We start from the raw sequence: 144,179 nt of genomic DNA on the forward strand, positions 1-144,179 counted from the left end.
AGTAAACAATATTCAGTTTAAGTTCTAACTTCTAATCCAATGTCATGTTTACATAGATTACTGACAACAGATGAAGTTGATATTTTGTTGATTGTAAGTTTTGCTCTTGTAAAAAAAAAGTCTTTCAAATGTCTCATGCCAGCGTTATCTTGATGTAGCCTAGAATATCAACATTTAGTCCAAAGTTATTGAGATAAGAGTCCAACATCTTCAAACATCAAACTAACATCTGGTGCAACGTTAGAGAGTTTGTTTTTAATCTGGCTTTTTGCAAAATAAAAACCTGCAACTTTTAACCTTCGACTTCGTGGATCAATTGACCAGCCACACTGAATGTTAAGAACCAAACTCCTTGTTGGTTTTGATTATTAACAATTATAGTAAAATGAATTCAAACGAGGCAGCCGTGTCCCAAATATTGTTAATAAAAACAGAAAAAGGCAGCATTGCTTTGTGAAATTCTTCTATAGACAGACAGTAAGAAGAAAGAAAAACATGGAGGTATAAGATGCAAACAATATGTATTTTTGGACTCAGGGAAATTTTGTAGTTCTTATAATGGAGTTCTAAGAATCGCTGTTTTTGTTGCGTCCACATAGCATAAACTAAAATTAACTGTAGTTAAGTTTTTGTCAGTTTTATATCACAGCACAGTAAAGACATCAGTTTTAGTTCCATCTAAAAAAGTCCAGTAATATTCAAACAAGCTGACTGACAACTGTGATTTTGGAAATGAGAAAAAGGCTTTAGAATGCAGTCAGCTTGTGTTAAATGAAGACATAAACAAATCAAGCGAAATCGTTGTTTTCCAGAAATTAAGTGTTAATAGCTTTGTCATTACTTTGCTGACAATTCCTCCTCACTGCTCTGAAAGAGAAGGTGCAGAACGATGGAGTGATGATAGATAGATGTGGTCAGGGACTTCTGTTTCACTGCGACCTTTGACCCCCCCCCTCCCGACTCCCTGTCTGCAGCAGCAGCACGATGGATGACGGGTACTGTCACGCACACGCAGTAACATACGTGTCTTAGAGCTCAGATTGACAAACACATTCACAGACACTAAGGACAGATTTATGCAAACATTGAGACACAGATGTAAACACACACTTAGCTTCCAGGTCCAGTCTATGAGGTTGAGGTCAGGTCTGTGTGTGTGTGTGTGTGTGTGTGCGCGCGCGCACGCTGGAGGATTAGCTCACAGACAGACAGCCTGTCCCTGAACCCTCAGGCCTCCCACCGTGACCTGCTGACCCCTCTGGACTCTGATAAACCTGCAGAGCTCCTACTGCTGGATCACCACAGAGGGACATTTAACGGTCTGATATTCAGACTGAATTAACACCTAATTTTTCTGTCTGACGTTGCCGTTTCTTACACCAGGCACTGACAAAGAGAATACGTACCGTGATAAACAATGAGGTGATATGATATAAGAAAGTAATTGTGGTGGAGGTAATAAAGTTACTTGAGTAAAAGTAGCATCCTCAGAATTGTATTTCTCTTCTTTGCAGATGATGTGGTTCTGTAAGCTTCATCACACTGTGACTTCCAGCATGCACTGTGTGGGGAGTTTGGAGTTTGCGTCCCGTGTGGATGTGATTTCATTTTTCCACACCTTACCATATGGCTCTTTCGCCTAAAACTAATCATCTGTGACTTTCTTGCTCTTTCCCAACCATCCTGACAGTCACAATATAGGAATAATGTCTCTTCATCCCACCATGTGCATTTATTAACATCATAGCAACTGCATCCCGGAGCATAAAGAGCTGATGTAGAAGGATTACTAAAATGCCATAGGTAGACGCAGAAGGTCACTGACAGAGCGGCACCATGTGAAGAGTTGGGGTGAGAACGTGTTAGCTGCTCCAGTGACTTGGTCCTGGATAAGCGGATGAGAATGAATGGATGGATAAAAGTAGAAATATTACACTGTTAAATTACTGTATTTTACATAAAAGTCCTGCACATCATTTTTTTCTCATGTAAGAGTAGAAAAGTATTAGTTACACATTATACTTATAGTGCCAAAAGTGTCCGTGTCAGGTCAGTGTATTCAGCTCACAGATAAACTATCTCAAAGATCTCCTCCACGGCCCATTAGTGAGCCACAATTAGAGAACGTCTTAAATTAGTGAACAAGTGAATGCAACACTTCTCCTTTATCAGTAAACCACTCTGGTCATTAATGTCCAACAACCCACCCCAGGCGTGCTTCTGCTCAGGCTGTTCTAATGCACTTTTAGTGTGTTTTCTTTTGCAAAGGAATGCACCAAAATTCATAAATATCCCATGTAATCATGAGCCAGTATGTACAGCCCTCATATTTGGAGAGGCTACAATCTCAGAGCCAATGCGCTGATGAGAGTAAAGATGGAAGCGGTCCAGGAAGGAGGCGGGTCGAGGTGTCAGATGGGTCAAAAATGACTTTAAATCATTTTAAGGACTGTCATCACCATGATTCTTTTTCTAAAACTTATACCACGATAACTTTACGTTAAGTATGTAATGTCATTTGTGGAGCACTGCTTTGAAGGATATCAAACAAAGGTTGCGCTGCTACAAGCAGAGCAGGAAAGAGTTTAGAGGCAGAGGTAGTGTTAAAGAAGAGGCGCTGAGTATTATGTCCAAAGAAGCAGGTGTAAATGTAAGGGTTAATATGTGGTGCAGTATATTTTATATATTTTTAACTGTGTTGTCAGCAGCTCAGGGAGGGTCTGGTCGTAGTCTTTTGAAGGACTCGGCTCCTCTGCTTGTCTTATCTTAGCGCGCTCTGAGTGGTATGTAACGCTAACAGTGACGGCCTGCTGTCCTCTCTTTCCCAGGGAGGGGGGGGCAGACCGGTCAGGCCATGATCAGTGTGTGTGTGTGTGTGTTTATGAGAGTGAGAGTATGTCTGAGCATTTAAGTAGGAAAGAGAGAGTTGTGTGTGAGTCAGCTCAAGTGAGTCTGAGTTCGGGTAGGTTCGTTCCTATTATATGCATGTGTTTTTATAAGTCGGTTTCAGCAGCAAAGGAATTAAGGTATTAGGAACTTTTGGTTAAGTAAAAGTAGAAATACCACAGTGTAGAAGCGCTCCGTTTGCATAAGCTGTTGTTACTCATAATAACAACACATTCTTATTTTTATCCCAACTCGTCAAATATCGCTGCGTGGTTAATGGACTTTCACATCCACTTGAGGGATGCTAGATATCCTCCTGCTGTTGTTGACTTTCTTGGACACCGTGTCAATGTCATCTGTTACATGGATTGTGTCTTTTCAAAATACACCTCTGTTTTCATGGGAAATGCACAGTTTCTGCACATTAAATGCATACAGTCTTTGTCAACATAAACTTGTAACACACTTATTTCCTTGTGCAACAAAAGTATGTGATTCGGTTCAGAAAAAACATGGATTTCCAAGCTTCCATGTTACGTTTTGACCGGCGGCATTTCCAACCGACGCCATCTAGCAGTGTATACCGCTATAAATGGTGCCTTTTTGCGTCTGATGCTGAAATGACTTACCAAGGTGCGTTATTGGACGAGTTCGGAATAAGAGACAAATAGTTATACCTACAAAAAGTAATGCACTATATTTTTGTTACGAGGCTGTGATCACATGATCTATGCACTGCAGGTGCCTGTAAGTTTAATAATAATCCATTTTATCTATAGAGCACTTTTAACAATACTCAAAGACACTTTCTCGTATTTAAGATACTTGAGAAAATGTACTTAGTTTTTATTTTCCACCACTGGTTATGCATGTGTGTGTGTGAGTCTGCACCTGTCTTTCTAGTGTGTGTGTGTGTGTGTGTGTGTGTGTGTGTGTGTGTGTGTGTGTGTCTGCGTGTGTGTGCAGTCTGGAGAATGGCAGTGCTCTGGTCCATACTGGGATGACTGGGATGGTGTTGACAGTGCTTTGCTCTCTCCATATTTGTACATGGTTAGTGTGTCAAGATGTAGCCAAGGAGCTGAGAGATAAGGAGGGATGTCTGGGTGGTGTGTGTTTGTGTGTGTGTGTGTGTGTGTGTGTGTGTGTGTGCACGTGTTTAACAGTGTTTAACATTTGTGTGTGTGTTCACATACTCAAGATACTGTATTACTTTCTCTGTGTGGTTTATCTACTGAACCATAACCCCCAAGTCACAACTTAAGGCAGGTTTTTTTTTTATTAAAAATCGAATGAATTACTTCCCGTTTATCAGCCAATGAGATGACAGAGCTGCAGATTGTCATGGCGTGCTGTCAGTCCTGATTTTATTAGCAGGCCGGATGGGAGACATGAGGCGACGCAGAGGAAAACGAAAGATAATGCACAGTAATAATACTGTGTTTGATTAGTCTTTATTCCAACATTTATTTGTTCTATAAAATTTTTAACAATACAAATTTGACATCTTAAGGAAATACAAAAGCATCCAAAGTGTCTTTGTTGTCCAGATATTTTTCGTCTTCTGCAACAATTTTTATTTTGTCTATTAAAGTCATGAAAAATGAAATGAACAGAAGGAACAACATACTATGCAGGTACTTTTTGAGAACAGTGCTACTGTTGGTCGGCCACAAGCCATTACTTGCCAATGAGACATTGGCTGGTGAGGAATTACTATTGTAGTGGCCAATAACTTTGTAATGCAACAAGTTACTTCTGAAGGGAAAGCTACCAAATTGTTAACACATTTGGGCTGATGTTGTGTCACACACACACACGCGCGCGCGCGTTTTAACTTAAAAGTAAAGTGTGTAGGAGAACTACGGTGGCTGATGCAAAAATGCAAAAACAAGAATGTCCCCATCTTGAGCCAGTGTTTTATTTGTCCATTTTGGGCTACTGCAAGAACAACAGTGCACAATAAGTGGTTTTCCATTAACCCTCAAATTGCACAAATTAGAATTGTGAATGCCTAATGGAAACACGTCATTTAAAACCTTTTCTAGGTCACATGATGCTATGGCTATGTGCTTGTCAGTAAGAACTGGCTCCCTCATGATGCAGCAGGAGCTACAAGAGGAGTTATTGCATCACATAACTCTTCAAAAGTTGAGTGGATCATCTGAAAGTTTTGAATCCACAATTCCTCCATGAAGTTGTGGACTATCAGCTCCCTAAAATCCCTCCAATTGTGGCCACTCACACGTATAAGGGGCTCGCCTTTCCATTATCAATCCCATAACATGCCTACATCACATTAGAGCTAATGATGGCTAGTGCGGCTGCAGTAGAAATAAACCTGCTAATGTTTGAACATCCATCACCATGCTGAATTATTATCACCAGAGAAGAAGTCTCATAACATCGCTCAGTGGAAACTCAGTCATCTTCCAATTGTGTTTTATTGACAATTCAAAAATATTACTCAAGTTTTACGCAAATCTGTGATGGAAACCCGCGTGCTGCCACTTTTTAGCTCGGCTGATGTCACAACAAAGACAGAGAAGCCCATCTGTCGGAGCAGATCGGCCGGCTGACACCGGATGTTGCTGGATTTTAAGTTTGTTGTTTCCTGTGTAGTCAACCCAAGAAACTGTTGTCATGGCAACAAAACCCAAGCGTAGCACGTCATTAAAAAAACCTTGTGAAACATTGGTATGCCGTCACTTTTCTGCTGAGGAAAAATGCCAAGTGGACAAAAGCCCTTATTGTTCTTATTTTATAACTTTATTTTGAAATAATTAAAGTGGCAGAGGATGAGAGAGCACCTTTAAATCTAAGAGTTAATTTATCCAGATGAAATCCTGTCTGACCCTAAATAATTACTGTAATAAATGTTGTTTGGTGACTTCAAACTTCATCCAGAGCAGAAATCTTAATATTCAGAATAACTGAAACCACCTGTAGGATTTTGCACTGATTTCAGTTCATCAGTTATTTCAAACAGAGCTGCAGCAGAAAATCTTCATCTCTGTTTTTCTCAGAGCTTATCCAATGTACCTTTGGAAAATCATGCAGCATGTCTGATCTGTTTTATCTTTAGAGGGACTCAGTATCCTCCAGTTTAATTGATTGTATCAGTGCATGAAATCAGGTGACCTCATTGCAATCAGAGCTTCAGTCTTCGGCTTGAGCCAATTAACTCATTAGTGGAAACACCTGAGTGGACGTGCAGAGCCTTTCAAAACTGTGAGTCACACTGAGACGTGCTGCTCAAGATAAAACACTGACAAAACCACTGAAACACTTCAAACTGGACCTCGCAAAGACACACAAACGCTCTGTCACACAGAATTCAGTCAGTAATGAGGGAATACGGGAACTGGGCTTAAATGGCGGAGATGGATCCTGTTTAACTTATTTACCCTTTCGGCTCTGCTTCCTAAAGCCTCAACTCTTTTTTTGTTCCTGTTTTAAAAGCTTTTCAGAGTGATAAGCCTCCAGTTCTCCTCCCATGGGACGGATGATGCTGTTGTCACAGCAACCCGGAGACATGTCCAGACACACTTCCCCTTTTTTTGTCCAGTGATGTCATTTAAGGCATGGAGACAGACAGGGAGCCGCAGCAGGACACAAATACACACAGTAAACACACACTTATCAGGGTTTCAGAGACATGGAGGACATCAGTGTGTTTTTGGGAGGAGGTGGGGGTGGTGGAGCCATGGTGGGACAGGAGTGGAGGGTGGGGGTGATAAGGGACCATGAGTGAGGGTGTCAACCCCCTCTCTGAGAGCTGACAGGACGGACAGACAGACAGACAGGATGCAGTAGATTATATCTGTATTGTGATCCTATAGTTCTGTGGCTATAAGTTTCATTAATTCAACTTTGCTTCCGGGGCGTCATGTTTTTTTTTCTTCGATCAGTTTGTCATGGCAGACAGCTCTAAACACTTACTGAAATGATCCTTGAGAGCTTTCTCATCATTCATGTTTAAGTACGCAGGTATTTTGAGTTTTGATTAAGGAAGAACAACAGGCAGTAAAGGCCTGGAACCAAACTCAGGCTGCTGCAAAGACCCAGCCTACACGAGGCGCATGCTCCACTAGAGCTAGAGGTCACCTCCATATGAACACAAAATATTTTATGACCAAACCCTCCAGTATGGAGGATTTAGAGGGATATATTCAAACACTGCTGCTTTGATAGTTCTCTTGGCGCAAGATCTTAATGTCAAAAACCATCTTCCGCATCCGCATGATATACCCCTTGATGGTGTCAGCTAAAAATACCGAAGGACAAAACCAGTCGCGGTGTTATTATATGGCAGTGGACGTCACCTGCCACTTCCATATGATACACGCACGGGCAGTGTCAGCTGAAACCACAGCTGGACAGAACCTGTCATGTCCGCACAATAGTCAGCACAGAGTGTAATACAAAGAGCACGAGGACACCTACAATTCTACAATTATTCTTTTTTTTTTTTTTTTTTAATTTTTTTTTTTTATTTGAAACCAAAGTAATAACCAGTAGCGATCTCAGCATCTGAGATTCAACAATCTCAGTATCACTACTTACGATGACAGTCAACATACAACATCACACAACTTTGTCAGTGCTAGATAATCATTAGGTGCCGGGTTTTGGACCTTCTGACTTAATTTACCCCAAAGGGCAAAGCGGAGAAGAGTCAGGTTAAGTGCCGAGGTGTTCTCGGAACAAATGAGTTTTCAATTGTCTCTTAAAAGTAGAAAGGGACTCAGCAGATCGCACAGAGTTTGGAAGTTTGTTCCACCATTTGGGAACAACAGAAGAGAAGAGTCTGGCTAGAGATTTGGAGCCGTGCTGGGCTGGAAGCACCAGGCGTCTTTCGCATGCAGAGCGTAGTGGGCGAGAAGGAGAGTAGACCTGGATCAGGGATTCCAGGTAGGCTGGAGCAGTTCTTGTGATTGTTTTGTAAGCCAAGAGAAGTGCTTTGAATTTGATTCTGGCTGCCACTGGAAGCCACTGAAGAGAAATTAGCAGCGGGGTGACATGTGCTCTTTTGGGCTGGTTGAAGACCAGACGTGCTGCTGCGTTCTGGATCATCTGAAGAGGTTTGAATGAGCATGCAGGGAGGCCTGCCAGAAGAGAGTTGCAGTAGTCAATGTGTGAGATCACAAGAGCCTGAACCAGAAGCTGTGTGGCCTGTTGGGTCAGGAAGGGTCTGATCTTCCTGATGTTGTAGAGGGCATAACGGCAAGACCGAGAAACTGAGGCCACATGAACCTTAAAGGTCAGCTGGTCATCAATCATGACACCCAGGTTTCTGGCTGAGTTTGTGGGCACAAGTAGGCTCGAGTCAAGTTGGACACTGATCCGAGGCTGAACAGATGGACAAGCTGGAAAGACCATGAGTTCGGTCTTAGACAGATTTAGCTGAAGGTGGCGTTCCTTCATCCATGTGGAGATATCAGCTAGACACGCTGATATCCGAGCTGAGACTGTTCTGTCATCAGGTGGAAAGGAGAGGAAGAGCTGAGTGTCATCAGCATAGCAGTGGTAGGAGAAACCGTGGGAGCGGATTACTGCACCGAGTGAGGTGGTGTACAGAGAGAAGAGTAGGGGACCAAGCACCGACCCCTGAGGAACCCCTGTCGATAGGCCATGTGACCTAGACACCTCTCCTCGCCATGACACTCTGAAGGATCTGCCTGTGAGGTAGGACTTGAACCACCATAGGACAGAACCTGAGATGCCGAGCTCAGAGAGTGTGGAGAGGAGGATTTGATGGTTCACCGTGTCAAAGGCAGCAGACAGGTCCAGCAGCAGTAGGACAGAGGATTGACCAGCCGCTCGAGCCAGTCTCAGTGACTCAGTGACTGACAGGAGTGCAGTCTCAGTGGAATAACCCTGCACTTTCATGCAGGAGTCTGGAAATTTGCTTCCCATCCAAATGTGGTTTTTTTCCGCACCTTACCATGTTTTTCCATCCCCTAATCCTAACCATCTGTGTCAGCATGTGCGTTTGTTGATGTCCCGGCGTTGGTTGCTGTGTGATAACTATGTGCAGACACATCCCACCATGTGCTTGTGTTGACATCATGGTAACAGCATCTCAGAACGTAAAGAACAGACACAGAAGAAGAGTGTCATATGTAGATGTGAAAGTCCACTACAAAGCACCAATAAGTGACGACTTGCGATGAGAACGTGTTAATATCTTGGCAGAAATGGAAATAGAATATAATAAGTATGTCTCCTTATTATTATTATTATTATTACATTAATTATTACGTTTGGAAGAATTAAAACGTTTATTGACCATTTAGCAGGTATTAATTGAGCACCATTATCAATAATAAGATTGTAATGTTTATTAATCTAAAACGTTTCACAATCAGCAATTACAAAATGCTTCACAACAAAAATGTTTTGTGCAGTAATTTTACAATATCATTGTCAAGCACGTGGCTCTTTTTCAGACATCTCCTATTCCGACGTAAAGCTCTTAAAATGCTAATTATCGTAAACACTCTCTCGGCCTGCAAAGTTGAGTTATCAGCTTTACTCCGGATAATAAAACTGTGTAACGCCTGTAAACAGCACTTCCTGTATCAGACCTGCCGAAGGAGATCTGCTGTTTATCTCGCTGATAGGACAGACTCCAGGAAAGAAAGTGTTGAGAACAACAGTGTCTACTTCTGTCATTTCACACACACACAGACACAGACACACACACACACACACACACACACACACACACACACACACACACACACAAACAGAGGGCTGCCACATGTGATGAGCAACAAGGAGGCAGCAGATTGAAAGCAGAACTTCAGAGTGTCGCTGTCTGTCTTCGGTTCAGGAAACAGAGGAATACAGAGCAAAAAAAATATTAATTTTAACTTTGTGTGTGTTTTCACTGCACACTGAATCCGAGCCTCATCATAAATGAGTCACACAAGGTGTAAAATGAGTCGTGAGGTCAAAACAATGAAGAGGGAAGTAGCAGAGACGAAGGAGAGGAAGTAAGGAGAGGAGGAGGAAAAGTTGTCTGTGTTTCTGCTCTGAAGGTGGAAACAGGTTTGTGTGTTTTTCCCACACTGGTGATAGAGCTATCTGTGTCGGCCCCAGTCATCCTGGCAGTGCACCCCGTCCACCTCCACCTCCAGCTCAGCCCTGCACAGCTTACAGGCTGTCCTCAGGAGGAGCCAGCCAATAAAGATAAGCGTGACGGAGGAGCCAGCCAATAAAAGATAAGCCTTCGAGGAGCCAGCCAATAAAAGATAAGACGCCGGGCCATGTCTGTGACTTCCTCACTGATCTTCCTTCGGCAGATACAAGGCTCCGCGCTGATATGGCTGGCGTCTCACTGGCATCCACAGAGACACACAGCGTACATATACAGCTCACACAGAGCCATTGAAACAGGTCTTCTTTTGAAGCTTTAAATCCAAATTATTCTGCTGAACAACCAGAGTTTCAGTCCTATCAGTCATGAAAACAGCTCTGTAATGGAGTCCATTAGGGCAAATAACATTGGCCATCAGATAGGCGTCAAAACTACTCCACTGTTTAATCATTTAAACCATTTATTTTAAAAGCTGCGGCCCAATATACCCACTACATTTAGCTGAGATGCTAACTAACTGTTCTGTAGCCTGCTTTAATGTATTAAATGTGCACAGTTTTGCATTGTAACAGATATATATTTCAGGTATTTTCAATTTTGGTTTCACTTTTTCTTTTATCCTAATAGACTGACTGAGCAATATATTCTCAATGCATCAAGTAGTGACATTTGATGGGTGGCCCTTAAACTTTGTTGTCCAGGTTGGATGTTCAGGGATGATGTGTCAATTTGGACTTTAAAGTGCTTTGTAAATACAGTATATTTTAGATGTTGACTTTGGCCTTGGATGTGTAACAGACTCTCCATCACTTTATCCATTCAGCCAATCAGTATCCAGACTTCTTTCATTTCCGCTCTTATCCTCCTCATAAACATCACTGACGCTGAGCTGAGCAGACTAACAGGATACCCAACATTAACTGTTTTTATTCAGACTTTATGAGCTCCCGCTGTGGTGATGCATCTCATCCTAACATGAGGCCCACCACAGGAATCTGCAGCACGTTTGATAATCTGACAAATGTTTAATAAAGGCATTTTTCAGCTGGCTTCATTTTGTTCTAATGGCTGCTAAATGGGACGTATACATCGGACATTGGCACATGAAGACAGAGGAGACGTCTTTGAGCCAACAGAGATAAAGTGCAAGTCCTGCTCTCTCACACACACACACACACACACACACACACACACACACACACGCACACACACAAACACACCTCCACCCTAACAGCACCCTCAGCGAGCCCCCCTGTTCTCTAGTCGCTAATGACGGACAGCTGAAGGCACACTCCTGGGGCGCCAATCAAATTTGCAGGCCTGTAATTGGATTACGGCGGGCAGGGGGGAGGGCTTTTATCTCTCCCTCTCTCTCCCTCTTGTTTGTGCTCTTGTCTGCGGGTGAATGATGGACAAAAGAGCAGCCTGTCAACGTCAACTCGAGACTGACTGTGTGTGAGTGTGTGTGTGTGTGTGTGTGTGTGTGTGTGTGTGTGTGTATGTGTGGTGATTGTTTAGAGGTTTGGAGGCAGCTTCAACGGCCACTGAGTGCACTGACATGGCTTTGTATGCGTTTTGGTTTTTCTGTATACGCCTATCAGTGTGTGTCGATGTGTTTGTAGGCATCTGTGAGTGTGTGAGTGTGTGTGTGTGTGTGTGTGTGTGTGTGTGTGTGTGTGTGGTGGTTTGAAGCAGGCAAAGAGCTAAATATCACTTAGCTCATTGCCTCGTCCCCGTTGCCTTTTCACCAGAGCTCAACACCAGAGCCACACAAAGGCAGCTGTCCCCCGGCCAAGTCTCCCAAAGCAAAAGAAGAGAAGATGACAAATCACAGACACAATGGAGCGAACAGCCACTGTGGAGGCTCTGCTGAGTGAAGATGCTGCTGAAGATGAACAGAAGTGAAAGACAAGAAATCCAGGAGAGCAGAAAAAAACCTGCAGATAATACTCAAGTGACAATCCGGTCAGCAGAAAAAAATGTTGGTATTGTACTTCTCTGCAAACCACAAATATACTAAACAGATATATTTGCAATACATATTAACAAGTATATATTGCAGTCTGTTTTTAGGGAAGCTCAAAGGATAATGAGATCACATATCCTCCACGCAGAATACCAGCTCCGTCAGACAATACAGAGTTCCCCACTGTAAACGCAACCATTTTAAAAACTCGTTTGTTTCTACCTCCATCAAACTCTTAAATAATGCTGCTTAAGACTGCAGGACTTGCGCAGTAGCTCTAAGATGTTTTCAACAGCAGGGTGTGTGCAATATGTGTTATGTGCAGTGTTTATGCAATATTTTCATATGTTATTTGTTTTATTTTGACTGTGAAGGCATTTATGGGCACAGAATCTGAATCCAAGACAAATTTTCCAATGGGGACAAGATATCATATACCCCATCATATTGTATCACATTTGCACATTAAGTGATTCATTGCTGTGTTTGTGGTGGCTTTTTAGCCCCTAACTATGCATTTTTTAAGGGACTTGCAGCTCTTTTTCCAGCGAATTTTTTCCCCAAAACAGTGTTTGTTTAGCAACACTTCACTCTTTATCCTGTGGTTTTGTAGACCCAAAATGTGTTTTTTTGAGCAACCCATCAACACTATTTCTTCAACCCTTTAGCCCTCAAACATGGCTGTTATTTTCCTACCCATCACCCATCACACAGCCCATCATTCAATTTCTAGTGACTTGTCAGACCTCCAACTTAATTGTTTTTTAGGGGTCCATCATTCTTTATTCAGCAGCTTCTTTTAGCCCCCAAACATGGGTAATCTTTTAGCACCCTGTCACTGTTTTTCTTGTGGCTTTTAAGCCCTCAAACATGGGTGTTTTATGGCAAGCCTTTAAATTTTTTTCAGTGACTTTTCGGTTTGACCCAAACATTGCTGCTTTTCCAGCTGGGATTGTGCCCAAAAATGCAGGGATTTTAAGCCAAAACATAATCTTCCCAAAGTGGTTTTCATACCTAAACCTAACTACAAGTTAACCACAGCCCTGTTGAAGCTTAAAGTTTCAACATATCTGCTACATAATAATGTGAAAATGTAACATTTCTGACATTTGCAGAAACAATAATAATGTTTACGGGGGATTTTTCCTTCAATATTACAAACATATTTTAACTGTCTTACTTTCATAAAGAAGACTTGCTCTTAACACTGACACACGTCTTGCACAAACAATAATGGCATTATTTGTTCAAAATAAATGCTAACCATCACCCTGGTTTTAAAGCAGAGGAGCTAATCAGAGTAATGGCTCGATTAACTCACCACTGCTGACACACAGATGCACCCTGAGGCAGCTTAGACACACACTCCTCTCAGCACTACGTGTGTCCTGCTGTCAACATGACAGTAATGATGATGTCTACACACACACACACACGCAGTGTATTTAGAAGACCTGCATGGATAGAAATACACAGATGCAAAAAGACACACAGTCACCTGCTGCCTGGATTATGTCTCTCTGTCACCTGAATGTCTGGTCTCTGTAGAGGGGCTTGCAGTGTGTGTGTGTGTGTGTGTGTGTGTGTGTTCATTGTTCAGGAGCTTTTTAGCAGGAGCCGAATTAATCGGCAGCGGCCTCCCAAACAAATAGACCCATCTATTTAAAGTAGTAAAAAAAAATTAAAAATAAAGCAGTTTCCAATTAAAACATTAGTGCTTTTCTGGTGAGCTTGTCACAGACAGGCTGCTAATTTCAGTGGTCAACATGAAAATACAGATGACTCTGTCTGGAACCAGCATTCATTTCTATTACATTTATTCAAATGGCATACGCTGCTTGAATTATAAACAAATCATTTGCCACAAACACTGAATTGTAACACTTTCTGTCCACTGTGAACCTTGAGATAGATAGTGTCTTGAGAGTCTTTTCCCATAAACACTACAACCAAGTGGTTTCTCTCCTGTATGGGCTGTCATGTGTCTTTTCAGACTGCTTATATCGCCAAACCTTTACTCACCAACATTGCAACCAAATGCTTTGTCTTCTGTATGGACTGTCATGTGTCTTTTCAGATTGCCTAGCTCCCTAAATCTTTTCTCACAAACACTACAACCATGTGGTCTCTCTCTTGTATGGATTGTCATGTGTGCTTTCAGATTTCTCATTCTGTCAAATATTTTCTAACAGACACTGCAACCAAATGGTTTCTTTACTTTGATAGCTGATATTGATAGATGATGTGGGTCTCCTGGTCCTCCACAGTCCTCTCCATCAGCCTCTGTTTCCGCCTGGTGAGCTGAGCTGCTGGCTGAAGGGTCTGCCTCTCTGCTATGTCCTGCAGGGAACCCCAAAATACACACAGATATAACAGACAACTGCAACTTTTCATTGTTTCAATGTTATTGTATACAATAAGATATGTCTATTAATGTCTGTCATGGAGTTCATCAGTTCACTGCTAAAAGAAAAGAAAGCAGACTCACTCAGTGTCTCATTACGATTTGCAGACCATTTTTTGTCTCAATGATTGTCATTATTGGTACTTAAATGAATATAAATCGTGGATATAAAAACACTTCATCAAAGTCAGATTAATGCAACTGTTAGTGGTTTTTATTCAGAAACCCACAGTTTTTACGTCTGCTTGTATTTGTTTACAGGGCAGACCTGCCATATCCAATATGGCGGACGCGCCAACCTGTAAGTATGGCCCAAAGTTGTCTAGTTACACCCAGATGCATAAAGTATCATTGACTAAAAACACCTTAATGTCTTCAAATCACTGAACACCAACATGATATTTTAACTTAATTCATAACTAAAAAAAATCAGATTAAAGTGACATCAGACTGTCTTGTTCTTGGTCATCGACTCATAAATCAACCGACGAATCAGCACCAGTATTCAGACTGTAGTTGCTGAGATGTTTGGGTCCTGGATGACTGACAGCAGGCACGCGTGTCACCCATCCTGCCATCAGTGTCGGCGGCTCTGGAGACGATCCGTGTGGGAACGCTCTGAAGTAGCGAGCTCCTATCAGCACTTTCACACCGGAGTCCTGTCACCTTCCTCAACCGACACCAGCGGAGCAGCCAGAGCGGAGAGCGTCATGGTGTGAGACAGAGCCGCTAACTCATGTCACTGGTTGATTAAAGAAACATCCAGGAGGGTCTGGAAACTGGAAAGAGTACCACTTTACTCTGGAATTACTGCCAGTGTGCCCTGGAGCAAAACACCCAGAGAAAATAAAAGTTTTTCACTTCCTGTTGGAGAAATCTCCATCACTTGAGCTGTTTGACCACTCCACAAAAACACAACCTTTATTTTATTTATTTATTCACCCATTGTGTTTAAATAGATCCCTTCTCTGACCTATTCATTCCCTTTACTTAAACATTAACCATGAACTCAACCCCCAAACTCAGACTTCTTGTCCCAAAGTTGAAGGTGAATACTCATAATTTGACTGTACAGATTTTAAAAGGTTTGTATTCAATACAGGACAACCACTGCCCCTAAGAGGTGGAGCTTCTTCCACAGGGGTTGTGCACAAGTGTGTTTCATACTGCCGATGATTAAATTCATCACTTTCACCTGCCGGTCTACTGTTGATTCATGCATCCTGATAGATCTGAAAGCTCAGTGAAACTCTGCATGGATGTAAGTTTGTCATTTTTTTCCTACAAGGTTTCAATTTAAACAAAAAAAAGAAAAAATTTGTGCACATACAGTTAATCCTGCGAAACAATGCAATGAGCAACTTAATAAGACATAGCCCAAAAATGAGCATGAATACATTTTTTTAAAACCTAATTTTATAAATATAATTAAATAATTATGAATATAGTTTTCCTCAACATTTTTCCTATTTTTTTCTCATCCCTTTTTTCTAGTTTTTGTAATTTCTGGTACATTTCTTATCAAATCACTCACTGCCTTTTCCCCCATGTTTTAAAAGAAAAAGCAACTTGCTCAGGTTTCAAAGAGTTCGTCAGCTTGTGAAAGACACCTGAACGCAGCCTAAGAAAACCAATGTTGATCCAGATTTCAGAGGGTTAAGCGGTCTAAACAGGCACTTTCATCTAGAGAGAGAACCCTTGATTTATTAATTTATTCATAATTTTTTCAAGAGAAGTATTGTGGTGGGGTTACAAGTCTGTTGAGTCACACAGAAAATCCACAAGTGGTTTCTCATACATCAACCAAAGAGCCCTGTAGGAGTCTGCAGGTTAAAAACTGGGTCAAAAATAGAGGGAGATATTTGCCTGTTGACGCGCTGTGTGTGTGCATGTCTGTATTTAGGTGTTGTGTGCTTTGTGTTCATGCATGTTATTTTTCTGTTTATGCATGAGTGTGTGTGTGTGTGTGTGTGTGTGTGTGTGTGTGCGTGCGTGACCGCAGACAGGGCGTCTGGATGTTGCTGAGAACTTCCAGAGCCCCCCGAGCAGAGTGCCTGTCCCTCAACCACGCCGGCTCTGAAACACACTCAAGACAAGTTAATCCTCCAGAGCTCGGCTTTATCTGCACCCACCCACCCACCAGCCCCCCGACTCCCTCACTCCCCTCCGTCTCTGCCCTCCTCGCTCACACGTTCCCTCCGTCTCCGTCTCTCTCCCCTCCCGCTCCGTGATCGATCGCGTACTTTGCTAGCACTCGTTCAGCCCTCCATTTGTTTCCTCCGCAGATTGTAAACGCCTCCATTTCTCAAACTGTCCACATCCACTTCATGCAGCAAACAGCTTTATGTGGTTAACAGAGTGCAGGGTTTTCACTGGGGCCTTGCTCGGTTACACTTGGACAGAGAGGCGACTATTTGTCACTACCTGTAGTTTCACAGTTTGATATTTAGCTAGCACAAAATTAGTTCACTAATTGATGTAAAATTCGGTTATTCGCTTTAGTTGACGGAGGTGCCAGAGAGACCTCTCAAAAACTCTCACTAAAAACACTGTTCATGTTTGGTTTCTTTAACTTCACATTCAAATTCTTTATCTACTACAAACTGAAAAACCATCAACAACCCTTAGTTCAATTAAGGCGAACCTTTTCAGTATTACATTATTGAATCCCACCTGTAACATCATTCTTGTGTCACTTAAGGCAATCTGCTTTGTGCAGAAACATCAATAGTGATGATCTGTCTCCACAGTTAGTCGCCCACAACTGTACAACTGCATGAACAATATAAAATTTTTAATTTATTTTATTACGAGTTTATTAATACCTGCAGCAAACACAGCAGCAAAAATTAAATCTTTAGCCTCTGAGAGTTTAATTGTATGCATGAGTGGCACAGCTGCAGTAACTTCAGTTTTAAATTGTCATATTTGCACTGTACCAGCAACAGAACCAGTGCCCGTATATATCTTTCAAAAGACACAACTTTTATTGCCTTTCACGTCTCGCAGACACAAAGTTTTTCGGGGGTTTAACCCGAACAGTCATTTTGCCATGAGGATCAGCAGCTCGACCTTTTTGACCTTTACTGTCTCTCAAGATAGAAGAAGAAATATCACTCTCAATTTGTATGATGTTTTCAGGACATTTTCTACAACCAAGGACTAAAGAAAGTTGGTTTTTACTTATTTAAAGAGTAAGACTTTAATCTATACCAAGACTGAGCAGGGTAGTATTCCCGAAAAGAAAAAATGTCCGTTTATGAACCTGAGGTTGATTAATAGCAGCATAATGGTATTTTTCCGTGACAATTGGTTCAAATATCTCATTCATTCATTGCATTAAAATTTCAGGTTTCAGTGTGGGAAAAATGTTCATGTACGTGGAGAAATGTTGCCTGGAAAGTAACATTTTGATTGAGACCTTTTAGCCCTGCAAACCTGCCGCTGACAGATTTTGCAGATGCATGTTTCTCCTGACGACGGTGGTTCGGAGAGGGATGGGTGGATTAGCTGCATGGCCCTCGTGTCTGCTTTGGGCTCGTCCAAAGACAGGTCACATCACCCGGTGACCTATCCTAGTGCAGAGACGGCCGTCTGTCAGACCTGCCGGGATGCAGAGCTCAGCATCAGACTCTGTCACACCATCCCAGAGCTGGATGCCTGAGGATTAAAGTGTGTGCTGAGAGGTAGATCTGTTTTGTCTCTTTAATGCGCTAAGTACTTGTGAGGAGCGTAGGTGCATATTCGGAGGGGAAAATGTGTGTGTGCGTCATGATATTCATAAGCGTGCATGTGTATGTGGGGGTGCATTTCTTTAAATGGTGGTTTGACTGTATAAGTACCTGCAGATTCTGTCAGTCATAAATACAGTGAGGCTTAAGTGTGTGTAAACACGTCTGCAGTACCAGACTGTGAAACGCTCGCCTGTGGATGGAGGCAGGTGGGAAAATGGAGCAGGTTTAGTGCCACATATGTCTGTCTCTCTGGTGGTTTTTATGTCTAAGAAAACCAATAATAAAACGAATAGCTGTAACTCCAGTGACCAATGATGATTTCCTGTTCTGGCCTCAGGTTGCTCATGTTTGTGAATATAGATTAGGACGTCCTGATGTGATTAATAAACTACAGCAGGTGATGCTCCCCTGTGATCAGTTAGCAACATGAAAACAAGACAAATATAACAATGTAATTGATTTTTATGCAACACAATTTTTTTTCAAACTCATCAAATACTGACGCTTTGTCTGCCACTTGTCACATCAAAATATGATCCACTAGCTCCCTTCCTGTGTCAAGTTTGGACATTCAGGGAAGGCATCTCAATTTACACTTGTGTGCATCGTCTATTTCAAAATGCACTTCCATTTTCTCAGGATGTGCACAATTTTTCTTTAGAGTTGGTTTTTTTTTCAGCAGGGGCCATCTTGCAGCTTTCCATGCACATGCAAAAGGTGCCTTTTGGTGTCGCGCACATACAACATAAACACTATTCGACCAGTTTTGCATGAAAACGAGCTGAACTGTCGTGGTGGTGAACAGGGTCCTGCCTCCAAAATCCTGTTCTCTTTACACGTCCGTGGTTTCAGTCGACTCATCTTGTGCTCATTCATAAACCACCCTCAGAATCCACTTAGCCAAAACCGAATTAAAGAAATCCATGTGATAATCTGCTGAAATAAATGTGTAAGTTTACTTGTTGAAGCAGCATCATCCTGTTCCTCATTTCCTTTTCTTCCCCTGAGGGACTGATACCGAAGGCCGTCGACCCATTCAAGGCATTTACCGTGTCAAGGTGCAAAGTGGGCTGCCATTCTCACCCAAATCCTCCCAAAGCTCCCTTCTCTTTTCCTGGCCCGTCCTGCAGAGAGACAGGCCAGTCCCCACAGGTGCAGCCCTGCAGAAGATGACAGCCTCTCTTCAGAAGGGCTTAGCTCCTCTTGTGTGGCTCTGAGGCTCTCAGCCAGCCGATCCCCCGGGGCCGTCGCTGCAGTCACACCCTTGACAACACAGGTACTGTTGTACGCTCCACACACACCAACGCTAAAATGGGACATACAGCAATTTGTGCTGAAGATACAACAGACATGTTTGTAGTCTTTGAAGTGAGTGGATCTTCAGATGCCAGCGGCTCTTTCCGAGCTCCATCTGTTAACACCCCACCAACAAACGATTGCTCACAGAGGAGGTGCGAACACGGAGGTATAACCTGAGATCAAAGATGAAAATGGTTGTCAAGTGGTTTAAGTCGTGGCTTGTCAGTGACCTCAATAAACGGAGGCATTATTGCACGCTTAGCCTCGTCCTGTAATATCTTTCAGATGCACACTTGAGCAGTTAAATCTTTTATTTTGGAGGGAAATCTTTACCCAAAGTTATGACATAACTTTATTCATACAGCAAATGTTTACAAAGTGTTTTAACAAATAAAGCAAAGATCGGAGGTCGGGGCATGATAATAAAATAAACAGCAACAAACATGCCAAACAAAGAAAGGTCTAGAAAAGTCAAACAAAAAGGCAACAACAAACTGTGAACACAAACAGGTCAACACGAATAAAGCAAAGAAAAGGAATAAAAGAAACAAACAGGCAGATCTTGAAAGGCAATTAAAGTACTAATTGAATAAAGTTTTAGAAAATGTAAGAATAAAGGCAATAATAGAAGATAATTATTATGTAATAAATAATATAAGAACCAATGAATACTATGACCTGTGTGTAACATAGCTACACACACACACACACACACAAACACCAAAACAAAGTCCTCCAAAAAGAGATAAATGATGGAAGGGAATGTTTTGTTATATTTATATTAACCTGTTACATTTATATAAAAACAAACATAAGCAGAGTAGTATATCATATTCAAGTTTGCATTATTTTACAGTAAATATAGCTACACTGCAGTGATTAAGAATCTGCTGACTGTATAGCACAGTCAATGCAGCTGAAAGGTCCAAAAAACATACGTAATGGAGTGTACTGCGTCCTCTAGTTTTTGGTGGTTTGAACTCTTAAATTCAGCCTTTAAAGCTTTAAAAGTTAAAGTTGACCCGGAGGTACGCTCAATTTTCTTTCTGTTAGATCGTCATGTTCTCTCCTGAAGGCTGGGTGGTCCGAACAGGAACTCAACATCTCCTCATTCACTCGTAAAAGCTGACACCAGCAAAACAACCACTCGTAACGAACAGCATCCTGCTTCCCATGGCATGAATGAGCGAAAGTGTGAGAGGGCGTACGCGTTTTTGCTCTGCGTTTATTAACGGCGACCGGTTGTTGTGTTTGACGCCTGGTGTTTAGTTTAGGAAGAGAAAGCTCTCCGTGTCTGATGCTGATGGGAGTTCCCACTTTGGAAGCTTTTGTCCTGAACTTGACAGCTTCTCATTCATCTCGACCAAAAACCGAGGACAGTTTGAAGTGCCTGAGTCACCACCGGCTCCAACAGGAAACACTGACGACAACATCCTGTGAGACGAGCCAAAGATAGGAACCAGCCTGTCTAACACTTTTACTGCATGTAAGTACATTTACTCAAGAACTGTACTTCAATGCAATTTTACATATTTTAATTTTCAGCCACTTCATTTCTAACATGTTCTCATTCTAACTTTTCAAATGTAGCACTTTGTCAGTAGCCCTACACATCAAAATATGATGCACCAGGTTCCCCCTGCATCAGTTTTGCATCTCAAATTACACTTGTTAACATACATTGTGTCTTTTCATAATACACTTCCATTTTCACAGGAAATGTACTTTTTCTGCACCTTGCATGCAAAGCATTTTTAATAATGAACTTACAATGTACATTAAAACTTAATTTAAAGCCTCTGGAAACCCAAATCACCAAAAACTTTATAAATTTGTAATTTAGGGTTTTTCATGCATAATAAAAAGCATAAAAAATGGTCAGACATTAGCCTCAATCCAAATTTAAAATATTCTCATTTTATTTTTTTCACAGTTTTCTGAAGCTGGGTTGATTTAGGCGTGGTTATCCTCGATACGTATCACGTAATACGGATAAATCCAATCAAGTTTACTCGTGAGGTGATACTATGTACAATATATATCATTTTGGGTTAAACTATTTCTTTAATACAGTACTTAAATGTTTAATTTGTAGTGTATATTGAAAGTTATTTGTCACTGTAATAAATTAATATGGACTAAAAAAGACGAGGGACAAAATCTGTAATCTGTGCAGAAATTGCCTCTTGAAAGTAACGAATTAATACAGGGTTGATCATTTTAACTCATCCTTTTATGAAAGAATAGTCAGTTTAAAATCAGGTGAGAAAAAACTGAATTAAATTTTATAATTATTTATTATTTTGTCATATTGTGTATATATGTGATACTGTTGTGTCTCTTTGAGCTGTGCACCACATCACCACAGCAGGTATTTTTGGAGTTAAAAAAATAGCTTTCAACATGTTTCAGCAACCCAAACAAACAGATGAAACTCACTTAACCAACACATATATTGTTAAATTGAAATTCATGTGCTGAGAGTGAGTTTGTGGTTTTTCTGAGGCGGCAGAGGAATGTCTCTCTGTGTGGTTGGGGGGATATCGAGCAGCGTGAGGAATGCTAACAGACTGCTGGTCTTTATTTGGTCTGGCTCCGGCTCTTATCTGCAGCTGACTGTCACAACCTAACCTTCTTCTCTGTATCGACCAATCACAGCCCGGTTTAAACTCCAGTAGCCAATCAAAATGCAGCCAGAACAAAAACAACAGTATTTTTCTTTCTTTCCTTGTGAATGGGAAATCAAACATAGACAATAATAATATGTTCAGGGAATGTAGTTTGTGATAAGATGAGAAATACAAACACATCATACAGAAAGTCCTGAAATGTAACAGGACACATCGGTGAACAGATGTTTCTAACAGTATGATGTGTTTGGTGTTAAAGAGTAATCCTTAGGTTGAATTTCTTACTGATTTTAAAAGTAATGTTTCCTGGAAATTTTTTGAAAAGTTAATGTAGGATTTAACATGTGTTACAAAACGTAAGGTCCAAACTCTGAGACAACAAATCAATCTCTCAAAGATAATTGACATTTCTCCATATTTCTCCTAATCATTATCTGGTCTCTTGGATCCCTTGCAGGCCAACTTCTGATGCTAATTCAACACCACTTCGTCAGTGGACTTCCACAAAGTGGAATTATACCATTTGAGTCAGTCACGTGATGCACACTGGCCCAGAAAGACTTTTCCCCATTTGCTAACACCATTCGGCCTCACTTGGCAGCATTTGGCTGACGTTAATCTCTCCTATGCATGCTCTATGGGCCAGTAGATCTGGGTATTTTACACATTTGTAAACCTGGAAAAAGAGCTTTCTCTGCTTCATGCACCATTGAGCAGCTCTCATAGGAATGAACGAGGCCCCGCCCCCACGGCTGTATCCAGATGTCACTATAATACATCCATGGTTAGGATTAAGCAATACAAGGCAAATGGTAAGGTGACTTAAAAAACCCATTACATTCAGATAGGTCTGATCTTCTGACTTTTCCTCCAACGCCACCAGCAGGTTGACATGTTTTGTTTTTAGTGAAACACCTCGACAAATATGGTTTACCATGGACTTTTTTTCATTCCCCTTTTCCACTTTTCATCTAATGTCATCATCAGATTCGTGTTTTTTTCCTTCATGTGTCGTTATAAAACAGAAATATCTATAACTGTGATGCCCTCTGTTAAAGTTAAAACCTAAAACCTTCTAAAATGTGTGCGATTTATTTTCAGAAATCCACTTAACAGAAACATGACAACCTCTCTTTCTGTCCGAGGCAGAGGCAAATTATTTCCTCTTCACTTTATGCCAACACACACACTCACACCCGACTCACACCACCTTGTGTCTCCTCCAGTTTACCTCTCCACCACCAGGCCTCCAGGGCAGCAAGCACAGTAAGTAGCTAGCTAATTAGCTAATAACCCGCTAATCAAATTCGCAGCCACCAGCCCTTTAAGGCTCGGGACGGTCCATTAGCATCAGCGACTGTCGTCAGAGCTCAGATCCTCGATACTCGGCTAAACAGCCCAACGTTTCTCATCCAACATAGCACCTTTATCCATTCACAGGCCCTGCTGATAACAGCCCTCCTGTCTGAAATGAAACGTCCCTTTGAACATCTGCCTTTACAGTACATGACCCAACACACACACACACACACACACACACACACACACACACACACTGCCTTTAAGAGCACACAGCTCTCCTCGCCTCCCCAATTAGGCCTCTAATTTGGCTAATGGAGCATTAATGGAGAAAGAGGCTGCTGAAGACCCGAGCTCAGCACAATGTCCTCCAAACCAACATCACAAACACACACACACACACACACACACACACACACACACGCATACACACACACACACACACACACACACACACACACACACGCATACACACACACACCACACACACACACACACACGCATACACACACGCACACACACACACACACACACACACACACACACACAGTCCTCTGTTACCCAAACCCCTTCACCCCCAACCAAACACAGCACACACACACACACACACACACACACACACAGATTAGATTTCACTAACAATAGTATCAGAATGCCCCTCTCTGGAGACAACACACACACACATACACGCACACAAAAACACACAAATATGGTCTTGTATGTACACACACAATTTAAAAACATACAGAAGAGTGCTGCTTATTCAAGACGTAACAGGTAACTTACTCTGTATATTTAATGTATTTGAAATAATACTTCAGATAGTTATAAATAGTACTATGTTTATAAAAAACATAAATAGAACAATACTTGAAGTTAACATTTGAATTCACAGACCGATAGAGCTGATACACACAGTAAATGTTGGTAAGAAAGCCGGTAGCATGGCAAGGACAGTATATAGAATAATAAAGTCATGTTTAACAGGTGGCAACAAGTCTAAACATCTTTAAACACAATTATATAAAAAATGTCAGCCACATATAACTCTATTTCTGCCGGTGCTATGCCGTTTTGATAGATGTTTATACCTGACAAAATGACCATCTCATTATTTAACTTAAGATACAACAGTGCAAACAGGCAGATAGGAGCAATAAATTATATTATTAATAAAACAGAGCACATCTTACAAAATAATAGTTTTGCCTAAGAAAATCATTCAGTGTTCATTCCCTGAATTGTCGACAGTCTTAAAGAGCTAGTTTTTACTTTTTGCACACAACTTCCCAAACGTACAAAGATGATACACAGCTTCAAATGGAAGTACACCTAAAAAGGATGTAAAATATCATGTAATATCAGTGTAATATACAAGTTATAGTGTCTGAACACACACTCAGCTGTGCAACACATTCACAGAGAGCAAACACACACATCAGACTCATTAAAGGATGTGGACAGCATGGGAACGACTGCGCTGTTGAGAGGAGGATCAACATGGCGCCATCACCCTGCTCCTTATCAAACACACACACACACACACACACACACACACACACACACACACACACAGCTGGTCATGTACTGTATATGTACATAACCTCATGTGATATTCTAAACATGTATGACCTGTCGAGTCCGGCTCTGTTTCGACCTCCATATCTCTGTCACGTCTTAATTTTACGCAGCATGTATAAATTTAAAAAACTCACAGAAGCAAATTCAAACCCAGAATGCTTCCTGAAAAGCTGAAGCATGTTGCCAACATGAGGTCATCACCCGATGCTCATGTTTCAGCAGCATTAGTGAATATTGGCCCCGAGTTGTGATAAGGCTGCAGTGAGCTGCTCCCATGATGCCTTGTTGGGCTGCGTTGGAGTTTCCAAGGCATGACGGCGCTGGCGACAGCCGTATCTGACGCTCTGACCCTTTTCAAGTCAGCCGCTAGCACTTCAGTCTCTCTGCTCACACACACACACACACACACACACACATGCTCCCCACATCTGTAGATAGTGTCACTGCTCCAGTCTCCAGGCCTACGATAAGGGGACCCCTGAAAAAAGAGGAGGGGTGCAGCGTGTGTTCATGGCGAGCAGTCTGAGGGTGGAAACCCAAAGTGTGTGTGTGTGTGTGTGTGTGTGTGTGTGCAGTCGTGCTAATCTCCAGCCTGGCTCCATAAACACTGCTGTGGCCCTGCAGAGCCAGATCCTGAGCAGCCCGGCAGCCCCGCGGCTCCAAGTCTGATGCAACGCGTCACACCACGCTGCCGCCGCTGCTGCCCACCGACAACAAGACCAGATAAGCTTGGGCCCTATCTGATGATGTCATCAGTTAGCATTTCTGGTGATACAGTTTTGGCTTCATGACACGACTCTCAGGAACATTAAAGACGTGAAAAAGACGTGAAGTTATAATAGATCACACAATATAACTTAACGTGTTATTTAACATGATTTGTGCAGAGCCACAAACACAATAAAAATGACCAGCAGAATACGTTAATTTACAGGTGATGTTACATTGTAGAGTGTAATTATTTATATTTTAATTATATAAATTGTCACATAAAAAAAACATACAAAAAAGAATAAAGAAAGTTGTTAAACCATTAAGTGACATAACAAACCTCACCACATGTAAACAAAAACAACCAATTGGAAATGAGGAGTCTCTAATGCAACTGCCAATCACTGCTGGTGAATTGCAGTCAAACCGTCAAATTAGGCAGCGCTGATCAAATATGAATCAAGATACTGCATTGTTATCATTTTGTCTTAAATGTTTTTCAGAAACATATTTTAGTGCACTGTTTAGCTGTAAAATTAGACAGTTGCTCTGGCCGATGAGTGTTGCTTTGTATTCTGTTTTCAAACTCTTATTTTACAGCTAAGCAGTACACTAAAATCAGCCTGTTCTCACTCAGCACCAGTTTGACAGTGCTTAAGGTGCAAGCTCACAACACCTTTGCGTGCATTTGAAGTGCAGCAGGATGTTGCCTGTAACGACGTAATATAACGAGCATGAGGGCACCTGCAGGGTGGATGGTAGGGGCGGTACATTGATCCAACAAACTCCGAACTTTCACGCAAGAGTGAGGTGTTCACTTCCTGTCTGAATGTGATGTTTTTTTTTTCTTCACTCACCATTTCAATGTGACCTCTTAGTTAAATAAAGGTTACATACTGTATATATATATATATATATATATATATATATATATATATATATATATATATATATATATATATATAGCACTAGATCATAACAAAAGCTATCCCAGGGCACTTTTTATATAGAGCAGGTCTAGACTTTACTCTTTTAACGTATAGAGATCCTACAATTCAAATGAATATCCATCAAAAACAAGCACTTGAATTTCCTTAATTGTGCAACAATGGCACAGAAAAAACCCCCTTTAAGACAGAATAGGTATATAATCACAGTGTATTTCCACTGTGGAGACTGTTTTTTAACTCTTAAAACAAGGACTGTATCTTTTGTTTATTTCATTCAAATCAAAAGAATATTTATTCATTGATAATAAGAGAAAAACGGGTTTGCCTTATCCACTTTGTTAAGTTTCTACTTGATCGTTTGGCTCTCTAATAAAGTTATCTGCGCCCATACATCATAGGGTGCATGCCTGTTTGTGTGTGTGTGTGTGTGTGTGTGTGTGTGTGTGTGTGTGTGTGTGTGTGTGTGTGTGTGTTTGTGTTGATAAGAACAATGAAGCCTCGATCTGTGTGAAATTTCCCAGACCCGAGCTCTCTGCTGAAAGTGCTCTAAAGTAGTTGGCAGAAGCAGCGGCTCCTCTGTGATAAACTGTAAATGACTGAGAGTTAGCTCAAACTAATCCCCGCCTGTAGGAGGCCTGCAGGTCGCTCCAGCACCCTAACAGGTCTGCATGTCCCGAGATCTCCACACCTCCGCACTTATCAAAGACTCGTATATCACAGAGCCCCTCTCACAGATGAATGCTCACATGGATAAATACATCTAAGTTTTAGTTAAAAAATGGACACACTTTATATGAAAGAAAGTTTAAAGTCACATCAAATTCTACATTGATTCACAAAGTCCAAACACATTAAGTAGTCTTGTGTGCATATAATATTATAACAATAATATATAATAAGCGCAAAGAAAAGGAAGTAACACCTTGGTGATTGAGCCTGTGCCCCACAAATGAAAATATTGCAATATATATACAAAAAACATGCAAAGAGTAAAGTTTTTCTTTAGTATTTTTATGTCGCTTTTACAGGGGAAATTTTGAAATAAAGGTAGGTGGTTTTCGGTGGTAAATAAGGCCACTTTAGTTAAATAAATGAATAAGCATAAATAATAAATTTGCTCCTCAGCTTGAGAACACACTGCGGCTGGTTGTTGATGAGGAGCAGCTGTGGAGGGAAGCAATCAGAGAGCAGCTGGGGCAGGACAAGGTTTGAAAAAGGCCTGACACACATGAGTCTGAGGGTCACTTTGAAAAGACCTGACACACTCTCATGTTTTTAGTCACATACTGCAAGACAACACAGGGCAAACAAACACAGCAGACATGGGGATCTTGCAGGGTCACTTTTTGCAACACTACAATTAGATTCCCCTTTAGATTTTTTCTCATCTCGCTCCTGGTGGGAATATTACACCAAACTCCCTTTAAGAAAAAAGACATTTTAAAAATTCCTCACGTTTCTGCAAAAGCACATAACTCCAGAAACACAAGATAAAGGGCATCACATGTTGATAGTATTCTTGTCAATTCGGCATCAATATAATCCACAAAGATAATTTGTCCCTTCAACTCAACTTGGTTAGCTGTGCTTTTTTAGTGGGAGGAGAAGCAAATCATTTCAAACATTAAGATCTCTTACTAAAATTATTGCTGGTTGGTAGATCAGATACACCAAGTTAAAAACACACTCTTGATCACTCCACAACTCCACCACTTTCTCCTCCTTCTCCACAGTCTGTAAAAACCGGGACTTGTTCTTGTGTGCCCCCTACATGTTTATTGTCTGCCTGGTTTGCAGCAAGTTTGTGGCTTCTTGTTTGCTGGAGAAAGCACAGTGACTGGTTGCTGACAATGTTCACATAATTTAATTTTACTTTTTGCATTTGCAAAAGAAAAAAAAATTACAATAACATTAAAATTGTTTGATTTTGTCAATGAATTTAAAAGTGCAGACAAGAAAAGCACTGACATAAGTAAACAGACTGAGTTTTATGCCCATTTTACACCAAAAGATTAAGATCACAGGAACCAAAATCTCAGGATTTTATTTCCATATTGGAAATGAAATCACTTGAGAACAAAAATAACTTTATATCGTGTAGTTTGGATGTGAGCTTGGCTGTGTCGGTTGCAGTCTTCACTCCTTCACAGGCATCACACGCTCATTGACAGCAGATAAAAATAGCTGCTGTAGGAAGACTGTGCAGCTCTCACTAAACCGAGCTGTCTCTGTGCTCACTGTTGAATCACGGCCTCGTTTACTAAGAAAACAGCGCAGCATCCAGGTATTGTGCTGCACCGAGGTTCAGTCTGGAGTAAAGAATTAATGGTGGTCTAACATATTTTTTGCTCTAAGATTCATTAGAGAGACAGACGACCGGTGTGTGTGGTCGCACTGGCTGAAAAAAAAAAAAAAAACTTGTTATGGAGTTTCAACATCCACTGTTTGATGTCAGAAGTTCTAAAAATACCAAAAAGAAAAAATACAAAAAAAGGAGTCTCAAAAATGTATATTCCTCCAGTGCTTATAAACATTAACAAAAAATTAACATTAACAAAGAGACCCTGGAAAACACTGAATGTAAGTATTGCTTTGTATTTTAGACTTGAGTCGTCAGTCCACCACTTCCACACTTAATCACTGCCATCCCAGAGGCTCATGGGTGATTATTCACAGGCACGCTTCCACCTTCAAGTGTCTGCGGATGATCAATCAATAATTTTAATGGCTGTTGTAAGTCTTTTCAGAGGATCTCCGGGGAGAATGGAGGCGCGTTATAGTCGATTATCATGTGATAGTGATGTGACAACAAACTCATCAAATATTTTGATCAGATTTACCTTCTTACAACAAAAAGATTCGTAGAGACAACGAAGAGACGTAAAACCACCATAAAAGTCTGTGTGATGCAGAGTAACAGCAAAGAACCACAAAATAAGTGACCTTGAAGAGACATAAAACAATAGATTCATAACGACAACAAATAGATGTAAAACCACCACAAAGCCTGTGTGATGCAAAGACCCACAAAATGTCTACATATATGAAGAAAACAACCACAAAGAGACAAAAAAACTAAAAGGAGACACAAAATTACTGCAAAGTGACTAAAAAGGACACAGTATGACCTCAGAGAGACATAAAATTACAAAAAGACAATAGAGCCACTAAACCACCACAAACTCTGTGATTCAAAAAAACACAAAATAACTACAAACACGAAGAAAACAACCACAAAGAGACAAAAAAACAACCAAAAGGAGACATAAAATTACCTCAAAGAGATACAAAAAGATGCATAACAACAACAAAAAGAAGTCTGTGTGATGCAAAGTACCACAAAATATCTACAATTACGACAAAACAAATCAAAAGGAGACACAAAATGACCTCAACGTGACCAAAAAGGATATAAAATTACCTCAAAGAGACACAAAACAACAAAAAGATGCACTAAGACAACAAAGAGATGTAAAACCATCACAATATCTGTTTGATTTGCTCCTGTGTAGGAGAGATGATGGGGCCTTTTGCACATCTGCGTCCACTGTCCTATAATCTGCATGTGGCTGAAGCCTGAGGTTTCTGCTTAGGACGATAATTTTTACATGCATTTTACTCTAAACTGACAGTTTAATATGAACAGCTGACGCAATAACATTATATATAAAAGAAAATAAGGGAAGCCTAACAGTCCCCCTTTAAGTGATTGAGAAAAGTACTACACTTTATCATGTCAGCCACAACAGTTTGTAAAAACAAAAAAAAACGATCTTGCATCTCAACTCTCCACATCTTCCTTTATAAAGAGGTCCTGCTCAGCTGTGGTTTGCCCTTGGCCGAGTCGCTGTCCCCTGAAACCCTGTCGATTTCTAGAAGAACCGGAGCTCGGTGGGTAACTGGGTTACCGAGCCTGTAATTTGTAAGTAATAGAAGTTGTCCTGGATGAGGGCACATAGATATGGTCCAGGAAATGTTTTTAAACATGGGAGGCAGTGGGTGTGTGGTGGGGGACACAGAGAGGCCTCTCCACTTCAATCCTGGTAAACGGGCACAAACAGGATTAAGTTGGAGGTAGCGGGTTGGGGAGAGGGCGTGCTTGCCTCTGGACTTTCAACAGCTCTGAGTGGATGCTGCCAAAGAGGCGAGGAAGAATGGTCAAACGCACTCATTCTTTTAGCCGGCCTGGTCCACCGTACAGCAGCAGTTAATTCTCATTGGTTGAAAGGTGCAGCGAGCTGAAGGCGATATTGTAGTTCTCGAGGGTTTCAGGAGAGATTGTGGTCGTCGTCCAGTCATTTATTTCTATTACTTGTATGTGCAACTGAAGGTGGCAGCTCAATTAAATCTGGTGACGTTAAGAAGGCACTTGATATGCAAATTAAACCCAAATGTGACTTGTGCAAGATGGTGACCTGCAGTGCAGAATGACATCACATTTTTTTTGTGCACAGCAAGTATGTTTGGGTAAGAGCATTAGACAAAAAATTTCCAGCTCAAGGTCGACTTACCAGCTTTTTCTGGCACCTTCAACCAAGGCGGTAATCTTTTGTGTGTTCATGCCGAACTTTCACAGTGAGGTTTACAAAGCTGTTCGCAGAATACGCAGTATTTAGATTGATGCAATGAAGAACCAAAGTTCACAAGTTCCACCTGTAAACTTGCAGCCACACGCCATCAGCTGGCAGAGCCGCCTGCAGGTTCCCGGTCAGCTACAACAGCAGCTTAGAAAAAGCCGTGTAGACGACGAGGACAATGTGTTGGTCTTGCTTCACTGTTGATTGGGATGTGCATGGAAATTAATGGAAATGCTCAAGTTTCATTTATATTATTTCACTTTTGTATTTTCAATTTGACAGCATATGAGATTTGTTTTGGTTGAACTTTGTTATGCTTCACTGAAAGTCTTTGTAATACTGAATACTGTTTCTTATTTTTATCATAAAAAAAGTTTACTAAAGTTGTCAGTGGGCAAAATGTGACCTCAGTCCCCAACCAAAGGATTTTGTCTCCTGAGGCAAGTTTGCATTACAGATTTGTACAAAACTTAAGCAATATTTTCCAAATGAAACACAATTGCGAGATGACTGCGTTTCCAGAATGTTTGAGGTAACTCGTGTGTATGTGTTTAGGTGCATGAGTGTCTGCAGCTGAGAAAGAGGAGAGAGAAGATGGACTGAGCAAATAATGCTAAGAGGAAAATAAAGGATATGGATGATGATAAGATGCATATATAGATTATTGAGAAATAAATGAAAATACTATAAAAAAGGGGAAAAAATAAATAAAATAAGTAAAAAAAAAAAATAAAAAAAAAGAAAGAAAAATAAGAATAATAAACTGAATAAATAACTAAAGAGGTTAAAAAAAAAAGAGGAGTTGGCACCACAGCAGCTTTCCATAACCCTTGTATGGCAACTCGCCACAGGCCGAACTTTGTCGCTGTCTTTTTTGCTTTTTTTGGTACAACCTCTCAGCTGTTTCTTGACCAGCAGATCAGACTGCAGTTGTAGCTCTATTTAGACAATTCAGAAATATAAATAAATAAATAAATAAATAAAATAAAATTCTGACACACATGAGCACATATTTATCCTCATCCTCAAAAAACAAAAAAATACTACCCAGAAAGAATCCAGAGGTTGTTAAAAATGGCCCCTCTCTCGGCTGTGTCCGGTCGTGGTTCAGTTATAGCAGCATTTCACTCTGGGAGCTTGTAATTGAATAACTCCATCCCTATAAAAGCAATTGTACGGTTATTATCTTCTTAGGGCCCCATTTGTGAGGAGTGGCACTTAGGAGCAGGATAGTCAGAGGGACTAATCTCATATTTGGATTTTCTTAGTCATCAGATTCGCCAATGTCATTCCTGCTGCTGCCCGCTGCAGTCGGTGTGATGATGATGGGTCCGCTGTGACCTCCTGACTGATGAGTCCGTGTGTGTGCTACAGTATTGGCAGGAGCCGGCTCATCAATGAGGTCACTATCGTGTGTGCGTGGCGACGCTGTCAGTGTGTGAGGTCATTTAGCACATTCTCGGGGTTTGCGGGGGGAACCGTGGAGATGTTAGAGGGGGGAAGTGAATATGGATGAGATTGATGGACTGCCAGGAGGAATTATTTTCCCGAGCTGATCAATGTAGCCCAGTTAAAACCTTGTGATTTGATTAGGCTCGAACACTTAGCTAATCTCCCTCTCTGATTCCATGTTAAGCACATGCAGAGAAAGAACACTTTCCTGAAGTTGCGCCGATAAAATAAAGGCGCAAATAGACTTTAGGAACATTCGGTCATTTCCAGTTTGAAATCTTTGGCTGCAGAATCTGTGAAGTTTAACACTTTGAAACCTACAAAAATTGGCTTGACTTATTCCAAAAACTTCGAAAGAAGGCAATGAGAAACTTAGAAGACAAGAAATGACCCAAGAAATTAACAAGAATTTTTCTTAAAAATTACAAGAAAATTACCTCAAGCAACAAAAAAGAAATAGAAGTAGTAAATAAAAAACAAACAAATAATTATCGCTCCACAAGCACAGAGCTGGACTTTCTGCCTGCTAGGCCACTCAGAGGTGACTTGTGAGAGCGCAGGTGGTCCCTCATCCTCCTCTTCCTCATGTTCAGCGCTGCTGACCCGCAGTCACCTGACTGTCCTCTTCCTCAGAGCCAGGGAGGAGGTTAAATGCTTTTATCATGTTGCTGTCAGTCACAACCCGAATCACACGCTGTTGCACGCTCCAATTTTTCAGTAAACATTTTTACTTTTGGTAAATGCGATTCCGGAGTGAATCTTTACCGACTGAAACGATGTCGCCACATTCATTTTTTTTGTACCATATCATTGTCATCTGTTACTTTTACAGGGATAGCACACCTGTATGACCTCTCAGCTTCTTTTTTAAAGCACTTTATGGGTCAGACGTATGGTGTTAGCAGTACCGGAGCGAACCTTTTACAAAAGGTGCTCCAGCCAAAATCCCCCTGCTCACGCACTCACACTCACTCTGCTCACATGCCCTTATGTGCTCTTTTCTGTAAAATAAACAATGGCTGTATGTTAGTTGTGTACATGAAATAATGAAAAAAGTGTTTGCCCACCATGTTTATGTATTTATGTCATTGAGTCAGAAACTCGTGTCATGAAATCATGTTTGAGTTGCTGAGTTGTTTTTCCACACATGAGAGGCTGTTCAGGAAAGTCGTGATTGTGATTATTCTGACATTGCATGAATGCAGCTTTGGGACACAGATTCTGTTGCACCAGGCAATGTACGATAATTATCATATTTGTATGATAATTTTGCCCTCTGTATGATGTATGATCAATAATTCCACACTTGCTGTAATGTACGACAGTTTGACCATTTTGACACTTACAATAAGCACATAGGTTAGTTTACACGTCTCATATTAACTCATTTTCTGGCTCCTACATATGTGTTTATGCATCACTTTCCACATGATCTCTTTACTATGTGACCAGACAAAACCTGAAAAGTCACTTAAATACTTTTCTGAAGTTATAAATTCAACCTATTTGTTCTTGTGATTGTGACTGGCGTATGCTAATTTTTCCTAAAATACGATAATTTTGAGCCTCTGGTACAATAGTTTAACATTTCCAATCTGGCAGCAATGGCACCAGGTGAGTTTCTCGTGTTCTTTTGAAATGTGGAGGCATGCAGTGCGGCGGCGTGTTTTACATCCAGATGGTTTTTGATGTTTGTAGCCAGAGCTGCACCTACCACACTTTGGCTGCCAGGTCTCTTCTGCCCTTCCCGAGGGTGAAAGCTGTCAGAGGGCATGCTAGACGATGGGTGTCAGACTAAATAAACGCCGGGCAGCCGGGCATATTTGTGCGGTGTTAACAGTTTGACTGCAAAACCCTCCGCCACACCCCTTCAACCCGCCCAAAAGAGCCCTTCTTTCGTGGCCAGAGACGAGCAGCCAGATCCCACAAACTGAAGGATTTACAAGTAAAATATACACTCTGGATAAAAAACACACAGGTTGTATATAATGTGGGTTTATTCAGGCAGACTCACAACAACACACACAAAGAGAGGAGCTCACGTGGGTTCCAGCCAGTATTGATCTTTTAACATAGGATTATACAGTCTGGCTCTATAGGCTTAGCGGCCTTTAATTCCCTCACAGAATAGATAGACTGACTTTGGCTCTATACATATCTGGATCAATGCAAATCTGCTTTTGCCCCAGCGGTTCAATTTTAAGCGAATTCCATTAGCCATAAGTAAAAGTTTTCTTGGGTAATGTGATTAGAGGAGGGGTGGTGGAGGGGGGATCGCTCCTCACCGACAGAGTCTCTCTGAAAGCGGTGAAACGTTTCTTTTTTTTTTTTACCTCCTTCCTCTTCTTCCATCTTGCTCTGCACACTCTCACTTTGTCTTTTTCACCGGCGTAACCTGCAGCGGTGTACGAGGAAGTGTCGATAACACGGAGATACTAACAGCTCGTGATGCTCATGCACATTTTAGCAGGGACACACAAAAGGGTTGGTTGATTCTTGTTTTTGGGGACTCACACAGTTTTTTCTGTATTTTCTGTATTATTGATATTTTCTTGTCCACAAAATGTTTTCTTGCCAACATTTTAAAAATAGCCTTTTATTGCTTTTGTTGCATCGCCTGTGTCTCAGCCAAGAAGTTGCACATGAACACACCGCAAAGATTACAGAAAACAACCAGCCAATACGTACGTTTTGCACCTAAGTGAGAGGAAATAACTCTCTATATCAGCAGAAGTCTGTGTTTGTCATTAAAAGAAGGAAAACTGGACGGCCGTCTTGATGCTGGTTGGCCAGTTCACACATTAACAGAACAACAAAATGTTGAAAGAACCACAAATCATCAAGCAACGTTTCTGCTCAAGAGCTTTATGTTGAAAGAAAAAGAAATCTTTAAAGCAACAAAAAAGCAACCGGTAGGTGCATAAACGTGCTAAAACCACCGACATGGCACAAAGTCACACCAAAACTATAAAAAATCTGGTACACTTTGCACACTTAATTGTCCAACTTTAGACACTTTAGTGTCACTTTAGTGTCTAAAGTGTTTGAAAAACAGACTTTTATTATTTAAATGGTGCACTCTAATGAACGGCAATGGCAGCATGCTTTTCAGAAAATGTCTTTAAGTAAAAGTCTCTACGGGCTGTTCTCATTAAGAATTTTGTCTAATTTTGTCGCTATCCTTTTGCCAAGTTCCAACAGTGTCTGATATCTGATAACTGATATCTGATAAATAAGAGCTCAATATGATCCCAACACACGGATCTGCTCCTGTTACAAACACACACAACAGTGGATGAGACAGTAACAGGACAACTGACGTCCACTGATTGGACCTAATGCATCTGCAGAGAATAGAAGCACAATGACAAAACACACACAAATTATTCTGAACGTTGTCCTGAGCACAAAATTCAATCACAGTGACACAACTGCACACGTATTATTCACAGAGCTCCCAGCAGGCTCGGCTTTACCTACAACAAAAGCTCGGCTAATATTAGAACAACAGGCCGCGATTCCTCTTCACGTCCACTCTCGTCCCTAACGTGATTTTCTTTTCTTTACAGTAATTTGTTTGGTTTGAGATTGTTGGAGGGCGGCCTCGCACTGCGTGCAGAGCGGCAGCTGCCTGTAAATGGACGCTGAATGTCTTTTGTTGTGTTGACGGGCAGGAAGGAGAGGTCGCTGTCTGTCAGCCACTGGCTTTGTTTGACTGCTTTGATATGTCAGTTAAAGTGCAGGGCGGGACGAGCGCGGCCGGCTGCTGATTGTTCAATTTTGGTCCTGGTATTAAAATTCTGTCAATTACAGGAGAAGTGACTTTATGTCTCCATATGGTGCGTATTGACTTCTGCAGCAGGGACGCAAATTAACATCTTTATGTCCGAGTGAAGGGGGTTCGTCCTGACAAGCAGACTTTAACAGATGCACACTTTGCTGCACGAGCACACGCCGGGTCACTGTTGATTTTTTTTAATATTGAATGACATCAGGACGAGTTGCATGGCAACAACCTGAGACCCCAGAAAGTCACTTGGTTCCTGCGGCAACTAATGCCTCTGAAAAAACACGACGTTGTTATATGATTCAATACATTTCAGTTTAGTTTGTAGGTGTAATCTGGTAACTTTATTTTAAAAATAGCAGAAAAAAAGATGATAGCTGTTTATTTCGTAATGGGTTGTATACAAAATTGGGATGGTTGTTCATATCGTAGAGGTTTGTTATTAAAATTTGGGATGTGATTTATTTGGATTTGAATGTATATATAGACATGGGACTAAATAAGTGTTTACTTCTTCCTGCTCCTTTTTGAACATGTGATACTTAAGTTTAAGTGGCTTTAGTATTTGTTATTGAGATATATGTATAAATTTGGATAGGCCTTTTTATTCTGTGTGTGTGTTTTTGTTCATTACGCTTGCTGAAAGGCACATTTGCTTTTTTCTGTGTGTTTTGTTTTTACATGTTCAAAATAAAGATTCATTCATTCATTAAAAGGCCTGCAGTAGAAAGTAATTACATTTACTCAAAATTTGAATGGCCTAGAGTAGGCCACAAAAAATTTACTTTTCCTAGATATAGACATGGGACTAAATAAGTGTTTACTTCTTCCTGCTCCTATGTATGCTTTAAAAAAATAAAGTAAATGGAAATCATTGTAAAATTGAATTCATGATGTTGAATTATTTGTGGATGTGTATATATAAATATTTGTGTTTTTTTTACTTTACACTTTGTATTGTGCTCTATGTACTTCTTGGTTTTTATTGAAGTGGTTCTGTAAAATGTTAATTTAGGGGATTTGTTTGTTTTTTTTTTTTTTTTCATTTTGTTCTTTTATTTGTTTTCATTTTGAGAGTGGGGCCTGTTTGTATAAGCCTATTGCTTTTTTACCTCGCCTTACATATTTTTTTATTCATCTGGATGTTATGCAGTTTTTTAATTGTGTGCAAATTAACTATGTATTGCGTTTTACAGAAGTACAATATCTGGTGACCTTTGACATGTGTCAGTTAGCTTCTGTTTGTGGGTCAAACCTTCATACTTTACTGTTCTTCTTTCCTTTGACGCCTTAATATTTCTGTGATGAGGCAGCGAGCTGAAGTCCTGCAGTAAAAAAATCATCTAACAAGCTGCTGACAGCGCGCTGAATCAGGGGCAGAAGCAAGGAAAACCGTGGAGATGGATTTAAGTATGCCCTTCATCATTAGCCTCAACATAATCAAATCATTTTACTCATTCAGAAGTTCTCGGGGGCCCGGCCCCGGGATGACGAACGCTGTCGAGAGGGCTTCTTTCTCCCCTCTGTCTCGCTGTGCCAAGAGAGAGCTGCCTGCTGTCGCTGCTGCTCGGTGCGCTGCTGCTGCCAAACAGGGTCACTTAACAGCTTTTAATTGTTCGTGTCGCTTGGAAAAGTGTGTTGGCACTGCACTTTCTACAAGAAAAAAACAAAAGCCGGATTTAGTGAGTAAAAGCTGAACTGCAGGTGAGACTGAGGCTGAAACACGTGGACTGATATAAAGTGGAGACAGAGACATAAAAATGACATACAAGTCAAGAAATCAAAAAGAGCTCAGCGGAAGTAAGAAGCAGCAATGTGTTTTAAGACAACTGACATCCTTAAATGTAAAACATGGTGATTATAAAGCAGTTAGACTGAAACAGTTAATACCAGCTCTGTTACTCCTCCGCTGACCTCCAGGGGGAGATAACAGCTCAGACCTCAGACACAACCAGGACAAAATGCTGCAGAGAGACTGAGGAGAAATAAGTCCTCTGGAAAACATGAGGAGTCACAGACGAGAGGAGAGTTTTCTGACACAGAAACAACATGAATGTATGTCATAAAAAACACCTCTTTCACCTGTTTGCTGTCTTTAACCTTTTGTATAATGACAGAAATTATTTTTTCAAATGAAAATAAAATAGATTTTACATGCAGACAATGTAAAAATGTTAGTTATTTTCATCATCATTATTATTTTTACTAATAGTAATAATAATAATGATGATGAAAATAACTAACATTTTTACATTGTCTGCATGTAAAATCTATTTTATTTTCATTTGAAAAAATAATTTCTGTCATTATACAAAAGGTTAAAGACAGCAAACCGGTGAAAGAGGTGTTTTTTATGACATACATTCATGTTGTTTCTGTGTCAGAAAACTCTCCTCTCGTCTGTGACTCCTCATGTTTTCCAGAGGACTTATTTCTCCTCAGTCTCTCTGCAGCATTTTGTCCTGGTTGTGTCTGAGGTCTGAGCTGTTATCTCCCCCTGGAGGTCAGCGGAGGAGTAACAGAGCTGGTATTAACTGTTTCAGTCTAACTGCTTTATAATCACCATGTTTTACAGTTAACAGCAGCTGCAACTAAAACAATAAAAAGAGATACAATTAAAGATAGAGAGGAAAACATGAAGAGTCAATAAGAAACTAAATGTATAAATATATGATTATTATAAATAATCTGGCCTTTCTACCCAGCTTTAATCTTTTTTTTCCTAAACTGACTAATTTCTCCAAACATTTTTTTGCCAAGTTGTTAAATGCTTTTTTCCCATGTTTTTAAAAGAAATAAAAGCAGTTTACTTAAGCAGTATTTTCATTTTTATTCATCACAGTTGTGTGGTGTAACACACGAATGAGTCAATATTTGCACATTATTATACATCATTACATCATACATCATTAGTATTTATACGTTATTACACATATTTGTGACACATTTAACGCAAGTAACATAAAATGTGTTGTGCCAATTTCAACTCATTAATGTGTAAGAACTAAACGCAGGTTGTGTTGATATTAAAACATCCTTAAAAAGAGTTTTTGGTCAATTTAAAGTCACAAGTTAACCTGCATGTGTTTGGACTGAGAGAAGAAACAGCAGAAAAGTCACGCTGACACACAGGGTGCATGCAGACTCCACACACAGGGCCCCAACCAGCTGACGGGATCTGGTTTTCACTGCCGCCTCTATCTGTGAGGCTACAGAGCACCATCACCCCAAATCAACATCCAAAAAACATGCATATCAGTTACTTTCAAACTATTTTTTCTGCAAACTTGAATAAAAGCTTACTTTTGTAAAAAAAAAAATACAATGTAAACTTCTTGGGAGATATTTGTCCAAAGATTCAGTATATAAAGAAGAAATCTGTGATATTACTCCAAATAAACACCTCCGCACCAATGATTAAAAAAATAACTTAAATGGAGGTTATGAGCCTAAATGTGTGTGTGTGTGTGTGTGCATCAAAGTGTGTATCTGAATTCTCTGCGTCCAGCTGATTCAGTTTGTTTGTGTTTGGTCTGAGGCCCCGGGGCTCGGCCAGCTTCGTGACAGACGTGTGCTCCGCTCTTTAACGCCCCCCCTCTCGGCCTCTGAGAGATATATTGTTCCCTGGAACTTTTGGTTCCCATGAATCCGAGCTGTGTGTCCTGAGCTGGCAGCAGAAGAGCTGCCCGCCACATCAATTCATCAACACCGCCGGCCGGCCGCAAGATTCACATGTGGTGTCTCATCCAAGTGTGTGTGTGTGTGTGTGTGTGTGTGTGTGTGTGTGTGTGTGTTAACTTTCTCCTGTCTTTCCCTTTATCACCACATTTCTGTTAAATCAAAAATTTCAGGAAGATAAACATTTAAGAATCCATTTTTATTCACATTGATGGACTTTTTTTAAAATATGTGATCAAACTGAACACGTCTGAGGATCATCTTTTAATGTGAAAATAAAAGAAAGAGCTATTTTGGGTTGAAATTGTATGAGACTTTCACGGTACGAGAACCGGCTCAGAAAATATCGCGGTGAAGATGTCGGTCTCTTCCTCCGTCCACACATACCACACTATGTTGAATGCTATGTGACTTTATTGTACTTTTTCTTCTTCTTTTTATTTGGGTTTAATGGCAGTTGGCATCCATGACGTTGCATTATTGCCACATGAGTTCAAAGGGTTAAAGAAAAGAGTAATTAACTCTTAAACAATGTAATAAGAAATAAGTAAATATAGAATAAGATTTTTTTTTAAAGCCAGGGAAAAATGTCCAGATAACTCTGTTTTAAAACAGACATTTTTTAATATTTACTAAAATGTATAAGCATTTCTTCTTCATTTCCTTGTTTTTTCTTTTTCTTTTTTGAAAACAACTTTCCCATTTTTTGTTTTTTTGTTGTTACTAATTTCCTGCTAATTTCTGTGTCTTGTCTTCTTAAGTTTATCATTGCTTTCTTCTCATGTTTTTTTTAAATAAATCAAGCCCATATTCCCGGGTTTCAAAGAGATGAGACTAAGAGAATCTTGTTTTAAAGTATAAGTCCTGCTGTGTTTCAGGGAGTCAGTGATAAACTGATGAACCAACACATCATTTGTTTCACTGGGCCACAAGTCAGCAAATTCTTTACCACCGTGCGTTTGTAATCTTCATCCCAGAAGTCTCTCTCATCATTTACGTTAAACCGACTGAAAGCCAGTGATGGCAGCATTTGATTTTTAGCCCATTTTCCAGATTAGAATCCAAACCAATAAAACAGAGTCGGCGTTCTGTTTTTTACATTAAAATTAAAGCCTGAAACTTTTATCCCATCTGCTTAATTTGCTGCAATTTTCTCTGAATTAATCGTTAATGTCACAGTCAACCCTATTAGGTCCCATTTGTGTTACAGCACACAGCAGTGGACGTCACTTATTCTCTCTAACCTGCCTTTAATTTATTCATTAAATTGTCCGATTCTGCCACAAGAGTCCAGCGGCTGTAAAGAAATTAATTATGAGCAGACAATGAATTATTTATCCATGTTGGAGCCAGGGAGAAAACAAATGAGTCTTATGTCTTATTATATCTTAATGATGTTTTATTATTTACTCTGAGCCAAACGTTTATATCATGTTGTTTATTTTTCTGGCCTTTTGGGACTGTGTTTAAAAGCTGATTTATAACATACTTTATATTTCAGTTTAAGTACTTTGTACTGATATGTCATACATTAAATCACTCTTTAAAGAACACAGATATTAGCCAGAAGAAAATTTAGATATTTCCCCAAAACACAACTAAGTTTATATGTTTCATTGATATCAACATTTCCAAGATGACATAGTATTTGAGTTTACTTTGTCACTGAGGTGGAGGGGATAGTGGATGGTGTAAAACCTGCAAAGCAAACTGTAAACAATACAGTGATATTTTTTCCCAAATATCACTGCTTTTCTTGCAGGGATAGTGCCACAAAAGCAGCTGTATTATCACCAAGACATTGTTGCATTTCCTGCAGAGATAGTGCAGCGAAAAGTGGCTGTTTTTGAACCCAGGCATTGCTGTATTTCCAGGCGGGATGATGCTCCAAAAACTGAGTATTTTTTGCCAAAATGTGTGTTTTTTTTTTTTTTTAACCATAACCAAATATTTTTTATTGTCTGAGGCCATGTTTAGATAAGAACAGCCCTTAAAAAAATCTGTACCTTCCAGAGCCACAAAAACAACCAAAAATAATGTAGCATGCATGCCAGGCCAAAAGTTGGCGGTGTAACTTTGTTATGACACACCATAAAATAGCACCATGTGCATGCACATAAGTGCAGACGTGATTGCCAGTTTACAACAGGACAGAAGCTGTGGCACTCTGGAACCCGGTGTTAATAGTTTGCGTTTTCGGGCACCCAAAGTTCTGTTGTCACATGAATGATAGGCCAAATCGCAACAAAAGTTTAACATTTCACGCAAGATCATCTCTAAGTCTAGCCAGGTTAAGGTTTCCACATGTCTGCCACATAACATGCAAATGCAACAGAAATGAATGTATAATGATGACATTTTTTTCCCAAATATGGCCGATTAAGACTCGAATCACGTGTTTATGTGTCAAACAAAGGTCAGCTGACACATGAAGTCGAGGAAGATTTTGTTTTTTAACCAGTGGATCTGACAAGAATGTCGCTAATGTAAATACCACACTTCACAAAGTGCATAATTATTATTCCAAAGTATTTAAAACTTGATTTTTTTTCATGTTGATGAGAACTTGCAGAGGCCATCATGTGTCTGCTGTATTAGAGCTATTTAGCATCCATATGAATATGTTAAAACTGCTGCCTTCAGCCTGCACAGTGATGATTTGTCAAGTTGCTCTTTAACTAAAGATGGGAGTCAATGAGGTTAATCATTTCTCCACCGGCTCCTCTGCCCGGCCCATCTTTCTTCGTTAGTACCTCGAGCCATCCGTCACGGGGAGAAAAAGCCTCCAAATTCTCTGAGATCGCCTGACAGTTTTTCAGCCTCTCCCTCTGCTTACACTCAAAACAATCATCAGACAAGATAAATATGCACAGCCAATGCACAGCTATCGTAAAAACTGCCTCTATTCCGGGAACGGCCAGCCTAATCCGTTATGCTCCATCATCCGTCCAATTGACAGGGTGGAGGCTCGGTCCAACCGCGGGCCGGGAGCCTCGCCATGGCCCCGGCTTCTTGTCCTCAATGTCTTCCTGGACGCTTGGGGGCCGCAGCTGCTCGTCAGGGCTCCCCGTGCTTCTATTCTGTCAGTATCGGCAGCCGAAACTAAATAAAGATGTTTACTGACAGCCTAATGAACGGATGGGCCCTGGTGATTTAACCTTGATGAATGGTCCGCCCAGGTGTTTTCAATAACGACAATAAGCACTGCAAGCCGCAGGCCCACTGATACTGGTATAATGCATTATTAGGCCATTAGAGGCAGGCCAAGAGAGACCACTTATGCACTGGCCTATCAATAATGCGGTGTCCCAGTCCACATTTGGGCCAGGGGAATTAGTCATACTGATATTCTATTTAATAAAAAAATCACAGGACGACGCATAAAGAATCTCATTACATTTTAACAGGGTTACAGTAACCCGGGAGGACTGCGAGTTTAATTTTCATAAGAGCATCCATTCCTCAATTATGTCAAGCAGAGAAAATGTAAATGGCAAATGGAATCCTAACAATATCTAACCAGCAGCATTGGCAGGAGAGAGAGAGAGCGAGGGGGCTGCAGCGCTGTGTGTGTGTTTGTGTGTGTGTGTGTGTGTGTGTGTGTGTGTGTGTGTGTGTGTGTGTGTGTGTGTGTGCGTAGTTCTTGATCATGCAAAAAAACAAGAGAGAGAAGCCCACAATTTGTCAGTCTTGTGTGTTAACCCACTCCCACCCAGTGAAATGCACACAAAGCAGCACCAAGGTGTGAGACCAAACTAGTTTTAACGTTATTAACCCTTTGAAATGTGAACAAATTGGTTTGATTTTTTAAAAAAATACCAGAAAAATATACATTTATAAGATGCAAACAAACAAGCAAATGACCTGAAAAAGTGCTTAAAACATAATGATCATAAATTGTTATAATAAATCTTATTATTTAAATGTACTATTTTTTTTGCAGTTTGCAGACATTTCTTGGCAAGTTGCTCATTGCCTTTTTCCACATGTTTTTGAAAGAAATCAAATAAATTTACCCTGGGTTTAAAGGAAACTTCTGCAGCACAAGAAAAGTGACATCAGTCCAGGTTTCAAAGGGTTAAAAAACCAAACTTCAAACCCAGTGGTATTCCAACAGTGCTTTTCGTGAACAGCCCAGCACCAAAACTACATTTTGATTCTCATTTCTTTCTTGAAATCACTTAAAACTTGAAAATATGTTAAATTAATGTTTTTTTTCCCAAATGTTATAATGTTCTTTTAACTTTATTAATACCCAGATGTTTTGGTTTTTTTTACATGTGTGAGATCATCTCAGGTAAAACAGTTCAAGCCTACAAGAAAAACACGAATGTGCACCAATGTGACACAACAACCATAAAGAGTCAAACACCAGTCTAAGTTTAAATAACTGGGTGCTGATTTTGCCATGCAGAGTTCTCTACAACACATCCATGCTCTTACAAACAGGACACATGTTTCACTGACGAGGCATGAACACCAACACAGACTCACACACACACACACACACACACACACACACACAAGTGGATCTGTATATTCTGCCGGACTCAAACACACATACATGAAATCAGCTCGTCTCATCAAAACCCCCAGAAAGGCTGCTGCTGAAAGGTGTCACTCTGCACTCCGGCACCCCATCTCTCTCAAACACACAAGCTCACACACTGTCGGTAGCAGCACTGGCGTGTAGCTATGAGCGCCCCGGGGTCCGAAGCTGAGGGCCACTGCAATAATAAACTGCTAATTGAAGGACTGCAGTGAGCAGAGAGGTGTTAGCGGGGCGCCCAGCCGCTGAAAGATCACTGCAGCACGCCAGCCAGCCGAGGCGCTGAAAGAGCCTATTACACCTCGCCTCAGTACCTGGACCCTGTGGTAATGAACGCACAGTCACACACACCCTGCCTGAAAGAAATATATACTCTTTACATCTGACTTGGCTTGTTGGATGAGCACACAGATGGACAGAGTGGCAAAGAGGCACTGTGGGAGTTTTTCTTCATTAAACACAGGAAAAATCTTTTTCATATTTATATGCTGCAGATCTCACATCAAATAATCCCAGACTTGCACCAATCATCTTCACAGGGAGCAGGTCCTCATCTATGAAGATATTTCTGTGGTAGCTCAGCATGGACAAACCAAACACTAAGTGGGTTTCCATTTAAGATTTTCACAAAACTTAAGCAATATTTTTGAAATGTTGATAAGCGATGTTATGTGACTTCTCCTGAGGTGGTAACATTATAATAATGATAATGTGATAATAATAATAGTGATAATGAAAAGGCAAGCCCCTTATACATGGGAGTGGCCATATATGAGGGATTTTAGGGAGCTGATAGTCCACAATTTCACAGAAGAATTGTTGATTCAAAACTTCTGGATGATCTGCTCAACTTTTGAAGTTAAACAATGCAATAACAGCTCATGTAGCTCCTGCTGCATCATGAAAATTATAATCAAAAATATGAGTAGTGCAGGAATGGAAAGGTTGATAGACATTGCACAGAGCTAAGGATAGAAGTGGTGAGTGACTCACACTTGGTGAGGACAATCCGCTGCTTATTTTCAGCTCAGAAAGTGGAATTTCCAACATTCAGCCTTGAATTGAATGTGTCATTAAAACCATCTCAGTGGCACATTTGAAAATCGCTGCTAACAAGCAAAAAACACTCAGCATGGTCAAAAAAAGAAAACTACTCTTTCAGTGTCCTTCTGGAATTAACAACTGTAGGAAAAAAAAGCCCCCAGACACCTCCACCTCCTCCACTGCCTCTCTCCCCGGGTCGGCCTCCGTCTCGCCCCTCTCAGAATGAAGTGAGGGGCCTCAGGAGAAACAGCCCCTTATGCGGCAGGCATGAAGCCATGCAGAACGCTTATAATCTTTTAATACTTGCACAGGCAGGAAAGATTAAACCGTCAGGGTGTTGACAAATGACAGAAGCACCTCGTCGAGTGTGTAAGTTACACACACGTACACGCACACACACACACTGTGTTCATGGTGGTGTACGTCTGACCAAGTGGTCAGGGACTCTTCACCTTAATTAAAGCAATTGGCTTTCCAGATTGCTTCCCCAATACATGATCAGGTACGTCTGCAGCAGTAAGAGGATTAGTCAAAAATGGCTGTGGTAATGAGGGAGAGAGAGAGAGAGAGGGCACATACGAAGAGACAAGAGAGGGCAGCAGGAAGAGAGAGAGATGAAGAAGAAATCTGTGAATGAACAGGAGATTCATTAACAGCAAATCACCTTAAACAAACATTAAAAAAATAGTCCGTGAGTAGGCGGGTTTCCATTAAATATTGGTGCAAAACTTAAGCAAATGTTTTCGAAAACACTCTAAAAAACACTAAAAAATATAACTGCTTTAGCTGGTTGTTGGTCAGTGATCTCCAGGTGTTGCACCCTGCTGAGTTTCTGTCAGGTTTCAGCTTCGATGCTTGCCTGAACTTGACTCTGCATAGATAATCACAGAGGATGCGGGAAAACTCAGCTCATTTCAGCTCAATTTATTGAAATGATGATCGCTGGAAGTATGATTGTTAGGTTGAAAACCTCAAAGAAAAAGAAAAAGAAATAATGTCAGTTAATTCAGCCAATAAAATCATTTCTTGAATGACACAAACCCGAGTCGGGTACGTCAACCAATATTTGTCTGAAATAAAATTATCTCAAAAATATATTGCATAAAAGAGAAAATAAACCTGAAAAAGTTTGTTTGTGTCTCACACCATCCATATCCCTCCCGATGACAAAGTCAGCACATACATTTAATTAGAATTACCTCACTTACCTCAAGAAACATACAAATCCAATGTAGCTGCAGTTTGCAGAAACATACAATGCCAAAATTTATTCTGGCTGTTGAGTTGTTTGGAAGACAGCAGATTGCTAACAAGTCTCCATTAGACAGAAGGTCCCAGCTGGGTGACTCTGAAGGTTAGTGGTGGTGGTGGTGTGTGTGTGTGTGTGTGTGTGTGTGTGTGTGTGTTGTGTGTGTGTGTGTGTGTGTGTGTGTGTGTGTGTTAGGAGGTTGCTGAGGGAGAGCAGGGCCCCTCTGGTATTGTGTAGGGTCTGAAAAGGAGGTCACTGATTTGGGCTAATTATATTACATAGACTCAACTCAGGGCTGGTTAGGTCTACATTTATGTGTGTGTGTGGGTGAGAGTGCATATATGTGTGTGTGTGTGAGAGAGAGAGAGAGAGAGAGAGAGAGAGAGAACGAGAGAGAGAGAGAGCTCCTGTCTTGCACATCTATCTTTGTGAGGACCAGTTTTTGGAAAGATTGCACATTTTCTTCTTCATCAGATTTGATTTTAGAGTTGTGATTAAAATTCAGTGAAGGTTTAAAGTTGATGCTGAGCATGAACTTGTGATAGTTAAAGGTTAGAGGCTAGAGACGACTTTATGTCAATGACGATGTGTGTTTGCAAGTGGATGAGGAGAATGTAACACTCATAAACAAAGTAACAGCCCACAAACATAATAAACCACAAACATAATACGAATCTGCAGCTCTTAATGTAATAATCCCACAAAGGCTGAACATTTCCTGCAAATGTAAGAACTATTACATTTGAAGGGATTTGTTATGATTGTGAGAAGGTAAAAATCTTAAGCTTAGTAATATGAAAATGAAAAATGATCTCTGTGGTTAATGTTGTTGGCTTATTTACTCTGCCGATGGTTTCGAGTCAGCTCGTCAGAAAATATCACAGGTTTGGGCAGAGTGGGTTAAGACATGTCAAAGCAGCGCTCCAAGTTATGAATAACTTACTGAAACAATATGAGCAATATAGGCTGTGCATTAACAAATCTACCGTCTACCTTCTCTTGGTGCAACAGTCATTACATTAACAGTCATTACGTGTTATGTTTGTAGAGGACAACTGTGATGATGTTTGTGGGAAATGTATTACGTTCGTGGGATTATTACATCAAAAGCTGCAGAATTGTTTTACGTTTGCGGTTTATTGCATTTGCGGGTGTTACAGAGCACAATTGTGTATGAGGAGGTAAAGGAGTCAAAAGGGGAAAGAGGGGGAAGACCGTAGAGAGAGTGTTGCATAGACCCTCCCTCACCATCTCTCAGCAGTGCTAACATGCAGCTAGCCTCTGAAGCTAACCCACGTCACCTGAGTGTCCTCCTCTCTGCTGCAGCTAATCCTCCATGTGCTCACCTGCTGACTCTGCTGCCGCTCTGCTTCATTTGTCTGCACAGCCAGCGTGGAGCAAAGCCCGTCATATGACTGCATGCTCTGCACATCGGCCTAATCATATGGAAGAAATGATCACAGGGCAGGAAATCGCAGCACAGGGCCAAAGGAAACAATCTTTCTGCACTGACTTAAGCCAATCATGTCCTCTCTCTCAACTCGCCGCTTGGCCTCTCGCTTGCCCTCCATCTCCTCTCTTTTTTTTTTTAAACTGGTGTGCCTACAGTGCTCATATGTGACTACCTTAAATTATGAACTCAAAACTTAAAACATCATTGGTCCTGAAATCATTTTTTCCCCCTGAAAACAAATTATTTTTGTTTATTTAAATATGTTAAAACTAGTGGATGCCAGTAAAAAAAGAACTTCTGCAAATGTGAATTTATTTGTTTGTGGACATTGAATATTCAAATTAGGCTTTTTTTTTAAGCACATAGGACCAAAATGCATTGCCAATTTTGATGTGACAGTTCACTATTTCATGTCATGATGCAAGATGAATCGGAAAATAAGACTCATTTTTAAAAACATTGGAATTACCCTTTAATAATATTGGTGTACTTGGATTTTCAATGGTGCAATGAGATGAGGAAATTCAGGCCTGAATTTAATTACTTATTTGCAAAATGTTTTCTGACAATCTTTAAAATGAGAACAGTTGCAGCAATTACAATGTTGCAATTGCTAAGAAATCTTCACTAAAATCCTTTTCTTGGTCACTGAAATAATGGGCTATGATTGAAATATGGGTATCTCTGCAGCAATACCACCAGTTTAACAACTATATCAAACATCTTCATAAGATGAATAGTACTTAATTGCCTATATGAGATTTTTAAAAAAGTCACTTGTGATGTGCACAGTGTTCTGCAGCAGCTTTGGTTTCATGACGTGAAGCTGTGATGTGTATCAGACTCTCCTCCGTCTCCTCCTCACTTTATCTCTCCATCAGCTGAGCGGCAGGTGAACCGGTCGGCAGCTTTGTCCCGGGAAGCAAAGGATTCAAACGCCCGAGGTCACGGTGCACCGGTAATCCGGGCAGCTGTGTTACCAGGATTAAGATGAGACCAAGGCCGTCGTTCTGTCCATCTAAAGCAGGTGTTACCATGGCAATGACCTGTTGGGGAAAAAAAGTACAACAGCTGCAGCACCTGCAGACAGTGCAGGAAAAAACATCTGAGTGTGAGAGTAAAATTCAGGCAAAAAAATACACACTTAAATACCCACATGGCAGCAAACACACACACACACAATCAGACTTTATTTCTCCTTCACTTTACACTCAGAAGGACTTCACCTGTTTATTTGTACAGAAGCCTAAAATGGACATAAAGGAAAACTCCATCCAGTCTGTCCACATACATTCCATGCATTTAAATTACTGTTTGATAGTGGAAAAATATTAATTAAATATTAAAGCGAACATTAAGATTTAGTATCTGACAGTGAACATTAAAGTGAGACAGACTGATATCTACATATACAGTTGAAGAAAAAAAATGCATTACACCTTGAATCTAAACATGAAAAAAATGTTAAAGATATATATTTTATGTATAAAAAGCAAAACCATAATGTAACTTTTAATCTGCTGCATAAAGAAATCGGCACAGGCAAAATATTCTTCCTCTGAACCACAACACTCTTAACTCACATGCATGCTCTGGTTTGTGACAGCCGTCTCTCCTGACTGATGTGGTGTTGTGGCCCCGGGGCCCCTGGAGAGCGCTAATTGAATTGACTTCCAGAGAATACTAATGGGCCGTAATGTTGAGATAACGGATACTCAAACAACGAGTGATCATTGACAGCATGTGTTTCTGCTCCGTGACAAACATGTCACAGCAACATGGGGAGCCAGGCGGCCTACCCCCCCCCCCAATCACACACACACACACACACACACACGCCATCCTGTCCCTCACAGACACATACACGAACCATGTGACGAGTTGGGATGAGACATGTTTTCTCACTACACCTATAAATGGAGTCCATACACAATTCCAATGAAGGACATCAAAACCATAGACTGTAAAAAAAAAAATAATAATAATAAAAAATAAAAATTACATCTGTGACGTCGCCATAGATTTTTGGACACATTTCAGCTGTTGACATTTTGGGTTGTTTTGGAGCCAAAAGTGCCCAAATTTGGACTTGGAGGAGGCAATTCGGCCCTAAATATGCGCAACTTTAAGCCTAAATAAAATGTAAACATCTTTATTTCTGCTGTAAAGTTGGGCATTTTAATGTGAGAGTCTATGGACATTTACTCTTCTTGGAGCCATTCTCAAGTGGCCGTTAAAGGAACTGCATTTTTTGGCACTTTTCAGCCCCAGAGGTTGCAACATGATCCAGCCCCAGACTGTGCCATAATCTTAAACTGAACCTAACCCAAGTTTAACCCTACAAACAACTTTGAAGAGGTCAGCCTTGAGGTCTAAAACTCAACATGGTCCTCACAAAGATAGCAAGGCAAGAACACACATTAGAGCGGGGCATTTAAACACGTGCGTGTTGGTGTGTAAAAACACAAAGAAAGCACAAGAAAACAAATCTGAATCTTGATAAAGTACTAGTGGTATTTTACTGAAAAGACACAATGCCCACATGTACATGTACACACACTTACACACACACACACACACACACAGACACACACACACACACACACACACACACACAGGCATGTGTTTTAAAGATAGATACATTATAATAGACTACTGCATGTAAAGGAACAGAGTTACTTCTTCACATGTATATTTTTTTCACCTGAAAGTTTAGATTCCCAAAAATAATAAATGTAATAATGAGATGTTGTGACAAAGCTTAGACACACTACACAACTTAAAGGCCATTTATACTGTAATATGACAGGAAACTGCAGATCTGAACACAAACTTGTATTTGAGCAGGTTGAAGAAAGAAATCTCAAGATAGGTGACTGTGTTCTGTAAAATTCAGTCCTTAAATGTCTTTTTTTTCGAGTGGACATGTTTAATTCAGACACGCAGCTGTCTTTAATTAGCAGAGAGTCCCTTCAACATGAAACGTTTTGGATAGAGGGTGTCGTCAACCCCCAGCCACAATGACTTGGCCAAAAACCCAGAGCTTACCCACCCACACCCTGACCCGGCCGGTGCCTCTGCCACGCTGTGTTTGGTGTAAAAACAAATTCCCTCAGTGTAATCTCAAGCTGAGCTAACAGTTTTCAATAGCTCGTCCTTCAGCAGCGTCCCGTCCAGCGACACCTCTGCGTTTCTGACAGCCCTGACGACAACTCAGCCTCAGTTATTGTATTTCGTCCGAGCCCGCCAGCCCTGGATCAGCTGGGAGTTTGCGAAAATACCACCGTGAGAGCAAGCAGAAGGACCGGGGTGGGGGGCTTTTTAGTGGAAACTGGGGGTGATGATGAGAGATGTGGCACGCTGGAAAAAGGTTTGATCCCATGCAACGTCCACATGTGCTGGTGGTTTTCAGGCGGTTTTCAGGCGTGGCTTTGGACAAGCAAAATGGGGAAGGCACAAACGCATGGCGCTCCAACAACAACTGCTGAAGGGAGGAACAACAATAAGCATCATGTCAAATGAGCCTGTTTGAGGCAGTCACACTTTTAAATGTGATTATGAGAGAAAATGAGGCAACTGAGACAATCTGACCTCAATTTAGGAGTTTTATTAAAAGGCCAGTCTGTGAGATTTAGGGGGATATATTGGGAGAAATAGTGTATAATCACCTGAAAATAAGAATCATTGTGTTTTTGTGACCTTATAATGAGCATCTAATGTCTTCACAGGGAGCAGGCCCTCATCTGTGGAGAACGCAATGTTTCACCACCATGTTTCTTAACGGCTTTCCATTTAACATTTTCACCTGAAATACCACCTGAGAGGGTAAAAGCTCTTTTTGCGATAAATGGGAGGATTTTTTCTTTTTTCAAAGTTGACTGGTTACCAATTAGGTATATTTCATATTCCCAATTTCAGTCTGCGCAACTTGAGGGTCAGTGGACACCCACCTATATTTGAGGTTTGCAGAAACGTGCAATGCCAACATTCTTTTTTCCACAAAACTTCTCAAATAAATTTCTTACAACGGGGCAGTTCAAAGTACTTTAATGCAAAGTACTTAACAATTTTAAAAAGTAAAGAGATAAGATATACAAGGTAAAATAAATTACTAAATGCAGTGTAATGCATTTTTATTTAGACAGGGACAGTGCACAATAAAACATCAACCTTATATAAAACAAGGAGAGACACATTGTACCAGGTTGTATAAAATACATAAATACATAAATAACAGAATTTGATTAAATAAAATACAAAACATCAGTTCATCAGTACATGACTTATTAGTGTAACATTGCATGAACTCTTTGACTATATGAAGGTCAAAGGTCAAAGACACTAAAAAATGTTCCTTATATGACTTGCTGAGACTCCTGATCTCAGTGAAGTCTCTGCTCTGACTCACAGCTTTGACTCCGTCTTCATCTCACTTTCTTTTTTTCTGTAGAGATTCCCACAGATTCTCACATGCAGCTTTTGGCTTCAGTACTGCGCCAGGCGGAGAAAACAAACACACTGTCTCCCAAAAACTTCTCATCCCTCCCTGGATTTCCCACATACACCTCCAAGTCCCACCACCGCATCACCCTGAGCGGGAATCGGCGTGCAGATTCTGGCTGGTGTTTGTTTGTGGAGTTTGAGGGAAACTGTCGTGATGTTACCACCAGAAGGCGGATACTTTTTTTTTCCCTTCTTGCTTTCTTCCTGTCTTTATCCAAGCTAAATAGATGAGATCAACTCATCTTTCCTGATGTCGCCAGACAGAAACTGCAGCTCTCAAGTCTCAGCTTACAGGAGGAGCACCACAGAATCGGCAGTCCACTCAAAGGCAGCAATCATCAGCTCATATCGTTATAAAAATACAGGTGTCCCTTTAATCAGCCTGTGGATCTACAAACATCTCAGAATATAAAGTGCTGCTGATAAAATATGAATTTGAAGTTATATGAAGTCAAAAAGTAACAATCTTAAATTAAAAAAAAAATAAAATGAAGAAAACATGAAAGTTTGGGTGAACAAAGCTCATGTGACTCCTTTAAATAATATTACAAACTACATCAGCAACAAAACCAGAGTTACTTTTTTGACTTGGGATTTAGAGTGTAGATGTAGTGCTGTCCTTTAGTGACATCTGCTGGTTTTTACATGCTGGTGGAACTGGTGTGACACCAACAGGAATGATCAGGACAAAGCCTACCTCATAAAATTACATACTTATGGTCAAAGTTTATACAAGTATTTTATGTATATATTGTATTGCATTGTATTATTTCTGGGTGTCATTCTGGGCTTTTGACTTGAAATTTGTCATTTTGACTATTTTTATGTCATTTTGACCATATTTGGCATATGGAGAAAATACAGACTGTCAGCGGCAAAATAATAATATACTTAGCAAGTAGTATACTGAAAATAATTATTAAGTGTTTTTTTTTATCTATAAACATAGTGGCATCATGACAGAAACCTGGCTTTTAAATGGTTAAAATTCGGAAAATTAATGAATATTTGATATTTTTTATTATGACTGATATTGGTTAAAAAATAAACTCAATGAAAGTGGAGAATCATAATAATGTATAATATTTTTTATAGCCTCATTCTGAAAAGCACATTTTGTTTGCAGAGCAGTATGAGTGTGTGTATTTAAAACTGCACCAAAAAAATACACAAAAATCAGCATTGCTGCTAATCATTGACATATCCCAGGCTGTCAGTGGCAAAAAACAATTTACTTAGCATGAAGCTTATTAAATATATTCATCTAAAAACATAGTGGTGTCATGACAAAAACCTGGTGTTTAAATGGTTAAAATTCTGAAAATTAACAAATATTTGATATTATGATTGGGACTGATGTTGGTTAAAAAATGAATTCAATGAAAGTAGAAAATTATATTAATGTATAATATTTTTAAAGCTTGATTTTGTGTGCAGAGTCAAAGAAGTGTGTAATATCTAAATGGGCCTTTAGGGTTAAAGATTAAAGTTTTTGATGAATTTATTGACAGAAAGATCCATGATTCCACCATGGCAGTGTTTCTGCAGAGATGCTGCTCGTACTTCAATCCAACACTTTCATAAACTGCTGTTTGGTTTGTACTGAATTTCATAAAACATGCAAAAACTTGATCTATGGTTTTCTGAGCCTGCTCCACCGAGTTCGAGTTGACTTGATTCGGCTGGTACTGTTACGTGAAAAAAATAGTTTTCTATGTTAAAATAAAACTAGAATTACAGCGTCATGGATTCATGCCTCCATAAACCAGAAAATCTAAGGGGCTGTACAGCAGGAAGGACATGTCAGAGGACATCCAAAGGCCAGAAAAACAAAAATAAATCCTTAAACGTTCATTATTTAATATCGCTGAAAAGTGTAGGCTAAAATAAAAATAACTTTAACCCTTTGAAATGTGAGCAAATTTGTTTTTATCCCTTCCAAAAACATGTGAAGACAATGAGAAACTTAACAAAAAATGGTCCTAAAAGTTTACAGGAAAATGACCTGAAATTAAGGGGGTAGAAAGAAAACATGAAAAAAAAAAAAACAAGAATAACAAAAAAAAAATCTGGAAAGAATTTTAAATATATATTAAAAACAATTATTACTATAGTTTTCTAGTAAATGTTCCTATTGTTCTTTAAAAGTAATTTTGTCAAAATGTCCCCTCTTTAAACCTAATTTTTCCAGGTCATTTCCTTAGTCACGTTTACTTAAGTCACATTTTACTAATTTCTTGCAGTTTGTGTAACATTTTTTTGTCACATTGCTCATTGCCAATTTTTCCCAAAAAAAAGGTGCAAAAAGAATATCCAACAGAACTGTAAATATATAATGGAAATAATTATAAATATTTTGATAATTTTCTCATAATAAAATAAAATGAAATGAAACTGATACATTTCCTAATTATCTAAAACTAATTTAACATTATTTTTTTGTCACATGTTTACCAATTTCTTGTCAAATTATGCAATGACTTTTTTTCTATGTTTTTGAAAGAAATCAAAGCAATGTGCTCAGGTTTGAAAGGGTTAAATGGCTTGTAAAAGGCGTCTGACGACAGCACATACACTAAAAAAAAACAACTGATACTGATCCAACTTCCAAAGGTTACGACTTGGGATTCGTTGTATTGTGAGAGCATCATGAGTCATATTTTACAGTCAAAAAGTAACTTTTTCCACCAAAGAGTCATTCGTGAGGTTTCTCCTCCTCATCCACGCGGCTTCAGAGCCACCAGCACAAAGTTTCTTGGAGAGAAGTTTGGGTCGAAGAGAGGAACCAGCTGACTGACCAAACCTGCAGAGAGACGAGACTTCAGCAAAATGATTGCAGTTTATTAAACAGAGTCACAGCAGGCAGGTTTCCGTCACAGATCTGCACAAAACGTCTGCGATATTTAGTAAATGTGGATAAAACTCAATGTGGAGCTGACTGTATTTCCACTGAGTGATGTTATGCAACTTCTCCTCTAGTGATAACATCCCAGTAACCATGGCGATGGATGTTCAAAACATCAGCAGCTTTATTTCTATTGCAGCCACCGCATGAGCCGTCATTATTGTGGTAATATTATTTTTTGAAAATTACAATTTTATTCTCCTAATATTTCAACTATATTCTTATATAATCATAAATTTTTCCCGTAATGATATGACTTTTTTTCTCCTAAAATCATAACTTTCTTCTCCTAACATTTCTAATTTATTCTCCTAAAATTTCAACTCTTTTTTTTGAAGTAGACATATTTTATATTCCTAGTAACACTTCGCGCAGTTTGAGGGTTAACGGAAACCTGCCCGGCGTGCAGCGGCTCACCGTTCTCCTGCAGGTAGATCATCCTGTCCAGCAGCACCAGCGTCTCCACCACAGGAGCCAGCAGCAGCGCCAGGCTGAAGTAGACCACCACCCGGCCCTGCTGCTGCAGCATCCGCTCCACCCGCTGCGGGTCCAGAGGCAGGCCGGGCGGCAGGCCGAGCCGAGCCAGACCCAGACGGGCGTACCTGAGAGGAGACACGAGGGCAGACAGAGCAGGAGTTTACCATGACGTAATTTTGTGTAAACATGCTTATTCAGCTGTAAAGTTTTAACGTGACGGTCTGACTCGCTCCGGGAGCCAGCCTCATGTGGACATCAGAGGAACTGCAGCCTTTTATACGTCACTGTTGGCTTCATTGGATGGATGGGTGGATAATGTTATATTTAAAATTATTTTACAGTAAAAAACTATAATAAATAAATAAATAAATCTGCATATTTTAAACATTCAGCAATATTTTAGGTCTTTTAAAAAAATTTACTTTTTTAATTGGTTTGGAATTTTTGTTTTGGAAAATACACATGAATGCTGGTTAGTTTGGAGTAGCATTTTTTGAAAAAGTCTGAGCCTTTCTGGAGTTTCCTCTTGTGTGCAGCATGGTACAAATTAGACTTGCAAATGTTCCCAAAATTGCGAGAAATAAGTAAAAGGTGGTGTAAAAATGATCTAAAAATAATTTTAAAAAGTAGGAGAGGATTATTAGAAAATTATCCCAAAAATTAAGGAAAAAATCTCCAGAAAACTATATTTAAAATTGCGATAATGTAAAAAAAATTAACAATTAAAAAGCATAAAAAATTGAATAAATAAATAAATATTACTTTCTCCAGTATTTTATTTTTTTTGACTTTTCAAGTCATTTTAACTTTTTTATTTACTAGTTTTTGAATTTTGTTTTGGAAAATACGTTTTGAGAATCCTGATCAGTTTGGGTTTGTATTTTTTGGACAGTCTGAGACTGGGCAGCACAGTGTGTTATGCTGTGAATTCATAAAAGGTGTAAACTTTTGTCGGCCTCACTCGGTGAACGGCAGCAGGTGGGCTTTCTTTATGGTCTGGATCCCGGCCCGGCGCAGATCCGGCCTCGTGTCCCTGATGAAGGTCTCCAGCATCGCCCGGTAACAGTGGGTCCTCAGCAGCTCGCTCTCCTCCCGCAGCCTCCGGACGTAGTCCTCCACAGCGTGACACGCCCCCTCCCTCGCCTTGTAGGACAGCTGGTGGCCCGGCAGCTCCCCCACCCAGGAGCTCATCGGGTATCCGAACTCTGCGGGTAGCGGGTCTTGGCCCGGCGTCTGTGGAGCTGCAACCAGCCCGGGAGGCGTCGGGTTTTCTCTGGTGGTGATCTTCATGTAGCAGCACGCCACAGAGGTGATGCCACGGACGTGAGGGCAGTGCACAAAGTGGCGCAGAAGGGTGGCGCTGAGGTCACCGCAGGCGTGCAGACCGGTCAGGACAAAGTCTGGGTGTCGCTGGCCGTGCTCCTGCAGACGTACCGCCTCCTGACACACGGGCCGGACACACGAGCGGCAGCTCTCCGCAGACGACTCATCCTCAGACTCCTTTAACGGGTGTTTTGGCGTCAAGTCCAGGGAGCGGCTGTCAGAGTCTGAGGAACCTGGAGGTGGTGAAGTCTGGACCCCCTGACGCTCAGAGCCCCGCAGTCTCTTTTTGGAGGGTCCTGACGGTGTTGAGGGACCGTCAAAGACACAATCTGCTGCACTCAGCTGCTCGATGAAGGCCTCCCATGATGCTTTGGGGTTCACCCAGCCGGCCACATGGCGGGGAGAGGAGTGTGACGCCAGGACAGCAAAGGAGCAGCTCTGCGAGAAAGAAATATGGCTGTTACATTTGGTTTTGAGCATTGATAGCATCTATAAAGCTTTTATTTGAACAAATGTTTATTAACTAAACAAGACATGGCGCAAAAATTAACAAAAAAAGTAGAAAATGTTACATGAAATTTACTGAAAATAAGCATAATAATGATAATAATCAAAGAAAGAAAAAAATTAAGAAAATAACCTGAAAAAGTCCTAAAAATCATTTGAAATATGTATTTATTTTTTATTATTCTTTCTCTTTTTTCCTGTAACATAATATTAAATATAAAATTAGAGTTTATTATAATTATAAATGTAGTTTCACCATTTAGGGCCCGCTTTAATATCACACCCACTCATATCCCTCTGTACACAAAATACACTTTTCAAGATCAGGCTACCAAAAATATTATACATTAATATTGATTTCTGCTTTCACCAAGTTAATTTTTTTTACCAACATTAGTTCTCATCATAAATATCAAATATTTTATAATTTTAACCATTTAAATTCCAGCTTTTTTTGATGCTACTATGCTTTTAGATTTAAAAAAACACACAAAAAAGAATTATTTTCAATTTACTACATGCTACGTAGATATTTTTTTTGCTGCTGACAGTCTGGGATATATCAATGATCAGCAGAAACATTGATTGTGACAGTGCACCTAGTGGAAATACTGTAGCATGTATTTTCTCCATTTGCCAAATATGGTCAAAATGGACTGATTTTCTGATCATATTGGCTGTGTTCATGCATATAACACAGAGCGAGCCCTAAAGGGTTAATTGTATTTGGAAAACAGCATCAGTCTGGGGGACTGATGGTGTCCGTAAAGCACAAACCTTTTTCTGTTTTTCCTTCTCCAGGGCCCACAGCAACTGTCCGTCAAACTTGGACGCCATAGCAACCAGGTTGTGATCGGCCTCGATGGCGGTCACAGACAGTCCGAGCCCGAAGGACAGGAAGCGAGTCAGGTGACCCTGTTCAGAGCAGAGCGGCGCAGAGCTCTCAGGATTTAATGTGCAGTGATTCTGTTCTTTATGTGATGATCACATGATCAACAACAGTAAATCTGACCACAGGAACAGTGTGTGTGTGTATCTGCAGAGACACACACACACACACACACGCACACACACACACACACACACACACACACACACACACACACACACACACACACACGCACACAAACACACCGTCCTGCTGACACTAACACACGAGAGCCCCAAATGTGGATTTATCCACTGCTACAGTAAAACAAATAAAGATATATATATATATTTACTTTCAGCAATAATTTTCAGATGATTTTCTTGAATTTTGAATTTTGTTTGGGAAAATTCGTATAAAGTGTGAATCCACATAAATCCTGATTAGTTTGGATTAGCATTTTTTGGAAAAGTCTAAGACTTTAGGGAGACAGCACAGTGCACATTAGACTCACAAATGTTCCCCAAATTGAAACAAATATGCAAAAATGACATAAAAATGATCTAAAAATATGTTTTAAAAAGAGGGGAGGATTATTAGAAAATTACCCAAAAAAATCTGGACAAATACTACAGAAAACTATACAGAAAACCATATTTAACACTATAATAAAGTTAAATATATATATATATATGTATATATATATATATATATATATATATATATATATTAAATCTTCTCAGAGTTCAGTCTGGATGAAGCAGCAGAATGTTACCTGTCCGGAGCCCACGTCCACCACACGGCTGCACTCAGCGCGCTCACACAGTGTTTTCACCAGCTGCGCTTTGACAAAAGAAACACAATAAAAACACAGTTCATTAAAAACAATAAATATTCAATCAAAAATCTGGTTCTGATGTAAACGTGATGAACACTCGCCCTCGCACCATGCCCAGCTTGCGGATCTCGTGCTGTTTTTTGGGTTTGACGTGTTTCCTGAAGATGTGTCCCAGCAGCGAACTCTGACTTTGGTTTTCCAGGAACTCCTCTGGCTTCAGCGAGCCGGCCGCCCCGCCTCGCTCACGCTCACGCCGATTCTCTCTGGGAAACGCCAGAGCGTGAGCCGTGGCCCTGAACGCCAAAGGGACAAAGGCCACACCGAGGGGTATCTGCAACCACAAATTATTATTATTCAGACCATCATTTGATTTGATTTATTTGAAAACATTTTAATAAATGGAATTATACAAAAAAACACACTGACAAAGAAAGTAATAATTACAGACAATGAAAAACATAAAGAAAAAAAGAAAACACATGATGACTAGGTTTACATATTAAATCTACTACTGAAATCCTGATTGTCTTCACCCTTTAAAACTTCAGAAAATTGGCTTGATTTCTTTCCAAAACATGGAAAGAAATCAGCAATGAAAAATATGCCAAAATAAGCAAATTAATTTTTTAAAAAGTTACAAGAAAATTACCTTAAATAAAAGGAAAAAAACAATAATGATAAAAATAACATTAATTTTAGTTTTTAAATTTCTCTGTATTTTTCCTTGGTTATTTGATAATTTTGTAATGATTCTCTCTCCATCTCTTTAAATCTAATTTTCAGGTCATATATATATATGAGTATAAATCTGTTCTATCTATTCTTTATGTTTGGCATCAGGGCGACTGTAGAAAGCCACAATCACAAAAATAATGATTATTCATTTCCATTAGATTTTTCTGACAAAGCCACAGGAAGCCGCTTCAGAGGAGCCAAAGAGCTGCAGAGCCACGGTTTGCCCACCACCTGGATCAAACTAAAAAATGTCCCTCATTTGCAGCCAGACTTCAAAACACAAACTTCACTACAGTGAACAAACTACTTCTGTCAAGTTTTAGTATTACTGAGTATTAATACTTGCGCTCTCCATGTGCAGCATCCAGTAACAGGTCTGCGATCTGAGGGTACGTCAGGTCCTGCAGCGCCGGCTGCCAGCTGACGGGCAAAGTCTGCCACAGATCCTCAGTGAAGAACTCCTGCAGGACAAATAACAGGGACTGTTATTTAACCCCTTAGGGACTGTTTGCTGCATTTTAGGTGCTTTTCTTTCTTCATTTTGTTGCTTATTTTTACGTTCAGACTGTTAAGGTCAAAAAATGCTCCACTGAAACTCATTCAAACTGCTGCTGCTAATCTTTGACATATCCCAGACTGTTAGCAGCAAAAATAATCTATTTAGCATGTAGTATATTGAAATTCATTTATTTTTCTGTGTTTCTGTCATCTAAAAACATGGTGACATTACGACAAAAGCCTGGCATTTAAAGTGTTTAAATCCTGGAAATTAACGAATATTTGATATTTATGATTAGGACTGGTGTTTGTTAAAACTATTGACTCAATGAAAGAAGAAAATAAAAAATAAAAAGTATGATTTTTTTCAAAGTTTGATTTTGAAGAGTATATTTTGTGTGTAAAGCGATAGTGTAGTGTGTGTAATCCTAAAGCAGGCAGCAAGGGTTAAACTACATTTACATTAAAAATACATTTACATTTTTATTCTCATAAAATTATGACTTCATTTTCGTAATTTTCTGACAAAGTCATAATGTCATAATATTATTACTTTATTCTTAAAGTCTAAAAAAAAGAAAATCTTCAATGTGGCCCTAAAACTCTGTTGTAGGAAAGTAACTAAAACTAACACACAAAAGTAGTGCAGTGAAAAGTAAAATATTTCCCTCTGAAATGTGGTGGTCCGTTATTAAGTTCCAAAAAAAGGAAAATACTGCAGTAAAGTACAAGTACTCCAGTGCATGCACTTCATTACATTCTACCACTGCACCTCAGACCTCACACATGATTTGGTGCATATGTAGATGTATGTTATATATATATATATATATATATTATTTTCAGCACTTTTCCAGATCAGTTTCTTTAATATTTTGTTTGTCTGTTCTTTGAATGTATTACTATTATTATTAATATTAATATTACTAATTTATAATTATTACTTGTAACTTCACAGACTCTTTTATTCATTTTTGGGCCACGCCTTTTTGCTCTGGGTTGTGATGGAGAAATACAAAGTTGCAAAAAATGGAAATACTACACTGAAGTACTCGAGTACATGCACTGTGTTACATTGTACCACTGCATGCACCTCACAGATGATAGGTGGACACACACACATGTAGACGTCCAGTGTTTCATGACACAGTGTTGTCACGGGAGCTCTGGTTGCCATAGCAGCGAGGTTTTTGTTGGAAGTTTGATTAAAAACACAAAAACTGACTGAAGCTGGAGATTAAATACGCACGATTATAAAGGAGTCAGACAGCCGGCTGTAGACTGACAGGAAGGAGGTGAGTCTCTGCGCCAAATCTCTCTGCTGATCAGCTGTAAACATCCTGCACACCTGGACACGCGCACACCTGTAGACCTGTAGACCTGCTGCAGATGGGACTGATGCACTTCAGGCGAGCTAATGCTAACACAAACCAGCTTTATAACACCGCGTTATTTCCCAGATTGAGTCCAAAACAGTCTAGATATACCAACTATCTCGCGCAGTACTTAAAACCGGTTTTTAGGACGCAGATCTCGCACTTTTTGTGTCACATGTCGCTTGTTGTGGTTAGCCGCTAGCTTAGCTCTCAGCACACATGCACGACGAGTTCAGGTGCTTCATGTAAATTCTGGATTTCAAATCCGCCGCTCGTCAGTTTGCTACAGTGAATGAATGAGAAATAATCACGCTGAAACCGAAAATTAAGAATCTTTTCACCATCTATTTTTTTTTTTACACCATCATTTTGTTACACCATATATTTTGTTTCCCCATACAGTTTTTCACTATTTATTTTTCTCTGCCATTTAATTTTATTTTATCAAGATCTAACTTTTTTCCATCATTTTTACAATTTCTTATTTTTTAGCCATATATTTTTTTCCACACCAACAATTTTTTCCATCATATTTTTTTCACAATCGAATTTTTTTTCCAGCATCTATTTTATTCCCCATCATCCCTTTTTATTATAATTTTTCTGACATCTCTTTTTCCACCATCATTTTTCCCCGGTATTATTTTTTTCTCCATAGTTTTTTTTTACACCACCTTTTTTTTCTCCCCAATCTACATGTTCGAAATCGTGTTGTTTTGTTTTTTGTAAGACAGTGAATGCGTCAAATATTAGTTTTCGTCTCATTTTTCATTTTTCCCAGTTTGTATGTGCACCCGAAGGCAGCGTGACCCGGATGTTGATAGTTCGTTGTGATTCAGTTTCCGCTGTTTGAGCAGGAAGAAGATCCGTGAGCGGTGAGGGAGAGCCACAGCAGGTCTGGTTTCATTTTTCATAAAGTTATTTTTAAAACATTTCCATAACGGGGGGATTTTATTTCGGTGTCAGACCGTAAACGGACAGCGGACACGGTTAGCTCGCGGTAGCCGTTAGCGTTCGCGAGCTAACGGTCGTTAACGGTCATCGCCGGCGTCCGTTAAAGAGAAACTCAGATTCATGAACGTGTTTGACATTTTAGAGCGTATTTATGTATGATTCAGTCACATGTAATGATTCATGATAACCAAAATTTAAACAGAAAAGTAAGCAAAATTAAGAATGGTGTGCACATATTTCTAATTTAGATTAATTGGCCGTTGCCTTAAAGCATGTAATGTGGTGCGACAACAGACATGCATATAAATATAAAGTACATTGTATGTAATGTAAGATATAGTACAAAGTGTTTTAGTTTGTATATTAGGGTTTTTTTCTTTATTTTTTTGTGTTTTTCTTTCTCGTTAAAATTTTAGGTAATTTTTGAAAACGTTTTGATTTTTTTTTTTCTTTAAAGGATATTAGTGATTTTGTTTCCTTTACAATTTTAGGCAATTTTTTTTGTAAAATATTTTTGGTCAATTTGTTTCTTAAAAACATTTGATTTTTTGTGTGTGGTGATTTTCTTTTCCTTAAATGCTTGCTGTTTTTTTGGTAATTTTTAAAACTTTTGGCATTTTTTTTCTTTTAAAAATTGGTGATTTCTCTGTGTGTGTGTGTGTGTGTGTGTGTGTGTGTGTGTGTGTGTTGGGTGGGGGTTGGGAATTTTTGAAGGAGCCACGCCTTTCAAACTTGCAGGCCAGCCAAAATACAAATGAGGCATTTTTCACAGCCAGAAACTAGAAAAGAAGCTATAAAACCAAAAAAGAGTCACTCAGGGAGCGTAATAGAAAAAGTGCTTATCGTTGCTTATTTATTGGGCCACATGAAACCAAGAAAAAAAAATATTGTTCTCACTCCACAGCAGGAAACTGCACTTCAAAATAAAAAAACTGTGCTGGAAATTCACTGTGCCTCAAAATAAAGTGTGTTTTTCACAAACTTGACAAGGTCATGAGTCAGAATGGACCTGTGACCCACTTTTTGGGACCCACTGATGAAGAGGTGCTGAATTTACGCTCAGACTGGGTCTCATGACTTTCTGTTGTTTTGTTTCGTGTATTTCTGTTTCAGAATGGTTCGTTTAAACTGGCGTCAGCTGACAGAAACGGGATCAAACATCGTGAGGACGCATTGAGACGGCTATCAGAAACACATCTGCGCAATTGCTTTCAGAAACATTTCTTTTGACCTCTGCTGGACTCCAAACATGTCGGACATCACGATAAACCTTTGCTTTTCTGATGACGCTGCTCAGAGGAGAACGGTGACCAAAAACAAGAAGAACAGAAACAAACGCATCCGGAAGAAGATGCGGCTTTTAAAGCAGAAGGGCCTCCTGGAAGGTGGACACGGCGGCGACCATCAGACGGGACAGTCTAGACACAACCCACCTCCCCGCCTAAATGGAGCGCCGGCAGGTCAGCCGTCACATCACACCTCCTCACACGACAGAAGTTTACCTCGTCCAAGCAGCTCCGGCGGCGCTGCACACTGTAGCTCTGAGACGCCGTCATCGACTGTGAACACCTCAGGCCGCCACGAAAAGCCAAAGGACACCGTGAAGTCAAACGCAACAACCAGCACCCACCTGCCTTCAGCGTCCAGCAGCAACAAATCTGCTGCCACGCCAACAGGAATCCCCACCAAATTCCTCGCCATCGACTGCGAGATGGTGGGCACGGGACCCAAAGGGAGCATCAGCCAACTGGCCCGCTGCAGTCTGGTGAACTACGACGGAGACGTGGTCTACGACAAATTCATCAACCCCTCCGTGCCTGTCACCGACTACCGCACGCGGTGGAGCGGCATCCGGCGCAGTGACCTCGTCAATGCCACGCAGTACTCTGAGGCCAGGAGGGAGGTGAGCAAATCAGCAACAGCTCACATACACGAGTGTTTTCTCTGCTGCAGTCGACAGCTTATTTTATTTTATTTCACTTTGTTTGTTTTGTTTAGCTTTTTTATAATCTGTTATTAATGTTTATTTTTTCTTATATAATATCTATAATTTCTTACCTTCTGAACACTACTCCACGGCCGACACATATTGAAATGTAAATACCACAATGCCACGCCAACTTTTGTTTCTGCTGTTCTCCGGATCTCCGGATTAGATGGGTCAACATGTATCAGCAGAGTGATTTATGTGAAACAGAATTAAAATTGCAGCTCCAGAATCAGATTTCAGAAGCACATTTACACATACAGGGAATGTGACTCTGTGTTTTGCCCAGTCAACCAAACTCTTCTTCAAACTGTCCTTGAAATGAATCGGTGAGTGTTTTTCTCTGCGGGCAGATCCTGAGGCTGCTCATGGGGAAGGTGGTGGTCGGCCACGCCATCCACAACGACTTCAAGGTCCTGGGTTACGCTCACCCCGCCGCCCTGACCAGAGACACGTCGCGAATCCCTCTGCTCAACCTGAAGGCCGGCTTCGCTGAACACGAGTGCGCCTCGCTGAAGAGACTCACCAAGGCCATCTTCAACCGAGACATCCAGGTACAGACCAGGATCTCACCTGTCACACCTGCACCTGAGCAGCTGGACTCAGCGGTTTCCTGCTGGGTCCAGATTTCTTCTCAGTCATCAGTTCAAGGTTCACACATACGAAAAATGACCACATAGTCAATTTTAATTGACACAGTGTAAATAACAGTTTAAACAGAATGAAATAAAACAAATTGCAAAAATAAAGTGTGGTCAGTTAAAGCCAGGTTTCTCGGATTTCTTGGACATGCAGGGTTAGACCAAACCTTTGTAGGAAAAACACTGCCAACATTTTTTTAAAACACGGCACCCAAAGCCGCATTTTTTTCTGCTTGTCTTCTGAAATTTATGATCTTTTTTTTTTTTTTTTTAAAGAAAAAGAAAATATATAATATTTTTCACTATACTTTTTTTGGTATTTATTTTCACTCTAAAATTTGGGGTAATTTTTCAAAACGTTTGGGAATTTTTTTTTCTTTAAAATTTTTGGGAGGGTTTTGAAAAGAAATTGGAATTTTTTCTTTTTTTCTTTGTAAAAATACCTCCTCATGCTTGAGCTAATAAAATTGACCAAACTGACAAAGACAAAGACATTTCCTGTTTCTATTTTTTCAAACATGATATTGTTTCAGTTAGTTTTCTTTTTTAGATTCTAGTTTTTACTTTTATTCAGTAAACTACATTTTTTATCCTAGTGTTAGTTAGCTGTAATAACCTCGACGTAAACTGCAGTTCAAAGGAAACCTGTGACTTAATGTGAATGTTGTTTTTTTTTTTGTTGCAGTGTTTTAAAATGTAAAGTTGTCGTCTTTTGTGTCCTCAGACCGGGAAGAGGGGACACTCTTCGGTAGAGGACGCCCGAGCGACCATGGAGCTCTACAGAGTGGTGGAGGAGGAGTGGGAGAGGACGCTGGCCTCCAGGTCTCAGGCTGCGTCTCGAGAGACGACACACAAATAAACAGAGTTTAAAGAGACGTTTGGTGTAGCAGGTATGTGGCTGCTCGCCGACAGGACGCACTCCTCCTGCCGTCCTGTCGACACGTGACGGAGCTGATGGATTTTTATCAGCTCCGTTTAAAAAAACTGAGACGTCATGATGGCAGGAGGCCGAAATGACTGTTGGGTTTGCTGCTGCCGGCGGCCTCAGCTGATCTCTCTCAGGGTTTGTGTTTAAAGGTGCTGCTGCCAGCAGGGGGCGGCCATGTTGTCATTCTGCAGCTCAATGACATCATTCAAACTGTGTCCATGACCCCAAACACCAAAATAAATGCTTTCAGGTTTCTAACAGGTAAGTGTTGATCACATGTGCAGTCCAGCAGATGAAATTAAGTCAAAATTAAAGCTTTAAGAGACGTCATTCATCTTAAAATAAGGGCTTAATTGGTGTTTTAATGAGTTAAATTAATCTTTCAGGGGTTTTAAAATTAATCAGACATGGGAGGTAGGATTTTATGAATCATTTTTTCTGATGTTGTGTTGTAAAATCTCAAAAATAATTGGAAAAATCGGGTTTTTTAAATAATTGTATAAATTTCTTTTCATAAACTTGTCATGACGATGATTTTATTTGTATTTTAAAATTGTGGGCTTTTTATTCCTTTTAAAATTTTTGGTTATTTTTAAAAAGTTTGTTTTTGTGTTTTTTTTAGCTTTTTGGCAGTGGTTTTATCTTTAAAAACATTGTGGCAATTTCTTAAAAGAAACTGGAGTGTTTTTCCTCCAGATTTTTTGGCCAATTTTTATATTTGATTTTTTAATTGATTTAGTTTCTTTCTTTGAATTTTCCAGTGATTTTTAAAGAAAACTTGCTTTCCAATCCTGGGGCTCGCCAAAATAAAAATTGCCAAAATGACGCAATTTTTCACAGATAGAAACTGAAAACATAAATTATCATTGTTTTTTGTTTTTTTCTTACATTTCTGACGGTTCTTGAGCTCAACATCTGAGACAAACTCTTTTTTCCCCCATCAAAGGAAAATAATTTTAGCAGCCACACCCCTCCTCTAAAAAATAAAGAACAGTCCCTTAAGCTTACTCCAATTTCTGAAACAAAACAAAACAAAAAAAAACAGGCTGCATAAAACCAACAACAGGACGGTAAAATAGTTACTGCTCTCAAAAACAAAACAAAACTTCAAAACAAAAGATCTGTGCTGCATATTCACATTCCTCCAAAATAAAGTGTGTTTGTCCAAACTTGACATGGTCACGAGTCACTTGCGGCCCATCAAGAATGAACCCACTACCCACTTTTGGACAGTGACCCATCAGTTGGGAACCACTGCCTTGGACCAGGTACAGAATCATGTGGGGATCTTGCTGTTTCTACCCGCCACTGTGCGTCCTCTCCTGTCCTGTCCAGGACCAGCCTGTCTGTCCTCAGATCATCACGGCGTCTCCTCCTCTCCATCCTCCGCTCGCTGCATTCTCCGCCAAAGAGTTTGTCCTGAAAGGTGAGCGATCAGCACTGACCTGCTGTGAATTTAACACCTGCTCATTAATTATACAGCACGCCGTCCATCCTGAAAAAGCCACACTGAGTGGGCTGCGGCCACCGAGAGGAAAGTCTCCACGAGCCATGACTCAGCAAACAAGGCAGTGTTAGTCTCTGTGAGCGCCTGTGCAGCTCTCTGGCAGGATTTAGTTAAATTTAAATTTACAGTTGTTTAGTGATTTTTTAATTATCAAATAGGACCGTGTGAATGATGATATAAAATACCTCAGAAATGTGAGAAGTTCATACATACAAACACAACTCTACAAAAATTGACATAATATGAAATATGCTGTCTGAAAGGTAAATAATTAGGGTTGCATTACATGTTAATTATTGACACCACATTTAACTTAGTAGCGGTAGCATAAGGTCTTTTTTCTTTAAAATCAATTATGCAATTTTTTTTTCTTTAACTTTAAAATGTTTGGTGATTTTTTTTTTTCCCTTTACATTTTTGATGTTTTTTAAAAAAAATTGGCAATGTTTTAATATTTTTGGCATATTTTTCTTTTAAACTTATTGGCAAGGATTTTTTTTCTCAACATTTTTTTCTTTTAATTTTTTGGCAAGTTTTTCTTCAAAATTTTTGTTCATTTTTGAAAACTTTTGGCAGAGTTATATTCTTTAAAATTTTTGTCTGAAAGGCTCATTAAAGAGGAAGAAACCCTCCATGAGTCGGATTCGCTCTCATTTTAAATCAGGAACCACTCAAAGTGTCAAACACTGTAAAGAGTCTCACTTTGTGAGATTATCTGTGCAGCTCTCTGGTGGGATTTTGTTAAATTTATCTTTTTGTTTTCTACATCTGTTTGATGTTTCAATTATCAAACAGGACAGATTGAAAATAGGTGATACAAAACACCCCAGAAATGTGAAAAGCTCAACAAATGATGCACAACGGTCACACAGAGGATCTGTGTGAGGATACATTTTGGAAAGCTTGACCTTTGACACCTGGAGACGATGCTGAATTCATGTATTTTTTGGACAGTTTGTGGACAGGAGGCAGCGAGAGAAAGACGAGTCCTGTGTTTGTTCTTTGTGTGCAGGATGACAGCGCAGGATGCCAAAACGTCTGACGGTCACAGTCTGAGTCGCTGGCAAAGCCGAATCTCGTCAACCAGAAAATCTGGAGCTGTGAGCTCTGCAGAGCTTCAGGTGCTCAACAGAAGATGACACAAACCACTCAGCGGAAATCTGGAACCACAGAACAAACTGGAGAGCACTGAAAGCCTTTTTCAACAATAAAAAGACCGAGTTAATAAAAGCTCTGCAGCATCTTCAGGAGGCCTCAGAGCTCAGACGACAGAGTGCCAGCTCGTCACTGAGGGACGCACAGGTTCAGGTCAGGACACACACACAACACAAACACGGCACACAACACGTTTTCCAAACACTGGAAAAGTCATGGAATAAGTGAAAATATTTGAAATTTTTGGAAAGTCGTTGAAATTTTGAATCCTTTGGTACCTGCGTAAACTGGATGTATTTCTCCCAAAAATGGGAAGAAGGCAAAGAGCAACTCACGAGGAGACACAACCAAAAATCTTGCAACAAATTAGTAAAACCTGCCAGAAAATGACCTGAACAAAAGCAAAAAAAAAAAATAAAATTATGCTCATTATAAATATAGTTTTCTCAACATTTTTCCCTTGCTATTTAAAAAAAAATAATAATCTAAATCTACAGTTTGCAGGACATTTCCTTCCAAGCTGCTCTTTTTTTAACAAAAAATATCAATGTAGATCCAGGTTTCAAAGGGTTAAAAATCTTTGAAAGTTCTGAAAAAATTCATTGATTTTTTTTTTTTTTTTTTTTTTTTTTTAATGGGAAGAAGGCAAACAGAAATTGACCCAAACTAGTTAGTCAAAAAAAGTGCAAGAAAATCACCTGAACAAAAGCAAGAAAAGGAAAGTATAAAAAAAAACAATAACAAACAAGAAAAATATCTTGAAAACATGCTTAAAAAGTCAGGATAATGTTACATGATTTTAAATATAGTGTAATAAAATAATATAAAATAATAAAAACTAGTGTGAGGATTTTTCTGCATTTTCACAGCAGTTTGTCAGAGTTTTGGACCTGCTGAGTCTTCAGGTTTCAGACGAGGCCGAGCAAAAACATACTGCAGAGCAACATGTGATTTAAGTCGAGATTAAACCATACTGCTTAGCACTCCTAAATCTCCTTGTGCATGGGCAATAATGTGAGTAATTTGATTTGATGCCTCGTTATTAGCTCCATAAGTAAAAGCCAGAGCTTTAAAACCAAAAGAGGCTTTGGATTTTCTGCTGCTGGTGTGTTAATATGTCAAAAACAAGATTTTCTCCTCCGTTTTGAGGCCAAACGAGAAATGAAAATAAGAAACATCTCTCAGCTCTCTGATCCTTTTGGTGATTTTGTTAAATGCACTTTGACATTATTGATTTGAATTGTTCTTTTGACATTTGAAATGAAAGAAGATTAAGTGTTCACCTGCTGTATTAATAAGTCCTCGAAACACATGAAAGAGCGCCTTTGGTCTCATTAGGGGACACACTATGGATTTCATGGATTTGATCCCCCCTGGGTCAAGTTATTGGGAGCTTGACTCTGCAGATTTTCTTTTCATGCACACATCATATTAGTCATGGCCCGGCAGCGGCCACATGTGCATAATTCGGCTTTTATTGCCCACTGCTGAGCCATCAGGAATTTGTTCATTTTGCACATACAGAACATACGCAGAGCGGACTGCAGGCAGGATCAGCATGCACGGAAACATAAAGAGTCACGTATGAAAGCTGCAGAGGAGGAATTAAAAACACAAAAAAAGGTTTTCCATATATATGGCTTTTTACAATCGCCTGAAATACCACCTCAGGCCATCGAAAAAACGTTTTAGAGATAAATTAGTTTTTCCACAATGGACATGTTTCCATTAGGCGTTTTTTGCAGCAGATGATGGCATTTCTAGTGGAGACTGTGGTGCTAAAACATTTTTTTCATCTGCATTTAAAGCGGTGAATGTGGCACCACACAAATGTATGTTTTGATTCCTTTTAATGATAAGACAGCATTATAAAATGAAACACTGACACATAATTATAAGAAACATTTTATTTTTTCTTTGGCGGATCCAGTGTGCTTCCTTACTGTTGTTTAGGTTTTCAGAGGACATAAACAGACTGTCTGCTAATGTTGCTGCTGGAGCTGTAAACTGACAGCTGCTTGTTTGCTCCTCTGCCGCCTGGTGACCTTAAAAATGTCACATATTGTAGCTTTAACCCTTTAACACCTGGCTGATGCCAGTTCTGTTGTTCTGCTTTCAGCACTTTATTGCTTTAAAAACTTGACAAGAAATGTCCGACAAGCCACAAAAAAAAAATAAATAAAAAAAAGAGTTAAACATGAATTGAACATCTGCAGATTGGCTCGGGGATGATATGATACGATCAAAAAACGAGGGAAACGTCTGGAAATCTATATTTGTAATTCTTTTAGTTATATTTAAAACAATTGTTACAGAGCAATACATATATATATATATATATATATTGTTTGTATATACCTAAGTGTGTGTGTGTGTGTGTGTGTGTGTGTGTGTGTGTGTATGTGTATATAGCACTATCTTAAGGTTATTTTCTTGTTTTTGTTTTTTTTGTTTGTTCTTTTACTTTTCTTAGTTCTTTTTAATTTTTTTCTCAATGATTTTCTTGAAACATGTTTGTATTTATTTATTTTTTGCAAATTCTTGGGCCATTTGTTGTAAAGTTGCCCATTGCCTTTCTATGTTTTTGAAGCGGCGCCCTATACACAGAGGCTGCCACCTCGCCACAGCGGCCGCGGTTCAATTCCGCCTTTGCTGCACGTCATCTCCTCTCTCTCTTCCCCTTTCATGCTCAAACTGTCCTGTCGATTAAAGGCAATAATTAGATAAAATAAAATAAATCACTAAGTAAAATAAATAATGCACATTTGTTCAGGTTTCAAGGGGTTAATTGCGATTTTTTTTAAAAATCAAAAATCAAAAACATGGGAAAAACATACTGCGCAACTTGACAAGAAATATCCCACAAACTGAAAAAAAGGGAAAAAAGCATGAAAGGTCACATGATCTCAGGACATGATCTGAAAATTAGCGAGGGATTATTAGATATGATGAAATAATGAGAAAAAGTATCCAAAAAACAAAATTTAGAATTCTTTTAATTATATTTTTTTTTAAAAATTTCCCCCTTTTTCTCTTTTTCAGGTAATTTTTTTGTAGCTTTTTTTTTTTTTTAGGCCATTTTAAGTTTCTCATCGCCTTCCCATGTTTTTTTTTTTTTTTTTTTAAAAAAAAAATTACGTGAAGCCAGTTTGGTCCGGTTTCAAAGCATTTATTTTGATTCATTGTTGGAAACAGGGCAGTTCAAGGTCACACACCTCATCTTAAAAAAGCGCGAGGGTTTGGAGGGTTTGGGGGCTTTTGCACAGACTGAAGCTCCACATTTACTGCCAGAAAAAAGTCAAAAATGAATTGACAAGCAGCCCTCATGTGTTCACCTCTCAGCCTGTCCTTGTACCTCAGCAGGATTATGATTTTCCAGCAGCAGCAGCAGCAGCAGCAGCAGGAGGAGGAGGAGGTGAAGGAGGAGGTGTCGGTCTTTAAACGCTGCCCTCCGCTCACTCTCTCCTCTCTTCACCTCCTCAGCTCTGTGCGCGAGACTCCTGTCCAGCCTCCGTGTGTCTTTGAGAGGCTGCTGAAGGACTTTGTGTCGGAAAAACAGACTCAAACATCCACCTGCACCTGACCGGAGGCTGCGCGAGGACACCGACAACTTCTGCACGCGCGCATCAAACAGCTGAGCCCCAACAAGATGAAGTAAGAGCATAAAATCTCTCTGATATAATCTTAATTTTTCACGCTCAGGTTGCCTTTCTCTTTCAAAGTGCACGCGTGTGCTTCATGGGTTAATAACTGTAATAACATGTTTGATGCGTTTTCTCTCGTTTCGCGACGTTTGAACTTGTTAACGGACCAATTTGAATAATAATCAATCAAGAAACGCGCGACAAGTACAGGCGTGTGTGTACAGGCAGCGCGTGCAGATAGTAGCAGTGACAGAATCAGTGATCAGCATGTGTGTGTGTTTTCACACACATCAAATACTGACATTACTGAGGTAAATGTGTCAGAATATAAAAATACATGAAACAATAAAAGTAAAATGTATTTAAAGTCATCAAAACAGTTTCTGTTGGTGTTTTATTATTATTACTATTATTATTATTATTATTATTATTATTATTATGATTATATCATTACAATTATTATTATTGTCATTACTATTATTATTATTATTATTATATTATTATTATTATTTATTATTATTGTAGACATCAAGTTAAGTTAAGAAATAATTATTGTTAGTTCATCGCTGCTTGCAGCTTTAATTATTATTATTATTGTATACATCAAGTTAACAAATAGTTATTGTCAATGCAAAAAGTTGTTAGACTTTTGACATTGTGGCCAGTGGAGAAGCCTTTTTAACCAGTTGAAACCTGAGCAAATTGGCTTGATTTCTTTCAATAACATGGGAAAAGGGCAATGAGCAATTTTACTTGAAAATGCCCAAAAATTAAGAGAAAAGACAAAAAAAGTTACAAGAAAATTCATTGAAAATTAACAAGAAAAATACAAAAAAAAAGAACATCATGAAAAACCTGAAAAATGTCATCTATCTATCAAGCTATCTTCTGTGACATCATTTTAAATGTATAATAAATACAATTATAAAAATATGATATGGACATTTTTCCTAATAATTTTTCTCTGTCTCTTATCACTTTTAACCAAATCTGTAATTATTGCCTTTTTTCCCATGTTTTCAAAATAACAGACCAAATTGCTCAGGTTTCTAAGATCTAAATGCGTTAAAAAGCAGCACAAAACCTGATGTTGAACCAGGTTTAAAAAGGTTAAGTGTCATGAGATAATGAGGCAGCGGTGACCTCAACAGCATCCTGCAAACATTTTACCTCGAATAGTTACTACAAGCATTTTTAACCGTATTAAAAAGGAGCATGAGACTGACATGTTTTATGACTTTGTTTACATGTTAGCAGCATGTTTCACGTCTAAAATGAACTTCTAATGGAAAAGAACAACGCAAGAACAGTTAACAGTCAGGCTGCTCCTGTTTGTACCGTTAACTCTCGCTCACTCACATCAGGAAGTTTGCTGTGTGTGTTTTTTTTATGGGGTCAGATCAGGGTCAATGTTTGTGTCAATGTTGTGTGTGTTTGTTTGTGTGTGTGTGTGTGTGTGTGTTACTAAATGCAGATGTATCTTAGAGCCGGCAAGGAGGTGGAATAATGATTTTGATGGTGGATTTTATTATCAACTGTTTAAGTTTTCAAATGTTTTTTCATTAGAGATGAAGGCCACATTTAGACGAGAACAGCTCTACTAAAAAAAATGGGAAAAAAAAGTCTTTTTTTTTCTCACAGAAAAGTTCTAAATCCAAGAAACATCTTAAAATTCAAAAAATGTCCCCAAATCCTACCAATATTTTAAATATATTCAGTCCTGGAGTCAAACTGAGCAGAAACACTGTCTGTCCTCATTAGTGATTTCTGTCTTGTAGGAATGGTGATAAAGAGACACATTTCATTTTAGACACGTTTTATATTAGACACTTGTGTGCATGGTGTGTTTAAACCACTGATACTCAACTTATGAACCGTGGACTAAAATCTGGCCCCTGACAGGGTGCCAGGTGGCCCCCTAAACATTTTCTAATTCACATTAAAAAATAAAGTGATTGATACTGTATTGTTTCTTGTGGTTTTAGTATCCATAAGGTGCCAGAGTGCATAAAACAGCATCAAAATAGAGCTTGTTGATCAAAAAAGGGCAGTGGAGGATCCCCCACACCCCCCAACAGAGGTCCAAGCTAAGACCCTAATGTCCTAAAATCCGAGAAACATCCTTAAAACCTAGAAATGTCCTAAAATCCTAAAAATGTCCTAAAATCCGAGAAACATCCTTAAATCAGAGAAAAGTCCTTCAATCAGAAAAATGCCCTAAAATCCTAAAAATGTCCTAAAATCCCAGAAAGGTCTTCAAATCTGAGAAATGTCCTAAAGTCCTAGAAACATCCTAAAATGAGAGAAATTTCATGAAATCCTAGAAATGTACTACAATCCAAGAAACATCCCAGAATCCCATTAACATCTCTAAATCTGAGAAACATCCTAAAATCCTAAAAATGTCCTAAAATCCTAAAAATGTCCTAAAATCCTAAAAATGTGAGAAAAATTGTCCTTAAATCCTTAAAAAAGTCCTTAAATCCTTAAAAAAAAGTCCTTAAATGCAAGAAATGCTTTAAAATCCTAGCAATGTCCTAAAAATGTAGAACCATGCATGGGGCTGCTGTGATTGGCCCCTGACCTCCTGTCATTTTTTAAGTGTCTCCTAATCAAAGCAGGTTTAGTGTCCCTGCTTTAAACCCTGATCGGTTGAGTCTCTCAGTAAGGGGACGGTGCAGTCGACCCTCGGCAGGGGCCACGGGTCATGCAGGTTAGCGCGGCGGCTGCACGGTTTGTTTAACGAGCAGCAGGTGAAGCTTCTGTGCAGCATCAGCGAGTTTCCTCAGAAATGCGACTCAAACTAAAGAATGAGTTCAGACCGCGGCTGCTGGGTTTTTGGGGGATTTTTTTGTCACCCTGTCTGAGAAATACAAGCCTTTAAAGCTCACTGAAATTCTGCTGCCTAATCAGCTTGTGGCACGCAGCATGCGCGCAACCACACACACACACACACACACACACACACACACACACACACACACACACACACACACACAGAGCAGAGTTTTATAGCTTATGGCTTTTGTCACTTCTCGAAAAGTTTTGCCCCGCAGCTCACACACTGCTGCTGCATTCCCGTGAACTCCACGTCCCTCTCGGCGCTCTGTACGGGCGCTCTCTCTTCCTCTCGACCTCCTCTCCTTTCTCCGAGAGTTCTCGGTTGCTTCCAGCCCTCCCCGGCTGCTCCCTGCTTCCTGTCAAAGTGCGTCCGTCAGGGGGGTTGGGGTTGCCCCTGGAGACGGGCAGAGCGATTCATTCGAGGTGGTGCATTGTGGGCCAGCGTGATGGAGGGGCTGCAGAGGGACAGAGGGGTGACGGCGGTGGTACCTCACTGTGAGAAAGCAGAGGGGGACGGCGCAGGGCGGTGGCGGTGGTGGTGGCGTCGGGTTGATCTGGCGATGGATCAGCAAGAGTTTCTGCTTTCTTAAACTTCAGAGGCAGAAGCAAAGGAGTGTGTGTTTCAGCTTTTTGAGTGTGTGTGACCTCTCTGAGACAGCATCTGAAAAACTATATAGGAAACACTTTGAAATTTTAATTTTTTTAGCAAGTGTGAGACCTTAATATAAAACCAATAGTATTTAGTTAATTGCTACAATACTGCAGTTTACAATAACTAGAGAGTGTGCCTGCATAAAAATACTCAAAACAAGAGTGACTTCCATAACAGTGGTGGACAGCAACCAGAGCAGAGCTTTAACCCTTTGAAACAAGCCACTTAACAAAAGATGGCCCAAAAATGAGCAAGAAATTAAAACAAATTTGCTCAGGTTAAAGGCATCTAAAGGCAGCACAAGGAAACTGATGTGTCAACTAGGTTTTAAAGGGTTAATAATTATAATTATAATAATAATAACTTTATTTATATAGCACCATTAAAAAAAGTTGTTTACAAAGTGCTTTGAGAGACAAAGCAAAGTGAGGAATTCAGGGAATAATAAAAATAGAAAAATAAGAATATCAACAATCAAGTCAAACCGAGAAAGGTGTAGGACAGTCAAGCAAAAAGGCCACAACAAAATGCATATACAAAGGTCAACAAGAGTAAAGCAAAGTTTTAGAAGTTTTTAGAAAATATTTTTTAAATGCAATAAAAAGGATAAAAATAATAAAAGAGGAAATCTAACAAGATGACATCACATCAGTGGGGATAAAATAAAGATAAGAGGATAAAAAAACAGATGGATAAGAGATAGATGAACAAGTAGATAAAATATAATGTGACAAGATGTAAGAACAGGACATAAGAAAGATGAGGTACAAATAAAAAGAGTAAGAGCAGCTAAACACCGCGTGAAGAGACAAAAACTCTCAATGCTGCTGCGGTAATAATAATAAAGTAAATAAAGGTAAAAGTGAGTTTTGAGAAGTGATTTAAAAGATGTCACTGATTCTTCACGGTTTATCTCCTCAGGCAGCGAAGAAGAGCAAACGTTAAGCGGAAATGCAAATACTAAGCCGCAAATTCAGGCATCTAAATGTACTAATGTCTGTATGCTGCTCCAGACTCTCTGCTGAAGCTGCAGCTCTCTCGTCTCACACCGCGTGAAGAGACAAAAACTCTCAAAGCTGCTGCGGTCCTTTAAGAATGTAGTTCACCCCTCCTCCTCCTCCTCCTCCTCCTCCTCCAGCCTCAAATGACCTCTCCTGGCAGTCGGAGCGGTCAAACATCCTCTCTCTTGGCCCCCGCCGCCTTTTCCCTCAAGGTGAAGTCATTGACTATTCAGCCACTTGTGATGCCTCTCTTTGCACTTGTGATGTTGCCTGGGATGCAACAAACCCCCCTCACCGATACAACCCTCTGCCTAACACAGAGTGTGTGTGTGTGTGTGTGTGTGTGTGTGTGTGTGTGTGTGTGTGTCTTAGACAGAGAACAACTGAGTCACGCTGATGTCTGATAACTTTGAGCCATTGTTAGATTTGAATCGTCAGACACGCTGGATGCTTGTCAGAGGAAATTATGCCAAATTTGTCAGTTTGATGTGGAGAGACAGAGACGTGACAGGAAGCTGACGGAGCGGAAGCTTTACTGTCTGCTTTGCTCTCACTGTCAGATTTTTATGGAGATCAATTTTGGCCAAAGTTTTATGTCGCCAAAACCCCAAACAATTGGCCATTGATTACATAATCGATTTTAAACTTGCTGCAAATAGTATATCTGTGTCAGTAGGTGGGTTAACATTAACCTTCAAATTGCCAAAATAGACATTGCAAATATAAAATACAGTTAATGGAAACACATCACTTTGGCAAAAAAGTTTTTACGCTCGCATGAGGTGGTATTAAAGAGAGGATAGGGTCATGTTAAAGAAAAAAAGATTGGAAAAGAAGATTTTGAAAATAAAACCATAATATTTCAAGAATAATGTCATAGTATTATGAGAATAAAGTCGTAATATTAGAAGAATAAAGTCTTAATAACTGGAGAATAAAGACATAATATTAGGAGAATAAAGTCAGAATTTTTATGAGAAAAGTATTAATTTTACAAGAAATAAAGTTTTAATTTTATGAGAATTAAGTCGGAATTTTACAAGCATAAAGTCGGAATTTTACAAGAATAAAGTCGGAATTTTATGACTTAATTCTTGCATATAAACTTATGGGATCCATTTATATAATTGGGGATGCATTCGAGTATTAATTTTGTTTTTAGACTTTTTAAACTTACAAGTGTGTACCCTTTGAAATCTGCATTGTCATCAGTTTCTTGTGTTTTGTATGGAAACCTTTTGCAAACCTGAGCAAACTAGTTTGATTTAGTTTGAAACTTGGCTGAAAAGGCAGCGAGCAACTCTGCAAGAGATGACAATTGCAATAAATTAGGAAACATAATGAAATGAAAATTAGTTTAAAAAAAAGCCAAAAAGAGAAAATATTAGACAATAATTATTTGATTATTACATATTTAAGATCATACATTCACATTTTTACATGTTTTCAAGCCATTTCCTTAAAATTTAATTTTTTGTTTATTCCTTCATGTGTGCTTATTTTCAGGGAATTTTTCTGCAAGGCTTTACTAATTCCTTGCTAATTTATGGTAATATCTTGTGACGTTGTTCATTACCTTGTAGGGTTTGATTTGAGATTGAGCCAATTTGCTCAGGTTTCCAATGGTTAATGTCAGTATTAGCCTCACAAAGACAGCTTCATAATAACTCAGCAGCGGGTTTTGTTTGTTTGTCTTTTTCACATGTAAATCTTGTGGATTTGGGTATGTTACAGTCTGCAGTAAAATGATTTAAACGACCAGCTTTACCCTGAGTGGCATTTCTGCCCTCAAAGCTTTCATTTTGAAGCTACAGAGCCAAATTTAGGCATTAAAAATGGTTTAATGGTTATTTATTAATCCTATTTTGATTAGAAATGTTTCTCTGCTGAGACCCAAAAACAAACTTGAATTTGCTTCGTCAGCTGGATTTTAAAGCTCCTTTCAGTCAGACGGAAGCAGTCGTTGATTGTCTGTGGTTTATTTTGTCCTCAGAAGAGACGAACTCTTCCTCTCTGCTGTCCTCCTCTTGTAACAGAGTTTGTATAAAAGATGAAACAGTCTGCTCAGCGCCTCCAGGTGAGCTGCTCGTTCATTCAGGTGAAGCGCTGACAGGTCTCGCCCTTGTCGGCGCGGATTCGGTGCCGAGTCAGAGGTTACCAGCTGTTTCCTGTTTGTTTTGGTTCGTTTGTGCCCGGATGAGCTGACAGAGAAAGTTTTGTCAAACACACAAAAAATACTCAAAAACTGCTGCTGCTTCTTCCAGCCTGCAGCTCAACTATTTATTTCTTTATTTATCTTTCATTTGTCCGGCTGGAGCCTCACATCATTTATTCACCTCCTGCCTCCACCACAGAGATGCACATGTGTTCAGAGACACGGGGACGAGCAGGACTCCAAGTTAATAGTAATCTCTTTTAGGGGTCAGTCTTGAATCTCAATCACAGGCTGCGAACCAACAGTCCATCTCCAATACACGTTTTTATTTTCTTTTTTCCATTTTTTTTCGGTGCATCTCTTCATGAACGAGAGGCTGGTGTTATCTCTTCAGGCGGGTCGTTACCAAAGTTGAGGGGCCCTGATGGCAAAAGCATGGTCTCCTTTAGATTGAGCCTCAACTGTTTTACTGTTTATTGTAGGTAATTATGTTATTTTATTTTAATGTGTCCATTTGTAATGTATTGTCTATGAGAGGTCTGTTTTTTACGGTGCCTGCCTTAGAACTATGGATGAAATTTAGCAATTGCGTTAATTTTTGCATATTTACATTGATGCTTAGTGCTCATATGTTGATTACTATGCACTGTCCTAGTTCAATAAAAGACCTAAGGCTGCATGTTGGCTCATAAGGGGTCAACATTTCAGAAATATATTTTGGGGCTAGACCCGTACGTGCTTCAAAAGTGATCAGTAAAATCTTAAAATCAATTTTAAAACACAGGAAGCTCAACATCTATGTGTCTATCCAGATTACTCAAGATAATCTGCAGACCTCGCTGTGAGCTGATTCATGCAGGAACTATTTTCTTTCTACCAAATTCCAACTGCCAATCACATCAGTGCACAGCATGAAGCGTGCATGATTTGTACAACCGTGAAAATCAGTTACAGTAGTCAGGTCTTTGGAAAATGAGTGTGTGAATGATTTTATTCCACATCAGAGTGAGAGTATTGATTTGATTCTGGAGAATTTGATCACTCTCACTCCTGTTAAGACCCCTCAGTGTTTGCAGCTTTTTGGTAATCTGAAGACTTTCTCCTGTTGGATCGCTGCCTATTTAAACACAGTTTGAGGTGGCTGGTCAGCATGTTTGATGAGAAAAGAAAACTTTTCCAAGAAGAAGAAAAAAGTCTTAATAAAGGAACAAATAGGATTATAAAACAACAAAGAAACACAGCATAGGGGAGAAAAAAGTTAAAATGCTGGAGGATAAAAGGAGGGTAATAATGTTAAATCAAGTTAAGTTTGAGGCTTCAGTCCGACCCTCCGGGGAGTTTCTAGGGAATCAGAATTCAGCTCACGCTCTGCAGCTCCTCAAGTCTGACTCACAGCAGCTACAGAGCTCCAAGGACACACACAGTCCCTCTGTCTGTCCCAGTCTGTCCGTCCGTCTCACACACACACACACACACACACACACACACACACACACACACACACACACACACTAAAAATCCATTAAACATTCACAAATAGTCAATATTGTTTTTAAAATCCCAGCATGTTTATCTGAAAGATTCGAAAGAACGGGGATTATTATTTTCATTATTATCCTTACAATGTGATTACTGATTGAATTATTAGTTAATCTACATCAGTTTTAACCTGCAAAAACTATTGATTAATTTAAAGCAATACATCAAATCTACACCACAACAGTTTAATTTCTTTATCGATCCAGGAGAGTCTCAGTGAGAGCAAAGATTTCTTTTTAAAGATCGTCAGCAGACAGAGAACAAAAAGTGTCGAAAGACACATCAGAATTAGGCTTTTTTACAATTAATATACAATTGCCAACACAAACAGATAAAAGATTTCATCCTGGCATGGGTGGATTATGGACACGCAGACGATGGGGCCCCCTGGGCACAGATATGCAAAGGGACCCACACAGGAGCCATGGCACACAGATTTAGTGCTGCTTTTGTGTCTCCTCATTGTGGTTTTGTGTATTTTTATAGTCTTTTGAGTCCCCTTTGGGTCATTTTGTGTCTTTTTCAGTTGTGTTGTGTCTCTTTGTGGTCACTTTGTGTTTTGTGGTGGTATTTGGCCCTCTTTGAGGTAATTTTGTTTTGGTTCTGTTTTAGTTGTTTTGTGTCTTGTAGTCCTTATGTTTTTTGTGTCTCTTTGAGGTAATTTTGTTTTATTGAGGTAATTTTGTATTTATTTGCGGGTCATTTTTTTGTTATTTTTTGGTTGTTTTTTTACACTTTGTGGTTATTTTGTCTCTTTGTGGTTATTTTGTGGTTTTGAAGTTTTGTGTCTCCTTAAAGTTCCTTTGCATGTATTGCATGCATTATTGTGGTCCTTTTGTGATTGTTTTTGTGACTCTCTGTGGTCCTGTTTATGCATTTAGCCTTTTGTGTCTCTTTGGGGTATTTTTCGTTATGTTTTAGTGATTTTGTGTCTTTGCATTTCATTTTCACGTCTTTGTGGTCCTTTAGTGTCTTTTTGTGGCTGTTTTTGTCTTTTTGTAGCCATTTGGGTCCTCTGAGTTCATTTTGTGTCTTTTTTAGTTGATTGGTGTCTCCTTTTCTGACCTTTTGTGTCTCTTTGTGTGTCTCTTTATTGTCATCTTCTGTCTCATTGAGGTCATTGTTTGCCTTTTGTACCCATTTGGCTCAATTTAAGAAAATGCTGTGTTTACTTTGGTAATTCATGTCTTTTTTATGTCGTGTTGTGGTTGTTCTGCCTGTTTTTGTTATTATTTTGTGTCTCTTTGCTGTTTCCTTGCATCTCTCTGTGGTCTTTAGTGTCTTTGTGGTTGTCTTGAGTCTCTTCCTGGTTGGTGTGTGTTAGTTGAGTAACATCTTACAACTGAAGGCCAGGGGACCCCTCGACACCCCCGGCTCTTTCCTGTAGGCCTGTTCAATCCTAGACACAACCTTAAAACAACCACACAGTTGTCTAAAACAATGAAAATTAACACCAAATAACACTTAATAAAGTTTGTGAATGCAGGAGGAATAATTTGTATTCACAGTGTTCAATGTGATTGATAAAGTCATCTGTTTTCCTGTAGAGATTCTGATCTCAGCTCACTGGTTGCTGCAGTTTAAATGTTTGAAGAAAATCGGCCTCCTGCCACCTCTTTGCTCTGCATTTGATGAATGGCTGCGATTATTCAGTCAATATGTGTTTCTGTTGTGAGCGTCTGAACTGACTTCTTTGGGTCAGACCAACTAATAGATCAGCGTCTCAGATATTTGGTGTTTTTGATTTGTTCACTTTGTGTCAGCTGATCTGGGAATTTTGGTCACAATGTAACAATGACTGTTTTCTTAAACATATCTACGAAAGATCTAATCTAGATTTGATATCAAGATTTCACTTTGTTACAAAGATTTCTGCTTGAGCTGGCTGTATGGTAATTCTTGTTTGTAAATATGTTCACTTTAAAGGTGAAGTGTGTAAAATTGAGGGGGATTTAGTGGCGTCCAGCTGTGAATTACAGATTGCAACCAGCTAAAACTTCTCCCAGGTAGAATTCCTTTGTTTACATTTTTCAGGAACTGAATTATCCACAGAGGCCTCTTCCTCTCCAGAACAAACAAATCAGGCGATTGAAACAGCTAGAAACACTGAATAAAGCAGTTTTATGTCAAAAATCAGTGAATCTCCACTGAAGTTTGGCAATTTGGGGATGGGCTGCTCACCCTCAACATGGTCACCACTTTTCTCTCATCAATTAGTGAGGGGCTCACCTTTCCATTATGGCTCCATAACTCGCCTACACGGCCTTGGATTGGAAATAATGACGGCTAGTGCGGTGGCTGCAATAGAAATAAAGCTGCTGATGTTTTAAACATCCATCGCCATGGTTACTGGGATGTTATCACCAGAGGAGAAGTCGCACAACATCACTCAGTGGAAACACGGTCAGCTCCACTTTGAGTTTTATCCACATTTCTAAAATATCAAATCTGTGATGGAAACCCGTCTATTTTAAATCCGGCGCTTGCTGAGGTACAAAAACACAAGCATTCTTATTTGCAGCTGATGATACACTAAAGAAAACATGCTTATTGTTTTATATTTATTTCTGCCAAAATGTCCCCTTAAATCCTCCACGCTGGAGCTTTAAAACCAAACTGCAGTCTGAGGTTCTCGTTATGTTCAAGTTCAAACTTTGTCTTTCAGCCGCAGACCGGATGTGTCTCTTCCTGTGCTGCTGTGTGCCATCTGTCTCCTCGTCCTGCCGACGTCCTCTACCCACCACCACGACTCAGGTACGCACCCCTCCCCTCTCTGTCCCGCTACAGACACCCACCTCTCCATTAAATCATACGTGACCTCTGACTGTGAGGGCGACGGGGTGCTGTTTAATCATTTCCTGTCATTCATTGTTTCTGCTGACGCGCTCCCTGGAGGCCATTTGTTTTGAAGGGCGTCTGAGTGTCCCAGCAGGACATCAGACTGATACAGCTCAGTGTCCTGTCCTTCAGTTGGACTGAATGGAGAATATGGAGACATGAGAGTGGCGTCAGTGTTACCTCGACTTCTCAGAAAGTTACCTTTAACTTTAAGGCTCTGTCCTCCTCAGATGACTCGAAGCTGCTGCATGTGACCATCCCTGCCACCCCGCCTGTGGTCGCCGTGCTAGGCGGCTCTCTGACGTTACCCTGCCTGGTGTCTCTGGCCCACCCGCCGCCGTCCCCGTCCACCAACGGCCGCCACGCTGTGCTGTCCCTCCCCCGGGTCAAATGGAGCGTGCTGACTCACGGCCGGGAGACAGAGATCCTGGTGGCCCGTGGCGACAGGGTGAGAGTCAGCGAGGCCTACAAAGAGCGAGCCTCGCTGCTCAACTACGCCTACTCCCCCGCCGACCTCACGCTGCGGCTGGAGAGCCTGAGGCAGAACGACACCGGCTTCTACCGCTGCGAGGTGCAGCAGGGCCTGGAGGACGCCGACGATGTGGCTCAGGTCAAGGTCAAAGGTGAGACAGAAACACTGAAATAACTTTCAGTGTTACTGTCTGCCACCGTGCACTCGAAAGTCTCTTTGGTCCTCAGTCTCAGGCCCAGTTTGGGAAATCAGAAAGGGATGCAGCAGTAATCAGCAGCAATGCAGCTCCCATTCATGTATGAGCAGCTCGTAGTCATGTGTATTTGTATATTTTATGTACATAATATATAGCATATTTGTCCACTCCCATATTGATAAGAGTATTAAAAAAAGAAAAATAACCCTTTAAGGTACATTTATAACAGATAAAAAATGTGCAATTAATTTGCGATTAATTTCGAGTTCACTATAGACAATCATGCGATTATTATGCGATTATTATAGAAATATTATGTTTATATATATTACAGTTATACACTGAAAGCTGCAATATGAGATAGAAAGAAAGAAAGTCATCAGCCTTTCAGGCTGGCGGTTTGGCGACGCTTACATCAGGGCCGTTGGTAACTGACGACCTCAGAATGAAATGCAACAATCATCTTTCTCCAGAATTGTATATTGAGACCTTTTAATATATTATCTTGGCCTCTTAAAAATATTTACATAAAAGTGGTTCATTAATACATTATATTTTCCAAAATTTTCAGAAATTTGCATAATTTCTAAACAGAACTTTTCCTGCATCCTGCTGGTTGCTCTGCCTCTAACATGAACACATAAAACATGACAGCATCCCAAAGCTGTTTTTTGTTTTTTGATTATTACAGGGGTGGTGTTCCATTACCGAGATGCATCCAGCCGCTACGCCTTCACCTTTGAGCGGGCCAGAGAGGCCTGCGAGGAGATCGGGGCTGAAATCGCAACTCCGGAGCAGCTGCTGGCCGCCTACCACAGCGGGTACGAGCAGTGTGACGCCGGCTGGCTGTCGGACCACTCAGTCAGGTGAGCGCTCTGATGTCACACAGGACACGCCTCACCAGATCAACGGGCCTCTTCAGCATTTTGTGTCTCAGGTGTTGAGCGTGTTTTTGTAAACAGCCCTCAATCCTTCATGCAGTCTGACGAAAACAACACTGACCTGATTGATTTAAATTTTTATTTCAAATATGTACCTTTTTTCCCCAAGACCATAAACACACAAATCAACAAAAGAATCGTGCATAAAAAACAAACAAACAAACAAACAAAAAAACAGTCAAATCTAATGTTCGAAAAGGAGTGAGACGAAGTATAAACCTATTTGACTCCCCCTCCATTATTCATTAACTAATAAATCTACATATTCTTCCTTACTTACATGTAACTCATGAAAACTATATATATGTGTACCAATAATATAGTAGAAAGAATAATAATTAAAAATAGAATAAATAAATGAACAACCAGTACACATAACATTGACACACCGCTGTCTGTGTGTCTGAGGGAGCGTCCAGCGTACAGGTCTGTCAGGTCGCATGTTTGATAGCGGACCTCTCAGTCAGCTCACGTTTGATCATCCAGCAGCTGAGAGGCTCTCGTCTGATCTAAAACTAAACATTTCTTCATACCTCAGCGCTCAGAGAGCAGCTGAGCGTGATGTTTGGAGTGCAGCCATCATGAAAGAAGAGGAGTTTGACTGCAACATTTCCCTCCGCAGATATCCCATCCACACGCCCAGAGAGGGCTGTTTTGGGGACATGGACGGCCTGCCAGGGGTGAGGAACTACGGCCTGTTAGAGCCTGATGAGCTATATGACGTCTACTGCTACGTGGAGAATATCAATGGTACGATAACAAAAGGAATTCTTAAAATGTACCTTATTTTTCCACTTTTTTGTAATTTTGCAGATTCTCTTCAGTTAAGCTGCTTTCACACTGCTGTGCCGTAACTGCCCTGACAGCCACCTACCAGCATGAACATTTCTTTGTTATTAATAATTTACATTATTTGTTCATTTCAGGGTTTTGAGCATTTGTTTCATTCATCAAAGGTGCTCTTAATTCATTGCATTACTTTTCTGAACTGAGCAACTAAAGATCTTTGACTTCTTGTTAAGTTTGCTTTAACATAAAATTCAGTGACATAATTAGGATTTGAATCTATGTTCATAATTTGGGTTTTGACAAGATGTCATTTAACCATTTTTCTTCAAATGCAGCAAATAACTTCTCTCTTATTGTTCTCACTCTGCACGGTAAATTATTTCTAATAAATGTACTGTACTTCATCTTCTTCAAAGACAGCATGAAGCTCTGCAGCTCATGGAGAATTCTGCACTTTACTCCAAAGAAAAACTTTCTTATTGATCCTATTATCATTTGAAAAGTTGTGCTTCAGCAGAAGGGTCCAAGGAGTCAAAAAAATAGAATAATATAGCAAAAAGCAGCAAGGATTTGACGACCTACAGCCCGCTGCATCTACATGCAGCAAATGGAAAGTGGAACACAAATACACACAGACATGGTTTTAATGTTGTCTACATACTTTTGGCCATGTATTTGTTTACAACCTTCTCACTGACACTGATTCGTTTCTCGATCACAACAATAAAACTAGTGAGTGAAATAAAGGAAAAAAGAGAAATAATGACCCAAACTACCAAAATAAGAATAAAGATATATCTATAAAAAGCGTATAATCATTTATTGCTCTTGATTTCAATCATTTGATGACGCTCCACTCAAAAACCCACTGCGAAGTCACTGAGAAAAGATCATCAGAAGCTGACACACCTGTCTCCTGGTGTACAGGTGAGGTGTTCCATGGCTCCGCCCCCCAGCGTTTCACCTTCTGGGAGGCCAAGGCATACTGTCTGAGTCATGGCGCCGAGCTGGTCACCACGGCTCAGCTGTACGCGGCCTGGAACGACGGACTGAACCTCTGCAGTCCTGGCTGGCTGGCGGATGGGAGCGTGCGCTACCCCATCGTCACCCCCAGAGAGCGCTGCGGGGGCGGCGAGCCTGGCGTCAGAACGGTTTACCGTTACAGCAACCAGACGGGCTTCCCCGAGGCCCACACCAGACACGACGTCTACTGCTTCAGAAGTAAGAGAACAGCGACCAGGTTTATTTATTATTGTTTTATTTATTTTACTGACAGTTAGAACATGATCCAAGTAGTTATATTGCAGCCTGTTTGTATGGAAGCCCTGAAGGGCAAGTGAGAAAAAAACATTTTCACAGATGAAAAAAAAAAAAGTTTCATGTTTGAAATAATAAAAAAAAAATTGGTGAGAAAAAAAATTGCGAGAATTTTTTTTGGGAGGGAGAAAATTGGGGTTTTGCGAGAAAAGAAAAAAATTGCAAAAAAAAATTGAATTTTTTTGCAAGGAAAACATTTTTTCCAATCTGAGGCAAAACAAAATTAGGAAATTAAAAAAAACAACAACAACAAATTGAGAATGAATTTGAAAAGTTCCTGATGCCATACCAATCGGAGTCTATCACTGACAAAAAAAGCACTTTTAATGGGCGTAAATTGATGGCATAAACTGTCACTGCTCCAGCTCTCTCTGTCTCTCAGAACTGGAACCATTTTTTTAAGTTCCTTTTCCAGTTAGTCACTTTGACACAAAAACATGAGGAAATGCATTTGATGAAATATTGAAATGACCCTCTAACTGTTATGATGAAGATCACTTAGGCCATTTCTTCTTTCTAACATGCAAATGAGCTTTCTTGCTAAATTCTCCACCAGGTTTTTCCCGTCGTGGCATTAGGAACCGGTCCAATCAAATCCTGGACTGTATGAATAACATTTTTCTAATTCTGCTCTTTATTCCAGGCGATAATGGCCCCTACACAGAATCTCCTCAGGATTTTCTGGCCACAGAGCCGGAGGACATTGGCCAGGACATTGTTTTCTTAACTAATCCTGCAGAGGAGGAGGAGGAGGAGGAGGTGACGGCCAAGGAGGAGGAGGAGCTGACGGCCAAGGAGGACGAGGAGGAGGAGGAGGAGGAGGAGGAGGAGGTGACGACTAAGGGGGGCGAAGAGATCCAACATGCCCTGACGGCCAACCCTGTGAAGCAGGGCCCGGTGCGGGCTCCAACGTTTGGTTATGACCAGGTGGACATTCATCAGTCTGTCCCTCCTTCACCTGAGCACCAGGAGTCCACAGAGGACACCTGGGAGGTGATAGAGAAGGAGAGCCACCCGGAGTCCCATCAGCCAGCACCCGAAGACAACGCACATCATGACGAGTCCAACACGCTTCCAACAGTTTCTCTGCAGGCTGCTGAGGATTCGTCTGTCCCCTCAGCTGGTGTGACGGCTCCCTCAGAGAGCGCGGGGCCCTTGGAGAGCGCTGGACCCTCGGAGAGCATGGGACCCTCAGAGAGCACGGGACCCTCAGAGAGCACAGGACCCTCAGAGAGCACAGGACCCTCGGAGAGCACGGGGACCTTGGAGAACACAGGGCTCTCAGAGAGCACGGGACCCTCAGAGAGCACAGGACCCTCGGAAAGCACGGGGCCCTCAGAAAGCACAGGGCCCTCAGAGCTTCTTATTTCTGTGACTGAGAGCTCCGACGTTCCAGCTGCAACATCCGCAGCTGACGTCGATGAGCTCCTCAGCAGCTCCGCGGTGCTCCCACAGAACGGCGACCTTCCCGTCCTTCAGGAGGACCACACTCTAGACGTCCACCTGGATGTCTTGTCTGAGGCCGAGCTCGTCTCTGCCAGCACCTCCTCTGATGTTTCAGGGCTGCCAGAGGAGACCAGCGCCGCCTCCGCAGAGGAGACGTTAGCGGTGACCTCTTCACCCCACAGCGAGGACACAGACGTTCACTCCAACACGCTGCCGCCATCGTTTGATCCCAGGACACCTGAGAGCCTCCTGACAGGAGAGGAGTCCGGAGAGGAGAGCGCGGAGACGCCAAACTCTGAGACTCACAGTTCGGTTGGTGTGGACACCTCTGCTACCTCTGAGCAGGTCCCCACACCTGACTCAGGTGAGAGTAAAGACAATAACAAATTTAGGAGGTTATATCAAAGTTATTTTAGTGTCCAAGCTTCAGCCCTGAATGTTAATGCACCCACCAACCCCCCTTTAAAAATCACAAACTATTTTAAAAGAAAACAAAAGTGATCAAAAAAAAGCCAAAACATTACAGAAGAAAAAATAAAAATGCCCAAGATTTTAAGAAAAAAAATCAATAAAACTGTTTTTTAAAAAATGCCAAAAAGTTTTAAAGAAATTATATTGTCAATAGTTTTTCAAAATCACCAAAAGAATTTAAAGGATGAAAAAATATTGCCACAAATGTTTAAAGAAAAAAAATTGCCATCAAATTTTTAACACATCACTTCAGATGACCCCTTTTCTTGACAGTTGATGATCACACCTCAGAGCCTCCACGTGTGACCGCGGAGTCGTCCATCTCGGTCCACGACGATGACGAGGACGCCGACGGCACCTCAGATGATCCGACTGACCAGAGCGGACACGTCCACTCATCAGAACCCCCCACTGTAGACGTCATCACGGCCACAGAAGACTCCAGCGTGAACGCTCCGGTCCTCGACAGCGATCTCGTCACTCTGATGACATCACCCGTACCTGTTACCCTGTCCCCGCCCTCGGTGGAGGTCGAGGCCAGCTCCCCGGAGATTATCACCTTCATACCTGAGAGCAACACGTCACCTGTGGCAGAGGACATCCAGGACAAACTAGAGCAGGAGGTTTTAGGCGAAAAAAACTCAGAGGTGTTTCTCAGCACCACCCAAAATCTCACAGACGGCGATCCGGAGCGAGAAGTCAGAGAGGGATCAGGTGAGGCGTCAGGAGAAAGCTCAGAGGTCACGTCACATCTCCTGCTGACAAACCCAGCTCTCTCAGACAACCGCACGTCTGAGGGAAGCGGCGATGAAGACGCCACTGACGCTCCTCCTCCGTCAGACATAAAAATCACTCTGATCCCTCATCTGACGCTCTCAGCGGGCTGGGAGCCGCAGCCGTCCTCCTCCACGCCGCAGGAGTCTCGCTCTGAGTGGGAGTCCAGCGCCGAGCCGCCCGCCACCGAGGACACTGAGGACGCCTCCAGTGAGCACGAGACCGAGATCACCACCAGCAACATCAATGGTGAGATTAACCCTTTAGGGCCCGCTTTGATATCACACACACTCGTATCGCTCCGTGCACAAAATCAAGCCTTAAAAAATATTGTACATTTATATGATTTTCTGCTTTCATTGAGTTTATTTTTTTAACGAACATCAGTCCTAATCATAAATAACAAATATTCATTACATTTCAGAATTTTTTCCCTTCGATTGCAAGGTTGTTTTTTTTCATGTTGCCAAGTATGTTTTAGATGAAAAAATAATTCACAAATTAATTATTTTCAATATGCTTCATACAAAATAGATTTTGTTTATTACCACAGTCTGGGATATGTCAGTGATGATCAGAAACATTGATTGTGACAGTACACTGAGTGGAAACAGCATGTATTTTCTCCATGTGCCAAATATGATCAAAATTACATCGTCAGGTGGAAAATAGTCAAAATGACAAATTCCAAGTCAAAAGCCCAGAATGACACCCAGAATTAATACAAGTCACGTTTTTCTGCTTTGATGGCTGTGGGATCAAAAATGTCAGTTTGAATGGGTTTCAATGGAGCATTTTTTGACCTTAACAGTCTGAATGTAACTATTTGGTTTCCACGGTGTACTTTAGACTTATTGTAGGAGCTGAGCTGGAAATTCACTGATTGTACTCAAATACACAATCTGGACTAAATTCATGACATGTGCATGAACACAGACAAAATGATCATAGAAATTAAGAATGAAAAATGCCCCAAAAAGTCTCTAAGGGGATAAAAACATAACGTTTTGATGATAAACTGTCTGAACAGAGCACGTTTTGGAGCGAGCTGAGGGGGAGAGCAGCACTGACGAGCCTCAAGTTAAAGTTTGCACATGGCGTCCGGACGAACAGGGAGCCAGGGGTCCGACTGTCACCGCCGACAGCAGCGACGTGACCGTCATGGCTCCCACCGTGTTCCCACAGTATCCGGCGCTGGCGGCCTCGCTGCCGGCGGCCAAAGTGTCTGCTGTGAGACCAGGAGCCACGTCAGGTACCACACACAGACTAAAACACAGCAGGAAGATCCTCACTGTTACAGAAGAGGGGGATTTAAATTAGGGTAATTAGGTAAATTATTGGTCTTACCAATGATTAGTAGTTAAAGACACTGATAACCAATATTTGTACCCGATATGTATTTACAATACAAATTAAGATCTCTCCATCTGTATTTAGAATTTGCAATATAACAAACTTTACTTTTCTTTACTTTACTCTTCTGCTCTTTACTTTTGCTTTCTTGCTTTCTTTCCTTACTTTTCTTTTTTTGTTTGCATATAAATAACATTTCTATAATGTACTACAGTTGGCCAGAAAGGCTGCTTTTCATGGGACAATAGTAAAAAAAAAAAAAAACATTGAGAATAAAAGCACAGAAAATAAAATCAACCATAAAGCAGTAAAAAAAAAAAAATAGTCTGTAGGACATGGAGACAACAAACACAGCTGTTTGGACCCAAAGAGAACAAAGCAAAATGAGAACAAAAAAGACAAGAAACGACCTCAAACCTGATGTAACATCTCCCTCTGCTGGTGTCTCCAGGAAGGGAAATTTAATTTAAAATGAATCCTTTGAAACCCTGAGATTTCTTTCGAAAACAGGGGAACAGGGCAATGAGCAATTTAAGAAGAATTAAACCCAAAAAATATTTTAAAAAATTAACAAAAAAAGTACAAGAAAAATTCTGAAAATTATTTTTTTTAAAAGTAAAAACAACAACAAACAAAAAAGGTATAATTATAATAATTCTGTAAAATGATTTTAAATATTTTATTGAAAAAATGACAAAAATGACTCGGAAAAAGTTATAATTATAATAATGGTGTAACATAATTTTAAACATGTAATGTATGATCATTATATCATAATAAATATATTTTTTACCTAGCTTTTGTCTTTTCCCCCTAGCTTTAAAAAAATAATAATTCTGTAAGTTTACTTATTTCTTGCAGTTTTACCAAGTTTCTCATTGCCTTTTTTTCATATTTTTTGAAGAAATCAAGGTTTAAAGGGTTAAATGCTTGTGAAAGGCACCGGAAAGCAGCAGAATTCAAAATTTTAAAAATGTTAAAGATTGAATATAAGTGAGACAGTAAAAAAAATTCCTCTCTGAGTGTGTTCAGCAGCAAATTGAAATAAATGTTAATTCAGTGTGGAATATAACTTTAATTCAGATAGAAAAGCTGCTAAATCTGGCACAAAGTATAAGATTCATGATAAATAAATAAAAAATAGAACTTGTTTTATGAGCTATCTTCAGCTATCTTCAGTTTCCTCTAAAATAATATTATTTTGAGAGATCAATTTGAATATCAGCGATGTGGAATAATGAATAAAAAGCTCTGTAAATGATAACCATTCTCTCCACACGGCTGCAGACTCCTGCCTGGAGAACCCGTGTCTGAACGGCGGCACTTGTGTGGACGGCGAATCAGCACGGTGTCTTTGCTTGCCCGGATACGGAGGAGACTTGTGCCAGACGGGTTCAGTATCATCTCTCTTTGTTATTTCCAGAAGAAGTTGGTGCTGATTTTATACTCGACTAAACTCTGGTTTCTGGTCGTGTGTGCAGACGTGGAGGTGTGCGAGCCCGGCTGGGAGAAGTTTCAGAGCTTCTGTTATCGTCACTTTGCCAAGAGGCAGAGCTGGGAGGCGGCCGAGCAGCACTGCCGCATGTGTGGAGGACACCTGCTGTCCGTCATGACCCCCGAGGAGCAGGACTACATCAACGGTAAAACATCAAACACCCAAAGAAAACTGCAGAAATCTGGAGGCAAACAAAACTCTTTGCTGGTTTGCAAGTCAATGTGTTTATGTGATGTGTGTTCAAAGAGGGCTGGAAATCAATACGATATGATAATATCACAGTACTTTTGTACACTTTACTGTGTTACAATTATGAAGTCCATCACTCTGTTTTTATCCAAAACTATAAAACTATAAAACTAATTGAACCTAAACATTTTTTGCTCAGTTAACAACAGCACAGTTGTAAATTAACTTTTTTTGTCCACTTGCCACTGTGGTTGGTGCATTCCAAAATCTACCAGCCGCTCAATAGATTGTTATTGTTTTTTTGTGTGTTTTTTGTCTTTTTGGCTAATGAGTGAAGCAAATCTAGCAGCCACTTACATATTTTACCAGCATTTGGCTGGTGACTGGTGCTAATTTCCAACCCTGATTGACACCAAACTTGCTGCAGAGAACCTTCAGACGGTCCGACACAAACCATCGACAAAGATGTTTGATTTATCAAAAACTAAGTCTAAAGTGAATCAAAATGTTGAACTGAATTTTGAAGCATTTTGAATTCTGCCCTCATGCAAACTGTTGCAGCCTGTGGAGAACGGCATCTTTAAACATCAGTAGATCATTGGGTGCAGATTTTCAGGCTAATTGACACTCCCACAGGGGTGGATATATTTCTGGCAGCAGATATGAAACTAATCTGTCGTCTTTTCATTCGTCAGAGTCAGACTCTTTAAAAATCCAAAATCATGAGTTTGTTTTAATTGCGAGTTTCTCAGACGAGACAAAACATCCACCGTCAGCGTCTCCCTTCTTGTTGAAGCCTTGAAGTTGGTGTCTGTATTTCGTCTGCCAACGAGGAACTGAGATATTTATCTCACATTCCTCCAGAGATTGTTTTTTATGCTGCTGGTGGTTACCATGGAAACATCAGATTGATACACACACTGTGTAAAGAGTCGTCTTTACAAAAGCAGTTCACTTCAGAGGAATTTTAAGAGTACTGTTGTATGACCAAAGTCTTTATCTGATCATTTTGGGCCTCAAACAAAAAACGTCAACAAAACACCAGAATAATTGTTCAAAGACAGTATATTTTATCCAGTATCTTGCAGAAATATTACAGTTTTGACTTTAGGTGGTTATCCACCTCTCAAACTGAGATAATTCTGATTATTGATGCTTTTATTTCATCCTGTCTGGACAATTAGAATTCCCTCTTAGCCTATAATTTCAGTCTTGATCTCTTTATACACAAACTTTCCTTCAACTTCAGGAGTAAATTCAAGATTACTGTGATTTTTTTTTTATTTCTTTTTTTTATGGTCGTGCACCTGCTGACAGTAGATATGTGCTGCAGCGTTAAAGCACCTGCAGGTCTCTGATCAGATTTAGTTGTCGTTTGCTTCATTTCTTCTCCATAAAACCTGTGGGGGGCAAAGACTTTATTCTAAAGGAGCAGTGTGAAGGATTTGAGAGATTTATTGACAAAAAAGTATGACTGGTAATATTCCTAACTATGTTAACATTAATTTATAATCACCTGAAACTAAAAAATATTGGATTGGTTTCAAGCCAGGAGAAGGTCTTAATGCAGACCAGTTAAACTAGAACATTTAAGTGGCTTCATGAACGGGGCTTAAATTTGGCTCACTTAGTCTGCTGCTCAGTCAGAGTAAAGAGAATATCTGAAATACAAACACATGCTGTTGGTCTCATGGTGCTTAAGAAAACCATTCATGGAATAGAAAACATCATTACTCGTGTTGCACATTACGCCAAAAAAGTTTTGACCTCCCAAGTGTAAAATTACCCTTAAACATCGTAGCATCTGTCAACAGAAGTCGTTTGGGTATTTTATTGTGTCGAATTTTGTGGCGTGTGATGTAGAAAGGTGAAGTGACTTAAATGTCCTGTGAGCCCTCTCATGTTCTCTCAACTCACATCTTTTTTATTTTCAGATAAATACAGAGAATATCAGTGGATCGGACTGAACGACAGGACCATCGAGGGAGACTTCCGCTGGTCGGATGGGAACCCTCTGGTGAGTTTTACCAAGTGTCCGTAACTTTGTAACTTTGTGTGTTTGACCAGCGTGTCCTCATGGAGAGGTGCGTGTTCCTCATCTAAGCCAAAATTAAAAACACAAGTCCATCCTCAGTGCTTGATTTTTATTCAAAATGCCTGGGATATGTACCTATGTTCCTATTTAATTTTCCTGGTTTTAATCTGCTCAGCTGTACGAGAACTGGTTCAAAGGTCAGCCTGACAGCTACTTCCTGTCAGGCGAGGACTGCGCGGTGATGGTGTGGCACGACGGCGGCCGCTGGAGCGACGTGCCGTGTAACTACCACCTGTCCTACACCTGCAAGAAGGGCATCTGTGAGTTCCCCTGCTCCTCCCATTTTCATTTTGAAATCGCACCACGGCGTACCGATCTGAGTGTTTTGCCTGTTTTTGTTTTTATTTTCCCATCCACCAGCCTCCTGTGGCGAGCCGCCTAAAGTCCCGTACGCTAAGGTGTTCGGGAAGAAACATTTGCGCTACGAGACCAACAGCAAGGTGCGGTACTACTGCGAGGAGGGTTTAGTGCAGAAACTGAATCCTGTCATCAGATGTCTCCCCGGCGGCCAGTGGGAAGAGCCGCTGATCACCTGCCTCCCAAGTAAGTCAGTCAACTGGTGGAGCTTCATCAGCTCGAGGTATTTAATCAATCAATCGATCGATCGATCGATCGATCGATCGATCGATCGATCAATCAATCAGTCAGTCAATCAATCAGACTTTGAACCATCAACTGTTGAGCCATCAAACTCTGAGGCTTTATTTTTTAACTTTATTTTTCTGTTTGTCTCCAAACCTCCAGCACATTCGATAGAGGAGGACGTGGTGACATCACTCCCCTCTCAGCGTGCGGCGGCGGCGGAGGCCGTGGAGGTGACGGGATCGGCCACAGAGAAAGCAGCTCCGCTGTTCTGGGACATTAACTGGAACGTCTGAAGCCATCCAGCCTTTTTTTAAAAAACAACAAAAAACATTATCACCTCCCGTTTTCAGAGACTCTCAGTCCAGTTTATCTTAAACTACGAATCTGATCGTTCAAATTCAAGTCATATAAGAGGCCGCAGCTCTTACAGCCACAGAAAATCTGGAAAACTTGTCATCCAAACACTGATGGAAACTTTAGGAAACTTTGGCCTCATTAAACAACAGAAACGTGTCGCCGAATGAAACAGTCGTCCTCAGAGACAGCAGATGATCCTCCACACTGCTCAAAACGCCAAACAGATGATTTTTAAATCCAGACGTGCTTTGATTGAGCATGCATCCGTCCTGTTTCTTCATTTCTTTGTTTTTAGCGTCAGACATTCAGACATTCAGATTTTTCGTTACTGACAAGCCGATACTTCAGAAAGCTAACTTCATCTCTTCTCCGTGCTCAGTGCTCGTCAGTGAGCCTTTGCCTTTTTTTGTAAAATCCCGACGTCACTTTTGCGCTGTGTGCAGGAACGTCCCAAACACACAAAATAAGAAAAGAGTCTGTGCAGATAAATACACCACCACACACTGAGAGTGCGGCATATCTGAGAGGGATTACTGCAGCATGAGTCCTTGTTTTTTAGGAAAATCCTGCAGTTTCTTTTATGTGCGTCAAGCCTCAGATGCATTCAATCCACTGCAGAAAAAAAACCTCCACCTCATAGATTATGTATAATTTAAATAACAGAATCGCCAGAAAAAATGTTGGTATTGAATGTTTCTGAAATTTATGGTTACGTTACATTGAAACGTTTGTAACCCACCAACATGTCAGCTCAAAATGTATGTGAGAGTGCTCTTTTGTGCGTGTAGATTCTCCCAAATGTTCAAATTATTGCTAAATGTCAGAATCTTTGTGAAAACTGCGACGGTGGGTTTTAAGAACAAATTTATTCTTAAGAACGGTTGATGAATGAGGCCCAGTGTTAACACACCATATGTTAAGTGTTTTGCAGTTATCTGGATTTTGCACATTATGAAGGAAGATTTACACTTAAATTAACTTTTTTTTTCCTTATTTGGAAAATACATCCATGCACAGATCATATTTTAGCACCAGGTGGAAATGGGGTGTGAATATCTCATACTGCAGGGGCAAAGCTTTCATTTGGCCCTGAATGAGTCACCTGTGTGTGGAGGAGAGTCCTGCCACCGATCAGTGAGCACACCTGACGTCAACGTGAGCAATCAGAGTGAAGCTCTCAGTGAACGTGAGTGAACGCTTTCTTCTCGGCCTGCAGTGCCGCTGTGTGTAAAAAGAGTTTTATCAGGTGTGTCTTTACAGTTCGAACTCTTTGAAACTTAAATTAACATCCGTCTTCTGCCTTCTGACACCTTTCACAAGCTATTTGACCTTCTGAAACCCGAGAAAATTGGTTTGATTTCTTTTTAAAATATAGTGGGGAAAAAGGCTATATATATATATATATATATATATTTTTTTTTTTTTTTCAAACTATGTTAGAAAATACATATAAAATGAATACATACATTTTCAGCACATTTTTAGGTCATTTACTTGTTAAGGGGAAAAAACAGCAATGACCATAATTTTCTAAGAATCCCACCTCTTTTTTTTTTTACAAATAATTAAGTGATTTTCTTGTCAAAAATAGAAAAATGCACAGATAGTATTTATAATTTTATTATTTTTGTATTTGAAATTATGTCACAAAAAATGTATGTATTTCTTTCATTTATACATAAGAAATACATACATTTTTCACTTACTTGTGTAGGAGAAAAAAAGCATGAGAATGAGAAGAATGAACCGCAAATTGCAGTTAGTTAAATTAGTAAAAGGTGAGAAGAAAATCATTTAAAAATGAGTTGTAAAGAAGAGGGGGGATTCTTTGGAAATTATCCCCCCAAAAAAAGTAGGGAAAATGCACAGAGAATTAGATTTCTAATTATAATATTTTTGTATTTGAAATTATGTCAGAAAAAATATGTAGAACAAATACATAACATACGTAATTTTCTTGCCAATTTTTTTTTTTTTTTTTACTTATTTTCTCATTCTCTTTTTTTTTTTGAAAGAAATCGAATATTGTTTCAAAGGGTCAATGTAGAGCAGAAAATTATTGTTGTCTCAAAACCGCAGATGGGCTGAAAATTTAACCAGTGTTTAATTTAAGGAGATAAAATAGGCTGCGTCCTCTCCAGTTCTTTTTAAAATCATTTTTATTGTAAGGAGAGAAAGTTTTGACAAGGAAATAAACAAGATATCATCTGTGCATACGACTGCACTCGAGGCTCGTCCTCTTGTGCTTTTCTTCAGGTGTGTCTGTCTTTTGGGTTTTTTGGTTTTTTTAAGATGAACTGTATCTGTATTTGGCCAAAAGTGTTTTTGGCATTCAGCCTCCTGGTCACAGAGTTTAATTTGAAATGTATCAGTGACTTTTTACTGGCTCTGAGCTGACGGCTGTTCTTCGGGGATCAGAACAAACAATGTCTCATCGACTGTATCTTTTCTAGTTTTTAAAGAAGTGCTGTAATAGACACTGTAACAGTAACAATGCAGGTGATGTTAATTGTTAATCTAACGAGCACATAATAGATAAATGCACATGTAGAGTTAATCTAGTAATAGTGGATCCAATGAGAAAGAAGAAATACAGTGTCATTTTTAAAATGTAGTTTGAATTTTCACTGGTTTTTTTTTTGTTGATTTGACTGTATAAAATTAACATTAAAATATTCATAAAAATCTATTTGTAATATATATCATAATCACACGGCTCCTGGCCTTATTAACATATAATGTTTTATCTGATTTGACTTTGCGTCGGTGTTTTTGTCACCTCGCAGCATATTTAAGCAGTTTAAAAATGATGGACAATTATTTACAACAAATCAATACGCTGACATGAGGACACGTTTATTTAATAAATTATATTACATGTAATTAATTTACAGATAATCAAGCTCATCCTTACAGTAACCAACGGTGTTATTTACAGTTCAGAGTTTTAGCGTCTTTGAGTGAGCTCACACGAAGCCGTGCAGTCTGGTGTTGAATGGACACGCTGGCAGGCAAAGTATTAGACCCCAAATTTCACATTTGAACTTGCCTTTACCTTCATTAGGTGGGTTTCTATTAACCCTCAAATTCGGCATATTGAAAAAATACACCAAATATCTGTCAGCTGGACCTTCATAAGCAGCTGCAAGAGCTTTTCACTTTATTATCCTGGTGATGCAGTATTACCAGGCGGGTTTCCATTAACTCTCAAATTGCACAAGTTAAAACTGCATCATGTCATTTAAAAAAAAAAACACACACAACAACCTCCCATTTATTGCATGAATTTTTTTATGCTCACATGAGGTGGTATTTCAGGCGATTCAAAAAAAGCCATATCTGGCAAAACTGTTATGTAAACTCTTTTTTGGCTTTTATAAAAGCTCGGGCATGATGCAGCAGAAGCTACAAGAGCTGTTATTATTATTATTGCATCGCACTACTCTTCAAAAGTTGAGCAGATCATGTGGAAGTTTTGAATCCACAATTCCTCTGTGAAATCGTAGACCATCAGCTCCCAGAAATCTCTCGTACGCAGCCGCTCCCACATATAAAGGGCTCCATTATGGCTCCATAACACGCCTATGTGGCCTTTGATTGGAAATAATGACGGCTAGTGTGGTGGCTGCAATAGAAATAAAGCTGCTAATGTTTTGAACATCCATCACTATGGCAACTGGGATGTTATCACCAGAGAAGAAGTCACACATCACTCAGTGGAAACACAGTCAGCTCCACATTGTGTTTTATCCACATTTACAAAATATCGCTTAAGTTTTGCACAAATCTGTAAAGGAAACCCTCCTAGTGACAATGAAGAAACATGTATGTTATCACAGGTTTAGTTTAAGCTGATTGTGTATTTAAAACATGTTTTACTTTCATTCTTCTCCATTCTCCATTAGTCACCTGCCTCCAAAATAAGCGGGATGAAAGAAGTGAAAAAAAAATTCTCTTTATATCTCAGTTTAAAATATACCTAACGTGTTTTCAAATGGAACGAGCCTTGTCCAAATACTTCAGGTCTGAAGAAGTTCTGAGCTTTAACTTCTTCTCATTTTTGCGGCATCCTGGAGTGTCAGCAGCAGACACAGAAGGATACCCAGAGCCTGATATTTAGACATTGAAGTCCACTGACAAAGTGGCAACATGTGAGGACTCGGGATGAGAACGTGTTGATAATCTGCGTCAAAATGACGTTGGCATGAGACATTGGATTTTGGTAACTAAACAATCCAATTTAAAACCAATCAATGTTAACATCATCTGTTGTCAGTATTGTTTGTTAAATTCGTGTTTGGATTACATGTTGTCTTTAACATTGATGTCACGTCCTAAATCAAACCAAATATCAGCATCTAACGGCCTCTGTGGACAGCTGCAATGTGACTAATTCAGGTTTAAATATGATAAATTTCAAGTAAACTCTTATAATTGTGCTGTCAGTGAATGTCTGCAGTTTCAGATGGAGGTTTCTCGCGGTGGGTCAGGCTGTGAATGTTGTGAGGTGAAATCGTGGCCTTTCAGCTCTGTTGAGGCACTGATAGAGGTTGGGTTTTTTTTTGTTTTTGTTTTTTTTGGCTACCTGTAGCAATAAGCGCCGTACAGATGAGTCATCTTGTTGGGGAACCCAAATGAGCGCACCCCTGCCTCGGGGATGCCCCCGCAGTGCTCCCTGGGATTGTTAATGGGAAACCGTACGCTGCCGTCCCTCAGCCAGCCGCCATCACACTGGTCGTACTTTTGGAAATGCCAGGCAGCGTAAAGCTGGCCGACCAACGCCAGCTCGGCGCCCTGACGCTGACACGCGTGTCCTGCCTGCTCGAAGGAGAAAGACCCCGAAATGTAGTAGACAGAGCCTGTGAGAGGAGGAAAGATTTATGGAAAGACATCATCAGAAGCTTCCCATCATTCATCAGCTCACACAGTTCATCTAGAAACAGAGAAGTGGTCTGAGGCCACGTTTAGACGACAGCAGCCCTGCTAAAAACCTTAAAGTCTTTCCTTTGCATTTTAAAAAAAATCTGCATTCATATGATAACATTGTTAGCACGATCCTCGCGTATCCACAAAAACAATGAAAACACTGTATTCTGCATGTTGGCGGTGTAACTTTGTAATAACACACCATAGAAGAAGACTACACACGTGCAAAGTGCAGCTGTGATGTCACCGTTCTCAAGGGATCATCGCCAGTTTCTACGGCGACAGAAGGGGTGGCGTTTTCAGAAAATTACACTCTGGAAACCGGTTTCAAAAGTTTACATCTTCAGGCCCCCAAAACGCCGTTATCGTCTGAATGAAAGGCCAAACCACAGCAAAAGTTCGAAGTTTCATGCAAGAACCACTAGCGTCTTAACGACCCATAAGTTCTGTTTCTTACAAATTTGGCACATTTTTCCAACAGCAGAAGTTTGCAGATGGACAAATGTTTTCCCATAAACTCCCATGAACTTTTTCATCATGTCACAATCTCAGCTGTGGTCGTGTCAGTGAACACATTTTACATGCACACTAATATTCCCAATAATTCCAAATATGACAACAATGTGAGGCACAAGCGACAGGCGTTCCATATTTTGACATGAAAAATGACATCAGCACAGCTGCGTGCAACCTGAAATATTAATGAAACAGTTTAATCGGCTGTGTAAACAGCTAAGTGGGAGTATTGTCTCTTCTAGATTAAACCAAAATATTTTGTGCATGTAAACATTGTTGTTCTGCCTCTCGTTTCAGCCCCTTCAATGGCTTTCAATTCCCTACCTGTCCTCCAGATGCCCTCAGACCTCACCACAGGTCCTAGACACCTGAACCTGATTCACCTGCAAACCTGTTTCCACCTCAGCTCATCAGCCCTCCAGAAACCGCTTTCCTGCCGTTCCCATCACCTGGCTCTCCCTGCTCCACGCTCACCTGCTCCTCATTTCCCTACAAAGCCTTTTTGTCCCACTCAGCTGCAAATCTGTGAGTATTGCTGTGTGCCACGCGATATATAGGCTATATATGTAGATATAGTGTATATATTCTTTTATTTTTTTATATATATATATATGTGTATATATACTTTTTTTTTTTTTTTTCGGGGGGAGTTGCGTGGCAGGCAGCAGACACCACCAGCACCACCACATCCAACCAATTTTATAGTGCAAATCCCGGTGTCTCTGTTACACTTCAATGTTGTCATAATTCGTGTTATTAATATTCCAGAATATGCCTCGGGCACCAGAATGGCTAGATCCAACCCTGTCGCTTCTTCTTCACTAGGGAGTGTTCAGTATCTTATTCTTTAGCATCAGGACGTGTGTCGTTGACCATCAGTCAGGCTGTTAAACTAGACGCAAAATGCCAAAAAAAAATTCGGACAGTCCGATCTTGTCGAATTAAGGTCGTCGGGCCTCCTGGACCCAACGTTGATTTATGTCACACTACAAGAGCGTTTGTCGTTCTTGTTGTTCATATTCAGGTCCAACGTTGTGCCATGGTTGGCGGCGATGTAATCAGGTCAAAATAAGGCTGAATTCATGTAGTCTGTAGAGGCCTTTAGCTTATGTACCCTCATCCTACGAAAAAAGTCCCTGAACTCTAAGTCCCTGTCTGCGTTCACGTCCTGTCCCTGCAGCTGCACACCCACCCGTCTCACCAGCAGATCCGATTGTTCTGTCAGCCTACGATCGGTCCCACGCTCACACTGCAGCGGCTAAAGGTCAGACTGCAGCGGCTAAAGGTCGCACTGTTGCATCACAAAGTTGACATTCATTAACACCACAAAACAAAACAAAACCATTTCAGTGCAGAAACAAGTCGAAATCTCACTGAAACCAAACAGCACAGAGCAGCAGCTGCATGACGACGGCCAGCTGGCAACTGACCTCTTCAAACTCAGTTTTAACGACATTCATAGATGTTTAGAAACGTCTTTTTTTACCCTTTAACCCTTTGAAACCTGGAGCCACATCACTTCTGCTGTGGTGCTTTTAGACATTGTTTATAAATATTTTAACCTTTGACCTCTCAGCACATTGGTGCAGTTTCCTTCAAAAACATGGAAAAAGAAAATGAGCAACCCAGAAAGAAATGCTCTACAAACTGCAAGAAATAAGTACATTTAAAAAATATTTTTAAAAAGTGAGGGAAAATCTAATTTATAATCATCTTAATTACATATTTAAAATAATGTTACAGAATTATAATACTTTTTAACACTATTTAATTGTTTTTTAATTGTTTTAATTTATTTATTTAGTCTTTTTGTTTGATAATCAGGCCAGGTTGTTCAGGATTCAAAAGGTTAAGATCCAGAGCAACTCTTCTTTGCACAAAGTAAAACTCCAATTTGCTTTCAGGCTTTCTGTCAGTACATTAAACTAAACGCTGATTGGAGCCTCAGCCCCCAAAGCTTACCGGACGGCTGAGAGGTGAAGCAGAAAGCGTCAAAACGATCGTAGTTTTTGTCTTTTGCTCCGTAATTGCGGATGCCGGGGAGCATCTCTCCTCCACAGGCAGGTCGAGGGTGAATGATAGGATAATGAACGCTCCCATCATGGAGCCAGCCGGCGTTACACCAGTCCAGACCCTCAGTCCACGCTGCAGGAGGAGAACATGATGATATGAGAGAGCTGATTCACCTGCAGACGTTTTTTTTTTTTTTGTTTTTAAATCAGTTGCACAGTGTGTTACCTCTGTAGAGCTGGCTGTATGACGCTAACATGCCATCCTGCTCGGCGCAAGCCTCTTTAGCCTCACGGAAAGTGAATCTGTAGCGGCCGCTTTTACTCTGATACGGGAACACCACACCTGGAGACAGAAACCGTTTGTCAGAGTTTATGTTCTTACACGTATACTGTTAACTATAAATCCTGTCTTTTATCAAACATGTTATTCCAAACCATAAACGCCAAGCCCTGATTAAATCCTGCACCGGTGTGGGTGTACCAACAATCACATTAATCTATAATTTTTTTAAAGATTGATTTTTGAATTGTGCATTTTGTGTGCAGAGCAATAGGAGTGTATATGATAACAAAGTGCTCCCTAAAGGTTAAAACTACAACTGATAACAGTAATATACAACCTATTCTGTCATTTTCCTGTAACCAGTAGGGACGTTAATTTAGTAACTAATTTTCTTACATATTTTACATCATTATTACCATGAACACGTGGTGCATTCCTTAAGTTTAACATTTTAAGATGACACTGCACTCCGTATTGCTTCAGTTACCTTCAATCCTCACGGTAATGACAACACTTTCGTCCTCGATGCCGTTGACAAGCTCACAGCGATACCTGCCGCCGTCCTCCAGCTCCAGACGACTGAGCTGCAGGGAGGCGTCCATGGTGTGAGCCTTTCGGAGAGAAGCCCGCGGGCCAAGAAGGCCGTATGGTTTGTGGGCCACTGCGTTTGATATCATGATGATGTTCTCCTGCCCCACCTGCTCCGGCTCCAGCTTTGTCCATTTCACTTTGTAATGGTTGGGTTTGGTTCTCAAGATGCACGGCAAGGTGACGTTTTCTCCCCTTCGAGCCACAACCTCGGCGTACACCGGCGGCTCGAGGAGGTACTTCAGCTTATTGGATGCTGCGAGAGAACAAGGATCCAGAAGGTTTCAGTGACACAAAGTGTAAGTGATTCCCTTACTTGCTCTGTGTTAACCTGTTACACAAGTCTGTCCATCCAAAATTTGTAAAATAGCACCACTTTGTCAGGGCTTTTGGTTTGATGGCAATACCAAACCAAAAAATGTAATGTTTTTCTTCAACATGTGCCTCCTTCCACTAATCCTAACCGTCCGTGCCAGCATGTGCGTTTGTTGACATCCCCGCATTAGTTGCCATGTGCTTGTCTAAACATAACCACGTGCAGCGTCATCCCACCGTGTGCTTGTGTTGACATCACAGTAGCGGCACCCTAGAACATCAACAGCAGAAGGACACCGAGACACACAGAGAAGAATATGTAGACGCAGAAGTCCACTGCAAAGAGGCAACATGTGATGAGTTGGGATGAGCAACCAGACTGCAGTGGAAATCCTTTTTAGTCTTTTCTAGGTCACATGATGCTATAGCCATGTGCTTGTCAGTAGGAACTGGCTCCCTCGTGATGCAGCAGGTGCTGAAAGAGGTTTTATTGCATCACATAACTCTTCAAAAGTTGAGTGGATCAACCGGAAGTTTTGAATCCACAATTCCTCTGTGAAATCGTGGAGTATCATCTCCTAGAAATCTCTCATATGTGGTTGCTCCCACGTATAAGGGGCTCACCTTTGCATCATCACTCCATAACACGCCTATGTGGCCCTGGATTGGAAATAATGACAGCTAATGTGGTGGCTGGAATAAAAATAAAGCTGCTAATGTTTTGAACATCCATCGCCATGGTTACTGGGATGTTGTCACCAGAGGAGAAGTTACAGAACATCAATAAGTGGAACACAGTCAGCTACACATTGAGTTTCATCCATATCTGTAATGGAGTGACATGAATGAGTGTACCTGCTGTGTTGGAGGTGTACAGAGCTGCAGACAAGCTGAAGCAGCTGCATGCAAACAGAAGAATCGCGGCACAGCTCATCATGAAGCGAGTCGATTTTTCAGCTCCTGCAGCTCAGAAGAAAAAAGCACAGACCCAGATTCAGTCTTTGGAGCACAAAACCAAACACACCTGCTCACACAGCGTGAGGAGAAACTGTGAATCTGGCAATAAATCCAACAGTTCATGCACCTGTTCCACATCAGCATGTTAGTCACAAACAGCTTTTGACCCTTAGTGAGAAATCAGCAGAGTTGAAGGAAGAAAAATAACCTGTGAGAAGACGTGGGCTCATCCTCCTGCGTTGTCCCACATGACGACGGTGTTTTCAAAGTGTCTGAATCTCAGGATGGTTCATAACTTTGGGAAGAAGCTGCGGTCCATCCCTCGTCTGTCAGAGCCCTGAATGTTCAGCTGACAGTTCATCTCTCTCTCACCCCCGCCTCCTCTCCTCTCTCTGGTCATATGGTCCCGTCTGTGCTCTCAGTGTGTAAACGGGATTGTTGTCCTCTCTGCTCCAGATGTTGAAAGCTTCAGCATGTCGTCTTTGTCTCCGTTTCTCTCTTTTTCTCAGTTTCCAAACCTGATATTGAAATTTAAAATCTGCAGAAACAGAAACTGTTCTGCTTGCAATGGTTTGGACGTTTTACGCTTGTCAGACTTTTGGTACCTACATCTTTACGAGCTGACTGAATCCAGTTTGCACCCAACTTTACTTTAGTGTTGCGCCCATCTGACATCTGAAGGTCGTAGATCTCGACTTGGTTGTGTTGATGAGCTTTGATGTGGAAAAATGGAAACAAGGTAAAGGCTACAAACAAGATGGGCTGCATTCTGATGAGCATTTAAACAAGAGGTTGATAGCTGTTTACACTTAATTTATATCTTTATTTAGTTTTTTTAAAAAAAATGCTTTTTATCTACCGACGCTCTTCCGATTTTGTTAATATTTAATCTAGGTGACTACATGGACAGTTAATATATCATATTACACTTTACATGTGATCAAAATTCACATTTAGTTTAAAGTTTCTTACCACTGACCTTACATTTTTATGCATTTATGTTCTTACATTATTTTAGACTCATCAAAGCACAGGCTATTGTCCACAGAAATATCTGCATGTTTGTGGCATTAATATGGGAAATCAGAGGTTTTTCCTGCAAAGTGTGTCACAAACGTGTTGAATCAAACGCAAATGATTTTTTTTTTTTTAATCTTTTTATTTCTTCTTCTGGAAGGAAAATTCAAGGACCAAAAAGTACATGTACCAGGGAAGAATAAATATGGCGTTAATGTGTAATTTTCAGACCCTATTTGACCAATAATGTCTCATTCCCATGCTGAGTGCTATATTGGCCCCTGCTGTCACAGCATATTGCAGCATACAGTGTGTACGGTGATGAGCCATCACTGAGCCCTGCGGACAACAAGCCTGCCTGTGTCTCCTAACCTTTCCCAGAAGGCCGCTGCCAGAGAGGACTATAGCGTGCATTCAGCCATCTTTGTTGGTGCCCACAGAGCTCTGGGGTCGGCGGGAGAGGAAGCTGTGTCGGCTCTGGTTTCCTCTGCCGCCGTGGCCCCTCGGGGCACAAGGGCCGCATTGTGATGGTCACGGTCTCCACGCAGTGACAGCGGGCGGCGGTCACACAAACACGGTGCAATGTGGAAAAAAGATGAAATAATGGGATTCCTCTGTTTTTGCTTGTGTTGCTGCTCCATTGTGCTCCGTCATCAATGGGACTCTTTATCGCTCTCCAATTAGTATTCACCCAAACACCTCGAGGTGAAAACTGCCAACTGTCTCTGCACTGCTCCGTCTGTCCATCCATCTATCCATCCATCTATGTCTGCAGTCACTTTTTGCATTGTCAGGAGTCTACATGCACGGAAAGTTAACCATCTGAAACCTGAACATTTGATTTCTTGCAAAAACATGAGGAGACGGCAATCTATCTATCTATCTATCTATCTATCTATCTATCTATCTATCTGTCTATTTATCTGTCTATCTATCAGCATTTCCCGTGGTCCTTTAAAACCTTTTGTCTGGGTCTGACATGATCAAAAGTGATGAAACGTTCGAAACAGTTCCATCTTCCGTGTCGAAATCACCATCCCTAAGTGTGGGCTCACTTAAAGTTATGATATGTATGTAACTGATGAGAGTTGGACAGTTTTTTTGCTCCAACACTTCGGTCCAGGGCATTGTATTATAACAACTTCCAGCTGAAATGGTACATTTTGGTGAGCCCTTTGACATTTTCTCCAGTGCTGCCATCAGGCTGAGATGTCCCCTCATACACGTTGAGACGTTGTCAGTTTTGGACACTGTTGGTGTCTGCCATTCAGCATACTCTGCAGATTACAGGTGATAAAAATCATCAGATTGTGGTCACATTATGAGGTAAACTGTGCAGAGCTGCTCATGGACCTTCAGCCTTTTGGTCTTGTTAAAGACTAAAAATGTAGCACCTTCATAGAGCTTCTGGGTGTTTTGCACTCTCAGTCTGGAACTTGTTGCAGAATGACTTGAAATTGAAGGAGCTGGTGTCTGTAAATGCCTTTAGCACTTTAAAATTCCTTAAAAATAATGTAAAAAAAGTGATATAATTTATGAATATGATATAATTTTATGAGGAATCAACTGGTAATTATAACTGTCAAGTGTCTTCTCTCTCTGTCATCAGCACCATCAGTTTTGGGTGAATGAGCAGTACAAACATTGCCCTCTGCTGTATGAAGCCTGTATGAATCCTCTGGGGACTCGCTGTTTGGACTGTTTGAATCCTCACTGTGGCATCGCATTTCATCCCGACTCTCATCTTTACAAGTAAGGTCAAAGGTCAAACATGAGGCCCAAACACCAGGGTGGAAATGTATCAATGATCAGCTTTTCTGGAGGGATCAAAAACATGAGAGGGCAAAGTCTGAAATGCAAAATGTTGTTTGTATTCTTTTAAAATGAACTCATGTCGGTTCAAGTTCTAACTTGACTGAAAGGTTTGAAAGCTTTTGATAGATTATGTTTACCTTAAAGAAATACGGATCAATCATTCGGGAGCTTCTTGTCACTCGCTCTCTCTGACTGATTTCCTCTCTGCTCTGCAGCTGTCGAAGGCTCTCAGAAACACACTTCAGCCTGCAGGTGAACTCTCGGCCCCGCGGCGCTCCGTGACACATCTGACTGATGGGTTTGTATTTGGTTCGAGGTTAGACTTCAGAGTCAGTGAGCAGGGCTGGAAATCGTGCCAAATCTCTTGATTCTGGTTACTTCTGTTTAATGTATTTCGGTGCTGGAGAGAGGGACTTGTGTCTGCAGCAGAACGATGCAAATACTTTTGAAATTACTATATAATTTGCATTTGATCAAGAGATTGCAAACCTACAACTACCAGAATGCACTGCATTGCACCGGACTAGCACTCCTGCTGGTTGGTGTCAGAATGCGAACTTGTCGGTTTGACACAATGGCGGCTACCTGGTAGTCTGGTCTGGGCTCTGCTCAGATGGTGAGAAGTTTACCAAAGTTCATTTACACATTGTTTTGAGAAAAAGCTGTTTGACAGTATTCCTTCAAGTAAATGAAAAAGAAAAGAAATCGATCCCGCCTTTACTTACAGCAAATTTATGCAACCATTTGTCTCTAACTGACGTGCTGAAAGACGGAGCGTCCCTCCTGTCCATGAACAGCAGATGAGGCTGATATGAGAGCAGCTCCGCCTGCAGCCCTGATGCTGGATCAGTTTGTGCACCCGAGTGTGACTCTGTTGCTGAAAGGCGTGACAGACGGCGGGGTCATGAAGGCAGCTTGAAGGGTAAAAATATGTACTTTCTGACAACATTTCTGCACTCTGAAAGGTTCCCCCTGTAAAGACACGCTCCCCCTTAACATTTTTTACATTCTCACAGATGCTCCTGCCCCTGGTGAGAGCGCAGTGACAGATTTACCCTCCACATCGCTCAGAAAGCAGAGAGGCTCCCCTGTCTGACCCGGGGTCGCCTGTGTCCCCCTGCTTTTCGTGCAGGTAAATGCGGGTACCTTTGTTATCTTTGCATATGGTTGGGGAGTCTAAATGGAGCTGGATTTCATCTTTGACCCTTCGTTTTGGAGCAAACAATGTTTTGCATTCCTCTCCTCCGTGTAGTTTCACTTTACTCCAACAGTGGAGCACATACGTATAGTGTAAGAGATGATATCATGTGACTGCAGTGAAAATTGTCAGCCAAGATATGGTGCAGTTCTTTGTGTTTCAGGAGAACTCATTCGTTACCTCACTGTTGTCTCCTTTGTGAGTCTTTCAGCGGATGCATTCAGGAGGCCTGTCACATACTGAAAGCTGTGTCGGTGAACCTTGACACACCTCGCCCAGACCTCCAGGAAGACCACCGAGTGGACAAACAGCCAAATTACAACTCCTGAGTCCGTCACCTGACAGAGATTGTCAGAGAGACATCTGTAAATCAGTGGATTTAATGTCTTAAGCACATTAACCCCATAAAATGACAAATATCTGTCAGTGCGTTTGGCGAACAAGTGTCCACACTCTGGATAATGCTCCCATGAACATTTATTACCTCCACACATGCAATTTTTCGGGCCCAAGCCCTTCTTCAGACCTGACTGAAGGTATTCATGGGACCTTATCTAGTGTGCAGACTTTATTTGTATTTTTGGATCTATTTTCAATCTGTTCAGCACCTAGTCTTTACTGCTTTTGGGTGTGCGCACTGCTAAGCCTTTTTTCTATATAACCCTTTGCGTCCAACCAGAATGCAGCTAGACACGGAACCGGTGGCATTGTCATTGCATGTGGGCATGGGTGTGTCCACATGCAATGCGCACAGGTAGTGTCACTTGAAAACTTAGGCGGATGGGACTGGTCACATGTGCATGAAACACTGAAAGACAGTGTCAGGTAATAAAGGGAACCACCACCCCAGTCTGCCAGTCCAGACGCCATGCCCCCGATGTTGAGTGAAAACCGTAATTATTATTGTAAATAAACTGTTTTACACAAATATACACCCAGACAAAAACAGTACAGTAAACTTATGACCTGTAATCGTTAACATGGAGAGATTTACTGACGTGCCATGGGCTCTTCAACCAATCACCGACCGGTCGAGTTAGTTTTGTAACACGCTGACGTCCCGCGTGATAGTCACACAGGTAGATACCAATCTGAGAGCGGAGACAGGAGACAGATAAGTCAACATTCCCAAACCTGTCTCACTCTGTTCAGCCTGGAGCTCCTCCGGTGGCACTCTGCACCCAAGGCCACCACACACAACCTGTGTGTGTGCGTGTGTGTGTGTGTGTGTGTACAGTTTCTACAACTCCTCCTCCAACAACAACGATACTTGATCCTTCTGAGAAGTTATTGTATAACTTCTGCACTTAAACAAGCAGATAAACTGATCCGTCAGCAGAACATCACCAATAAAAAACAGACTCTTAAATTTCAACATACAAAGCATTTCTGCCAGCGTGGTTACCAGAGGAATATCACGTCTTTTCATCCTTATTATTTATTATTTAGCCTTTATTTCACCAGGTTTGTCCCATTCAGATCATCTTTTTCACAAGGGAGCCGAGAATCGCAGCAGCAATTTCAACATTCACATAACAGCACAAAGATTGAAGAAACAGAAGGATCAGACAGACACAAAATTAAACATTTATAAACAACACTTAAAGTGCACTTTAGCAAGGCACCAAACGCCAAACTGCTCCCATTTATGACCTATGACCCCGACAGAATGCATGTGTGTTGTGTGCAAAAGGAGTGACGTGTGAAGACATAGATTTCAGCAGCTTTGTGTAAAAGTGCATTATGACAATTGACACATTAGAAGATTATTATAATAACGTTAAAAAAAGAATTTGTTAAAATAAGAAACTGACAGTTCTGACAGTAAAATATGAGACGTTAAATCTCCCTGTTGTCAGATATTTCTTCTCATTTTAGAAAACGTCTGATGATTCCACAGATGAAATGAGTAGCTGAATGCTTTTGCATTGCACACATACTCGCTCTGAAGTGAGCGTGAAGCCCCTCCTGGAGCCCCTTCGCTGCACCATAACGGCCCCACTGTGCATCAGCCAGTTAAGTGTGAAATACTTGTGTGACTTCCTAATGTATGTTATCGCTTAGTTGCATAACGGGCAGGTTTGCTCTTGTGTTTATCTGTTTCATCTGGTGCCAGGCCTCTTGTAGCCTCCATGGTGTTACTACTGATGCCCTCCTGCCTCCGATTGGGAGATTGTGTTATCTGAGGGGCCCCGGAGCCAGGAGCCAGCCTGCTGCAGGCTGCACAGATTGACTGACAAGAAGCATCCACTATAACTGCAAAGAAAAAATCTGTGGCACACACACACACATAGACTTCTGAAGTCTCTGACGAGAGTCACAAAATTTGTAATTCCAACTTATCCCTGAAAGAGTGGGAAATGTGGGAGAGCCCACTCCAGTGTGGACATGTCTGATGCCCGCTCCAGTGAAACACACAAACAGAGCGTAGCTTCTCCTCATAGCACCAACATGTCTGAAACAGTCAAATTTGCAGAGGTGGAAAGTGTCTTCTTTAGACTTCTACAGACTTTGTGTTAGTTTCAGGTTTAACAATAGATGATCACAGTTGTTAGATTTGTTCCTGTTCCTCAACACTTTTTCATGCTTTTTTTTCATCAGCTGTGATGATGCTCGATGTTTCAGTGGCAGAGTCAGTCAGCCGCTTAATCCAGTGGAAAATAAACAGTGAGCGATGTTGGACACGGATAATTTAATCCAACTGAGCAGCTTGAATTTAATACACTTTTGTTTTGATTTTTGACAGAGATATGCAGATGAATTTCAGTTTTGGATTAAATATGCCCGTTATGAGCAAAACTGTGTTATCGGGATAGGCTATAAAAGTATGTTAAGCTGTTTACTGGAATCTCTTATTTATACGCACACGTTAGTCTGATATTTCGTACACCCCTCCATCCGCTCCAACATCCTGCTTCAATTTTTGATTTTGCATAAAGTAAATCAAATCCAATCTGAAGCAGCTTTTACAAAACATGTTTTGCAAAAAATAAAAACAGTGGGGTTACTGAAAACATTTTCTCAGTAAAAGAGATTTGAATCTAAAGGTTTCAGCTTGGCGGAGCTGACGAACCACTAACACATCTTACAGGGAAAACATGCTTTGCAGTATTTACAGTGCTAATGAAAGTATTTGTGGAATTGAATGTTTTATCTACAATCTGACATAAATGTCATAATGACGGAAATGCTTTGTGTGTTTGTAGCACGAGACTCGCACAAGACTTGAGGCGTCTGCCACGAGTTTTTTCCTCTAAGTAAACTCTGGCATGACAGCGACGCATGGCATCTCTCTTGTATTCAGCAACAACAACAAAACTTTAATCTCTGTAATCACAACAGTGCAGCGATACTCAACGTATGGCCAGCGGGCCAAATGCAGCCCCTGATAGGGTCCCAGGTGGCCCCCCAGCCATTTTTTAATTGTAAGGCACGCTGTGAATAGTTTTTGTGCTTTTAGTGTACAAAAGGTGCCAAAATGTATACAACAGCATCAAAATAGAGCTTGATGATCAAAAAAAGTGCCAGTGGAGGATCCCCCATACCCCCAGACAGAGGTTCTGGCTAAGACCCTAATGTCCTAAAATCCTGGAAATGTCTTAAAATCATACAAATGTCCTAAAATAATGGAAACTTCCTGAAATCCTAGAAACATTCAAAGATCTAAGAAACATCTTTGAAATGTTCTAAAATCTTAAAAATGTACTAAAACCTGAGAAATAACCTAAAATCCCTAAAATGTCCTGTAATTTTAGAAATGTCCTCAAGTCCTAGAAATGTCCTAATGTTTTTTTTAGGAAAGTCCTCAAATCCTAGAAACACCCTCAAATCCTAGGCATCCTAAAATCCTAGAAATGTCCCGAAATCCAAGAAATGTCCTAAATCTGTGGATATGTCCTAAAATTCAAGACACGTCCTGAAATCTGAGAAACATTTCTAATATCTGAGAAATGTCCTTGAGACTTGTCTTTTCCTGGGAGACCACACCTGTACATCACCTGAGGTGTGTCTAACACCCTGAGGAGCAGCAGACTTTGGCCTGTGAACCTCAGGCTGCCTGTTGATTTAAACCTGTAACTTTAACTGCCGAGATGAAGAGATGAGAACCAAGAGAAGTTCAGGAGAAACGACAAGATTAGACTTGCCTGCATGTGTAAAAAAGGAAAGAAGTCCAAATGGGTTTAAGTTTTAGGTTACTTTAAGATATCGATCCAAAAACTGTCTTTCAAAAAGAAGACTAAACCTGCATGAATCACTCTCTCTCAGTATTATGATTAGTGTCAAACCTGTTTTTTAATTCTTTGTATATTAGAAATAGGCTGTGTGTGATGTGCAGACACATCACACACAGCCTATTGTAAAACACCAACAGACTGACTTCTTTTTGGTCATGTAAACCTGTGATTTATATAATAAATATATGCTCTCAAAAATGCATAAGTAAAAACAAAGGACTTTACAAGATTTAATTTTTTTTTCAATTAAATTCACTCATCCAAGGCTTACCCAAAGTAAACTGACTGCAGTTCTTATTCCCTTTGTAGTACATGTACATGCATGGGCTTATGTGAAAGATAAAACAACCAGACTAACTGTTATTGCTTCTATTATTGAATTATATCAGCTTATTTTTTCATGTTCACCGAAATATTTTCTTGAAAAAAGATGCTGCAGGTGACTAAAGCTGGGAGGTATTCAAATTCAAATTAGATAACAATATTACCGAATATAAACATTTGTCACGTGTTTTCTCCAGGCACTTTTTTTAAGGAGTGTTAAACAATCTACTATCTATGTGTGAACACTAAAGAAAAAAAATCAACAGGCCAAAGTGTCTATTTAGGTGCTTATTTCATTAAAAAGATAATAAATAAATAAATAAAAAACCTTCTACAAAACCTCAGTTGATAATGATTTTATTTCTTTTTTTTTTAATTAACCTAGCCATTTAAATAATACTTCTGTACATTTATCACAGTTTGTGGGGCAAATCAAAATCAGCAGTGGAGCTCCTTACTACAAGACCCAAGATGCCTCAGGAAATCACTGTAGTTTTTTTCTCAGAGAAATCTACCTTAGAACTACAGGAACTTCTGCTCTTCAGCTCGGGTTCTGATTGGCTATTGGTCAGCTGGTACCCCAGTCTAAGCTCCTATTGGCTCAATCAAGTCCTTTGAAGCCTTTTAGCCCTCCAAGATGGTGGTGAGGTTATTCGTGGACAACAGTAGACCAAACAAACAATAGAAATTAGGAAAATATGAATCTTTAAAACGGTGCAGCAGCAGTTGGTGGATATTTATGGATGTAATAATGAGTTTTGATAAATTTAGATCGTCTGGACGTTTGTGAGCAGTGTTTTTTGGGAGGGGAAGGCAAATGTGGATTTTTGGATCACAATAACACTTCATAGGTGAGTTTTAACAGTTTGTTGTTTTTTTCTGACAGAAGGGTTTAGTGAGTCTGCTGTGGTGGTTTTTATTTTAAAATAGTCAGCATAGCTTTCCTATGATATGCTGTGAAGAGAACCCTGGTAATGAGTCCTAAACCTGGAAATTTTAGCATTTTAGCACCTCTGTTTCCCACTTCTAAAGTGGATCTTTGAAAATATGTTTGTGGTTTGATGTCTGAAATGAGGTCTGTGTGTGGTTAACACAAGCTTTGTGTTCTATGACACAAAGCTGAACAAAACGTGTTTGCATCATAAATGCTTGTTTATCACAAAGCTTATTTTCTGCAATGATCCAGAATCAAATGGAAAAATCCCATGGGCTTTTCTTGATGAGGGAACCAGGGCAACGTTAGCTTCTGGGTTGGACTACAGAAAAACACCACTCATGCTGCCAGCATTAGAGACAATTTATAAATACCAATTAAATAACAGTGGATACTTCAGAAGTTTAAAGCATCATAATCTTCAACTATCATGTCACAGGGCCCGTGGATGGGTCATCATATCTGCAGGTATTTTTTACTGGTTTTTGGCTGATAATAGATACTTTCATTGTCAGTTTCGGTCTTTTCAAGGGAGTAAATGACAAGAAGAAAATATAGAACATGTAGACTCCTTTAATAAAAATTAGGGATGCATGGAACTGGATTTTTTGCCGATATCTGATGCCATGAATAACAACTCATTTTGAAGACAACTGACACTGATATCGATATAGCCCACATTTTTGAACACCTAATTTTATTCATCATCATGATGGACCATCAGCAGATAGAGACATGAAACACAATGCTTTTCAGTGTAATATTCATTCATTGTGCAAAAATATGAAAAATACTTCAACTTAGGGTTGATGTTTTTGTAAAAAAAAAAAAAAAAAAAAAAAAAAACAGTTGGTGGTATCTGCAGAAAACAGCTTATTGGCCGATATCTGTTGTTAACGATAATGTGTCAATCTTATTGGAAATCCCAGGTGAAAACTATTAATTTACAGCTAATAACAACTACAAAGAGCTGCTGTGGAAAAATGTGTGTTCATGTAAATGTTATAAATTAAAGTGTATTTTCAGCTGTGATTTTGCAGTTTTCATCCAGTTTTGATCCACAACAAAACAAAGCCACATGATCAGCATCGTCTCTTCTTCTCCTCCCTTCAGCCCATCCTGGGGGACAAACTGAAGATCCAGGGCACCTGTGTGGTCCACATCCTGCACGCCATGCCCGACATCCTGGGCGCCATCATGGGAGCGGTGACTGCTGCCATGGCAACCACAGACATTTACCAGAAAGGGTAAATATTTCATACAGTGCTTTCCAGTGCAAAACTAGAAAAATACTTACACGTGGGGTTGATGTTTTCTTCACTTTGTCGATAAAAAACCTAAAACATTGGTTTGTAGAAATACCGGTAGATATCAGCTTATTCCGATCTTTCATTTTAAAGCCAACATCTGCAAATGGCGATAATGTGCCGATATCAACTTGTATGTCTAATAGAAAATGAAATGTTCAGAGTTTGTCACACAATGAGGATGAGGTGCAGCAGCAGACCATTTCAAATCCACCTGACCTGTTGACAGACAGACAGACAGACAGACAGAGGGCGAGTTTCCATTAACCCTCAAATTGTGCAAATTAAAATACAGAATATGAATACAGAATACGCCAAATGGAAACACGTCAGCTTAGAAAAACCCTGAGGTGGTATTTCAGGCGATTCAAAGAAGCCATATTTCGCGAAACGGCAATGAAAACACTTTTTTCGCTTTTATAGATCATATGATGTGTAACACATGGTGGTGGTAATGTGACTTTATTGATACCAAATGCCATTAAACCCAAATAATAAGAATTACAACAAAGTCACATGACATTCTACAAAACATGGCGTGGTACGTGTGGACGGAGCAAGAGACCGTGATGTTCTGGACTCCTGCAAAAGAAATAAAGCTGCTAATGTTTTGAACAGCTATCGCCATGGTTACTGGAATGTTATCACATTTGTTTTATCACGTTTCATCGAAATTTTGAAAATATTGCTTAAGTTTTGCGCAAATCTGTAATGGAAATGCACCTAAAGAGACAGACAGAGGGAGAGACAGACAGACAGACAGGCCTCCTCTGTCACTGCAGAGTTCGTGCCTTCTCTTTGACGCCTGTGGTCTCAAGTGTTAATAGTTCAAATTCCCCAAAATCATAACAACATTCCTGCCTCTTCTTTCACCTAACTGAAGAAAAGATTGTTTCTGCTGATGGAGGACGAAGATACAGGTGTGAGTGACACCTCTATCAAACTTTACAGCAGCAGCAGGAGGAGGAGGAGGAGGAGCAGGGGGAGCAGAAGGACCCCACCCCCTTTCCTGTACTGTAGTGAGCCTGTTATATCTAATCACTGTCCAGTCCTCAGAGATGTGACCACACCTGCGTCCTTCCTCTCTTGTGACTGACAGACGCAGTGAATGGTCTGTTCTGGTGAAATAAACATGCATGAAGTCAATAATGCGCACAGGACGCTGCAGACCTCATTTTATCTTTCATTAGTGGTGGTAACTGTCTGTGGAGCCTCGTGTGTCTAAAAACTCCACTGTTATCAGAGTCCAGCCCCCCGAGGCAAACTGCCATTTGTAATATTAGGCTCATTAACCGTTTGAAGTCTGAGCAAACTGGCCTGATTGCTTTAAAAAATGACATGGGAAGAAGGCAATGAGAAACAAAAAATTAAGAATGACAGAAAAATTAGCAAGAATTGAATAAAAAGATTCCTGAAAATTAGTTAAGAAAAATGTGCATTCCAAATTAGTAAAAGAATAAATAAATAAATAAACAAAAAATGATGACCTGGAAGAAGTGCTTAAAATATAACTCTGTAACATAATTTAGATAATAACAATCAATAATTTCAATTATGATAAGTGGAAATATAGTTTTTCTCTAGATTTTTTTTTCTGTAGAGATTTTCCCTATTTTTTTCCAATAATTTCTTTTTTTAAAATTTAATTTTCTTTTATTTTTTTTGTTCTGTGTGTGTGTGTGCCTCTGTGTGCTTTTAAAAATGTATGTTTTCCAATTTTAAGGTAATTTTCTTGTACCTTTTATTAATTTCTTGCTAATTTTTGGGTGAGTTCTTCCTTCGTTGCTCTTTACATGTGTTTTGTTTTTTTTTTTACAAGAAACCAAGTCAGTTTGAACAGGTTTCAAAGGGTTAGCCACAGTGCTGCTGAAATGTCATGTTTCAGTGTATCTGCTACTTACTAATGCACAACTGAAATGTTTCCTTGTTTCCATCACAGCCTTTCGAAACTGGCATGTTTCCATTAGGAGAATTATATATTCATAATTTAAATTTTCACAATTTGAGGGTTCATGGAAACCCGCCTTGAGATCATTTAGGCAGTTACAGACAGATAATTGTTGTAATTTTCTTGGTATAAATCTGACACTGAAATTATTTTACACAAAATAACCTCAAACTACTCAACAAGGTGGTGAAACCCAAACTCATATTTCCAAAAGAGAGTTCCTCTCATATAGTGATAATTATGAGTGGCTCTTAAGGTGAGCTTGATGCACTTCAGTCCACCTTAAAAGTACACTATCTGGGGGGCGGGGCTAAAAGTGACTGAATTATTCATAGAGGAGGCACATCCTGGAGGTGTGACCCTGCAAAATACACATGAAACCAACTCTTGTGTCTGCCTGTGAGCTTCTTCTTCTTCCACCTCTCACACACACACACACACACACACACACACTCACACACTCAGCAGCCTGTCTCTGCACTGAGGACACCCTGGGGTGTGTGTGAGAGAGACAGAGTGTGTCCAACTGTTTGTGCTGGATCTTTAATCCCCTTTTCATCCCAAAGAGTGAGTCTCAGTCCGCCTGTAACCTCATCACACAGGGGAAGAAAACATGACGGACGCAGCGACCAACATGCGGCTGAAGCTGCCGATCACCTGCTTCATCCTGGAGATCATCCTCATCATCCTCTTCGGCGCTCTGGTGCAGTACGACAACGAGACGGACGCCCGGGAATGGCACCACATGAACCACTCTGACTACGACAACGACTTCTACTACCGATACCCAAGTGAGTGTCCTGTGGGTGTGCGGAGGGTCAGGGTCAGAGGTCACAGTGAGTTCAGGGTCAAGATGCTTTAGCTCACAGTGAAGTGTTTCTCAGGAACCAGCGTTATCACTGTGTTTATTACTCATACCTGCAGCTGCCAATTTGATGAGACCACGAGCTTTAATATAACAGAAAAAGGAGATTTTGTAGAAAGCATTTAGCAGATCAGTGATGTGGGTTTTATCGTGCCATGTTGACCATGTTTCATTGTCCTGTTAAATTCTTTAAAAACGTATTTAATGAATCATAATACAACTAAAACCTGACACTGTGCTTTATTTTGCAATCAATTGCACGTTTATTGGAGTGAAAACATTTGACTACAGTACCCATGATGCCGTTCAACCTCTACTCCACCTGCTTCATTAGGACAGAGGTAGAGGAACATAATCAAGCCAACAAATGTTTAACCCTTTAACACCTGGTTAAGTTTTCTTCACCAGCATTTAAACCTCTAAAACCTGAGAGAATTGGTTTGATTTCTTTAAAAAAGAGAAAAACTTTGCAAGAAATATCCTGCAAACTGGGAAAAAAAAGGTGGCATGGATTGTTAAAGATTTTTTTTATGCTCTAAAAATATATTTGTCATTTGTTTAATTATGTAACAGAAAAAAAGAAGATAATATTAATTCTCTCGTCTTTTTGTTGTTTTTTAAGGTAATTTTCTTGTAACTTTTTACTAATTTCTTGCTATTTTGTGGGCTATTTCTAGTTATTCTCGCATGTTTTTGACAGAAATCAAGCCAATGTGCTCAGGTGTCAATGGTTTGAATATAACGTAAAAAGTCAGAAAGAGACTCAACATTTGCAGTATTTAGATGGTTTCTGCTGATAATGCAGGTCAAACTGCTTTAAAGCTCTAGTGCAAAATCATAATTCAAAAAAATACAGCATGTCTGAGTAAGCTATGATTAATAAAGCGTGAAAGGGTTGTTAAATAAAGGGAAGCTTTTATATCTGAAACTTGATTTTTTTCCACAACATAAAACCATATATTGTGGTAATTTTTGTCTATTTTTATTTGTGCATCTTTTTGAACGTTAAAGAATACATTTTATTGTAATTTTACAAACTGTTTCTAATAATGCTTCATGCACCTCTCTAACACCAACATGTTCCTGTCCTCTTACATGCTCCCTCGGTGGTTTCTATACCTGTGAGTATACTATTTTGCGTGCTGCTCCAACTCATTTCCATATTCAGGATATTTAAGATTTTGTGAGCCCATCAGTGGAGATGTTTTATTGTGAAGGGATGGGAAGCTGCTGAGCTCTCTGGTTTCCCTAATTGGACACGTCCCATTCTCTCTCAGTGAACATTTTATAGAGATTCTTCCGGTCCGCTGCTGTCCCACTGCGGAGGCACATCCATTGATCGTTAATTTCCTAATTTATATGGATTGATGGTGTAGAAAGAAAGCTTTTTTGGCTTCACGGGATTGAGAGGAGACACAGGGTGCTGATTACAGGCTGCTCATTACTGTCTTCATAAAACAACATTTTCTATCCATTGACACAAACTTCAAGCTGTTTTTTCAGCACTTAATAATCGTAACAAATCAAAAGCTAATACTCAAAACATGAGTCCAAAAACCACAAAACACAGTTCCACCTTAATGAATCAACATTAAGTAAGATGGCTCTGGGCTGACGCGTCTTAACAAGTCTGACACTCTGAGGTTTACCTGGGCGTGTTTCTCTCAGTGTGTGTGTGTGCGTGTGTGCGTGTGTGTGTGTGTGTGTGTGTGTGTGTGTGCCTGCGTGCGTGCGTGCGTGCGTGCGTGCGTGCGTGCGTGGTGTGTGCCGGAGGTAGAGCAGAAAATGAGGAGAATGTAGTGAGAGCAAAGATCTCGTACTTAATGCTCTTTAAATAACCAACATGCAACCTTCCTCCTGCAGGCAGCAAACTCAAATGTTGACTTTCTCTCAGTCGCTGAACTGTTTGCCTCTGCATCGAACCCGAGGCTGAACTCACCTGCAGGGTCTTTGCAAGCTGACAAAAACACCAGCACAGACTCGAGCTAATATTTGTGCCAAATTTCAATTAAATTTGACAATTTTCAGAATGTAGAATAGAATAGAAATACTTTATAAGTCTCGTTAGGGAAAATGTTTAGTTACAGCAGCAAATAAGAGAGCAGCAACTGAATAAATTGTTTGTTAAAAAGGCATAATAATGCAAATTTATATACAAAGGAAGGCACTGAACATAGAATAAAATAATAATAATAATAATAATAATAATAATGATAATAAAGACATTATGTACAGAGAACAAACAAACAAACAAAACAAAGCCAAAAAGATTAAAAAGAGAAATAAAAAAGAAAAAAAAAAGTGTGCAAATAAGTGTGCAAAAACTGAAGATGGATGTGCAAACATTGTAATGTATTGTTTCACTCTGTGGTTTTCTTATCAGGTTGAAATGATTCAAATGCAAAAGAAAAAAATAATATAGACACTACTGGGAAACCACAGGGTAGTAATAAAATACATTTTTAAATCATTCACAAAATTATCATTTTACCAACCGTTTAAGCGATGGTTTTCATAAAAACCCACCATGGGGAAAGTGCATCATTTATCTAGTCCAATGCAACAAAAAAATCCAACAGAACAAAGACATTAGTCAAATATGAAAGTAATCTTAATGTAATCACTGAGAGCAAGAGCATATAAGAATGTTTTCTGACTTTTGCACAGGCTGTAAATAGACACGTGTTTGTTAGCACTCGATCTGACATGAGGCGGGTTTCAATTAAAGATTTGCTCAAAACTTAAGCGATATTTTGGAAATGTGGCTAAAACACAACATAGAGATGACTGTCTCTACCACTGAGTGATGTTGTGCGACTTCTCCTCTGGTGATAACAATCCCAGTAACCATGGCGATGGATGTTCAAAACATTAGCAGCTTCATTTCTATTGCAGCCACCGCACTAGTCATCATTATTCCAATCCAAGTCCACGTAGGCGTGTTAAGACAAGCACATAGCCATGGCATCATGTGACCTAGAAAAGACTGAAAAGGGTTTCCACTGCAGTTTGGACAAATATGGCTTATTCCAATCTGCTGAAATATCACCCCATGTGATTGTAAGAACTTTTTTGCGAAAATGGGAGTTTTTTCGAAATTGACGTGTTTCCATTAGACGTATTTTATATGCGCAATTTCATTTTGGGCAATTCGTGGGTCAATGGAAACCTGTCCAGTGATTAATGCTATCAAAGCAGGAGGAGAACTGAAACATGAAATTCATGTTCACAACAAACCTCCAAACTTTACCTGATTTTTTGAATACTAGACAGTCACCTAAATGAAAAAGATGGATATCTTGTAGTGTGCAAATTCAGGATTCCTATTATTCGTCATTTTTATGCTTCACATAAATCAAAATTGTGTTTTACACATCCACTACTAAGTGAGACCACAAAAACGAGACCACAAAAACTGTAAAATATAAGCTGATAAAAAAGTGCACTAATAAATAAGCTAAAATTAGGTTAGAATGGCTACGATAAATAGTTAAAAATTAATAACACCTCCATGAGTTTTTTTGCTTGTGTATAAATTTAGAATCACTTTTTTCACACAAATACATTTTAATTGAAGCTGTTTCTGTGCAGTACAGGAGTTAACCAGGTCAACAGGAGAGGTCATTTAGTTCAGTATGCATTCTGCTGAAGTGAGCAAATACTGTCCCAGAAGTGTTTCACAACATGACGTTTGACCTTGTTTTGAGCCTGAACATGACCTCTGAAGAAGAATGCACCCAGTGAATTTCAAGACTATCCTCTTAAAAAACTAAATATTTGGTCATCAGTTCAAACAGAAATATTTGTGACAGACTGAAATATCTCAACTATTCGATGGATTCTTTATCCAAAATTATCACACTTTTCCTGCTAAGTCATTATTATTTGTCCCGCCAAACTATGAGAAACATACTGGAGGCTGGTTTAACAAACACCACAGAAGGTAAAACAAAAACTGTCTGAGGTTAGAAAAATAAGAGAGTTAAGGTCCGTTGGATTTAATGGCTTCAGATAATCTTTAACCCGACACCTTCACTGTAACCAGAGCAGAGACAGAGTTTGACCGTCATGTTTCACACTTCATCTGCTGTGTGTACACAACCTCCATCCTCCGTCCCGACTGCAATAAACACCACAGCTCGATCTGCAGGTTATCTGAAGGGCAGCGTGTAAATCCTCTGTGTTGGTGGCCTTATAGTCAATGTAAACCTTTGTATGTAAATTGTCTGTCCTATACGTCCCTGTCAGATAAGGACAGTATGTCAACTGAAAATACGCCTCATAAGTCTTCCCACGTGTGCAACGGAAGACAGTCAACTGATGAAAGAGGCTAAACAGGAAGGAAACCCAGACACTCGAAAAAAAAGTGATAAACGAGGAAGAAATACGTTCAAAATCCTTCCTTATGAAGGCTAAGTTATTAAAAAAAACCAACATGTTTTGACCACTCACGAGGTGGCTTTTGGTGGCAGTGTCTGACACCAAAACCACTGACCAAGAGGCGGTTGTTGATGAATTCGGAAAGAGAACGGACTGGGGATTTTTCTGTGTGTGAGAGTGATTTAGGTGAACTGGATCAACATCAGTTTTCTTGTGCTGTGTTCATATGCCTTTTAAAAGCTGTTTAAACCTTTGAAATCTGAGCATTTGTTTTGTTTCTTTCAATAATATGTGGGAAAAGGCATTGAGCAACTTGCAATGTCCACAAAACTGTATTTATCATTCTTATAGTTATATATTTAAAAATATATGAAAGAATTACCATTACTTATTATTATTATTACTATTATTAAGTACTTTTCTCAGGTCATTTACTTGTTTATTTGTTTATTATTTAATTTATTTTTTATTCTTTTTAGAATTTTATGGTAATTTTCTTGTATTTTTTACTTTCTTCCTATTTTTGGGGGGGGGGGGGGGGTCATTTCTAATCAAGTTGCTCATCACCTTTTTCCCATGTGGCTAAGGTTTCAAAGGGTTCAACAGACTCAATTAGGAAACTCTTTAACACAGATTTCATTAGTTTATCCCAAGGTGGTCAGAATGAGCCTGAAGACTTTTTTTTCAAATCCTTTTTAATCCTTTATGCATGAAAATGTCAGTCTGTCCTTTTGTGGAAATGATTGGCCACTAAATGCTCAACTTTAATGAGAACATCAGCAGAAAATGTTAGTTGAGCTTCAGCAGAGCTGAAATGACAGGAAGCAGAGCCCGTCACTGCTCTGATTGTAAAGGGTCCTCCTGGATATCAGTGTGTGTATCTGGGCCAAAATGCCAACGGGGACACTGGCAACACCTCCACCTCACCATGCCAATGAACGGTCACCATGACGACAGCAGCCACAGCACAGTGCAATATTGTGTGTGGAAGTTTGGGACAAATAAGGAGAGTTAGAAAGCGGTGCTCACAAACTGAACCGAGACAATGAGGGTGGAAGGAGACTAAGTTGAGTGAGTTCATCGTCCCGTTTTTAGGGTCTTTTACACAGTGGCCCAGCTGTATTTTGGCATTATAGAGTCATATGAAAACTTTAAAAGTAATGATTTTTAAACATAAATATCATGATGGAAGACCACCGAGTCACAGATGAACCTGAAGCCCCTTTTGGCCAAAGCTTACGTAACTGTGCCCGTTCACAGAGAGACTGTTTTCAATGACAAAGCCCTTAAATGACTCAGTTGTTGGCAGTAATCTGGTGTTTTTGTTGATGGAGGCTTTTGAGGAGCAGATACGGGATTGATCTAAATGACTGGTATCTCACTGAAGAGCTCTTGTCACCACAAGCATAAAAGGACATTTTAATGTCGTCTAACAGCTCGATGAACATTTATTTTCATGTTTCAAAATTCTTACATAAATGCTCTCTGTCTTAAACCCTTTGGAAAGAAATTGGTATAAAGTACAAGGAGATTACCTGAAATTAAGAACAACAAAAAAAGAAAGAAAAATGAAAGTGAAAAAAAAACAAGGAAAGAAAATGAGTATTAAGATTACAGATGTTTCTTAGTGGGAAAACAAAAAAGTTATAGCAGAAGCAGTTGTAAAAAGAAGTGGACCCAGAATTGAGCCTTGTGGAACTCCTCTTTTGTTTGTTGTGAGTCTATTTTTTTCTCCCCTGTTTTGGTCAAAATGTCGCAGCTCCTACAGCCATCTTGGTTCAATTTGGCCTCTCCAAAAAAGGTGACAACTAGCTCAAAGCATTGTTCTTTCTAATCTTAGCCGGTGTTTTCCACATTGTGCAGGTTTCCAGGATGTGCACGTGATGATCTTCATCGGCTTCGGCTTCCTCATGACCTTCCTGCAGCGCTACGGCTTCAGCAGCGTGGGCTTCAACTTCCTGATCGCAGCGTTCGCCCTGCAGTGGGCCACGCTCATGCAGGGCTTCTTCCACGGTATGCACGGAGGCAAGATCCACATTGGGGTGGAGAGGTATGTTGACGCACATGCACGCTCTGACACACCGCAATATGTTGAACGTGCAAAATCCATAAACAACCTTTTTGTTTGAGCTCCTACATTTCAAAGCACACATCCTGAGGCAAGACACACATATATCAACAAATCCCCTTCAGTCACTGTCCCAATTACTTTTAGCTTTTGCCTCTCAATGACAACAGCTCAATGTGTGGAGCAACACCTCTGACAAAAGGTGTTAACACTCTGAAACCTGAATCGACATCACTTTTCTTGTGCTGCATTTAGACTATTTTTAGTCTATCTCTTTTTTTCAAATTGTCAGGTAATTTTCTTGTATTTTGTATAAATTTCTTGCCAATTTCTGGATCATTTCTTAAGTTGCTTATTCCCTTCTTGCCATGTTTTCCAACTGAATCAAGCCAATATGCCCAGGTTTCAAAGGGTTAAATGTTATTGTTTGTCCATGTCCTAGAGAATCTATTGTATCAATGTTGTTTCTCAAACTCTGTTTCTTTCAGTATGATCAACGCTGATTTCTGCACCGGCTCTGTGCTCATTTCATTTGGAGCCGTTTTGGGTAAAACCAGCCCGGTGCAGCTGCTGATTATGGCGATGTTCGAGGTCACACTGTTTGCTGTCAATGAGTTCATCCTGCTGTCGCTTTTAGGGGTGAGTTACAAAGGGACAATGGTAATGAGAAGAAATGCCCCCAAATTTGCAAGAAATTGGTAAAAAAAAAAAAAAAAGAAAGAAAACACTAGAAAATGACCTGAAAATTACAGAAAAAAAACAATCAAACAAGGGAAGAAAGAAGGGTTGTGTTTAATTTTGTTTCAGGCCAAGGACGCCGGCGGCTCCATGACCATCCACACGTTCGGAGCCTACTTCGGCCTCATGGTGACCCGAATCCTGTACCGACCCAACCTGGATAAGAGCAAACACAGGAACAGCTCAGTCTACCACTCGGACATGTTTGCCATGATCGGTAAACATTCCCAACACTCAAGCTGCAGTGTTCACTGCTCAGAAGAGTCCATTACTTTCATTTTAAACTTTATTTTTAACTACCGCCAGGACAAAAAAATTGTAGTTGCTTCACGCTCTTTCCCACCATTTCAGCAATTCACAATGTACAGCTGCACATCACAGATACTTTAAAAAAAATATTTTCCTGTAATTTTAACTAATGTATTTTCTTTTCATTTTTGGGCTATGTCTTGTAAAGTCACTCCTTACTTCCTCGTACCTTCTCTCTTTGTTTTACAAATTTGAGAAGATTTTCCGTACTTGTTTGTACCCTTTGGACCGAAGCAATATCATTTGGCCTCAAGTCAAACTTGTCTCATAAATCTGTTGACTTTAGACTAAAAAAGAAAGAAAAACAGAGACCTGCAATTCGACTTTGGCTTTAAGATATCTCACGACTTTGCTTGGACTTTAGCATTTTGTATTGAGGTTTTAACGTCCTTACCAAACCCAAATGTTAAAATTATCTTATTAAAGGGTGTGCCGCAAACTCATCATTTTCTTGGTAACAAATATACTTAAAATCAATTTGTCAGCAGCCAAATATATTGTGTTAGCTGAAAGGAAAGGTGCATTGGTCAGTAAAAAGCTTTCGTTATTTCTGTAAATAAACCGACTGTTCTTACTGCTGTGCCGCTCAGGTACCATCTACCTGTGGATGTTCTGGCCGAGCTTCAACTCTGCCATCACAGCTCACGGAGACGACCAGCACCGCACCGCCATGAACACCTACTACTCCCTGGCAGCCTGCACTGTGGCCACCTACGGCATGTCTGCTCTCACAGCCCACGACGGGAAGCTGGACATGGTGAGGACGCAAGATTATCGTCACTAGGGATGTCCTGATCAAGTTTTTTTTTTTTTTTTTTTTTTGCCCTGATCCCGATCTGATGTGATATTTCTATCACTATTACTATCTGCCGGTACTGAGTCCCGATCCGATCCTTGTATTTACCTGGATAATCCAGCTGCATGCTTCAATTACTTTCAAGTTATGAAAACGAATCCAGTGTTTATGACAGTTTAATACATTTGCAATGTGATACAAGAAAAAAAAGATTGCATACAAACAGTTCCATGAATCTTATTTATACAAAATAACAAACAAACAAAATTTAAATGAGACTCTCACCACAGTTCCACTTAGTGCAGCATTTAGTTTTTAACAAAGTAAACAAATTTAGAATATTTTTATATGGTTCTTAACATAATTACACTTAGTGCAACAACAAATTTTGAATATTTCATATGGCTCTTGACATAATTCCTCTTGCTATTTTTATATTTTTATTTTAAAAAGTATTTTATTTTTTATTTGTATAAAAAGTGAGAAAGCAAGAAAACTAAAATGTGTCTTCAGAAACTGCTCTCAAATCCACTCAGTACAAGTACGGGACACTATAAATGAGAAAGCAAAGTCATGCTATAGCTGAACTGAAACATTCCCAGACACAACAAATAAAAATCAGTCACACTTATCACAACATTATAGTGAAACTAGTTCAATAAAAATGAACAACAGAAAATTGAACATAAAATCTGTTTCACTTTTTTGGAGCAGCAATAAAACAAAAAAATCCTGCTCTCCGTTCACCACACCTGTGAGGGGGCGGATTTAAATAAAGGATCGGGCGGGGCATGTGATGAAATATCTGATCACCATTAACCCTTTAGGGCACGCTTTAATATTTCACACAATCGTACCGCTCTGCACACAAAGTGCTTTTTGTGCTAAGTGTTTTTCTGCTTTGATGTCTGTGGGATCAAAAATGTCAGTTTGAATGGGTTTCAGTGGAGCATTTATTGACTTTAACAGTCTGACTGTAACTGTTTAATTTCCACAGTGTATTTTAGACTTATTGTAGGAGCTGAGCTGGAAATTCACTGATTACACTCAAATACACAGTTTGGACTGAATTTATGCCATATGCATGAACACAGACTTTTTTCTTTTTTATTAAATACTTTTTTTTTTTATCCTGGAAGAAATTCAAGCAGCAAACATAATTAAAAAAAAAAACAATAAAAATAAAATGCTAATTATCAAAAAATGAAGAATGAAAATGGGTAAAATGCACCAAACAGTCACTCCTCTTATATCTGATCAGATCAGGACTTCCCTAATTATCACTGATTTCAATCGTGGTTCCTGAAATCAAATGAAGACCTGAAATACATTGGATGGCCAACTTCTTAGAGTGAAATTTAGCTCCTCAGGAGGTGATTCTTAGCTGAAGAGGTGGATGACGGCTTCTAGTTCACGATCGGTGTGGTTGGAATAAAAACAGCAGATGGGATAAATTCTCTCGCTGAAGTAAAGACGACAGAAAGAACCAGAAAAGTTTCTTTAACATGTTTAATTCCTGTCAGCAGGGAGGATCTTATCAGAGTTTAAAACTCATGACAGAGTTACTCAGAAGATAAAAGCTGATGAGTGTGTCGCCTACTCACTCACTTACACACACACACACACACACACACACACACACACACACACCAAACAATGTGAGTTGTGTCACAACTCCGTCACACGGAGGTTCATGTGACTCTCAAACACTTTCTCATAGCTGTCGACAGTGAATCATCCCGACATCACGACGGGACATTCCTGCACCGATAGAGATCAGAGCTGATTCGTATTCAGCGCAGTGACCTGACGAGGGAGCGGATTTAACCTGTTGATAGTAAAGACAAGTTTGTTTGCCGCTTCACGAGTGTGTGAAAGAGTCTGCAACATGTTACACACTGAAAGCTCCTGCTGCTCACATCAGGCGCACATTTCTGAGCTGCTTCCTCTGCAGCTGTGCAGATTAATTCAGGATTCTTTGCTGTTTTCTTTGAGTTTGAGAGCTTAATTTCTAGACACCAAAAGCAAGGAGGTTGAATTTAAAATGTTTATTGATTAGTTTAGTGGAACAGCTAATGTGAATGTTTCTGAAAGATGGTGTGTTTCTTCTGCACGCTGCACCCCCACCTCCCTAAAGCCGCACCTGCAGGCTTCTGTTGATTTTAGTTACAGGAATTAATGTTCTTACCGTAAAACTTACATTATTGACAGAGGCTATTAGTTGTTTAAATCATCAACACGTCACACAAAACTGTTGCTCAAGCAAAGATGGAAATACAGTCAAATAATTCATTGAACAATTTGAAACAAACTAATTGGATTCATCTATTTCTTTATTTTAATTTTCCAAAAACAAGGAACAACAACAACATAATAATAACAAAGTAAAACAAAACAAAGCAAAAATACAAAGCGAGAATTGCCTTTTAAAAAAAATTTTTTTTTTAAATAGTCTTCTACATTTATTAATCTCTTTTTTTGTGTCACAATATGCCAATAATTCTGCCGTTTTTGGTGCTTTAATGGTTTCAGTAAAATTAACTGAATGATTGAATTGTGAGAATCTCACCGAGCTAACGATGTTAGCAGCATTTCCATACTGACAAATTTTTAAACATGTCTACGTATATGTCTGTGTGATCTAAGCGGCAAACAAACGTTATCTCCAGCAGTTCGCCAAAAACCTGTTTTATATACATCCAAAGAACTTGTATAAAAATGATCCGCATGGTAACCATGGTAACCAGAGTGAGCCTTTAATAGAGACAGGCCTTTATTTGTCATTTTATGTGTCACCACACCCAGCTAGTAAAAGAGAGTGGGTGTTTATTTGGGACTTTATTCTTTTATTAGAAGTTTTACAATAATTTATTAAGAGCGTAACAGACTGAAGTTTAACCCTTTTCCTCTTCTTTAGGTTCACATCCAGAACGCCGCGCTGGCCGGAGGAGTCGCCGCGGGAACAGCTGGTGAAATGATGCTGACGCCGTACGGATCCATGATCGTCGGTTTCTTGGCCGGCGTCATCTCTGTTCTGGGCTTCAAGTTCCTCTCAGTAAGCATGACTCAGCATTTCAGGATGATGTCAGCGAAGATACCGTGAAATCAGAGGCAGAGATGTTGGAGCAAAACAGTGAAAACTAGGGATGCATGATATTGGAGTTTTTTGCAAATATCCAATCTGCTGACATATGACATAAAACACATTTGGCCAATAACTGATTTTAATATATTTCTTTCTTTTTTTTCCGACCTAATTTTTGTGATCAATTCTCTTCTGTAGTGGAAGTAACACAAAAAATGCTTACATAAATGCAACTTCAATAAAATAGGTAAGATAAATAAAAATAAACAAAAGGAAATAAAAGAAATAAAAAGACGGCATCACATCTATAAAAATTTTAGATTTTTAAGAATTGATTTATTGGAAGTCAATGATTCTGCAATTGTGATCATGCAAAAAATGAAAAGCACTTCACCTTAGGGCTCATGTTTTGGTAAAAAAAACATTTTTTAAAAATAATTGTTTCGTGATATTGGCAGAAATCAGCACGCTAGCCAATTCTTATATTTAATTGTAAACCGATATTATCGTTCATCCCGAATAAAATGTGTCAGATTCCAGTTAACCAAAAGAAAAATGGAAAAAAAGAGTGTTATAAATCAAAATGTATTTTCAGCAGTTTTGATCCACAACAAAATGAAGCCACATGATCAGCGTTGTCTCTTCTTCTTGTCCTCCCCTCAGCCCATCCTGGAGGACAAACTGAAGATCCAGGACACCTGCGGCGTCCACAACCTGCACGGCATGCCCGGCGTCCTGGGCGCCATCGTGGGAGCAGTGACTGCTGCCGTGGCAACCACAGACGTTTACGGAAAAGGGTAAACATTTAATTTATGCTGTCATCGAGCGACTGCAGCATTGTCCCAAAAACAGTGTTAAAGAAATCTCTCGTCTATAACACGGTTGTTAAAATTGCCTGTATCAGTAGAGCACCAGTGGCTGGAGTCTTCGTGGAGAAGTTTGTGAGATTTTTTGGGATTTAGCGGCATCTAGCAGTGAGGGCTGCAGATTAAAACCAGTTAGAATTCTTTCAGTGTTTATTTTCAGGAGGTTTTTTACCAGGAGCTAATTCTCCACAGAGGTCTCTGCCTCTCCAAAACAGACACATCAGCTGATTTAAACCGACAAGAACAATAATTAATAAAGATGTTTCACAGTAAAAATCAGTGTAACAAACACGAGAGGCCATGTCTGGAGCCAGTTTTTGTTTCAAGTTTATTAATCGTCATTTCGTCCATATCTGCGAAAACACATACAGCGGTGCAAAATAACACACCTCTGGAACTGCGTGCAAAATAAAATAAGTAAAAACAAATAAAAGCGGAGATAATTAAAAGAAACTGCACAAAAAAGAGACAAGCCAAACAGATAATACTTTTACAGCAATACATTTAATATGCAATCAAGTCCCTGATTTAAAAAGTTAAAATGCCTGGTAAAAACGATTGAAAGGAGTCAAATAATAATGTTTGCCTCTGCAAGACGGCAGGAGGTCCAACAGTCCACGAGAGAGTCACAATGCAGAGGGCTTTCCTTCTGCATCTCTCTTTGGTTTTTGTTAATCTGAGGCCAACAATCGGATCTACTTTGTCAGTAGTTCCTTTAACCCTCAACAGAATATAGAATATAATATGTCTTTATTGTCATTGTACAAGTACAATGAGATTTAAATGCAGCCCTGACAGTGAAAGAAAGAGATGTCATAAGAATATCTAAAAAAACTACAAAAAAGTTTTTAAAAAAAAACAATGAAATGAATAATTAAAAAAACTATTAAATAAATAATTAGCAGCCTCAAACAGGAGGCAAGAGACACATTACACACACACACATTCACATTCTGCAGGTATCAGTGTTGCACAGTGGATATTTACAGGCTTTTTGCTGTGTTTAAATCAAATTGCGTATATAAAATGCGCCGAATGGAAACGCGTCCTGTTTAAAAAATTCCTGTTTATACGCTCACATGAGGTGGGTTTTGAAATACACACAATCATAGGCACAAGAAAATAGGCATTTTTTGTTAACTATGATTATGAAATACCCTCCAGAAGCCTTTCGAGAAGCAGCTGTGTGGACGTTTTTAAACAACAGCTGAAAATTCAGTCCGGCTTTTAATTAATGCAATTCTTGTGTTTATTATTTTACATCAAATCTCTTATTTTTGCTGTTCTTACTGCTCTCTGTACTTTTTACTTTGGCTTTTATATATCATGGTAATTGTCTTTTGATTGTCTAAATCTTGTTTTTTTCTTGCATTTCTTGTATTGTGAAGCACTTTGAGCTGCAGTCTTTGTATGAAAGTGCTAAACTCTATATGTTTATAGAGGGCATGTTCATTAAAACTCTTCTCGGTGCACCACACTCTGTATCTATTAGCTAATAGGGATTAAAATGATACCAGTTTGTGAGTCAGTCAAGTGACTGACAAGTTTTAACTGGACTGATTTCAGCTGACAGGCCTGGAGCAGCTGCAGTGGTTTGTCCCGAATTTCCACATTTTCCAGTTTGAATGAGATAATCTCTGTGCAGTGTGAGCGTGTTTAGTTGCAGATGATATCGCTGCCACGACGACAGATTTCTTCACATTTAGTGTAAAGTCAGCGTGCAAAGACCTGCACAAAAACAGTAAATCTAATGAGAGTGTGTTGTTTTCTTTGTCTCGAGTGCTCAGTTCATTAAAACCGACATAAATCAATGTCACAGAGACTTCTCCCTGCAGCCACACATGCATGAATGATACATTTCTTCTTGTGTGTTTCAGTATGGTGGATGTATTCCCTGATGTGGCGAGCGGAGACATTCAAGCATCTTACCAGGGCGTTCGTCAGGCCATTTCCCTCGCCGTCACCCTTGGCATCGCCCTCGTGGGAGGCCTCATTGTCGGTACGTGATTGGTGATTGGAGTATTGATAGGCAACGCATACATGGTGGTAGATGGAGACAGAAATTTAGACAAACAAACAGAAAACAAAAATGATCAAATCATGTTGTTGACTTGCAAACAGGTTATTTACTCTGCTACGGGTGGTCGTTGAGGTCATGGGATATGTGCTGAGGTGCATGTGTGTCTGCAGCTGAGAGAGAAAGTGGACTGAGAAAGAAAAATGAAACGAAAAAGTAAACAAATAAATAACTTAAGAGGTAAATAAAAAGACGGAGGAGTTGGCACAAGAGCTCAAAACTAAGTTAATATGATTAGAAGATTATTAGAGTCATCTTAATGTGAAGCAGATCATGACAACGTATAGAAATATTGTTCCAAACAACTTCAAAACTGTCAAAAACTTTCACTTTCAAACTCTTTAAGCCTTTAATTAACTCCGACGTCTAGACAAATCAGTGCTCGCTGTGCAGACTCATTAAAGGAGGAAGAAAGTGAGATTTGACTCCCTTTAGTTGAGTGATGAAGGTGCAGGTGCTGGCAGGGTTAATGATGACTCACTCAACAATTAACTTTCTCAGCCGGCAGAGTTTCTGTCTTTCAAAACTCCCTGAACTGTGTTTTTGAGCAAATGTTGTTGTTGTGCATTTCTGCAAACCACAGATTCACTAACTTTTCTACATTATCAAGTATCAGATACATTAAAACTTCACATTTCAACAACACTGCAGTTAACATGTTGTTGAAATGTGAAGTTTTTGGGCACAAAAAGCACTCCATTATAGAGAGGCAAAGATCATATTTTGGCTTATAATACTCAGTTGTGGGGCCATAACACATTAATTAGTAACATGCAGCAAGGGAATGATCTGAAAATTAGCTAAGGGGTATTATTAAATAGATATTATCTTTTTTTAAAAAAAAGAAAAAACCTGTGTTTTTTAAACACTTTCTTAAGATCATTTTCTCATTTGTTTGTTTTTTTCCTTCTCTTTTGTTCTTTTTTCTTTAACTAATTTCTTGCTCATTTTTGGGTCACTTCTTGCTAAGTTGCTTGGTCCCGTCTTATGTTTTTGAATGAAAATAATACATTTTTTCTCTCATCAGTTAACTTTTTGTGAGGTACAGAAATGATAAAAGGAAATGTAAAGCACATCAGTGCCGAATTAAAAATATTCACAAACCTTCACATTTCATTTTTTTGTTGTTTAGATATGCATTGAATTTATTATATTATTTTTTTAATGTTCATAATGAAGTTATTTAATTCAGCTCAATTTAATGTAATTTTAATGTAATAATAGGCAGTAACGAGGTGTCTTTTTCTCATATCAGGGTTCATTCTGAAGCTTCCTGTCTTCGGTGCTCCTCCTGACACCATCTGCTTTGAGGACAGCATCTACTGGGAGGTGAGTCCGACAATAAGTCTGTCGTTTCTAATTTCTAAGAAGTTTCATAAAAATCATTTTGGTATTTGGTCCCATTTACAGAAGTCAGAGTTCAATTGGTACACTTCCAAAAAAATCGTGATTTCCTTAAATCCCAAACAGAGGGTTCACTGGACATACAATAATGAGACAACACAGCATAATGTCAAAATTAATTTATATGTATTTGTGTTTAAATGGAACTATTCTGTCATGGAAATTTCTCAATAATTCGTCCCAAATTAAAACTTTAACTTTTTTCTGGAAATGTGCAGAAATTCTTCTGAAATTAAGAAAATAATAAAGCGGTTAAAAAAAAAAAAAAAGGGGGAAAATATATTTAGAATTTCAATAAGTATATATTTAAAATATTGTTATAAAATCCTCATTTTACTTTTTTAACTTGTTTTCATTTCTTTCTTTTTTTTCTTTTTTTTCCCTTTGTTTCTTCTGCTTCTTTTCTCTTTTATCTTAAACTAATTTTCAGGCAATTCTCTTGTGCTTTTTGATAATTTTTTGCTTATTTTGAGGTTATTTGTTCTTTGGTTGCTCATTGCCCTCCTTTTTTGAATATTTGCTCAGGTTTCAAAGGGTTAAAGGTCCCTTTAGTATAAAATGATTTTATTCTTTCAAGGAAACATAAAGGAAAAGAAATTATGAATTTATCAAATAAAGCATCACTATAAAGATGTTTTCTTATTCAACACATATATGTCATGAGACCTTCCTTTTAGGCTCTAAAATTGAGTTAAACTCCACAAAGATGAAGTATTTTCTGCAGTTATTAAACGTCCTCGCTGCAGCAGTGACCACAGAGTGACCACATGATGGCGCCGGCGCTCTGAGGGTCAGATATCAGTGAGCGCGGCGGCACTGAGGGGACAGTAACGCTGTCTGACCAGCAGGCGGAGGTCATGTCAGCCACCAGGTGATTACAGGAATGATGTCACACCTTTTCGCTTTGGGCTGACGTCATTATATTTACCCAAAATGCCTGTGAATCATCAGGCTTTTGTGTCATGCATGTTTGAGTGCACATTTATCAGTGCACACAACTTTATACAATTACAGATTTATGGTTTATTTAGTAGTTTTAACAATAAATAAATAAATAATAATAACATACAGAAGAATTAAAATAAAAACACTGTTCAGCATTTTAATGAATGTTTTTTTAATTCTTAATTCCTAAATGCTGCCTGAACCTAATTTCTCGACATTAAAGATAAATGATGTACACTTAGCAAATATTTTTATAATCTATTTTAATTAAGACTTGATTGATTCTCTGACCTCTGAATAAATAACATCCAATAATGATTTAGTTTTGTTTTTCCATCATTAACCTCAGTTTAACCATTTATCCATTTTTATCTGTTTAATTTGAATCCTGAACAGATTGAATTTAATTATTTTAAAAACATGGGGAAAAGGCAATGTGCAATTTAAGACAAAAATATCTTCAAATTTGCAAGAAATCAGTGAAAAAAGAAATGTACAAAATGTCCCTGAAAAAATAAATTTAATAAAAAGGTGTAAGTAATGTAAAAAAAAAAACAAAACAAAAAACAAATAGATAAATAAGGAAATGACCTTAAAAAGGGGTGAATATACTAATTCTGGAACATTATAAATATATAATTATAATAATATAAATATTGTTTTCTGGACATTTTTCCCTAGCTTTAAAAAAAATGATTCAATTCTTGCAATATTTTCTTAGCAAAAATGTTAGCAATGTTTTTAACCATGTTTTCAAAAGAATTTCAAAGGTTTAAAGTTTTAAATATTTGTTTAAAGGTGCAGCACAAGAAAACTGATGTCCATCCAGGTTTCAAAGGGTTAATAAATATCTAAGAGAAACAAAAGAAATGCTGACCGCTGTGCGTGCAGAGGAATGTTGCTGTTAGAGACACAAATTAATGACATAAAACGCTGATGTGCGCCTTGACAGTTTTTAGTCTGGAAACTGTGGAGGGACGTTTTAGAATCTGAAAGGATCTGAAAATACTGATACTGTTTAACATGAACTAAAAACCTATTTTATAGTCTTATATGTCTTACTATCAAAAAATTTTTTTTTATTCTATTTTTGTAAGATCAATTTTTAAATGTCTGTTTTTGCTTATTTTTTGTTCTTTTTTTGTTTCTTAAATCAAACTGTAAAGCGCTTAGAATTGCATCTGTTTGTTTGAAAGTGGCTATATAAATAAAATTGGATGGATAAAAATCTTGAACAATCTTCCTGTGTGTGTCAGGTGCCCGGAGACGAGGAGGGACACGGGGACCAGCTGACGGCTGTGAGGACGCCGGAGACTGAGAAGCTCAACAGTTAGACACACACACTGACACAATCACACAAACACGCACACTCTGAGGTTTTAACATCCCAGCACTTGAGTCTTGCACCCTCTAGGTTGTGAAAAATACAAACATACCTGCATTGTGTTCATGCCAGCTGCAAAAATATCTGTTTTTATATGTAAAAACGTTTAAAAAATCATTTTTTTTAATCTGCAGAAATAAAAAATAAAGCCTCAAAGTAACCACTTAGACAGAGCGTGCACTAGAGGTTGATCTCGAGCTGTGGGAGTCTGCTCCCGGCCTGTGAGGAGTCTGAATTAGGAAACAAGGTGTCGAATGAAAGATGCTGTTTAATTGTCACCTAAACTCGTCCAAGACACGCTTACAGAATTTAATTTCAGCAGCTGCTTCAAACCAAAGACAAACAGACTCAAACCTCTGTTCAACAGGAACACTGAGTCAAATATAACATTTAAAAATGAGTTACATTTTCACAATAAACCAGTTTTCTGTATACTAAATAATGGATTTTCATGCAAAACAATGCAGAAGCATATTGATGGTTTTTTTTTATATATGTGTGTGTATTATCTCCTAATACTTTAGGTTTGGGATTTTCTGTGATTTTATTTTCATATTAAACTGCTTAGGTAGAACAGAAATATCACGTTGGTTCAGTCATGTACTTTTATATCGATCGTATGTCGGACCTTTAAAGATCTTTAGATTGGCCCTAAATCTGTTTGCAACCACTTTATGTGAGTTATAAGTATTTTTGGATTAGTTTTTGGCAAAAATAAATTGTTAAAATGTGTTGAGTGTCTTTTAATATTAAATAAATATTGTGATGAGAGGGGGAATAAAAAGTGGAATAAAAATGAATCCAGCAGGTTTTCATAATAAATCATAGTATCAACAGAGGGAAAGATTTTTTTAAGGAAATCGTTGATACACTGATTTATTTTTGTTGCTGTTCAGGCTTTTATATTATTGAAGTAATTTTATAAAATGTGCGTGAGAGAAGTGAGTGGCTCTGCAGTCAAATTTCTGCTGGTTCTGATGAAATCCACTCTTTATTTTCATTTATTTAGCTTTTCTGAATGACCGCAAAATAATCAGAGTGGAAAGGGTTAATGCTTCCAATCCAGATGGGATTGTCTCTCAGCGCATCATTTACACAGTTTCACTTTCGAGGATCAAACAGGCGAAGAAAGCGGGTGACCTTGTTAGATAGGGTCTCCTCAGGGCCTGAGTATGAGGGGTGATTAATGCCACAAAAGAAGAGGAGGAGGAGGAGGAGAAGGAGGAGGAGGAGGAGGAGGAGGAGGAGGAGGGAGCACCAACAACCAAGCATTTATTTCAATTAATCTACAAGATCGTTTTTTACCAGCTGGGCACCATTATTTCACACGCAGGAGTTCGTATTACATCACCCACCAGCGAGAGCAGTTATTGGTCCGGCGCGGCGCAGTGCATTGTGGTAGTTGTAGGTTTTCTTGAGCAAAATCATAACTTTTTTTGTCTGTTTTTCTCTGGTCATGTAGCACCGATTTCAAAAGTATTTGCAGAGGCAGACTTGTTTAATAAAAGGTCATTTTTCCCAGCATTGAAATACTTCTTTAATCCTCCGATAACTGAGAAAATTTTATTTCAGGTCAACTAAACATCGGTAAAAGATAAGGAGCAACTTAACGAGACATTCCTCGAAAGTTAGCAAAAAAAAAAGAATAGTTGCGAGAAAAGGACCTGAAAATACGAGAAAAAGAGTAATAAACAAACAAAAAAATCCTTAAAAAGTACTAAAGTAAAAAAAGTTTTTTTCTGTAACATGATTTTAAATATAAAAGGATTGTCACTGTAATTTATAATTTTATATAATTTTAATATAAAAATTTTAATTATCAATTAAAATTTAATTCTATCAGTAGTTGTAATATAATTTTCAGGACATTTTTCCCTATTTTTTGGATAATTTTATAATAATCCTTCCCTCTTTTTTAAACTATTTTTGGGTTAATGTTCTGGTTACATTTGTGTAATTTCTTGCATTTTGTGGGACATTTTATGCCAAGTTGGTCATTAATTTTTTTTCCCACAATGTTTTTGACAGAAATCAAAGCAACATGCTCAGGTTTCAGGGCGTCAAACAGCTAGTAGGCGCTGATATTTCCAGTTTCACGTCTCTGTTTGTTTGATCAAATAAAATCAAGTTTATGTTCCTTATAAAACTTTCTGCTATTTTTCATCACGATTTGGGTCAGTTTTGTATTAGAGTCTCTTTAAAAGTGGTGAAAAAGTTATTAGCATACCCTAATGATGTCCTTCCTCTCAGCGCCGGGACTAATCGCCCCTCATACTGAGGGCCCCTCGCAGGCTGCAGGGGCCTCGTTCGCCCCCCCCTTACCCATGTTGGTGATGGTACGTCGGCGTGAACAGGCGCCGCAGCCTTTTCCCAGGAAGCAGGAGACAGGTGGACAGCTGTTTACTGAATGGGCGCTCGCTCTGAAGAGCTTAATTGAGCTTCATAGAGCTAATTAAAATGCAGAGAAAAATCATCATGATTATGGTAATTATTCTATTGTCTAAAACGTCTTCCGGAGATGTGCTTGTTGGGCATCATACCTGCAATATGCTGAAGGACCCGAAAAATAAAAACAGAAATCTTTTGTTTTAATTTCTGTTTCTCAGGAGAGACTCTGCAGTGAGCTAACTGCTTCATAAAAACATCTGATTAAAGGCTGCAGAGCAAAAAGTCTCTGAGTTTCACCAAAATTATTACTGAAGGAGCTTTTAGGATTATTTTAATTTATATAAAAGAGTACAAAACTCAAAAAGTCATTATTATAGGCTGCACTTTAACATATATTGTAGGAAAACAAAAAAAAGTATAAACACTGAAATCACGTCCTCTATATTTTGGTGATGTTGATTTTTTTTTTCAATCTGTAAGTTCAGTTTTTGACCCAACCACTTTTTTTTTTTTTTTTTTTTTTTTGGATGTGGCTGGAATAAAATGATAGCAGAGTGGATTATCAACAACAAATGACCAAAATTGCACCATTTATCTCAGCCAGAAACTGTAAAAAGAGACATTATCATCAGGATTTTCACATTTCTGACGGTAATTGAACACATCATGTGTTATTTTAAAGGTTTTTGAAACAGCTTTCCATGACTTTTCCAAAACTTTCCCAGGTCTAGAAATTGCTATTTGCAGATTTCATGACTTTCAGACTTTTCATGACTATACGAACCCCGTCCTTCTTTTTTACTTTTACATTTTTGTAACATTTGAACTTAAAGAATGAGACTATTTCACTGAAGATGTGTAGAATAAGTGGTGTTTGCAGGAAAAAAAAGAAAGAAAAAGAGCCCAGTTTTTGTGAAATCCTGTAATTGCAGGTTCCCACTCTGTCTCTGGAATATCACAAGTAAATCCAAGAGGCCACATTAAGCTCTTGACCTTATCACCATCTTTACATGCAGCCCTTGAGCAAGGCATGGCATGGGAATGGTGCTGATCGGCGCCCGCGGCTCCAAGCAGCTGGAGCCTCCTGTGGCTCGCCCTCCAGCTTGTATGTGATTGTTGTCCGTAACAGCGCTCTGGAGGTGAACATAATGGGTTAATAGGCTCCCTCAGGATCTACTGGTCCCCTGAGGGGGCCCTCGGGCCGCTCGCAGCCCCGCGGAGGCTGTAAACGGGCCCCGGATAAAACATGGTGACAAGCTGTCAGAGACTCTTAAGATTCATTGTAGAAAAATGTATCTTTTTATCACTTGATGTGGACATGAGTGTGATGGATGTGGATTCAATTAAGGTGTTTTATTACCCTTAAATATAAACACAAAAAGTAAACAAGAATCAACATTAAAATTTAATGAAAAGGATGGTGACATTCATGAAATGTGTAGTATATGTTACAAAAAAACGTTTATAAGGTGTGATATCAAACTTGTACTTTGTACACCTGTACAATGTACTTTTAAGAGAAAACATGCATAGATTCCGTGAAGTAAAATTTCATAAAACTCATCTTATAAATCATTTTTTTAACACCACCTTTTCTCCTAATTATTTGTGTATACTTCCTAAAGCTGATTGTAAAAGCCTCAATAAAAATTCATGCAACCATAAAATCAAACTTAACCCTCTGAAACCGCAGCAAATTGGCTTGATTTCTTTTAAAATCATGGGAAGAGGGCAAAGAGCATTTTAGAAGGAAGTTAGATAGAAATTAGCAAGAACTTGCATCTAAAATAGTACACAAAAATACCTAAAAATAAGCAACAAATGCTTTTTTTTAAAGGGGGAATGTAAAAAAAAAAAAAAGAAACTAAAAAAGTGCTTAAAAATTTATGTAAACGCAATTTTAAAAATGTCATTACGTTGATAAGAAATACATTTTTGTGGACATTTTTCTCTAGCTTTTTAAAAATATTTTTCTAAATCTACTAATTTCTTGCAATATGCTGAACATTTCATGCAGAAATCAAATAAATTGAGGGTTCGGATGTCTGAATCTGTTTTATTCCGTCTACGATCTGAACGCAGCACAAGGAAACTGATGTCGATACAGATTTCAAAGGGTTAATCTGGGGCAAGTCATAAATTACATTTAGGAGAAAATGTAGTCATCTATGTGTTCACGCTGGACGGACAGGTTGACCTCTGCGTTCACACACAGGGTTTGTCAACCACAGAGGCGGCGAACATTCGAGGGCCCCGAAATGAACACTGCTGCTACTTTTGTTGATTTGGCATTCACACGGCTCGCCGTTTTTCAGGGGGGGGGATTCAAGTGAAGCACTCCCAAGTACTCGTGGAGCAATGAAGGCAATTTCCCCTCAGTCAAGTGGCTGAAACCCTCTCCAGCTGAACAACTTCCTGCGTTTAGTCAGCGTCCCCCGCCGACAGCGCGGCCCCGTCATCACCCCGCTCAGCTGGCATCAGTCACGGCCCCTCAGCGGGTCGCCGTGACGACGGGGGCTGCGGCCACAGCTCTGCTCCAGGATACAATCTAACAACATCATGAATTAAACTGACTGAAATCTGAAAATCACAGCCGGGGCCCCAAAGTGTGGCCCCAGCATCTCACGGTCTGTTTTGTTGTGCGTTGCTGCGACCTGAGCAGCTCAAACATGACGATGATGTTTCCATATTTCCATTTATGTAACGATGATGATTCAGAGTTGCGCTGATTGGAGAGTCGATGCAGCTTTTTGGGGTTCAAAACCATAACGAGTGTTAAATTAACTGATGAGCGTAAACTTCCAGATGCATTAAAGTGTTGATGTTTATACTCTGAGTGCAATTTACACACTGAATTAGTCTGTGAAGGATCTCTGCAAAAATATAAGCACATGAGATAATTATGCAATCAGGGATAATCTTATGTAATTTTACAAAGTATATTTTCTCCAAAGTATAAACTTAGGTACTTTCTTTATGCCAGTGATGCTCAACTTACAGCCCACAGACCAAATCTGGTGAAATAAAGTGATTCACAATGTGAATTGTTTTTGTATTTTTAGTATCCGTAAGGTACCAGAGTGCATAAAACAGCATCAAAAATAGAGCTTGTTGATCAAAAAAAGTGTCAGTAGAGGATCCCCCACAGACACAGAGGTCCTAGCCAACGCCCTAATGTCATAAAAGCCTAGAAATGTCCCAAAATCCCAGAAACATCCTTGAATACTAGAAATAATCAGAAGGGGCAGAAAATCTGAGATACAGCCGAAAATGCCAGAAACGTCCTGAAGTCATAGAAATGTCCTAAAATCCTAATCCAAAAGAAATCCTAGAAACATCTAAGAATCCTAGAAATGTTCTGTAATCCTGGAAATGTCCTTAAATCTGAGAAATGTTCTGATATCCTACAAACATCTTAAAATCCTACAAACATCCTAAAATCCTACAAACGTCCTAAAATCCTAGAAATGTCCTAAAATCCTAGAAATGTCCCAAAATCCTACAAACGTCCTAAAATCCTACAAACGTCCTAAAATCCTAGAAACGTCCCAAAATCCTACAAACGTCCTAAAATCCTACAAACGTCCTAAAATCCTAGAAATGTCCCAAAATCCTACAAACGTCCTAAAATCCTACAGGTTGTTAAAAGAGGATGGAGGAGTGAGCTGTAAAAAGTACCTGCATGTTTCAGCTTCAAAAATGTTTTATGTTCTTCCTCTGAGCTTTTGGTGCTCTGGGGGTCTGACAGGAGGTCGGAGGTCAGTCACCTCTCGGTTTTTAAACGATGAGTTTTGTG

The 144,179-nt window shown here is 39.7% G+C and overlaps 5 protein-coding genes across 5 annotated transcripts; 3 read left to right on the forward strand and 2 right to left on the reverse strand.

Moving 5' to 3' along the window:
• Nucleotides 1–49,217: 49,217 nt before the first annotated feature.
• Nucleotides 49,218–62,382, reverse strand: mettl25b (methyltransferase like 25B). The gene is given in 10 exon segments (XM_042489980.1): nt 49,218–49,431; nt 55,543–55,657; nt 56,177–56,361; nt 57,198–57,997; nt 58,844–58,981; nt 59,710–59,772; nt 59,882–60,078; nt 60,081–60,103; nt 60,850–60,968; nt 62,255–62,382. Coding segments are annotated over 10 exon segments (1,944 nt in total). The 5' UTR covers nt 62,345–62,382.
• An 846-nt stretch (nt 62,383–63,228) lies between these two features.
• On the forward strand, nt 63,229–67,396 carry isg20l2 (interferon stimulated exonuclease gene 20-like 2). Its single transcript, XM_042489815.1, has 4 exons — nt 63,229–63,276; nt 64,449–65,238; nt 65,676–65,876; nt 66,688–67,396. Exons 2-4 carry the CDS (start codon nt 64,585–64,587, stop codon nt 66,820–66,822), a joined length of 990 nt encoding a protein of 329 aa, XP_042345749.1. The 5' UTR covers nt 63,229–63,276; nt 64,449–64,584; the 3' UTR covers nt 66,823–67,396.
• A 584-nt stretch (nt 67,397–67,980) lies between these two features.
• Nucleotides 67,981–98,069, forward strand: bcan (brevican). Its single transcript, XM_042489814.1, has 17 exons — nt 67,981–68,317; nt 69,411–69,706; nt 73,037–73,207; nt 84,051–84,139; nt 84,454–84,846; nt 85,583–85,757; nt 86,455–86,582; nt 87,549–87,842; nt 88,582–89,748; nt 90,129–90,878; nt 91,660–91,881; nt 93,270–93,374; nt 93,464–93,622; nt 95,601–95,683; nt 95,877–96,021; nt 96,122–96,304; nt 96,506–98,069. Exons 3-17 carry the CDS (start codon nt 73,203–73,205, stop codon nt 96,637–96,639), a joined length of 4,032 nt encoding a protein of 1,343 aa, XP_042345748.1. The 5' UTR covers nt 67,981–68,317; nt 69,411–69,706; nt 73,037–73,202; the 3' UTR covers nt 96,640–98,069.
• Nucleotides 98,070–100,633: 2,564 nt separating this feature from the next.
• On the reverse strand, nt 100,634–106,616 carry hapln2 (hyaluronan and proteoglycan link protein 2). The gene is made up of 6 exons (XM_042490618.1): nt 106,509–106,616; nt 106,199–106,303; nt 104,928–105,284; nt 104,384–104,500; nt 104,108–104,290; nt 100,634–101,562 (listed from the first exon to the last, which is right to left on the reverse strand). The coding sequence occupies exons 1-6, from the start codon at nt 106,528–106,530 to the stop codon at nt 101,285–101,287; spliced, it is 1,062 nt and encodes a 353-aa protein (XP_042346552.1). The 5' UTR covers nt 106,531–106,616; the 3' UTR covers nt 100,634–101,284.
• Nucleotides 106,617–119,458: 12,842 nt separating this feature from the next.
• rhbg (Rh family B glycoprotein) lies at nt 119,459–138,726 on the forward strand. Its single transcript, XM_042489864.1, has 10 exons — nt 119,459–119,869; nt 126,187–126,373; nt 126,880–127,030; nt 127,199–127,346; nt 128,029–128,195; nt 131,152–131,289; nt 131,983–132,116; nt 134,063–134,184; nt 135,518–135,591; nt 137,868–138,726. The coding sequence occupies exons 1-10, from the start codon at nt 119,692–119,694 to the stop codon at nt 137,943–137,945; spliced, it is 1,377 nt and encodes a 458-aa protein (XP_042345798.1). The 5' UTR covers nt 119,459–119,691; the 3' UTR covers nt 137,946–138,726.
• Nucleotides 138,727–144,179: the final 5,453 nt, after the last annotated feature.

The sequence above is a fragment of the Plectropomus leopardus genome, chromosome 7 (genome assembly GCF_008729295.1).
Source record: "Plectropomus leopardus isolate mb chromosome 7, YSFRI_Pleo_2.0, whole genome shotgun sequence".
NCBI lineage: Eukaryota > Metazoa > Chordata > Actinopteri > Perciformes > Serranidae > Plectropomus > Plectropomus leopardus.

What these genes read in the sequence shown, in the direction of transcription:
- isg20l2 (XM_042489815.1), top strand. Translation starts at nt 64,585, where the DNA reads ATGTCGGACATCACGATAAACCTTTGCTTTTCTGATGACGCTGCTCAG. An exon ending in ACTCTGAGGCCAGGAGGGAG is followed by an intron (nt 65,239 to 65,675) that starts GTGAGCAAATCA and finishes CTCTGCGGGCAG; the next exon opens with ATCCTGAGGCTGCTCATGGG. An exon ending in TCTTCAACCGAGACATCCAG is followed by an intron (nt 65,877 to 66,687) that starts GTACAGACCAGG and finishes TTGTGTCCTCAG; the next exon opens with ACCGGGAAGAGGGGACACTC.
- bcan (XM_042489814.1), top strand. An exon ending in CTACGTGGAGAATATCAATG is followed by an intron (nt 86,583 to 87,548) that starts GTACGATAACAA and finishes CCTGGTGTACAG; the next exon opens with GTGAGGTGTTCCATGGCTCC. An exon ending in AGGAGACTTGTGCCAGACGG is followed by an intron (nt 93,375 to 93,463) that starts GTTCAGTATCAT and finishes TCGTGTGTGCAG; the next exon opens with ACGTGGAGGTGTGCGAGCCC.
- hapln2 (XM_042490618.1), bottom strand. Translation starts at nt 106,530, where the DNA reads ATGAGCCCACGTCTTCTCACAG. An exon ending in GAGCCCACGTCTTCTCACAG is followed by an intron (nt 106,304 to 106,508) that starts GTTATTTTTCTT and finishes TCTGAGCTGCAG; the next exon opens with GAGCTGAAAAATCGACTCGC. An exon ending in CATTACCGTGAGGATTGAAG is followed by an intron (nt 104,501 to 104,927) that starts GTAACTGAAGCA and finishes TTCTGTCTCCAG; the next exon opens with GTGTGGTGTTCCCGTATCAG.
- rhbg (XM_042489864.1), top strand. Translation starts at nt 119,692, where the DNA reads ATGACGGACGCAGCGACCAACATGCGGCTGAAGCTGCCGATCACCTGC. An exon ending in GGACATGTTTGCCATGATCG is followed by an intron (nt 127,347 to 128,028) that starts GTAAACATTCCC and finishes TGTGCCGCTCAG; the next exon opens with GTACCATCTACCTGTGGATG. An exon ending in ACGACGGGAAGCTGGACATG is followed by an intron (nt 128,196 to 131,151) that starts GTGAGGACGCAA and finishes CCTCTTCTTTAG; the next exon opens with GTTCACATCCAGAACGCCGC.